General features: G+C 27.7%; 6 protein-coding genes and 1 long non-coding RNA gene across 12 annotated transcripts; 2 read left to right on the top strand and 5 right to left on the bottom strand.

The window, feature by feature from the left end:
• Positions 1-203: 203 nt before the first annotated feature.
• LOC136082248 (vesicle-associated protein-like) lies at positions 204-25530 on the bottom strand. Of its 2 annotated transcripts, none has more exons than XM_065800834.1 (2): positions 25292-25530; positions 204-1075 (listed from the first exon to the last, which is right to left on the bottom strand). In XM_065800834.1, exon 2 carries the CDS (start codon positions 1043-1045, stop codon positions 515-517), a length of 531 nt encoding a protein of 176 aa, XP_065656906.1. In that variant the 5' UTR covers positions 1046-1075; positions 25292-25530; the 3' UTR covers positions 204-514. The 2 variants fall into 2 exon arrangements, with proteins under 2 accessions (XP_065656906.1, XP_065656905.1); XM_065800833.1 differs by lacking the exon at positions 25292-25530 and adding an exon at positions 15772-15908.
• LOC136082821 (uncharacterized) lies at positions 22871-23643 on the top strand. Its single transcript, XR_010639743.1, has 2 exons — positions 22871-23279; positions 23533-23643. It is a non-coding gene; the product is annotated as an uncharacterized LOC136082821 (long non-coding RNA).
• Positions 25531-53426: 27896 nt separating the features above from the next.
• Positions 53427-54266, bottom strand: LOC136082513 (zinc finger MYM-type protein 1-like). The gene has a single exon (XM_065801920.1). The coding sequence runs from the start codon at positions 54264-54266 to the stop codon at positions 53427-53429; it is 840 nt and encodes a 279-aa protein (XP_065657992.1).
• Positions 54267-76117: 21851 nt separating this feature from the next.
• Positions 76118-77077, bottom strand: LOC136082514 (zinc finger MYM-type protein 1-like). Its single transcript, XM_065801921.1, has one exon. It carries the CDS (start codon positions 77075-77077, stop codon positions 76118-76120), a length of 960 nt encoding a protein of 319 aa, XP_065657993.1.
• Positions 77078-82229: 5152 nt separating this feature from the next.
• Positions 82230-84690, bottom strand: LOC136082515 (uncharacterized). Its single transcript, XM_065801922.1, has 2 exons — positions 83005-84690; positions 82230-82802 (listed from the first exon to the last, which is right to left on the bottom strand). Exons 1-2 carry the CDS (start codon positions 84688-84690, stop codon positions 82230-82232), a joined length of 2259 nt encoding a protein of 752 aa, XP_065657994.1.
• A 57-nt stretch (positions 84691-84747) lies between these two features.
• On the bottom strand, positions 84748-85475 carry LOC136082517 (uncharacterized). Its single transcript, XM_065801923.1, has 2 exons — positions 85378-85475; positions 84748-85216 (listed from the first exon to the last, which is right to left on the bottom strand). Exons 1-2 carry the CDS (start codon positions 85473-85475, stop codon positions 84748-84750), a joined length of 567 nt encoding a protein of 188 aa, XP_065657995.1.
• Positions 85476-87905: 2430 nt separating this feature from the next.
• LOC136082247 (uncharacterized) lies at positions 87906-90423 on the top strand. Of its 5 annotated transcripts, none has more exons than XR_010639520.1 (5): positions 87906-88178; positions 88693-88786; positions 88891-89021; positions 89397-89487; positions 89660-89915. XR_010639520.1 is itself a non-coding variant. In XM_065800831.1 (5 exons), the coding sequence occupies exons 1-5, from the start codon at positions 89205-89207 to the stop codon at positions 90279-90281; spliced, it is 348 nt and encodes a 115-aa protein (XP_065656903.1). In that variant the 5' UTR covers positions 89028-89204; the 3' UTR covers positions 90282-90423. The 5 variants fall into 5 exon arrangements, 2 of the variants coding, with proteins under 2 accessions (XP_065656904.1, XP_065656903.1); XR_010639521.1 differs by having other exon boundaries at positions 89418-89487; XR_010639522.1 differs by lacking the exons at positions 87906-88178; positions 88693-88786; positions 88891-89021 and adding exons at positions 89028-89228; positions 89931-90090; positions 90235-90423 and having other exon boundaries at positions 89660-89706.
• Positions 90424-111448: the final 21025 nt, after the last annotated feature.

The following is a 111448-nucleotide window of genomic DNA, read 5'->3' on the forward strand; positions in this document are numbered from 1 at the left end:
CGTACAGAGGATGCTTTTAGTGATGGCAGATAGGGTAAAACATGTATTATACCATAATAGTGTAACTAGTCATTTAGATTGGTGCATCGCAGCACAAGAGATGGATGCTAGTAAAACAACCAGTCATTTAAATTGGTGCATTACGGCACAAAAGATGGATGCTAGTTAAACATATAAAACGTATATCGAAAAAATTACTAAACTTAGCTTTTTATGTTTTGTTTTTTTAACAATATTTTCTGGTAAAAATGTCGTTGTACATAATATATGAGAGCACAAAAACTTGGAGAGGATCGTAAAATCCTGTCACCGAGAACCGTATAACAATACAATAAATAAAACCAATTATTTCAAAAAAATATAAAATGAAAAGTTAATATTGTTTAAGAAAACCTACAAACAAATAGGATAAGGTATCTCAATCATAAAATACTGTTAAAAAAAACAACAAAAAATAAAATATAATATTTTTAATTACATTCAATAACACTTAAAATATAAAAGAGAAACGAGATCAGAAGAATTTTTGTTTTACCTTTTTCTTTTTACCTTTCTCTCTGTCATCGTCAGAATCAGAGTCTTCGCCAGTATCTTTCTTCTTTTTACCACTAACGTTCAATCCGAGTCCGCTTTTAACATCAATACCAGGAATGCTTCCTTTACCATGCGGAGCATTGATATCAACATTGCCTGAACGCAATTTAGCAGAAATTTTTTTTTTTACCTTTTTCTTTTTACCTTTCTCGCTGTCATCGTCAGAATCAGAGTCTTCGCCAGTATCTTTCTTCTTTTTACCACTAACGTTCAATCCGAGTCCGCCTCTAACATCAATACCAGGAATGCTTCCTTTATTATGCGGAGCATTGATATCAACATTGCCTGAAGGCAATTTAGCAGAAACATCAACATCAGGTCCTTCAACTTTAGATTTCAAACGGGGTACATCCACATCAGCAGATATTCCACCTTTCAACTTTCCATCAACATCAACTTCTGGACTATATATATCTGCTTTACCACTTCCGCCAAACTTTGGCATCTTCATTTCAAATCGGAATCCAGACTTGCCCTTTATCTATATATATATATATATATATATATATATATATATATATATATATATATATATATATATATATATATATATATATATATATATATGTATATACATATATATATATATATATATATATATATATATATGTATATATATATATATATATATGTATATATATATATATATATATATATATATATGTATATATTTATATGTGTGTATATGTGTATGTATGTATGTATCATAATCATTGTCACCTTTATCATCATCATTATGATTATCATCATTGTCGTCACCATCCTCATCCCCATTTTTATCATCACAATCATCATCATCACCACTATCATCTTCATAACTATCATTATCATAATCATCATCATTATTATCATCATTATCATCATCATTATCACTATCAAAATGATCATAGCAAATCATCATGATTAAAAAACTTAAAATCAATTAATGAAGAAAATCAAATGACGGGAGATTGATGTACCAATTAGTGATATATAGATTTAATTAAAAATCAGAAAGGTTTAAAAAATTTAAACTATTTTATATTCATATTTTTAAAGATTTATATGATTTTTTTTTTAATTTGCTTTTTTTTAAACCTTATTTTTTTGCTTTGAAAAACTAAAAAAAATTATCAAAATGTATGTTGGAATGAAAACAATTAAAACAAAATATTCAAAAAATTTCACAGAAAAATTTCCAATTGACTATGTTGAAAAGAATAATTATATTAATTTTTTATTTAAAGAAACAAAGAAGGCCGAGAAGTTAAAAAATGAAATTACTATTTTAAAGGACAATTGAACATTATAAAAACTAAAAATAAAATAAACGAAACAAGTTATTACAAGAAAGTCATGCAATCAATAAATCAAAATTTAAAGATGACAGAATTTGAATATTTAGATACTAGAATATTTAAAACCTGCTACAAGCTAACTTATATAGTGGGAGTCAAATACAAACATTGAAAAAAACAAGAGATTTTAATGGCAATAATAAAAATGAAGAGGGTGCATAATGATTTCAGAGTTATTTTTAGTTTTACCAAGATACCAATTTGGCCTTTTAGTTGAATACATTACATTATGTTTTGATATATCTATTAGTCATGATAACAAAATCATAGCAACATGGACTGATGTGTATCCTACCTATTTGAGAAACAAAATTAACTGTAAAAGTATTGATATAAAAATTTTTTAGGGGGAAATATGAACTAATAATTTAATAATAAAAATAATTTTAGACTGCAAGAAACTATTTATTAAAATACCTTTAATGGCATTTATTAAAATTTTCTTTTAAAAGTTAGTCTGTAATTTTTTTAAATTATAAATATCAAAATACAGCAGAAATATTAAATAGAATAGATCAAAATGAAGCCATAACTTTTGTTTACATTTTCTTCTATTGTTGTCCTTTTTTACAAACAAATTACCAAAGATTGTGGCATATTTAACTGTGCATATGTAATGATAGTGTTTTCCCATTTTAAATGGGAAAACACTATCCTTACATCGCAATAGCAATGTAATGATAGACTGCTCACTTTGCTTACAAAGTGAGCACTCTACCAAAAGTTTTGAGATCGATTCCCACCGCACCTCTGGTAGTACTGCACTCAACCTGTTTCTCTGCACAGTAGCTTTATTTGTCAAGTTTTGTGTTTTGAAGTTGAGAGGTTTCGAAGTTGAAGTTGAGAGGGGTTGTAACCAAAAATAAAATAAAAAAAGTATTTTTCTTAACTGTAGTGACACCTCAGCCCTTGAAATTTGTAACAACATTAAAAGATGTATATAAAAGAACTAAATGTTTTAAAATAAACATTGATTTAAGTTTCAGCAAATCCAAATAAACCAGAACATCCTACTTCAAATCTATTATTTTGGTATCAACAAGAGTTACTTTAGAATCAGAAATAAGATTTTATGTATTTTTATTGTTGTTGACATTAGGATTGTTGATATTAGAGTAGGATATGTTATATTAATTATTCCTTTTAAAAGATTTATAAATACTATTCTTTCTCCCAGGCTATATAAATTCAGAACATGACATTGTTGCAACGCTTCTATTTTTGTTTTGAGATTCCCTTTTCCATTAGCACTTTTTTAATGATAAAGGATACTGCATGAATAAGTAGACACTTTTTATTTACATTTTCTACAAAAAGGTTTGTTTACCTCCCAAAATTTTGCCCATGACAACTAAACATTTTGCGCACGTCAATTATCCTATTTTGAGAATCCTTGGATTGTAAGTATTCCTGGAATAATAAAGCTTGTTTCTTTTGAATTAAAACAAAATGTATCGCGCTTTTTTTCTTAAGATCTTTTATAAACTTTTATTTGACCGTTTCCTTATACTATTTAAATAAAACATACTTATAATATTATAAAGTACGTTTATTTGACCGCTTCTTAGAAAATGATCTACTAAAAATATAAAATGAGAAAATTAAACCCGAAATAGATCTATAATACATTGTTCACAATAGTAACATAACACTTCTTTTTTTTAATGCGTATAAATTTTGTTTTGTAAAAAGCTGTGTAAAGCAACAATTAAACAATATTGTGATCAATGTTGTCTGACTCGCTCACATTTTGTGTAAAATTTCGAACAGTAATGTATTGAGATATCTCTACTACAGTCAGGTTTATGAAGAATGATGCTTTTTTAATGTCGCTTTGACTGATTCATGAAGAATATAGGTTTTAAAAATATGGTTTAACTTGTTTTTAAAATAAAAATAAATTGTAAAGATATTATATAAATTTTTTTTTTTTTAATTTTTAAAATTAAATGATTTAGTCGACAGTACTGAAATGTACCCCAACCGGCGCATCTAGTAGGGATATGACAATTTTTAAAGACCCCATCCCCATGTTATTTTTTGTGGAGTTTTAATGCAAAGACCAAGAAAAATCCAATGGCAAGTGTCAACATTAAAAAAATGTCACCTCCCTTATTCAAATTTATAAAAATATATACAATTATACATTTTACAAAATGGTTTTTTTTAATCAGAAATACAAACATACAGGTTTTAGTGTTCATTTGTCAAAAGAAATTTAATGTTAATTTTTTCAATGCTTTTGCACTATGGAAGTAAATCCTGCAGAACATTAATTGCACGTTCAGCACAAATGTTTGACCTTTGAGTTGGGATAAGAGTCGGCTCAACCGATTAAAAAGTCCTTAAAGTCTTTATTGCTTTTAAGTGATCTTTGCAAACGGCTGCCAAATTATTGTAGTTATCCTGATTATAAACCTGACCAGAAAACCAGATGTCACTACACGTGCCACAAATAAAGTCACATGATGACTGACCTTCGGCTGACTGTCGAAATTCTGGAAGTAAAATATAAGCTAGCAAAGCATAGATTGCTCGGCTATTCCATCTTGCATTGCTTATATTTGGCAAAGTTCTGAAATTTACTTTAGGGAAGCATCCTGTTTTCTTAAACTGTCTGTAACAAGCGATCAAGTGATGAAGGAAAGCCATATCATCTCATATGGTGTCTTCTTCAAGTAGAGAAGAAGAACAATAATTGACTAATATAAAATATTACTTTTTAAATTCTTTTTTATTGTCTCAACCTAGAATTTTTAAACTAATTTTAACTTCTATATAAGAAATAAGACAATTTTTCTGTTGTTGAAGTTTGGAGTGTTCGTGTACAGTCAGTTTTTAGAATTGGGTTGCCATCAGACGAATGTTTTTCTGCAATTCAATTCTTAACAAAACCTGAAATTTTGTGAGGCATCAGACCAAATTTGACAAAGTTGTGGTAGAAAGTTCAGTGGCATGTTTTTTTATGACTCATAGTGTAGATGGGAGAAAACAGTTTTCAGCTTAGGGGGTGAACTTTTTTAAGATTTAACACTTTCAAATGGTATTTCCAGTTTTAAAATGTAGTTTCTCCAATCATAGTGGCATGGGAAACCAAAAATTGCCAAAAAAAAATTTTTAATCATACCTCTAGCATCTAGTTTCTTTTTCAGAATTAGAAATTTTATAGACACGTGTTTGTCACGATACTGGCGTGAACAAAAAACACGTGCATATTACCGGCTGTTTTACTCAAGTTTAAGACGAGGTTTTAAGTTCAAATTTATCTGTTGCATGCTTTTATCAATGGTTTCACATTCCTTACAAAAATAGGTTAAATAAGTAGCCTTGTTTCCGTTAGGTATAGACTCAAATTATTTAAATTACAGCAATAATCATATTTTTAAATTTTTTAAAATTATATAATTAAAATTCCAGCCTATAACTACTCTGTTAAAGATGTTTAGAAGTATTTCTCTGATAAAATAATAAACTATTAAGTTAAAAAAATGTCAACTTTATGGTATGTGTATATATAATTTATCAATAATAGTTTATTGATATTGTATTATATATATATATATATATTAGGTACGTGGACTGAAATTTTTAAATTGAGGATATACTAAAATGTTATATATCATTAGAAAGCCCTTCAATACAGTATTTTAAAGATGAAAAAATTATCAAAAACGAACAATTCAAAAAAAAGTTATGACGTTTTTAGTAGCAAATTTTAGATATATGGATTTATTGAATAAACTGGTTCCAAAATTATTATTTTTTTCACTGAAATTGTTATAACTTTGTCAAATCTTATCCAAATGCCTATAACTTGATATCAAAAGATAGATGTAAGAGTAGGCTACAAGTTTATATTAGTATATAGATATAGGGGGTGTCTAGAGGGCCAGAGGGGGTTCGGCAAACTATCGTAAGCCTTAAAAAATACAAGTTTTTCATCTGAAAGATTATTTTTTCTGATAAATTTTTTTATCTTTATACACAAAAATGTGTTCTAATTTGCTTCCATTCCATTTTCAAATATTAGTGGTCTATCTTATATTAAAATGTGGATGTTCTCGTTACGTTTTAACACCCTCATAGTGAAATGTTACATTCTTATAAATACTTTAATTTTAAAAACACTGATTATATTTTGTGTTCAAAAGTATAAATTATACTTTCTTACTCTACAGCGTTTACAAGTGGTGCATAAATTGGCATTTGGGGCGGGATATGTGCCACGCCTAACTCCTCCTCCTCTTCCCCCCCCCCCCCCATCTTCTTAGTCTTCCAACCTAAAAAAAAAAATTTGTAAAGAGATTTGAAAAAAAATTTTAAATTGAGTTTATTGAAAAAAAGAAATTAGTATACAAGTATATTTTACTACATTAGTTAGAAAAGGGGCGTGTGCCACAACTAACGCCCCCCTCCCTCCTTTTCATATTCCTTTTATATTCAAACTTGAAAAAAATGTCAACAGAAATTTAAAAACGTTTTTAAATTGCTTTTAAATAAAATAAAGACATAACTTTACAAATCTTATCACATTACAAAATGCAGTTTGGAGTATCCACTCTAAAAAAAAGACTTTTCATATTTATCAACTCAATAAAATATTACACATAAATTTAACACTGTATTTAATATGGGCTATGAAATCCTCAAAAAGTCCTGATCGTATCTAAAAGTTTATAACTATTTATAGGTACAACTTGACTACTTTTTATACTACAACTATTAATCACATTGAAAACATACAAAATATTTTATTAAAACTATTACACTTGTCAATGCTTCATTTTTAAATTATTTTAAGTAAAAAAATTTTAAATAAATAATTCAAATGTTTGAAAAAATTGAGACAAAATGGAAAACAAACTTGATGATATTACATATAAATTTTTAATAAAAAAACAAGAATGGTGGTGCCTAATGATTGTGTATGCCACCATTACCCACAAAGCTGCTACCATGCTGTCTTCGCCTGCAAACTTCTTTACAACAGTTTTCTTCTGCTGTAGCTCCTAGCACCCCTGTTAGGGGATAATAGGTCCAGCTAAATGATTCCCCGTCTCTCCCTCTTAACCGGACCCATCACAAAAATGAGCGACTGCTAGTCGGTCCAGGGTGCTGATACATGTATCTCTGATAGACACCATATGTAAGATCTAATGACATTGAATTGTAAATAGATTAGTTATTTTCACAAATAGTTGGTTTATATTAAATGTTACATAATACCATTCAGTACTAATCTATTTACAATTCAATGTCATTAGATCTTACATATGGTGTCTATCAGAGATACATTTATCAGCACCCTGGACCGACTAGCAGTCGCTCATTTTTGTGAATGGTATTTTGTAACATTTAATATAAACTAACTATTTGTGAAAGTCATTGGCTGAACAAATAAAATGAAAGACAATCAACTATATATTTTAAAAATGTTAATCAAAGTAAAAATTTAAATACTACTCTTGATTTTACTTCAACTGCACTTTGATGGATAACATAATAAAAATGTATTAAATAGTGTATGTAAATAGAAATATTTTGAATTCAATAATCATTCAGAAAAATAATTAAATCATAATTTTACTAGCAGAATGTTGTGCTGATTATAGAGAAGCTTTTTTAAACATACTAATTGTAGCAGCTGAAGATGTATCTCAAGGTTAACAAAGTTGTAATAAAAAACAAATTTGCAAATGTCGAGAAATGCATACATATTAAAAAGTAACAAAATTGTTACTTTTTAATATGTATGCATTTCTCGACATTTGCAAATTTGTATTTTTGAAGAATCTGATTTGTATACTTATTTATATATGGTGTGTTAATAAAATTGTCAACTGATACTATCACTTAACAATCCATTCAAAAGCAAGAGTCTTTATCTGAAACATTATTCTTTTTATATGTAACCTAAGAAAACAATAAGTTTTTACATTTATCATTATTTTATGTTTCAAACATAAATTAACTATAATATTATTATGAAATAAAAGAAATTAACTTTAATCTGTTAGAAAATTAAAAACACTTTTATTTATATTTTGCGCTTTAATTTTAATCTAATAATAAAAATCAACATAATACAAAATTGCAATAATTTTTGGTAGCTGCTCTCCCGCCAACTGCTCCTACTTCGCTTACCGAAAAAAACAACAACAACAAAAAAACGAAAATAGGCACCAAAAGTTCTACACTAATTAAACTATTTGCTGGTATTTATTTTTCGTTGAAAATTGGCATGTGAATAGGAAATGCATGTAGAAAATTATTTTATTAATAAAAAAAGGGGGATCGACATTTTTACGACTGCAATTTTATGTGCGAACATCAACCAAATTTTCATGCAAAATTTTCGAAAAAATAATCCATAAAAAAGTATGCTAACCATACATTATAGTTATAAAAAAATCAAGATTAACCTTTCGTTTTTTAAAAATAGGTTTAAAAATAGGTCTAGGTTCATATAAATTTATAATAAGAATCACTACAAAATAACGTTTGCCTAGAACTACCTAAAAAAAGTGGTAAACTTAATCTAACACAAATTAAACTATTTGCTGGTATTTTTTTGTTGTTGAAATTTGGCAAGTGAATAAGAAATGCATGTAGAAAACTGTTTTAATAATAAAAAAAGGGGGATCGACATTTCTTCTACTGCAATTTCATGTGTGAACATCAACCAAATATTCAGGAGCAAAATAATCCATAAAAAAGTTCAGTAACTATACATAAAAGTCTTTAAAAATCAAGATTTGATCTTGTTCTTTCAAAAAAGTATCTATGTGTATATATATATATATATATATATATATATATATATATATATATATATATATATATATATGTATATATATATATATATATATATATATATATATATATATATATATATATATATATATATATATATATATATATATATATATATAATTGTATGTTTCTGAAGTTAATTTTGTACTATGTCTCAGCATCTTGAAATCCACAGTTGTTTTGGGACTACCATTTTATGCATAGACTTATTTGTCAATTTTGCTCAGAACTATTTTGTCATATATTTAAGTCTTGCAATTAAGCAACACTAGATAAATTAACTGAAAACAATAGAAGATTAAATAAAGTTTTAATCAAGTTTATGTGTTTATCTACGTTGTAAATTTATTATAAATTTAAACCTAATTTCAAAAAAAGACCCGAGGTACAATTCAAAAAAAGCTTATTGTACCTAAGGCCACTAATTTTTAAACCCTTCTACTTGATGGACTTTTATAGTTTAAGTCAATATATTTATAATATACAAATTAATAAGTGTAAAGATGTGATCATATCAGTTTCACCATTTTTAGACAAGTCTGGGGCTTTGAATTTGGGCATTAAAAAAATCTGGCCCAGAGTACATGAACTTTCCCTTTCATGTTATGATTGATTATGATATGACAATATAAACAAAACATAGAAATACACAACAATATAAAAAATACACGACAGTATAAACGATCCATATAACAAATTAATAAAACTTAAAAAAAGGCTATTTTTGTTTTCTTCTAATAGCTTATTAAAGTTTTTAATTTTGAGTTTGTCACAAACATTTTTATTCTTTTAACTATGTATTTAGTTCTTCTGTTTAATCGATGTTTTTCTTCCTCTTTTTATTCTTTAATATTTTCATTGTTTTTACTTTATTTTTTTTGTTTTTGAATCTTATGTTCTAAACAATTTTTATTTGTTTTTCTTTTGCCCTTTTATCTATTTCATGATAGTATATTAGTATCATTTATAATATAATATAGTATATAATATAATATAGTATCATTGATAGAAAGGGGCTGTAGAAATTCAAGACAAGACCTTAGATATTTTAAGAAACCCATCTGACAGGCTTGATGACACCTTTTATTATATGAAAAGATAATTATATGAGGCAACATTAACTGAAATGTATTGGTAATGGTAAATCAGAGATGTTTTCTTTTGTTACTGTTTTAGACTGTCATAAAGGGTGTGGATTTAGTACTATCATTTATGTAAAGGTATCCTGTTATATCTGCTGTTTTTTTGTTTTTGTTTTTATGACTTATTTGAATACTTAAATTCAATCAATATACATAAATAAGTTTTTTTTGTTTTTTATTTTTGGTTTGTTTATGTACTTTATGTTTTAGTTAATAATTAAAAAGTTCATTATTTATTTTATTTTTATAAGTGTCTTTTATTATTTATATGTATATTATTTATTTTATTTTTATAAGATGTCTAAAGTTATACAATTGGCTAATTTATGTCAACTATTTGTTGACCTAATTTAGCAAATTTTTTATCAACAGCTTGTTTTTTATTTCGTTATTCGTACGATAATTTGTTTTGCTCACTTGGTAGTTATTTATTTTGTACTGTCATCAGTTATTCATTTTATTAACTAGGGTTATCGATATAAGATATAGTTAATAGGTGCAGTTATTTAAGTCAGCTCTTTATTTACATACATTTGTTACAGTTGTAGTTAACTATAGCAACTATTACAACTCTGGCAAAAGTAGTATTTAAAATATGGTTATGTTATTTTTAATTTTAATGAGATGTTTGATCGATTTTTTATAGAATATTGTGAAAGTATAGACTATACTGGCATGTAGATGCCATGACTGTTTTAACATTTTTAACATTCATGTGATTCAAATATTCAAATTTTTCAGGCACACGTTTAGAGTTCATTTTGTAAATTAATTTATTGACACATATTGATCAATGCATTTATTTAGGCACTCTTCTGCCCAAAAAGTAGGTATTTTTTATTTTATTTTTTCATTGCGATTTTATGACTGATTAATGTTGGGCTACCATTATTTTCATAATCATAGAGGCTTGTAATTCATGTGGAAAAATTGACCTTCTGAAAAATGTCCAGATTTTTACGAAGTTAAATTTCTTCAAAAGGACTTGTAAACCATGTTATTTTATTTTGTTAATTATGTTGTGTAAGGATATTTTGATCTTATTTTCAAAATAAAGTTTTAGCATGAAGTGTGTCGTTTCTTTAATGTCGTTTTTATTTAATACATTAAAACAGTAAGAAATATTAATCTAAGGTTATTTAACAATTTATTATTATATTTCTATATACATAACACCGCTAAAATTGTCTAATAACACCCGTCTAAGTTGTTGTTCAACGGTAGTGCAGTAGTGGTAAAGCACTTGCCTCATAATCAATAAGTTCCGAGTTCTATCACCACCACGTCCCTGGTAGTACCGCGGTTAACTTGTTTCTCCGTGCAGCGGCCTTGTTCGTCATGGTTTGTGTTTCGGAATTATAGAGTTGTGAGAGGGTTGTAACCACAACTAAAGCAGCTTCCTCGACTGTAGTGGCTTTCTCGGACTTTAGGAGGTAAATTAAGACCAAAAAAGAAAGGCTAGACACGAATTAATAAACTCTCTTCTTTCTTTTTTTACTTTTTGCTGCGAAAACATCAGAATACTTTCCTTACTATTTAACTGCGCAGAATCAAGTAACAATTACTTTTCATCGAAAAGCTTAATTGTTAGTGAGAACTTTTCTTTAATTAAATATTCTTGCGTTTTTACAGATCACAAACTTTTACAATTGTTTGGTTTAAGGGTTAAAGATAAATAATTTAACGTGAAACATTTTGCAAAAATGCAGTTAATTAACCCTAGTTAAATTGTTTAGGAATAAAGCATATTTGCTCGTGAGATGACTATTTTATAACAATTTTATTTGATATCACTAAAGTATGTCTGATTTTAGTATACTAATCCGGTGGGTGACCTAAAAAAAAAAAGCTTTTTCTTAAAAAAGCTTTTTCTTGTATGTGTTTATGTTTTTATAGTATTGTTAAACTATACCATTAAGATATAAATTTCGACTTGAATATATATCGTGAGTTGAATATTTTTTTTGAATATTATTAAAAGTAGTAAATTATCATTATAAAAATGTCGTAAAATAATAATAATACGCTTGACAAAGTTAATGCTTTAGTTTGGTTAACGTATGTATATTTTAACTTGTTCGTCTGGGTAAACAAAAAATGCCTTGACTCTTCAATTTGTCTACTTATTTAACGATCTATTTATTTAACGTGATACGTTAAATAAGTTAATTCGTATAAAATATAAATTGATATAAAACATAGTTTAAAAATAAGAATAATGCAAACAATAGTATAAAAACAAAAAATAATGCAAACAGAATAATATAAAAATAAAGCTTTTTTATATGCTACCAAACGTAGTTGTTTTTATTGTTATTGTTTATTTTATTTTTTAATTTGAAATAATAAATATAGTACTATTTTTAACGAAGTACATGTGTTAATTAACAACAAAACAAGTTTATTTGCATTTTGCTGCTTATGTTTACTATTTGACTGTAATACACATCCCAGAATCCTTAGCGTCCTGATTCGGACACCATTGATCTCGTCATACCGCTTTGTCGCTGTTTTAAAATAAAAAATAAAAAACGTGTTTTGTAACACATGCGCCGTTGCTTTTTATTTTGGTATTCATTTTTTAAGTGATTAAAGAATTGATTTTTTGGCTTATGTTGTTAGAAAGTTGTACTTAATTAAAGTAGCTACTTTTATAGGATGGCTTATTATAGTGAAACTGTCATTTAAATAAATTTGTAAAAAACAAAAGAAAACATCTAGTTTATTAACGTTTTTAACTTTCTTTAATTTCAACATACATATCGTTTTCATTAACATAATTAGCCATTAACATAGAAGTCGCATTTAAACACAATTCAAAACTTTCGTTTTCATTGACGTAGTTAGCCATTAACATAGAATAGGTGCATTTACCAAAATCATTTTAACTTTTTATTTTTATGTTGGGTACAATATTGTTCATTCAAAAATGCATGTGTTTTAAAAAATTCAAAAATACATGTCCAAATAATTATATTTAATAAACTATTATCAAAACGAATATATTTCATAAATATTAATATTAAATTTCAATATTTGTGCCAAAAATCTGATCTCTCTAAACAATAAAAATATATTTAAAAACTGATTTTGTTGCAATGAAGTATTTAATAATCCAAAAGGTACTAAAAATTTTTATATATAATGTTTCACATTATTTTATTTATATATCATAACTAAAAAAAGTTGTTTAATTGTAAATCTTGTAAAATTGTAAATTCTGACCAATCACTCATATTTTGAGAGGAGTTTATAGATAAAAATATTTTCGACTAGGTTTTAGTTTTAATGTTGTAATTGAAAATATAAAACATTTTAAATATATTTTATAGTATATATAAACCTATTGTAGGCTGCATTTTATGTTCTGCGTCGCAACTGGCTCCGTTATCATTGTTTAAATCTTATTTTAGAAAGCATGTTTTCTTTTTGAATTATTTTGAACTTTTAGGTTTGTTTCAAGAAAATAAAACAAAAAAAGAATTATTTTGGATATTTAGATATTAGAATAACAAAAATCTAGCTGCAAATCTAGCAATCTAGAAGTCATATTAGTAAAAAGTCATTTACACGACTGTAAATTGTAGTGTAAAGTTGACGGCTTTTAGTCTAAAAATCTTCAACTTAAATGACTGATTTTGAAGACTGAAACTGAAGACTGTCAAAACAAGTTTTTGCTGTAGTATAAAAATGACACGAATACCTATTTTTAATATAACAAAAGACCTATTGTTAACATAACAAAAGGTTTTTCTTAACATTATTTTAATTTCAGGTTGGCTGTTTAAGCTTAAAAACCTTCTTGAAAAAAAAAGACTATACTGTGTCAAGCTTGAACTGGCTAAAAAAAAAATCTTTCGTTTTATTTATTTTAAATTTTTTGAATTATTTTTCATTTAATGTTTTGCCGTTTTATCTCCACTTTTTAACGGGTGATGCGGAAGTTATCGAACAAAATAAAAACGTCAATAACTTATTAAATAATTAAAAAAAAAAACTACTATTATATTTAAAAAATACCACGATCTGCAATTGATCTCAATTTTGCTCTGACGCCTTTCATATGCGACTGTAAAAAGTTTAAATCAATTTCTTGTAGTTTTAGTTTAATGCGATCAATCAAAAGTTGCTCTGTTGAAGCTTGCCAATCTCCCTCGTAAACCTTCTGCCCCAAATGTCCCCAAAAATTTTCAATTGGTCATGCTTGAGGCACATTTTGGGGATTGGATTCTTTATCAACGTAATAGACATATTGGTCCATCCAATTTAGAGAATCTTTAGAATAACGAGAACTTGCTAAATCTGGCCAAAATAAATAGTTAAAGTCTCCATGATACTTGTGAATAAATGGAAGAAGTCGTTTTTCTAAACATTCATTAATATAGATTGATGAATTTATTGCTACAGCCTTGGAAGTGCGAAACAATGGCTCGGGCATACCACGGTCAGATATCCACATTAATAATTTTTTTGGAAATTTCTCTTTTCCTATAAAACGAACACTTTCTGGGCATGTCTTTTTGTTGTTTGTGTAGTACACAGAATTTCCAGGCATGTTGTCTCCTGCAAAACAAAAGTATTTTTCGTCATCGATGACTAGAAGCGACTTTGTGTTATAGAGTTGGTTAACTAGTTTCCTGCTTCTTTTCTTTGCCTTTATTTGTTGTTCTGTAGTGTATTTTGGAGTCTTTTCACATTTTCTATATTTAATATTCATTTTTTTTAACTGACGACCAATTGTCGCTTGATTTACACCGAATTTAATACCTATTTTTCTCTGACTGACCCCTTTTCGATTGTTGACAAGTCTCGTTAATTCGGCTTTCTTTTCTCTAGTCCAGGATGTCGGACGACAAGGGTGCTTTCTATCAAGAAACGACTAAACAGTTTCAAGTCTTTTTAGGTTATCATATATTGTACTTCGAGCAAATCCTTCCTTTTCAAAATGATTTACGATTTTTTTTTTTTTTTATATTAGGTTTATTTACAAAAAACATTTTTATTCGCTTTCGAAAAGACTCTTGTTCAGCTGCATTTAACCTCATTTTAAATAATTGTGTTTCAAATAATAAAGTTTATTTTTTATAGAACGTTTACGCCTACGCATAAAACCACAAAAACTAATTACTATGCTCAAATAATGAAATTAGGATTTGTCCGATAACTTCCGCATCACCCGTTATGTTGCGTTTTAGAGTTTGGTTGTTCATGTATTTAATAGTTAAACATAAAGACTCCCTTCTGAAATTAGAAAAAACGAAAATCTTAGAACCCTTAACGTTGTTAAAATCAATAAACAGCTTTCCCTTTACAGCCCTTACTATTCACTACTCTTGTTAGTTGATCGCAAATATGCTTTCAAGTTTTAAAAACCTTTTCAAAACAGTTGCATGAAAAAGGCGTAATAGTTTTTGAAATATTTTTAATAAGAGTTTCGTTAGTTGTAGTATACTACAATATCTTTTGGGCTCTTAATAATATAGTTTAACTTTTTTTTAACTAAAATTCTTTAGTTTTAAGGAATAATTAATTAACAATCGTGTTTAAGTATTTAAAACAAAAACAAAGTTAGACTTCTGCCTCATAATATTTTTAGTTTGTTATCACAATAAATTGAAAAGTAACTATGTTTAATACGAATCAATTAATTTAAAATGATAAATTAAATAGAAAATTAAAAATCACAATAATTTATCGTAATTCGCATAGTTTATCATAATTATACATAATTAACACAGTTCACTAAATTTAGCTAAATTGTGTAACTTAGTTGGTATTAATTTAATGAGATTTATTATCTATTTTTAATGAGACAAAAAAAAAGGTTTTTAAATACACAATTAAAGTTTTTTTAATTATTTATTGTTTGAAATTATAACTGAAACCTGTGTAAATGGAGATATCGTTACACCGTCTCCTTCAGAAAAAGGTCTTCTTTTCAATTTAATGCTACTGCGTTGTTTGCGGGGCATCAAATGTAATTTTTATAATATTTCTTAAGTAAAATTACAACTAATATTATTTCTACGTAAAACCAAGTTTACATGCAAATATATGTTTGATCAAAGTTACATTGTTAAACTGTTTTGCAATGTAACATTATAAGGTTATTTACTTGTCGGAAAAAAGAAATGCCAATGTTGTAAAAACTAATATCAAAAAAAAATTTCAGTTATATTTCTAAAGAAATTACGTAACTAAAAAATATCAGAAAATTTAGTTTTTTCGAAGTCGAGCATATAAAAAAAAATCTAGTATTTTTTAATAAAAAGCGATTGATTGTACTGATAAGAATAAAAAAGAAATCTTTTGGTTTTGTCAGAGAAAAACGTATGAATGCAGTAAAATTTCCATTTTTTAAATAAACTTTTTTTTATTATTGTTTCTTTTTATTTATGCTATATATTATTTATTCTTTCAACTTTTGGTCTTAAATATATTAAAACATTTTAAATTTCGAAATTTTTATTTTTAAAATGGTTTAATCAAGAGTAAATTTAAAGTGCGTATACGTTTAAAAGACAGGTGGAAATGAAAAAAAAGAGAAGGCAGATGAATACTAAAAAAAAAAAAAAGTTAGCTCAAAAGAAAATTTTTACATGGGGACCAATAAAATATATGTTTTGAATTTTTATTGCAAAAAACTCGACATCAGTCAATTTAAGAGACAACAATTTCTGCAAAACATGACACGCTTACTCAGTAGAATAACACGATATACAAAAATGTGTCACTAAATCTTTTACTGATTATAAATCAAGTACACTACTAAACAAACTCTGTTCTTAAGTAATATAACAAAAAAAAAAACAAAAAAAAAACTTCTTTCAATCAACCAAAGCGTCTTCTTTTAAGCATAGATCTATAATTATGGTAGAAACATTATTTAATATTATAACTCCCAAAAGTAAACTAAAACAGATTTGTTTTAAAATGCTATATTTGCATTCGCAAACATTTTTCACAATATTCAAATTAATCGGTTTAATGCATATTGACACGCTTTATCTTCAATTTTAATGGATATAATCTTTATGATTAAAATAACTAGGCAGCACATTATGTAAATATTTAAAGAAATAATAGAAATTTGCCTGAGATGAAATAATTTTTCTTTTCTTATTTTTGTATGTGTGCACAGTATAATCAGATACGACGAAGGATTTATATTATCAAAAGTTTTTTAAACAACAATGAGCTAAATAAATTAATATCCTTGACAACCAACGCATCAAACTAATAAAATTTAAGATTTTTTTTACAGATCTATATTGCAGTTAGCGTTTTATTTTTTTAGAACCGAGGAACCTCTGCCAAAAAGTAATCAAGTATCTAATACCAACGTCTTTTTTTAATTGGTGTATTTTTCATTTGAATTGCAACTTATAAGAAGCAAGTTTATTTTAAATGTATATTACAAGGTTGCAAAAAATACTGAGTTATATAGAGATGAGACGAATTCGGTGGAGAGTCAAAATATAGAACGGAGACCATACAACTGTTTTTGTAATAGTTTATTATTACCAAGGTGTAAAATAACTCATTTTTTGTCGTAAACTCTAAAAGCAAGAATTTTTTAAATGCATTATTTGAACCATACATGTGTATGGTTCAAATAATGCATTAAAAAAATAATGCATTAACACACACAAGCATGTGTGTGCTTGTGTGTGTAAACGAGGCTTGGTGATAAGATAGTTTATGTCTTTTTTATGATCCGGGGAAAAATTATAGATAAAATATGTATTTATTGTAAAAATAATATGCATGTTTGAGTTATTTAGAACATTGAGTTATTTAGAACTCTTTAATTACTGAAACTATTGTGTTGTACTTAAATTCAAAAATACATAAAATGAAGCGCTAAAATACATAAAATGGAGCGGTAAAATGTCTATTTAGTTATGTGGTTAGATCTTGCGTAGATATACGGAAATTGCATGCATAGCAGCCTAAAATCTTACACTTTGAAATTTTGTTTTTGTAATTCTTTCAACAATAGTTTATATTCAGTAATAATATCTGGCTTTATATTTATATTTATACGGTCCTTACATTTTCTATATAACTTTGAAATCACAGGCGGCACAAGTAGTTACCAAGAAAACAATAGACGTCTAAAATTGGTCTAATTTGTCTATATTGCCGATACGTATATTTTAGACGTATATTAGAGATCGAAAAGACGTCTGATTATAGAGATACTATTTTTGCTCTATATTAGATGCATATTAGATGCATAAATTAGACTCATGCATAAATAATTTTTTTTTCATCTAAACTTAGATGTCTTTAAGATGTCTCTTATAGCTTTGTTATATAACAGAAAGACATTTTTTAACTATTGACTAAATGATTTTATGGAGTTATAATTATAAATGACCGCCATTTAAAAACCATACATCAGAATTTGCGGAAACTTACTTCTACAATGGCATGAAGATTTTAACCTATGGAAGACATTAATGATTATTTCTTTTGATGAATTTTAAATAATAAAATAACATGCTATAGTGACAAAATATTTTGATGATTTGATGCTTAAAATGTTTACTAAAATCATTTTGTGATTTGCAATATAATTTATTTTGCAGAAATATTATAAAATTATTATTTTCAATTTTTATTTCTAAAATTAAAGATAATGTAATTAAAATATATGTATATATATGAGTGTTATTCAATAACACAAAAGATTGCTTTATTGGTTGTACACTTATCGTTTTCATTGAGGAATCAAGATTCATATATGTCTTTTACAAAAAGGACATACGAAATCATCATCTGTACATCTAGACAATGAATCGAATGTTGGAACTTCCGAAAGAAATAATTTATCATCTTGCGAAAATCTAAAAGAATATTTTGACCATCATGAGTCATCGGTTTCTGACAGTGAAAACTCTTATGACCAAAAGCCTAATGAGTATGAACATAATCCAACTTTAAAGGAAAGTTTGTCTGCATGTTTTTCTGAATTCAGGGTACCCCAGGCATGTGTGAATAAGTTACTTTGTATTTTTAAAGAAAATGGCCTAGAAGTTCCTTGCGATGCTAGAACCCTAATGAAAACACCACAAAACATTGAAGCACTTAATCTATGCAGTGGAAAGTATATTTATTTTGGACTTAAAAATGAAATAGTTAAATCTATGCAAAGGTGTTCGACCTTTAATACTCAGAATATATCATTATCATGTAATATAGATGGCTTACCAATATTCAAATCATCCAATTTTCAGTTGTGGCCAATACTCGGATTATGTTGGGAAAATGATGTATTTATGATCGCTTTATATGGTGGTGAAGGTAAACCAGAACCAGTAAATTTATTTTTGGCTGATTTTATTGAAGAAGCAAAAGAACTTTTGGTAAGTGGTTTACTAATTGATGGTAAAAATTATACTTTTAGTATATTATCGTTTATATGTGATGCACCAGCACGCTCCTTTATAAAATGTGTAGTTGGTCACACTGCAAAACATGGTTGTGAGAGATGTACAGTTGTTGGTACCTGTTATTCTCAGCGAATTGTGTTTGATAGGAAATTTGGATATCCTGAACATCAAAAGAAGCTCAGTCCCTTGTGTAAATTGGATATTCCAATTGTTTCAATCTTTATCTTAGACTATATGCATGTAGTCTGTCTCGGAGTTACAAAAAGAATTTTATATTTTCTGACTTCAGGTCCATTGGAGTGTAGACTTTCATATCGCTTAAGGGAAAAGCTGTCGATTACAATAGCCTCATATAATGGAACATTACCATCTGAATTTGACATGTGAACCTCGTTCATTAAAGGAACTAAAACGATGGAAAGCAACAGAATTCCGAATGTTTCTTTTATATATTGGTCCTATAGTACTGAAAAGTGTTCTTTCTTCAGATGTATTTTTGCATTTTTTGTGTCTTCATGTTGCCATGTCTATTTTATTGCAAACAGATAATCAGATTAGGAAGATATATCTTGACTTTGCTTCTCAATTGTTACGTTTTTTTGCAAAGCAATCATCTCATTTTTATACACCCACATTTGCTGTCTACAATGTTCATAGTTTAACTCATTTGCATCAAGATGTTGCAAATATGCAGTGTTTTTTAAATAGCATATCGGCTTTCCCGTTTGAAAACTTTTTGCAACACTTGAAACAGTCAATAAAAAATTCTAGAAACCCAGTTGTTCAAGCTGCACGTAGAAAACAGGAGTTCGAGTTATCTCATCCAAACATTGTCAACAAAAAAAATTAGTATAAGTATTCAACAAGATTAGAAGATTAGCTGCTTATTAATGCAAAACTAAAAAATATGTATTTTAAAAGAAATGGTTGATGAGAAAACTTTTAGATGTACAGTACTTAATTTAAAGAATATGGGAAGTTTATACAACATTGCATTTATTGTCGACATGGAAAAAATAAAAAAAACTGAAAAGATAGTACTAACATCAGATTTTGTTCGTAAAGTATTGATGTTGCCCCATAAAACTGGTTATGCCATCTTTCCTGTGCTACATGAACGTGAGAAGCATCTGTAATCAATATATATGTGTGTGTGTGTATATATATATATATATATATATATATATATATATATATATATATATATATATATATATATATATATATATATATATATATATATATATATATATATATATATATAAGTATAATATATATATATAATAATGATATATATATATAAGTTAATGATAATAAAAAAGTAATATTAATAATATTTTTAAGAAAATAAAATACTATGAAAACCTTTAATAAATAATTTTTTAAGTTATGGTTACATTTATTATGTTTATACACAATTATTACATTAGTATAAATGTTTGGAAAGTTTTCAATAGCTATATGGAAAGAAAATAACAGATTAGTTGAGGATGTTGCACTAACAAAGTGGATTGACAAAGAAGGACAACAAATTTATTGTCCCAAAAAAAACTACAATCATGCACTGAAAAACAACCTTTCGCCAACAAAAGAATGGCACAAATTTCCATTTATAAGGTAAGATAACAGATTGTCAGTATCTAACTTGTTTTGTGTTTTTTTTTTTTTTTTCTATGCGTAATGTTGTTACTTTTTGTAGCGAAATGTTTTATAATTAGATTCATTTTCATGTTGTGAAGACAACTTTTCTACATCAGATGAGACTTATGTTGAAGAAAACATTAAAAAAAGCATAATAAATCATTCTGCTCTTCATTGCCAGAACCTCCGCAACCTATTATGAATAAGACAAATGTTAAAAGTATAATATGAAACCTAGGTAAATATCATAATTTTTTCTTAATGGTTTATAAACTGAAATAGATTCTTGTTTAATTTGATCTGATTAATATCTATTTAGCTATTAGTTCTTTTTATGTATTACTAAGATTTTTTATTTATTTTAACTGTATGGGTGTCTTATTATATGTAATGTTGTTAAATTGGTTACATATTTATATCAATGACAACATTCTATTGTATTGAATAATCCTTTAATCAATCAATAAATGGTATGAAAATTGAAAATTGATTAATAGCATGCTGATATTGTTTGAATGAATGAATTCAGAAATTGAAAGAGTACAAAATTGGTTGAAAGATTAAATTAAGCAACGGGTATGGTTGAGGGATTATTTATAGTTGTAATTATAATTATTTCTTTTGAATAGATTTGTTATCAGATTCAGAGATTGAAGAAGATATTTTTTCTTCACATTTCATTGGATGAACACAAGTTTTATTGTGAGTAGTTTTGGTTTTTACACCACTAAATGTTAATGTGGAGGTATAAAAACTTTTTTATTAACTTGTTTTTGTATTTTAAAATAATTGTAAAAGATAGGTATAAAAGAATAGAAATGGATAATTTATAATATTGTGATCACTTAACCATGTGTGTAGCATTTGGTCAACTTTACCTTTAGTAGCTAGACAAAATTATTTAATATTCTAACCTTTTTTAGGAGGAAAGATGAAGAATTTGGTCTTGAGCCAAGCCCAAAGAAAAATGTGAGGAAGTTATCACTAACAATTTGACATAAATCTGAATATTATTTGTTTTTGTTTATGTGTCAAAAGTAAAGAAGAATTATATAAAACTTGAATGTTTAATTTATTTTCAGCGGGTTTATCTATAATTTGAGTGGATTAATTTATTTGTTAAATTATTATTGCAAAGTAGTTTATTTAGTCAAGGCTATTTTTTATTAGGTTTCCAGTCTGCCTCTTTTGCCTTTGTCTTATTCTACAGATAAAGTTTTAGCTGATTTAAAAAGTAGGTTTTGCCAAAATTTATTGCAACTTTTGTGATGATTGTTAAAAAAAATAACATTTATTTTTCTGGAATTTTAGTTTGAGTTACTCAAACATAATTTGAATTTTAAAGTTGATATTTCATTGTTTTGCTATTTGGTTTCATGAGCTAAATGATATTTCACTCGTTAATCAATTTTTTTACTCTTTTTTTTTTGCGGAAATAAAAGTTCTTTTAAAAGAAGTTATAGAAATTAAGTTTCAGGCTACTGGGGTGAAGTTGCTAGAATCAGTGGACGAAATGGTTACACTGGATAATAAACTAAAAGATAAAACCGAGTATACTAAATTGGTATGATCTAATCATCTTAATTTTTAATAAGTTTGTTTAATTATCTAAATGAAAAGTATTTATAAAGGAACTAAAATAACAACAATTTACAAAAACAAAAAAACCAACAAAAAAACACAAACATGGAGTAAAAACATATGAAAAATGAGAACAAAAATAAAAGAAGATAAAACGTCACAGACTCCAACAATAATACAACATTAATTAGAACTAAAATTTAAAAAATTACCAGGTTAAAACATCAGCAGATTGTTGACATATATTGTTGACGTATATGTTGTAAAGAATTTTAAGTTAATTTTTATTACATTTATTTCAGCTTGATAGTTTGAAAAAGGTTTGTGGTAGAAATCCAAGAGAACATGTGTTTTTGATATCATGAAAAGGTAAACGATTATGATTTTATTAATTATTAGAGGGTCCAAAAGTAATTCATTTTGACCATTATTTGTTAATGGATTTACTTTTAACATGACAATTTGATAAATTTTGTAGCTTCACTCTAGGTATTTAAGTTTGTTTGTGTGCAAAAGTAAGTGTAATCTAATCTTGTTTAGCATTTTGTTTTTAAATTTAATGCTTATACTATTTAGAATTTTAAGCATTCATATATTAATATTTCAATTTATTACATATGTTAAAATAAAAGTCTTTATAAATTTATTTTAGTTTATTGTAAAAATACTTGTCAGGTTATTTTCGAATCAGCTATAGTCCAAATTAAATCGAAAAGGAAATGGAGTAAAGATAAGCTTAGAAAATCTAGTAAATATATGGAGTGTTTTACGAGGTATTGTTTTAATAGTATTTACAAAACTGATATCTGTATTAAAAAGATATTCTTCGACTTTTTTTCTCCATAATACAAGTTCCTTTAGTTTTTTCTTAAAACAATTTGCCTCTTATTAATAATCTCTCATTACAACATTGTTATCTCTCATTGCATGATTGTTATCTCTCGTTACATCATTAGTTATACTTATTTTATACATTACTATAAATTAGTAAATGTTTGGTATTTTGAATCAATTTAATTTTGAAAGATTCCTGTGAATACAATGGTGGATCAGTCAAAGACCTTGTGAATCGGTTACAGATGTTCTACGAAATGCTCCTGCTCGTGCTCGTAAAAGAAAAGCATGTAATACAGGTAAGCAATGCAAAACGTGACTTATTAAGACTTATTATATGTAAATAATATGGTCTATTTTAAACTGATATGTAATATAAAACCCATAAGCTTTGACAATGTGTTGACATTAAATCATATTAGTCAATAAAGTTATTATAAGTTATAATAAATTATAATTTTTGCTTGTAAATAAGAAATGTTGTCGCATGAAAAAATATGAAAAATAATACTAATCAAGTTACTGTGCAGTAACCTGATGAACCTGGTGAAACATAGTGTAGAAGAAAGAAAATATTAGATAAGTGTTTTTACTAATTATATATACACATATATATATATATATATATATATATATATATATATATAAATACATATGTATATATACATATGGATATATACATCTGTATATATACATATGTATATATACATATGTAATTTTACATATTATATTTCATAAAAATAAAATCTTTAGAATTCTACGTGTCTTTTAAAGTCATTTAAATATAATTACATTATATATTTTAGATATCGACGACGTGGAAGAAGATGCTGACGGCAATGCAAATATATAGTTTCTTATGTATATTTTTGTGAAATAAATTTAAGTAATTTCAGTTAAAATCTTTCTTTAATTGTGTAATTTAATCATTTTTTATGATTAATTTAACCGCTATAACACCTTTGTATCAAACAAGTCCCAGCAAGCAAAAGATATCTTGAAAAAGCATCTAATATGCATCAAAAAACTGGTCTAAAAGACGTCTAAATTCACGTCGTGAACGGGACATAAATAGACGTCTATCTTATAGATGTCTTTTAGATGCATTTCATTCGACAACAACAAACTGCCTAGATACATAAAAGATGTAAAGTATACTTCCTAAAGATGTATATTAGATGTATAAAAGAAATTATTAGCTAAAAAAATTATCTATTATCCATCTTTTTTAAACGCGTCTTAGGCATCTATTTAAAAGACGTATTTTATACATCTAATATGCATCTGTAAGATGTATGTTTCACATCTTTTATGCATCTAAGGCAATTATTTGTGTCGAATAAAATGCATCTAAAAGATGTCTATAAGAGAGCCGTCTATTAATGTCCCGTTCACGATGTGAATTTAGACGTCTTTTATACTAATTTTTAAATGCATATTAGATGCATTTTAGATATCTTTTTGTTTGCTGGGTTTTAAAAAGACTTAAAGGTTATTATTTCCCTTTTTCAATTTACTTTAATATTATTTATCTATTATTGTATTTCCTTTATATATTTTTTTCTTATTAAAACTTACTTCCGTTAATCTTTTGAAGACTTTTTTTATAAAACGACAGATTTCTATAGGCCCATACGTTTACTAGCATTAGTAAACCTATGGGGCTATTGCAAATTTTTTCATATAAATGAAAGGTTTCTATGTTTAACGCTTTATTCATAATTGCTTTTATGAATCATTAAATTTTTTTAAGTTATAGTCTAAAAGCGACACACCTTCTTTGATGATTCTTTCTAACTTTATGTAATAAGCTCAAAATGTTTTGATCGATCGTATGACAAACGATAAAACTTGATGCAATACGTCCGTTTATTACTTTTTATTTCATTTCTGCTTTTAAAATCAAGCAAATTTAAAACAATTTAGAAAGAAGATGAACAAGAAGTTTTACCTTGGATTTATTTTTCTCTCCTTCCTTCCCTTTTTTGATTCGCTTTTTGACATTATTAACTTTTCTTCATACAAAAAATAACCAAACGTGGAACGACGAATTTTAGTAATGTTTTGCTCCAATTTCATTAACTTATAATCAACAATAAAATCGAGGAAAAATAAATCACGTTTTCAAGCTAATTTGTCGTTGCTTGCACTTAAAGACGAAATGCTTGATTCGTATAAGAGAATGACAAAACTCTATTGTAGAACGTTTTACATAATTACCAATACAAATGGAGGGAGGAGTGGTTGGAATGTTATTGTCTGAAACAGAGTATTATTTGAAAATTTGGTTTATGAAAATATAGTTTTTATTTTTATCCGTATTGGAAACATAAATCAAGGATGTAACATTTGTAATTGTACCATTATTTAAGTTTGTTTAATTTATTTAGCATCAAAAAAATTAGTTTCAATATATTAAACATAAAGTACAAATGTTTTCTTAATAAAAAATCTAAAATCTCTCGTCTTTTAAGGCACGTGAATTTAGCTTTTTTGAAGTTTGATCGCGTTGCGATCAATAACTGATAAAAAAAACTTTGTGGTTTTTTTTTAATACCAGCGATAAGTTAAACTTTAGGTTTGGGCTTTGCTGGGCGCCCAGTGGGCACACGTCGTCCAGGGGACGTCCGTCAGACGTCTTACGAACGTCTGGACGTCCCTCGGACGACGCGTTTCTATTGCGTGTAAAGAGGTCGTATAGTAGATCGCAAGAGTTTTGTATTTCCAATGCTTTCCAAACCTCCCTAACAAACTTTCTTACCTCCAACCCCATGCATCCATAGTAACTTGTTTAATTTACAATTTTGTTTCTCCTGTATGTTTTATAGCTCAGTTGTATGGTTGTTGTTTTGTAGCTCTAGTTTGTTTTTAGACGTTAGTAATGTTCTTAAGTTTAGATTAAAAATAAAAGCAGTTCTGTAGTTTTTTCTAATTACTTTTCTAAGTTTTAGTGATAGTAAGAGGTTAAATGATAAAAGTTCATTAAAATAGAGCGACAAATGGAAAGTCATTATAAATTTGATGGTACTTAATTTTAGATTGCCAATCGTTTTATAACAATATTTTCAAACTTTCGTTTGTTATAATCATTTTCTTTGAATATGTTAACTAGAAAGTACACTTCAGCTTGCAAATGAGGTTAGCTGCCCCTATAACATTTTCAGGTTACATTACGTATTGTAACGTAAACGAGATTCGTTACGTTACGTGCAAAATGTCCGTCATTTTTACGTAACCGAGACGAAAGAATTTACGTAACGACACGTAACATTGTTACGTAACAATATGTGCAAAATGTCCGTTATTATTACGTAACCGAGACGTAATATTTTACGTAACAATACATAACATGGTAACGTAACGTTAAGTGCAAAAATGTAATTTTTACGTAACCGAGATTTTACGTATAACGTATAAATACGTAACATTTAGACCAAATAAGGTGTGATCATGGTCACCTACGGCGACTTTCAATTTGCGACATTTTGAATTTTTGTATGCGATTGCATAATTTATTAATGGTTTACATTTTCTTCTCAGCTTACACTTATAGCCGAAACAGTTCAGACTAAACAACAGAAACCATCGTCTACAGTGTAGTGGGTAAACAAATACTTTTACAACAATAGAAATCACACTAAAACTTGAAACAACAACCATCATAATTAATAAAAATTCATAAATAAATTGATTGAAACTAAAGCTTACCGTAATACACATTATTTAACATGCAGAATGCAATAGATTGTCAAAATTGGCATTATAAACACATTTTTGATTGTGGGATAATAAAAACAAAAGAAATGTTGCACTAGTTAGATAAAAAAAATTTAATAAGGTTTTATTTATATAAAACGTATTTAGATTTACGATATTGTAACAAACATTAATAATAAGTCGTTTATGAGTTATGTATATATATATACATATATATATATATATATATATATATATATATATATATATATATATATATATATATATATATATATATATATATATATATATATATATATATATATATATATATATATACGGACCCGTAACGTGGAAAATTTTTAGAAAAAAGGCAGATTATAAAAGTAAATATAAATTTTTCTTAATTTTACATTTAAAAGTTGTTTGAAATAAAGAGAATTTGCAAATAAAGGGGGATCGATCGCACCTGATTACCCTCCTCCCTCATCATATATATTTCAAATTTCATATGAAATTTATTGATGCCGATCAGAAAAAAGCATGTAATTCAGAAGTTTATTATAACGAAAAAAATAGTTAACATAGTATTAATATAATCTGTGTACATTTCGCCTCTAATTACTGTCTTTGGTAAACGAAATATCATCGTTGCAAATATCATCTAAGGCGTTACTGTCAGAATTATCATTACCAATAGATTCAGGTGCAATACTAGCCTTCTTTGGTGCCTGACTAGGTATGCCTATTAGTCTGGCTTCTGCCTTGATTACTGCGCGTTTCGCATGCATTGGCATTCGTTTTAATTGATCCCCGAGCGCCTCTGCCACCTTATGGACGTTAATGCGTTTTTGCGATCTTAGCTACAGAGAATCATTAAAATATAAAAATAAAATCTACATCTTTAAAGGAATAGAATCGATAAAAAAAAATATTTATCTAATTATATAATTATTGAAATCACATTAGCACAACAGTAAAACTTTTTTTGAAAAACAAAATAAATTTAGCGGCAAAACACCTCGAAAAATGCCCCAAAATTGTCCCCAAATTAATTGACTTTGAGCGCAAGGTAAATCTCAATATTTTCTGAAAACAAAATTTCTTATGTGATAATGACCCAAATTTTTTTTTAAATTTGTTATGTATTCCGGTTTTTTCATAAATGTTGTTTAAGTTAAAAAAAAAAGATTTAGGAAAAAATAACTATGAGCAAATACGCAATAAAGTTTTATTTTTTTGACTAAATTTTGCGAAACTTTATTTTATTTTAAATAACAAATACGAAATACACACAATAATCTAAAAAAGAAATTGGACCATTAATTTTTAGATTATTGTGTATTCGAGTCGTTCATTAAGTACGCTCGCATTTATTTTACTTTCTTCCCCTCCCCCTTTTTAGTACCCTCCACTTCAATAAAAGAACCTACGCTTTTAACGTACCTACCTTTTTTTTAGTTTAGTGTCTTCTTTTATAATTTTGATATACGCTTTTTTTAGTACCCTCCACCTCAATAAAAGAACCAACGCTTTTAACGTACCTACCTTTTTTTTAGTTTAGTGTCTTCTTTCTTTTATAATTGACCCCTGATATTTTTTTAAACTTTTAACAATATACAAAAAATTAGTTCTAATTTTTTATTATAACAAATTTGTCACGAAAACAACTTTTTGATTCGCGAAGTTGCAATTAACTAATTGCAACTTTGCGATTTGAGTTTTTAACAAAAAAATATTTTTCTAAACTTTTTTTAGTTACTTATGTCTTGACAAATGCATCGTTGAATACCATAACTCATAAATGAATTACAGTATTAAACAAATTTGTTGAATTAACAATATTGTAAATGCCCTAAATACATTTGTCCAGACCATTGTAATAAAAAAAGTGTTTTAAAAAAAAACTAACCCACAAGCAATCTAATTCCTTATATATATGATTTTTACTGTAACCTGTATGCACGTAATGTTACGTAGTAATTAAAAATTAACTCGCGAATTTAACGCGTCACAAATTTAATTTATTTTACGTTACCTTACGTCAATCTTGATACTTGTTAGAGTGTAACCAAATAAGACATAATGTTACGTTAAAAAAATCCATTTACGTCACGTAGTTTAGTTACATCTCGAATCGATATTTAGTATCGTTACGTTACATCTTATTTGGTTACACTTTATAAAGTTAAAAAGAAAACTAATTGAGAAGTAACGTTGCGAATTGAGAATTTTTTTTTTTTCGTGACAAAGTAACCAATTGAGACGAAGCTATTTTACAATAAAAATAAAATAAAAGATGATTTTTAGCAATACGGCAATATAAAACAAACATTTACTGCATTATCAAGTTTATTTACTTAATATTTAATTAAAAGTTAGAGAATGTAACCTTGTTACCAATTGTAACCGATTAAGACGTTACGTAACTTTAAAATGTTATAGGGGCTGCATATATCGTAAGTTTTGTGGATATAACGTTTAAATACCGCTTCTAAAATTTTTTGAGTTTTGATTTAAATATTGGTTAGGGCGTTATTCGTACGCTTTTAACCCATATTTGTCTTTATTATTAACAAATAAAATTAACATGGACAACGCCACCGGAGTGGGGAAGGGGAGGCGAGGGGGCACGGGTTTCTCACTTTTTCTAAAGGACGTTCGTTTTCAACTTTATTAGTAAATTTTAAAGAAAAGTGTTGTCTATTAAATATGTTTTGAAACTGCTCGGTTTATTGTATTTATTAACCTAGCGTGGCTTTCTTTAACATATGGATGGTTTAGCGCCAAACCAGCCTATACAACAAAGTTGAAAAAAATTAGTTAATATTAAAAGTTAGTTAATATTATGATTTATGAAGTGTTTCTTTGCAAACACCAAAATACTATAATTAAAATTATTAAGTGCACTGAACTGCAACTACTTTTAATTTTTTCGGTTAAGTGCTTTTTGTCAAAGACATTTAAACTTTGCGTCAAATTATCTCATTTCAACATTTTCGTTGTATAGGCTGCTTTGGCTCTAAGTCATCCGTAATGTAAACCTATTCGATAAGACCTGAGTTCTGTAAAGCCTTTTGCTTTAAAATTGATAAGTTTAGGAGCATACCTCTACATGCTCATTTTGCTATGAATTTTTTTCTGGTTGCTAAGACCTCAAAGTGCTTATGTTGCTATAACTTTTATTTTTTAAGAGTTTTTTGTTAAAAGACTGCACAAAAAAGTTATTGTTCTTGGTTATGTAAATGAAAGAGATATTGAATATTGCACGACTTTATGAATTGCTTAGAATTAGCAACCAACAATTGCTTGTTTAGATAAAATAAGTGTGGTACTGTTGAGAGTGTGGTATCTCTTATTTATGGATGACCTGAGTAAAACAAATAAACTGTTGAAAAGCAAGTTAAAGTAGTATTACAACATAAATTTAAAATTACTACATTGGATTTTTAATTTATAAACTTATATGTCATAAGAAACTTATATGTCATTAAAATGACATATAAGTTTTTATCTCTAATAGGTATACTTATTAGAGATAAAAAAACATATATAGTAAAAGTATGTTTTAAAAATGCTTGTTCTAAAGTGATATTGTACTGCCTCTTTGTATTACCAAACATTACAAACAAAAACTTTTTTTTTTACGGAAAAACCGTTTACCGTTTTGACCCAAGATTTATAATCATTTCTGATGTTAATAATATTTACTTTATGAATGAATTATGCGGTAGTGGTGCGTCTGGAACTTCTCACTTTTGGGGTATAAGCAAGAAGTTCCAAGTTCGATCCCCACCACGTTCCTGGTAGTACCGCGCTCAACTTAATTCTCAAGGTTCGTGATTTATAGAGTTGAGAGAGGGTTGCAACCACAATTAAAGCAGCCTCCTCAACTGTAGTGGCTTTCATTGCCTTAATGAGATGAATTAAAATTAAAAAAGTATGAGTATGAAATGTTTTTCGATCCACCAAAGGAATTAAGTTTCCATGACTTGTAAAATGTAAAACAATTTAGGTAAACAGATTTTGAGAAAAACCCCTGACTAGACTTAAACACTCACACACAAATACACATAAAAGAATATATATATATATATATTTTTTTTTAGGTGCCCCAAGAAGTCCTAACGGTCTTGTCACAGAACACCGCGGAAATGCATTTCAACCAGGAAGTTCACGCCTCCTTCCTTACCGTGACGCGAAAATATGTCCAGAGCTCGTTTCGAACCTGGATCTCCTGCTTATTAAGCAAGCGTTCTAACCACTGCGCCACGGCCGCAAAATTTTTTTTACTACAATAATTTTTTTAGCCAAAAACCAATACATTGTTTTACTTTGTCAACTCGAAACTTTTATATATATATATATATATATATATATATATATATATATATATATATATATATATATATATATATATATATATATATATATATATATATATATATATATAACAATAACAATAAAATTGAATCTAAAAAAGCAAAGCGCATTTAGTTTACTGAATGCGCTTTGTTTTTTTAAATTCGATTTTATTGTATACTATAAACCGCAAGTACTAAATTACATTTTTTTTTTTTTTTTTTTTTGCGATCTAACTTGATGGTTAGACGCACAAAAACAACTAAAATATAGAAGGTTTGATTATTTAAGCTTTTTAAATTTAATTAATAATAAATTTTATAATTGATGATTTAAATTATTTTTATTTAAAGCGAAAAAAAATTACTTTTGTAGAATGTATGTAAAGTAAAAAACTTGAGTATTTTTTTTTTAGTAACAATTAAATTATAATTAATCACTTAATATGTTTCCTAAAAATAAATATGACTAACCTAAAATTTGGCTAAAGTTTCACTAACTGGACTATGAAAAAATTCACTATCAAAGAAAAACCTAAATAAAGATTAATGGAGCGCTAAAAATAGACAAAAAAATAAAGGAGGACAGTCTGAATCAGACGATGTTCTCCTCAATATAGGAAAGTATTTTATAAAAGTTGAAAAAAGTAATATTCTGCCTACGTCGATCGATTGTTATTAAAATAATAAATAACTATCTATGTGCTTACTTCCTCGATTACTTTGGTCAATAATTATCTATGTGCTTACTTCCTCAATTACTTTGGTCAATAATTATCTATGTGCTTACTTCCTCGATTACTTTGGTCAATAATTATCTATGTGCTTACTTCCTCAATTACTTTGGTCAATAATTATCTATGTGCTTGCTTCCTCAATTACTTTGGTCAATAATTATCTATGTGATTACTTCCTCAATTACTTTGGTCAATAATCAATAAAATAATTTTTAATATTGAGCAATAGATGCATCTTTTTTTTTTAATAAGTTTTCGTATGCAAATTAGTTTTCTCTTCCTTTTTTAGTGATCAACCAATTAGAATAAACTTTTCATTTTTGTTATTTTTCTCATTGGTTATAATATTGAATGATTTTATAAATAAAAAATAGTTATCAGCCATATCCAAAGTTCTACATTTATATCAAATTTTAATTTTAACTTTAAATACTTTTAAATACTTGTATATTTCTATGAAGATTGAATGCTTTTTTCTTTTTATATAACGATTTTTCCATCTTATGGGTGAGTCTATTCACAATCACTTGCAAATAGACTATCTTATTATAGTCTATAATAATATGCAGTCTATTTGCACATAAGAAAAAAAACTTAAACTTAAATTATTTAGAACAAAAATTAACAAAAACTAATTTAAATCATGTATTTTGAAAGCGATTTAATTTGAAATATTATTAAAAACTAAAATTGCTTATATATAATTTAATTTTCGTTCTCAAAAAACAACAGGCTAACAGATAAAATAAATTTTGTTTAATATCCCTATAGTCAGTCTGTATATATACACTGCACTGTGTGCCTCACACCCAAGCGGAAATAATTTATTTGAAAAAAAATGTCCACCAAAAACGGTTTGCATTTTCGAAATCGCGATACTTTGAATAACTATTATCTGAATTTTGAAAATATTCTGTCGACATCTTTTACATCAAAAAGGGCTTAAGCGGGCAAATCATGGATTTTTGGTGTTCAAAATAGGTAACTTCCGAAGATGGTGCAAATTTTAAACTTAGTAATATTGACCATGGTATCAAATAAGAATTTTTTACAAAAAAATTAAAGTGGTAGGAGCCTGGGAACAATATACACCTGAAAAATTGGGACCCACTGTCCCACATGTGGAAAGAAGAAAAAAAAACTTTTTTTTTTGCAGTATCCTAAATTAGATTAAAATTTATCGGAAAAATTAATTTATTTAAAAAAAAGAAGGAAAATTTAAAACCCCCTCTATTTTAGGGGGTTTCAAACATTTCTTCATTTTTTTTTATTTGAGGGGGTTGTCAACTTTACGGGGTCTTAACTTTAGAACATTAAAATAGTTTTTACTAAATGAGAATTTTACGGATGACTTTTAGTCGATTTTATAATGGTAGAATTTTTTTTTAAGTGCTATTATTGCCCCCTTTCCAAATAAATACTTAATGGAAAATTTTAAACAATACATTAATTACGGTAAGAAAACGTTTTCAGTACAGGTCAAATGTATAAACAACATTCCTCTGTTTTGTATACTTCCTTGTGATTTTTTATCTGCTGCAGTAGTTCATAAAAAAACTTGTAATATTGATTAGTATTGCTCATATCGTTTTAAGATGCTAAACATTAAAAGCTTTCATAAAGATAATAGAGCCTTAGTCTGCCTAATTTGTTTTTCAAAAGGATCAGGAGTGACAAAAGTTAAAGACGGAAGTGTAACATTTAACAAAAATCAAAGGAAGTATACCTACCAGAAATAAGTTATTCTGTGTTTGTGACATTTGTAAAATTGCTCGAACTAAAATTACTCCAGGATCAACATCTGAAAATAGAGGAAGAATCAAGTTGGGAGCAGTAAAGACATCATGACTTGTAAAAAAAAAAGTAAAAGTTGTAGGTTGTCATTGGAAGAGGATTACCCCACCTTTGCACTCTACCAACAAGAAGAAGAAACTTAACAGAAGAACTTGACAAAGGTAGAGCAAACTTTTTATTTTTGATTTAATATTTCAAACTTGAAATTAAGAAATTTGTATAAAATATTTGAATTATAAAAGAATAATTTTGAAACGTTAAAATAGTTTTTGAGAAAAAGTAATCTTGAGGAAATTATTACAATTTTAAAATCAAATAGTTTAAAATACTTTTGTGCTTTTGATATGAAATCGGTCAATATATTTTTTGGAATTGAAAGTGCAGCAGCAACACATCCTTGCCCTTGGTGTAACATTAGCGAAAAAAAAATGCAAGATTTTGAAAACCACGGTAAGCTCAGAACTCTAGGAAGTATCCGTTCATTAGCTAATGCTTAACCACCTATAGATGTAAAAAAAAATCCAAGCTTTCAGCTGCATCTTACATTAATTGTGTTAACCTTCCATCTGCCTGATGACGTAAAAGTTATTGAAATCCTAGCTCCAGTGGAACTTTATTTACTTTGTAGAAATACAAACAGAACTTATGATAATCTTGAAAAATATTTGCAATCTAGGGATACCACTTTATCGGCAAACCAGTGGAACCAAATTTTAGGTTTTTAAAGGCTTAAGCGTCATGGTTGTCAATTTAAAGATGGATAATGTTCGAAACTGCTATTCTCGTGTTAGAGGAATTAATATAATCTTCCAAACTGGAAAAAGATGAACATATCATTTCTAATCTGTTAAAGTTACATGTCTTGGTTCTAGTTTGTTAACTGAGTATGAGTCAACCATTAACGAAACAAAGATGCTTATTTTAATTTTTGTTTACGAGTGTCACCAAAAGTGCTCCCTCTTATCAAGCTTACATGTGAATTTCTTTTACTTATATAAAATTCCAATCCAAATAAAGGATTGGGTTTTTTGGTCTGAACAGGCCTCTGGATCTGTTCATTATGGTTTCAAACAGTTTTGGGGGAGTGGATACAAAGTTTTAGTAGCCTTAAAGACTATCCGCAAAGCCTGCTTAAAGTCACAATTACGTACAACTCCAGACATAACTTCTATAAAAAGTTTTGCTTAAAAGTTAAATATGTTATAATATTTATGTGTAATATTTATCTTTTAGAAGCTATTATTGATTGAAAATGGAAATATTAATTTGCGTCTTTTAAACCATTCTCTAATTGAAAAACAATTGAATATATACTAAAAGATCAATTTCAAGATTTTTTATTGTTTAAGTAAAGTAACCTCAAGGTATGTATTTTAACACTTATACAAATATGTTTAAAAAAATCATAGTGATCATAGTTTGGGAACAATATTATCCTCAAATTAGGGCCCTAAAGTCCAAAATTTTTTAGGAAAAGGGGCAATGATAGCACTTGATAGCACAATGATGGCAAAAAATCTCTATTTTAACGTTCAAAAGTTATTAACTCGTAAAGTTGACAACCTCCTCAAATAGAGGGGGTTTCAAACTTTTCTAGGTCGCCATTTTTTATACAATAAGAATTTTTTTTTGATAAATGAATTTTTTGGATGAATTTTTGATCTATTTTAAGATGATGCAAAAAAAAATAAGTTTACTTTTTCTTCCTTACTCATTTGGGACAGTGGGTTCCAATTTCTCAGGTGTATGTTGTTCCCAGGTTCCTATCATTGTAATTTTTTGAAAAACATTCTTAAATAATACCAGTATCAATATTACAAAATTTAAAATTTGCACTATCTCTGTAAGTTACCTTGTCTGTCACCATCTCTGCAAGTTCAATGGGCAAAGCAATATCAGAATTGGACAATCAAACAATGGAAAAATATTTTATGGAGTGATGAGTCACCATTTTGTTTGCGCTTCAGTGGACGGTCACGTGTTTGGCGGTTACATATAATGAACGTTACAATCCATTAGTAACACAGCCAACAGTAAAACGCGATAAAAAAGTGAATTTATGGGGATGTTTTAGTTCATCGGGTGTTGGTCGTTTGTATAAAATTTCTGGTATTATGGGCAGAAAAATGTACAAACAAATGTGAAAAACTATTTGAAGAACAAAAAATTAGTGGTTCTTTCTTGGCCAGCTCAAAGTTCTGATCTGAACCCTATCAAGAATCTCTGGAGTATATTGGATCATGGAATCAAGACAAGAGCTCCAAAAAATGAAGAAGATTTGTTTCAAATTCTTCAAAATCAATGGAAGAACATTTCTGGGGAACTTTTACAATCACTTGTTGAGAGTATGCCTCGTCGGTGCAAGGCAGCGATCAAAAGCCGTGGCTTCACCACAAAGTATTAGTTTGGTCTATTTCGTTATTTCAATAAAAATTCTCAAATTTTCGTATTTTTTTCTTGTTTTTTTTCTTATTTAAGAATAAATGCACCAAATAAAAATTTTTTGTTTATTTTTTTCTATATCAGTTGTAGAAATTTAGTTGAGTTCTCTTGCATGTCTATATCTAAGCCTTCTTTTTTCGTCGGACACTGTATGTATATACATACAGTGTCCGACAAAAAAACACCAAATAAAATGAAGAACACCGAATAAAATGCAATAAATAAAAAGTCAATAGCGCAAAAAAATGCATCAAAACAGAATACGGGAGTTACCAAGATGAAGAAACAAACGTAAACGTAAAAAATATAGTATTAGGCCTCTTGTTGCATAAAAAAGGATTGTTGTGAGCGTGACAAATATAATTTACTATTATTTCTGTTTTTTGTTCTGTTTTAATCACAAACAAAAAGATATATGCTTTAAATTTATATCTCTCTTTTTCAACTTTGAACATATTTTGTCTTTCTTTTTCAACTTTTAACATATTTTCTTCTTTAATAAAATAAGTTAAATAAGAGATTCACGTTAAAACTATTAATAAATAAAAAAAAATATTAATTTCATCTCTATTTTTTTATAACCTCTTATTTCAATTAAATATCGTCAAATGTTATAATAAACTAAAGATATTAGATATTAATTGTAAAATTTTAATAAATACTCAAAGATTTAAAAATATATAAATTGATTCATAAAAGATAAATGGATAATTACCTCCTACTAAAAAGAAAAAGGAACTATTATTTTGCAAAATTAAAAATGTATATTTTTTTACACTTTTTTTAATTTCACTGCGTTGCACAGTGGGCTAGAATTGACTAAAAATGGCAAAACTATTTATGGGTTAAATATAGATATGATACATGTTTATAGAGGTTTTTGGGGCCAAGAATTTTATTTTAGGGTCCCATTTTAATTTTGGAGTGGTCATGACTACACAAGTGGTTATTTTAGGGGTTGTCAAGGTTAGTCATGGAGTTACTCGATGGTTTTTAAATTAAAAGACAAAACATCTTTTAAATAATTTATGTTTAAAAAATTTATACTTTTCATTTATACATAGTCATATTAACTATTGTAATATTGCCTGGGCAAACAATCATTTATCTTTCCTAAAAATTATTTATACAAAACAAAAGCAAGCAAGTAGATTAGTTTTGGGCGCATGTAGATACGAAAGTGCCGAGCCGTTACTCAAGGAAATAAATGCTCTAAATGTATACAAACTAAATATATACCATAACTTGTTATTTATGTTTAAACTTCAAAATGAAATGATTCCAAAATATTTTTTTAAAAGTTTCACTCAAATTCAATCATAAATATGAAACAAGACATTCAATGAGTAATTACTACATCCCACTAACATCACTCAAAAAATCTACTTCTCGACTATATGCCGGGGACCACGCTTGTGGAATTCGGTTCTTGACGAAAATATGAAAAAAATAAAATCTATAGCTACATTTAAAAGAACTATAAAAAAACACTTACTAAATTTAAACATTACGTACATTCTCTCATTTTTTTGAAAAAAAAAATCGAAATAGTTTTGTATTTTTAATTTTTTATGCAATTTATTTAATTTTAATATTGTATTGAATATGTATATGCATGTGAAGCGAATTAAATTTTTTTTTGTTTTTTGTTTATTGTCTTTAATATGTATACGAATATGTACAGATTGTAATTTTTTAATTGTTATTTTATATTTTAACTTTATCTTAAATTTCTTCTTTTTTTAACTTTAAGTTCTTCTTTAACCTTCTAAAATTTCTAACCAATTTTTTTTTTAAACTTATTAATTTCACTCTTTTATGTAATATTGGAAAATATAAAATTTAATTGTATTTTTTTTTGTATTTCACAAAGGGGCTTGATGATAAGTCATTTTGACTTCTACTTGCCCCAGTCAGCTTGTAATTATATATATTTGTTTAAATTTATAGATAACATTGTAAAATGTGTAAAATGACGAAATAAATAGAAAAAAAAAAAAAAAAATGGGACATATTGTATATCTAAATATAAGTGATTGCTGTCAGGGAATTCTAATCTGGGCAAATTTGGTCTTTAGATGTGGGCATGACTGCTCAAATGGTCATTTTAGTGGTAGTCAAGGGTGGTCCTGAAATGCCCCGATGTTTTTCAATTAGATAGGACATGTTGCATGTCTAAATGTAGGCAATTGCGGTCAGGGAATATTAAACTCGGCGTATTCAGTCTTCAGTGTGTATTCAGAGTGGTCATGACTGCTCAGGTGATTATTTTAGGGGTGGTCAAGGGTGGTCCTGGAATATCCCGATGGTTTTTCAATTAGATGGTACATGTTTTATGTCTAAATATAGGTAGCTACTATCAGGAAAATCAAATCTGGTCATATTTGGTCTCCATGAGTTGTTATCAGTGGCGGATCAAGGGGGCTAGGGAGGCTGTAGCCCCGGGCCCCACAATTTTAGGGGCCCCGATTCAAAACAAATAATTTTTTATTAACTCTGAAAATTAAATCTTTTATTAACTTAAAAGAGCCAAAGTTAAATTTACTAAATTGTCTGAAAACAAAAGCACAAAAATAAAATAACTGTCGCCTTATAGCAATAATTGAATGTAACATTTGTACCAATTGCTACAAAAACAATTCCCTTCGGAAAATTATTAATGACTTGAATAATTATACTGTTATTGAAAATGCATTAACGATTGCAATTCTACAATTCTTTTGTACTTCCGCACAAAAGAGTTCTTGTGTGAATGATATAATAGCTAGAGCGCTAAATTCGTGAAAGAGAGAAAAAGAACAGTTTAACACTTTTCGGGTTATACAGTTATAATTAAAATGCTAAGAAAATATGAAAGTGGAGCTTCTAAAAGAAGATTGAAGAAAGAGAGAGAGGAAATGGTAGCTAAACATCCGAAAATGACAAATTTTTTTTTATCAAACCAAACTAATATGCAATTTCCACAAACTGTAGATAATAATAAAAACAATAACATGGAAAATGAGGTAGCCTGCTAAGGTCCTTCAAATGAAATTCAAGAAGTTGAAAGTGTTGAATCTACAATGCATAATAATGAGCTTGACTCAGGTACTCCAATTTTTACTATCTTTAATGACACCTCTAACATCTGCTAAACAAACAATTTACTTTTTAGGCAGTTAATATTTTTAATCTATAAATTGTCACTCATTATTTTTTTATTAGGCTTATTTATCATGATTTTTTTTCCTAGATACCATTCTACGCGAAGACCTTGCTTTATCGCCCTTACAATTAAAGGAAAATGAACGTATGAAGTATTTAAACAAGGTGTATGCTTTTTTTCAAAATAAAGACTCTAATTTCGAATCTTTGAAGCGGATGTTCAAAACGAGCACAGATATTATTCGGTTAAATATTTTAAAAAAGTGATGAATAATGGCGAAAAGTGTGACCGAAAATGGTTAATGTTTTCTGAATCCACTGGATGTGTATTTTGTTATGTTTGCAAGTTGTTTTCAACGGATTACGACAACGTATTTGGCAAAAGTGGCTTTTACAATTGGAAAAAAGCAAAACACAGTATTTTTGGCCACGAAAAAAGCAAGGAACATATTCAATGTATGATTAAGTGGATAGAATTCATAAAACAAAATACTCATGTCGATGAATATATGGTAAGCCAGATTAAAAGAAAATTTAATTATTGATCTGCAATCTTAAATAGAATAGTAGCGGTTATTCGTTTTTTAGCCGGAAGAGGTTTAGCATTTCGAGGCCATAATGAAGTTATAGGATCGTCAAATATCGGAAATTACTTAGGCATGTTAGAACTGTCGACTCAATTTGATCCAGCTTTAAAGCAACACATTGACACTTTTGCAAATAAAGGCAAAGGTAGGGGAGAGTGGGGTAATGGCGAACGCGGAATAATTTTCCGCCAACATGGTCAAACAGCATTGTAAAAAAATAAATTCGACAATTTTTTTTTACCTGCTGAGAAGGGATCCTATGCTCAGTTCCAGACGTGCAGTAGTCTAATGAAGCTGCGGATGTTGTTCACTATAATTTGATTTTAAATTTTTCTGATAATTTTATGCAACTTTTTTCTTGAGTAACACTCTGTTGTAGCTTCTATGGAAATAAAGTCACTCCTTTTTTTTGTTTTTGTTGCATAATATAGTTTTTACTAGTTATTACAATTAGCTTTTTATTCGCTATTACACAACAGTGCTTGTGATTGCCCCCCAATGTGTTCGGAATTACCCCACGTAGGCAGGGTAATTCCGAACACCAATGGTTTTATTTCTGGCATAAATTTTTATTTTATAATAAGATTTTTAAAAATTCCTTTTGAGGGTTTGTGACTGAGTAGTTAAACTAATTGATAAGCAATAAATATGATCAATTTTGTATAACTGGTGTCTTTAATTCGCATTCCCGCTTAGGTGTTCGCCAATACCCCACTCTCCCCTAATGTAAATTATTTGCGTAAAACTATTTGTGAAGAGCTAATTGATATTATGTCTCAAAAGGTTTTAACGCACATTATTACCGAAATAAAAAAAGCAAAATACAGGGGAATTATCGTAGATTCGATTTCTGATATTTCTCACGTGGATCAACTTTTTGTGATATTTCGTTATTATCTAAATGGCCACGTGTATGAATGATTTTTTTTGTTTTCTACAAATTAAATGCCACGACGGTAAATCTTTGATTACTGACATTTTAGATCTACTGGAAAGATATGATATTGATATAACCAATTGTCGGGGACAGGCATACGATAATGCAAGCAATATGTCTGGTAAATATTCTGGATTACAATCACGTTTAAAAGAGCGGAGTGAATTAGCTTTTTACATCCCCTGCGCTGGACATTCTTTAAATTTAGTAGGGCATTGCAGTGTCAGTGAGTGCATCAATTCTATCAACTATTTTGGCATTCTCCAGAGTTTGTATTCATTTTTTGTAGCTTCAACACATAGATGGGATTTATTGAAAGGAAATCATGCTACACTCAAGCGCCTATCAGATACGCGATGGTCATGTAGGTCAGATGCTTCAAAAAGTTTTGTAGAAAATTTTGATGGGATTCATCCCATCAAAATTTTCCACTAAACTTTTAGCAAAGTGCAGTTAGCAAATTTCTTCAAAAAGTTGAATTAGATTTGCATACAGCAAGCAGTATGTTACTTTCACTAATTGACTTTGTAAAAAACTTACGAAACGACTGTACGAGATTTGAGAATGAATTAAAAAAACTTAGCTCGTTTATTGAAAAAGACTATTCGGATAAGAACAAAAGAAAGGTAGTTAGAAAATTGAGCAACGGAGAAAACCAAGTTGATTCTCTAAGCGTATCCGACAAATTTCGAGTGAACACATTTTTTGTCATTATTGACAAACTTGTGACACAATTAACTATAAGAAGTGATGGTTACAACCACGTAAATAAGTTATTTGGATTTCTATCGAAGCTGTTAACTATTAGTACCGTGGAATTGCAAGCTAACGCGAAAAAAATTGTAGAAGTGTACTCAAATGATTTAGAAGATAGTTTCATATTTGAAATAGAACAATTTGTAACATTATTAAAGTTGCAGCCTCCGGGTTTTTTTCCGCATAAAAAAGATAAATCTGAGACTGAAAACACATTGATTCCTTTGCATGTTTTAAATTGGATTGTTAAAACCGATATTACTAATGTATTTCCAAATGTTTATATAGCATATCGCTTGTTTCTAACTATTCCCATAACAAATTGCGAGGCTGAGAGATCATTCTCTACTCTTAAAAGAGTTAAGAACATGCACCGATCAACAGTGGTCCCTTGTCGTTTAAGTAATATAGCAAGATTAACTATTGAGTCAAAATTATTAGAAACTTTGGATTTCAGCGATGTGATTGCAGAGTTTGCGGGGAAGAAAAGCAGAAAAACATCACTCAACTTAATTCAATAAAATAAATATAAAATTTGTATATAAATAAATATCAGTGATAGCGTTTTCATTAAAAAATATTTTGAAAAAAAGCAAGCATAACAATAAATTTTCATATTTCTTCATCTTATTTCAGTAAATGAAATAATAATACAATATATATAGTATATATAAGTTTTTAAGTTTGAAACAAAATTTTCAATATATGATGTCAATGGAATAATATAAACTGTTAAGAAATTAAAATGTTTTAAAATTGTCTTGCTGCTCTCATATTTCATTTTTTATGATTTTTTACATTTTTAACAATATTTGAAAAATAAAATATTGCCATTTTTGTAGTAAAATTGATATACTGAGCTCAAATATCACAGTAGGGAAAAAATTATATCAGTTTTAGAGTGCTAGGGGTCTCTAGACTACATTTTCAAAAAAAAATTACTGAAATATAAAAGTTGGTTTTGAAGAGTTTTGCTCACCTCTGGCCCACTGTGCGTTGTAAGTACTACAAAAAAATGTTTTCAGATTCGGAGGCTTATTTTATTATATTTTCTCTTTACCACCCTGGTAAATAAAATTACAGGTAAATTATATATTAAACGTACTTTCTAAAACTACGACCAGTAAAAAACACGGCATCCGAAGTTGTTAGCCTATAGTTAGTTGTTAACCAAAGTTGTTAGCCTTGTTAGTTGTACTGACAAGTAGATAGTATGTTTTCCACATTATGTTTAGTGTATTTGAAACATTCTCTTCCATCAAAGTTTTAAAATTCACTCTTTGTTCTTTTAAGTTCCATAACTGGGACGATTCTCTTGTTGCAACATTCGCTGGCAGTTCTTCCATAGGTTGCGTAAATTTAGTTTTTGAAGAGGCTTCAAAAATTCAATTCAGGTCTCTACTTATCGTAGAGACCTGAATTAAATTTCATAATATGATCCGCCTATCATTTTGTATAAATGCGGTCCATAAGATGCTAGATCACTTGGATCACGAGAAATAAATTATTAAATTTTTTTAACTTTAAAATTATTCAATAAGCGGTAAGATAAGTAAAGTAATTAATTTTATAAATAACCACTTTGACTATTTTGCAAAGAGTTAGTTACAAAGTTTGAATGACAATTATGTTGGATTTAAGCTATTTAAAAATGAAAAAAATGGTTCAGATAAAATCAAAAACAAAAAATAATTAATGTATAACCCAATCCCTCTCCCTGGACCCCTCACTGATTTTTTTTTAAAAAAAAACTTTTTAGTTCTTTTTCATTCATTCTTTTTTTTTGCTTTGTTTTGTTTTGTTTGTTTGTTATTATCTTTGTTATTTTTGTTTGTTATATTTTATTTTATCTAATTCATTTATGGTATACTTATTAATTAAGATGGTCTTATTTAAATGTTAATACTTTCGTAAACATCTATCTTATTGCTTAGTTTTTGAAGCAGCTTCCACTTATCGTAGAGACCTGAATTATATTTCATAATATGATCCGCCTATCATTTTGTATAAATGTGGTCCATAAGATGCTAGATCACTTGAATCACAAGAAATAAATTATTAAATTTTTTTAACTTTAAAATTATTTTTTTAACTTTAAAATTATTTATTTAAGATAAGAAAAGTAATTAATTTTAGTTTCTCTTGGAAAAAATTTTTGTAAAAAAATATATATTGTAACACTGAGCTCGGCTGATAAGACAAAAATAATGTTTTCTTCTGCTCTCTTGGCCGATCAATTTTATTTGTAAATTTATGTAGGTTGTAACAATTTTTCAACCTACATAACCTTACAAAACTTAAAAAAAGAATTTTTTTAAGTTTTGTAAGGTTGTTTAGTATTGTAATATTGTGTAATATTCGCATAATTAATAAAAAAATGACAAAGTGTATTTGCATAAGAACGAGCTGGAAAATTTTTACTAATACATAGAACGTAAGGTGTAATCAAAGGTTTTGAATGAATAAAATTTTTCAAAAAGTAAATAAAACTAAATTTCTTATTGTTTCTTTAATTCTAATTCTAATTCTAAAGCTTGCATTTAGTTTACACTCTAAAAAAACTAACGCCAATATAACGGATGATTTTGAAAAAAGTAAACACTATCCGTTACATTGGCGTAATGTTGGCGTTATATTGGCGTTGGAAAAAACTTTTGAAAAATATATATTGTAACACTGAGCTCGGCGATAAGACAAAAATAATGTTTTCTTCGTGCTCCGGCCATTAATTTTATTTGTAAATTTATGTAGGTTGTAACAATTTTTCAACAAGAAAATATAATGTAAAAAAAAAAAAAAAAGAATTTTTTTAAGTTTTGTAAGGTTGTTTAGTATTGTAATATTGCGTAATATTCGCATAATTAATAAAAAAATGACAAAGTGTATTTGCATAAGAACGAGCTGAAAATTTTTACTAATATATAGAACGTAAGGTGTAATCAAAGGTTTTGAATGGATAAAATTTTTCAAAAAGTAAATAAAACTAAATTTCTTATTGTTTCTTTAATGAAAGCTTGCATTTAGTTTACACTATAAAAAAACTAACGCCAATATAACGGATGATTTTGAAAAAAGTAAACACTATCCGTTACATTGCCGTAATATTGGCGTTATATTGGCGTTATATTTTTATGTGTGCGTCATAATTTCTGTAAATGTCATTAATTCCCTACAAATGGTAAAGTCTATCCGTTGTATTTATCCGTTATATTTACCCGTTATATTTATCCCTTATTTTACGCGTTATATATTTTTTCGTTCTTAGACTCTTCTTGATCCAATCACTTGAAAAGAATCTCTGAAGTGATTACTATATTAATAAATAAGTATAATAATAAAATTTAATAAATATAACAGTTATATATTTAAAATAAGAAAAATATGAAAGCTATAAAAGTTACTTATAAAAATCGTAGCGAAATAGTTGTGGCAAGTTCCGATTTGTTTGCATTTGTTCAACAAAGTATTTGTGTTGTTATATCAATAACCCATATGTAAATATATTATAAATTATAGATACATATGTAACCCATATGTAAATATATTATAAATTATAGATATTGTATGTATTACTATAATTTGTATATATTACTATAATTTGAATATTTGTAATAATAATTACTATAATTTGTAATATATTGATATAATTTGTAATAGACATACATATGGCTTATATAAATGTATATACCTATAGGTTATATATATATATATATATATATATATATATATATATATGTATATATATAATATATATAATATATATATACATATATATATATATTTATATATATTTATATATTTATATATATATATATATATATATATATATATATATATATATATATATTATATATATATATATATATTATATATATATGTATATATATATATTATATATATATATATATATATATATGTATATATATAATATATATAATATATATATATATATATATATATTTATATATATATATATATATATATATATATATATATATATATATATATATATATATATATATATATATATATATATATATATATATATATATATATATATATATATATATATATATATATATATATATATATATATATATATATATATATATATATATATATATATATATATATATATATATATATATATATATATATATATATATATATATATATATACAGGGTGACCACAAAGTATCCGCACAGATAAAGAGCTTAATAAAAAGCATGTAGAAAGTATTTGGAACACAAATTTTATTTTAAAACATTTATTGAACTATAACAATTATGTATTCAAAGATTGAATTCAAATTCCTCCATCAGCAAAATAACAGGCCTGTAGGCGTCTCGGGAATGCTTCGACGGTGGCGAGCAAGCAGGCAGGGTCCAGAGAATCCCAAGCTTTCAGTAGTGATTTTTTTAAACTTTCAATATTTTTATGCGGCTTTTGGCATGCCTTTCCTTCTAGGACGCTCCAGACTGAGAAATCCATCGGGTTAAGATCGGGGCTCGATGGCGGCCATTGAGAAAAGTTGATAAAATCAGGAAAAGTTGCCGCTCAAAGGAGAAACGCGCACCATTCTAAAAAAACCAATTGAACATAGTATACAAAGTATATAAGTAAAGTATATAAAGTTTATGACATAATATTAACCAAAAACAACAAATAAATAAGAAAATACATAAGTGCTTTTATGCTTATATTTTCACAAGATGAAACCGTCTCGTGTGCGGATACTTTGTGGTCACCCTGTATATATATATATATATATATATATATATATATATATATATATATATATATATATATATATATATATATATATATATATATATATATATATATATATATATATATATATATATATATATATATATATATATATATATATATATATATATAGGGTTAGGACTATTGTAATTGCAATTGTAAAAATATTGTAATATTACAGAAACAATTAAAAAATTTTGTTTTGGTATTGTATTGCTGTGATGAAAAACAATTACAATAAGTATTGTATTGTTTTTTCTAACAATACAATAAAATTCGAGAACTATTGTATTGTATTGTTTTGATGAAATAAAATTACAATAACTATTGTATTGTTTTGATGAAAACAATTACAATAACTATTGTAGTGTATTACTTTACATTAAAGTAGAAAAGCTAACGTATTTTAACGTATTTATATTCATATCTGACGAACTTACTAATATTTTTGCAATTTTTTATTTACGGATTTGCAATATATTGCAAATTTTATTTTTTACATATTTAGATTTCGCATCACCTATCTTGTTATGTATTTCTAAGCTTAAAATAGCCGCAAAATATTGCCATCTGATGATAGCCTTACTGTTATGAAAAATAAACATTCATAAATTATTTTATTCAGCCCTTTTCTTTTTTCCTCTTGATTTTAATGCTGCAAAGGAACTTAAAATATATATGAAAACTAAGTTTAGTAACACAAACAGTTAAACATAATAATTTTTCCTAAATAAAAATGTTAATGTCTTTTATTACAATAACAATATATTGTTATTGTATTGCAAAGACGAATTACAATATAATATTTATTGTTATTGTAGTGGGTCATTACAATACATTTTTTTTTCAGATATTGTTATTGTTTTATAAAGATGAATTGCAATACAATATTTATTGTTATTGTATTACAGAATTACAATAGTTATAAATCACAAGTATTGTTATTGTTTCTAAATTAAGTCAATACAATAACAATAATTATTGTTACTGTTATTGTTTTCATTACAATTACAATTGTCCTAACCCTATATATATATATATATATATATATATATATATATATATATATATATATATATATATATATATATATACAATTATATTTTTTAGTTTGTCTGACATTCAAAGTCATTGAAATTTTCGGTTTGAAATGGCTTGGATGCCCAGTTAATGAAACAAATTTTAATGCATTATTAAATGAACAATCACTGGAGTTTGTGGTCGACATCCAACAAACAGATACCTTTAACAACCAATCTCTATCTCAATCTTCAGGTTCTCATTCCGATCTTCAATCATCATGCTCCACGTCATTCAGCTTTCTTAATGACTTACAAAACAACGATATTTTTTCTGAAGATATTAATAGTCGCAAGCAAAGACGCCTTAATGATTTTTTTCCTGTTCTTTTTCCATCAACTCCATCAGCTCAAATCAATTTTGCAACCTCAATTGATGTTACCAAAAATTTCAACCATGTTCAACCATGCTCAACCATGTTCAACAGTATATTTATCTTCAAATACCAATCAGTTGATAGACACTTTAAATTCAAAACGAAAGGTATTTTCATATAAATGTAACTGCTGTACTTTTACAACTTTTAGGTATTGTTTGATGAAGAATCACTTACAAATTCATGGAAACAAAGCTTCTATTATTTGCGATATATGTTTTTCAAAGTTTAAGACACTTGATGGATTTCAAAAGCATACCGAGCAATGTTCAGCACTTGTAGAAAATAGTCTTGATGTTGAAATAATAGAAGAAGTAGAAGAATATCAAGTAACTGACAATTACTTAGGAGCATTAGCTTTGCATCTTCAGGGTAAGCACAGGTGTGCTCAATTCACTTTTTTTGCATCTAAAGGAAATGCTGTCAGTGCCAGACATTAATGTTTCTAAACTAAAATCTTGCTGTGAAATTTTATCATTTCAAAATTGTCGTGAAAAGTATTTTGTGAGAGTATTTAAAATTAGTTAAATCTGTTGGACTGAAGAAAAAAGGTTGTATTGTATCATTTTTAGACACATTGTCTTTTTTACTTCAATCTCCTGAGATTGCTAAATTTATTAATCATAAAATAAGTATAGCTATTTACTGTGATGACTGGCATCACAAATCCAATTGGAAAAGCTTGATCTAAACACACACACTGGGTAATGTATTTTCAAATTCTTCAGATTTCTGCACAATACCGTGGCAGAACATCAACAAAATTTCCTTTAGCATTTACAGGTAGCAAGATGGTGAAAGACAGTTCCTTCCTATGTGAGCTGTTAGTTCTTTTTTGATGTGATGTCAAAACGTATGGCAGGGATAGAGTTAACAGTATTAGGAGTTCCTAAAAGAATAACAGGTGGAGTTGTGTTGTTTTTCTGGCAATTCGTTAGCTGCAAATGCCATTGGTGGATTTAAAGAAGGCTTTAGCAGGAGAAATGCCATGTGCTGGGAGTGTGGATCAGTCTAGAGGGAGGAATTAGAAGTACACATGAGCAAATGTCTAATTGTGATTGTAAAAAACACTTAATTAGATTAAAAGAGTTAGATTCTGGACTAAGACCTAAAGATAGAATTAAGTGGTCAAAGTGTTATGGGATATCCTCGTCAAGTGTGCTTTTATTAATTTTAACTTTAAGAACATTCCATATACAGCATGTAAGGCAATGATAGCAAACACCACTGCACAATTTTTTAATTCAATAGGTGTGATTAAAACTGATATCTATTGTGAGGAGGATGAGTTAAAATATATGTCAGGAGCAATACAAAGTGCAAAAATTGATGGCATTTTATATAAAATTGGATCATTTATAACTGTTTTTGAAAATGACTAGCTTGTTTTCCATCAAATCACTAAAATAATATCAAAATCTAGAAAGGGACACTTTGAAACGATCAAGTTAAACACTGTGCATTTTAAGGTTTATTCCACCTGCAGATTGCCTGCATTTTCAAGGAATATTGTAGTCATCCTTGTATTTCCACTTGCTATTCCAAATTTATCTCTTACTAGTGTTTCAAATCAGCAAATACAATAAAATTGGTGGAATTTATTATCTTTAAGACTGTTCAAGATCATATTTTAAACCAATCTTCATTAAAGTTTTTAAAAAGAGTTTATATATACACTAAAAGCTAAATAATAATAAATATTGGGGAATATGAAAACTCTGTTTTATTTATTTTGTAATTATTAGATAATAATGGCTATAAAGAAATATAAAATCTTTTAATAGATTTAGATTTTAATAGATATTTTTTATATATAAAAATAATCCAACTAAAATTAGTTGTGCTAAATCTACTAACATGTTAAATAAGATACTAGTATGAATCTGGGATTATGAAACATTTTGTTGAGTAACTCTCTGGCTTTCAACTTTTTAATAAACTCAACTTAAAGTTTTACAGAAAAAAGTTGTATTGTTAAATGGTATAAACAATATTTTTTTTTCACTTATGTTAAACATAATATTGCTGTAAAAATATATAATATTTATATGTGATATTGCTGTAAAAAATATATAATATTTATATGTAATATTGCTGTAAAAAATATATAATATTTATATGTGATATTGCTTTAAAAAATGACTATTTTAATATTTTATAATGTTGTTATTTTACTTTTTAATGTTGAGATTTAAAAGTTCATGTTTATAAGGTTTTAAAATTAGGATATTTTTAGATGTCTAAAGTCAAACTTCCTCAATCGGATGTGGATCTTCTAATAACTTATTTTTCTAAGCCAATTACAGAATTGCTGAATGGAGCTAATAATGTTTATGTTATGAAAGAACTAAAAAATGCTCTATCAATTTCAGCATTAAAGGTGACTGGCAATGACCCATTTGGTAACAGAGTTCCTTTCGCAACTCAAGACTACTTTAAAAAACCTCTATCCTGAGTTCAAGGATGAATGGGTATGTTTTTTATAAGTAGTTTTCCACATTCTTTTTTCTTGTTGTAACTCTTTCATTTTATAAAAAATGTATTAATAATAATAAAATTTTTTGCTATTGATAATAATAACAAAAAAAACTGCTCAACCGAAATTGCTTACTGCTTAAAATAGTTTAATGTGTATGTAAATTGTTTAACGCTTAAGACAAGGCCTGAAATATCTTTTATACATTGTTTTCTGTCATTCACATTCACCAACTTAACTTGCGTTTATTAATAAACTTGTGTCTGACTTGTTGGTTTATAAAATAAAGCACACATCCAATGTAACAAATTATGTAGTCTCCATAGAATGTTTAGGAATTTTTCATCGATTTTGATTGGTTAATTTGTGAGGTTTCCACTGTGTTGGTAGTTTTTTTTGTTGAGCTTGTTTTGAACAAAACAATTGATTATGGAATTACAATGATTAGATTTGATGAAAAAAGGATAACTGTTTAATAATTGTATTTGGTTTAAACCTATGTTTTAGGAACCATTATTTCTGTATTTAGGAACCATTATTTGGGCAGATAAGCAATAATCTCCGTCAACAAGAACTCAAGATGAATGAAAGTTCCCGAAAATTTTTACAACTAGCTAGAGAGCATATTAGTTTAGCCATCAAAGATATTGCGACACTTGCTGAACCAGTTTTATCAATAATTGAAGCTGAGTTAGAGCTCAAGGTATTAACAGTTAGTTTGGCTATCAATAACTTCTTTTGCATCAATACAGAAAATAAATCTATTTTCTTTACATATCTTGATGCAGCCTTTGATTTGTACGGATATTTAACTTTTAAGATGGTTTCTTGGAAAATCCCAAGTAATTGGGCAAAACAAGATGGATAAGAAGGAAAAAAATTAAAAATGTTTATGTATTTTATATAAAATAAACATTTAATTAATAATTTTGGTAACCAAATATGAAACTTATACTTTATTTTGTTAGAAAGTTAGGTACAACCAAAAATAAAACACATTAATAAGATAACAAAGAAACTTTTTTTTTTTCATTATTCACCTCCTCAAGGCCGAGAAGGACACTACAGATGAGGAGGCTACTTAATAGTGGTTATAACCCTCTCTCAACTCTATAACTCTGAAACACGAACCTTGACGAACAAGGCTGCTGCGCGGAGAAGCAAGTTAAGTGCGGTACTACCAGGGACGTGGTGGGGATCGAACTAGGAACCTCTTGCTTATGAAGCGAGTGCTTTACCACTACACCATTACAGCATTTTAACTTATTTTTACTTACATGTGATAGCAAAAAAAGAACACCTTTGCTTTTTTTAGAAATAAATATTTTTTGCAGTTCCATTATGCTTGAAACAACATTCACATTATCACTAAAAAAAAAAAACTTCACATTATTTTATAATTAAATTTAATTAAAATTACTGACGAAAGTCCTGAAAATTTTAATAAACCATAACCTGTATGACCTTGTAAAATAATAAATATAGCTTTGAAGAAGAGATTTTTTATTGACTCCAAATTATATCTGTGTGTGTGTTTGTGTCTGTGTGTGTGATATTATTTATGCTTTTGTTTTAATAAATACCAATAGTTAATGATTATAAAAAGTTTAGAACCCTAAAAATAGTACCTGTGTCTGCAGATGTTACTGGTTTGGTTCCGGGGCGGAATGTGAAGGGTTCGGATCACTTTTTCAAGTTAATTTGCGGCCCTATTACTACAGGTCCACCCCCCCCCCCCCCCCGCAAAAAAAAAAAATGTTTACTCATATTGTGATTAAGGGCCTTTATAAACTTTGTGGGTCGAAGGCCAAATTATCTTTTGTACAAAATAATAATTACTGAATGTTATGAATATGTTAATGGTTTTTATACCATTATTATATTTATGTTGTTGTACAATATCTAAATAGTTGATATTGTCATCAACATAACTTTTGCTAAAATCTTCTATAAATTAGTATGAAAACATAACATAGATGCATAATAATATAATCAATGTGATAAATTTGATATAACATAAAACATAATTCAACAAAATAAAAGTAATGATACTTTATGGCCTTATGCCCTTATAGGTACTTAGATAGTTAGGTACAGTTAATATAAATTGAAATATTTAATATTTTGACAACAGCTTAGACATTAACGGTGATGAACTCTTTACTATTTCAAGTATGTCTTCAAATTCAATTTTGTCTAAAATTTCTTTTTCAACTGTCATAAGGAGAAATGCTTCCAAGTGTTCATTTCCAAGAGAAGAACGAAAACGATTTTTAATTATTTTCAATTTACTAAAAACACGCTCGCAATTTACTTGACTCACGGATAGTGTTAATACAAATTCTAAAACAGTAAAAAGATTAGCGTATAAAGGAGAATGCATACTGAGTGAATAAATTAGTTTGTAAACACACAAGAGACAAGAATCACGATTATGTCCATTATCATTTTCTCTCATAGACTTGTCACATCCTTAAAAAAAAATGAATTACCAATTAAGTTTTTAGTTATACTTGTTTATACACCTTGGTTTAAGTTACAACCTACCTAAATTGTTTTTTATTTTACCTGTCCTGATATCAGTGGGATGTTCATATAAATTATCATTAATCCCATCATCTTCTTCATGGCTATTGTCATCAATGCTATCATATATTATACGATTGGATTTGTTCAGCGGTTGTTTAACACTATTGTAAATACTTGAAAAATGTTTTAATTCAGCAATTAACAATGGATGGTCTACTGACGCTAAAGTAGACAATTTTTGTAACGCTGACTCTGGAAGATCATCTGACTTCAAATCCTTAAAATGTTTTGGTAAAAGATATTGCATGTCAACAATTAAACTTGTATTATTTATAAATCTCTCTGACAGGCTAGTTTTTAGTTGATCAATAATACACAGGAATACTTCAATCTTAAATTTTTATTTGGGATTTATTGGTGATTCATCGCTACATATTTCGTCAAACATTCGCTTTGTACGTCTTATTCTGTTTTGCTTAAACTCGGATTCGACAGTTATATCTTCAGGTAATTTAACAGTTGTTAACTTGGTATTCGTATGCGAACAAAATTTTTCTGATTCTGACATAACATCATCAAAATTAATTTTATCTATTTCTTTAATAGTTGTTTTGACCATTTCCCATGCAGCAAGGAGGTCTAAATTTTTAGTTTGTAAATAAGTTGACGAAAAACCAACAGTAATAAATATTTTTAAAAATACATGAGCTGTACATATGGTTTTAAAATTGCATAAATTTTCTATTAAAGACGAGGCCTCGGATGAAGACTTTGGATCAAATTTACTTGATGTGGTAACAAAGTTAAGAGCACTAAGAACAACTGGATAAAAACAGTCAGCACCACTGAAAACCCATTTTAATGCTTTTTCTCGTGACCACCATCGGGTTTCACCAATTTTTTGAAGTTTTCTTAATTTATTCTGACCAGTTCCTAGTTGTTCCTGTTGTTCTTTCCAAACATTCATTATTTTGTAAGAGTCTGAGAAGAATGTTGATAGACAATTCAGTAATCCAAATAGTTTAATAGCATCTTTATTATCACAAGTATCACAAATGCATAAATTCAAAATATGTGCATAACACCATATGTAAATACTGTTTTCATTTTCTTTTTTTATGTACGCATGAAGTCCATTGAAATCTCCTCGCATCTTAGCAGCACCATCAAAAGACTCACCAACAATGTTTTTAAAATTAATCGAATGGTCATCAAAACATTTTTTTAATAATTCATACATGCCTTTTCCAGAAGAATTTTTTACTTCTAATACAGCAAAGAGACGTTCCTTTACTTCAGATTTAAAAACATATCGTATACAAACAGCAGCTTGGGTCTGTAGACCCTATATCTTGTGTGCTGTCTACCTATGGAACAAAATATTTAAAATATGTATTATATACACATATAGAAAAAAAAATAATTTTCAAATAACATACTTGTATACTAAATTGTTTATCTCCCAATTCACCTTTAATTTTTCTTCTTATTAACTCTAATATAGCTAAGATAACTTTATTAACTGTATTCTTAGAGAGCATTGTTACTAAAGATCCTCTTCCTTTAGAATTATTAGAAATATTTTATTTGCGCTTTTTACTACTTTCAATTGCAACTGTCAAATAGTCCTTTAAAATTGAGATCGCTTGGCTGTAAACTTTAAGAGTTCTAAAAAGTTTCCTCTATTATAGTTAATATTCTCACAGTTAATATTATATAAAGATTCAGATGAACCTCTATAAGGGAGATTTTGTTTCCCCAAAAGCTTAACAATTTCAAAAACTTGCTCTAAAACATGAATACGTTCAAGTGCTTGTTTTTTTTTTAAATTCATCATATTTATATTCACAGAATTTTCAATATTGTAATTATTGGATGCTAAAATATATGCTTCCACAGCTAAACCATGAACTTGACTATTTTTATGTGATTCAATGGTGGCATATATATTTTTGAAATTTGTACATCCAGAGCAAAAATTACTAGCTGAAGAACTGAATACCATACAAATTGTGCAATAAACAGCTTCTACATAATTATTGCCTTTACATTTTACAGTCAACCATTTTCTTGGTATTAAATTACCTTTTAGGTCTGTTCGATTATATATTTTGTGAAGAGACCAAGCTACATTTTCTAAAAACTTAGGTTGACAAGGGTGAATTGTATTAACAAACTCCAATTTTTGAACCACGGTTAAATTTTTAGGATTTGTCGGAAATTTTAAATCAACTTAGTATAACCATAATTTTCCTACAAAAAAAATCTCATATAAATTTAATGGGTAAACTATCTAATTAAAATGGCAATAAGTCGATATACAAACCGAAATAAAATCAGAACCAGTTTTTCCAATACTGCTATTCATAATACCTGTCTCATCATCTATGATACTATTGATATTGATATTAGAACGTATAATAATATCTTCTACCTAATGCAATCAAACAATTAGAAACATAAGATTTTTGTATTTTATAGTCTACAAGACTACAACACAAATTTATTTAAAAGTATTAGTTTTTTTAAATATCTTTGTGTACATTTTTTTTTTATTTACATTTTATGTATTTTAATATGGTATATAAGGTACTTTAATACTTTGTACTCACACTAAAAAATGTAGGATTTTTCGTTTCATCAGATTCTATTACTAATTCCAAACATTTTTCATTGATGTTTAAGTTATTGAAATTATGCACAGTAGATGTACTAGTACATACAGGATCTGTAATGATAATTCCAATATAAGTTATTTTGCATAAGAAACATAAGTTTTTTTATTCTATAGTCTACAACACAATATTAAAATAAAAGTGTATAGCTAGGTTTTTTTTTAAAATACCTTTGTGTAAATTTTTTCTTTATTTACATTTAATATATTTTAATGTGGTAGGCAGTCTTGTTAAGAATACTTTTCAAAAATATTTGAATATAAATACAAATACTTTTTAAAAATATTCAAAATACTTAACAAATATATTTTTTTAGTTCAATAAATTGCATATTATAAATGTTATTTTTATTAATAATTATTAATATATAATATATAATTAACACTATATGCAAATGTATAGATATTTAAACTTATTTATAAATGTTTCAATGACTAAATATAATTCTTTAATAAGTATTAAGTACAAGTGTTCCGTATGCCATTGTAGAGAGGAGCAGATGGGGGTTTCAGTCATTTTGTTATGTGCTTGTGTTTTGGGAAACCTATTTATGAATTCTCATAAGTCAAAACTATTAACATTAAATAATAATACTTTAGAAACAAAATTTAAATTAGTATATTACGAAAAATTGGTAATTGGAATTTCGAGTTGAACATTAGAATAAAAAGTATTTAGAAATCTCGAATAAAAATACAAAACAATGTATTTTTTAAATATTAAAAAATACAAGGGTTGAAAGAATTTGAAAAGTATTTAAAATACAAAAGTATTTAAATACAAGTATTCGAATACTTAACAAGACTGGTGGTAGGTATATAATATACTTTAATACTTACACTTGAAAATATAGGAATATTTGTTTTTATTTCGAATTCCGATGTATCATCATTAAAGTTATCTAAAAATGTTAATGCAATATAAATTAAAATAGGTACTTAAGAACTTAAGGTACTTCATGTCTTCATATATATATATATTTATTATTTATATACATATACTATCTATAACATACCCACTCAGAATTGAATTATATAAACTTATAAACTTACCACTTCGTGTATTGATAGTTGAAAAAAATTGTAATTTCTTTTGTTTTGGATGACTTTCTGCTGCTTTCAGTTCGGCAATTCGTTTATCTCTAATTTTTTCCGCTCCTCCTTTACGATTAGTTTTAACTTTATTCATTTTTATTTTTTAGAATTGACTATTAGTCCGTAGTCGTATCTTATATTATACTCGTAAGGTTAATGCACCTATTGTACTTTCCAATAAATGTACGACGAACAGTATAGGTAATACTCAACAACAAATTATTATTAACTTAATAATTGTTCCGGCAGTTGTAGTCAGTTTCTTCCTGATATACACCACCACGGTACCACCTATCTACCACAACCCCACACACACACACACACACACACACACACACACACACACACACACACACACACACACACACTCACAATATATTGTTCGTATTTATTTATAGATTATAACGTAAATACGTTGCTATCCATGGCGTATATTGATATTATCATATAATTATGATATAATACCGATATCCTATAAGACGATAACGTTCGCAGAAACAAAATATTTTTGTTTGTTTTAAATTTTGATGTCTATTTATATTTTAATATTTTATACTATGTGTCTATGTGTTAACGGGAAACGGCCACGTCCAATATAACAATAATTTATATTATGTTATAAATTATAATAAAAGATAGTAAAAAAAAGTGCAAATATAAAATTATAGATGTCTTTGCTTGAGGCCCAAAACGTTTAAGCAGGTACCGGCCACTGTGCGATAGAATAGTGGCACACCGGGCCAGTCTGCTACTGTATATAATCCATATATTTTGATGAGGTTGTCTGCCTGTTTTCTTTTTTTCTTTTATTTATGAGTGATATCAATGGCAATTGTGACATTAGTAGCAATGGTAAAGTTATATCTTTTCGAAATATTTGTAAAGAACCAATAAAATGTTTATGATTTTATGTTATACCCTATTTTATGATGTGTTTTTTCAATGATAATCTTACCGATGATGTCTTTTAAAATCATTATAAATGACATTTTGAAGAGGTTTTTTTTCTTGTTATCTTTTGTATTTTGCAGTCTTTAATGGCATTGACATACGTTAGCAATGATAAGGTTGTATCTTTTCAAAATGATTATAAATGACTTCGTAAACTAAGATGCCTTTTTAAATTATTGTTCATTTTGTTTTGTAACCTTTAGTGGCAACAGCATTTAGTAGCATTTAAAGTTACATGTATCTTTTCAATACGAGTTTATATTCCATAAACTATTAAGGTGTCATTTGCTTATTATTCTTTTAATTTTATATCTTTAGTGGCATCGACACTTAGAAGTTATAGTAATGTTATATCTTTGCAAAATAATTATAAACAACTATTCAAATTAATATATATTATACCTTTTTAATATATATTTTCTCTTTATTTAGTGGCATCAAAATCAAGTAACAATGGTAAGGTTATACCTTTTTAAAATACTTACAAATGATCAATTAAATGAAAATATATTATAAAACACACATGATATAAATTGGTTATCTTTTTTCGTTTTGTAGTTTTGAGTGGTGTCAACATCTTGTACCCAATTTTAAGGTTATATATTATACATTTTTTAATTGCTTATAAATTGTATATGTAAACTTTAGACACTGTTGCAATTATTTTTTAATTTATTTTACTGATTTTATTACATTTCTATATGTTCACAACTAATACATACAATAATAATTTAACTGAACATACAATAATAATTTAACTGATCATAGTCAATTAAATTATTTATATAGTGATTATTATCTTAAAACGTTTTTGTTTTTGTTTTTTTATGTGCTCGTAAAAATAGTATCAGTATAATAAATATAACGCCAAATATAACGCATTTGCCGTTAGGTCATCTTCTCTTCAATATAACGCCAATATAACGCCAGAGTTGAGCAAATATAATGGATAAAACTAACGCCAAAATAACACCAATATAACGGCAATATAACGCCAATATAACGCTAATATAACGGATAACTGGCGTTATATTTGCTCAACTCTGGCGTTATATTTTTTTTTGTTATTTTGGCGTTAGTTTTTTTAGAGTAAAAGAGTTTTTAGACTGAAAGCTGTCTATAGACAGCTTTCAGTTTCACTTTTAGTTTCTATTTTCGCTGAAAGGCAATGGTTTTTTTTAAAGTTATATTCCTAATTTCTATTTTAAAAGTGATAATAATAGTAATATGGTATTAATAATAAATTTTAAAAAATTTTAAAATCAATTAAAACTTATTATTTACTAGCTACACACACCACTTATCACAATTTCACAACCACTTGCGCTACTAGAACTTCAAAAAAATTTTTTGTTACACAGGTGTTAAACTTCAACAATCTCCAATAATTGTAAACCAGTTGTTTTTTTTCATGTATTCTTTTAATATAGAATTACTTTAAATAAATTTATGAAAAAATTTCTTTTTCCATTAATAATTCAACCTTTAATTTTGACAAGACACGACATCGTATTGTGCAAGCTGCGCTTTATTTATTCATATAACAGTACTGTCTGTATGTCTAATACATTTTTCAATGAAGTATTATGGAGCAGACAGTTAAGAAAGCATCTTTAGTAACATAAGCGAGATCTCGTCTCGTTCTCGCTTCTCGTGAGAAACGAGAAATAGAAAATTCTCGCGAGAAGTAGAACGAGACTTAAATATTATATTATTTCCCAAATTAAAAATTATTATAATTTACAAAATGCTTAATAATTTGTTTTTTTAGTTAATTAATATTTTGACTCTTTAGTTTACCAGTGGAATTCAACTTGACACATATTGTTCATATTAAAAAGAAATATTCTTGCCTCATTTCAACGATAAAAAAAGTCACCAAGAAAAAACAAAATCTGGAGATATTTTCAAAAAACAAGTGACGATGCTGAATGCAAGGCGTGCAAAAAGTCTTTGAAAACAAAAGATCGAAACACAAGCGGACTTCATCGTCACTTCGAAAAAAAACACAGCCAAGATTACGTTGAGTGTTCTGAAAAAACTGACGACTCTCTTCTTCCTCTTCCTAAGAAGAAACAACGAACCATGGTCGAAACGCTTGAAACAAAGTCCAAATATGACAAAGACAATTCCATTCAAAAATAGTTTGACTCTGCAATGCTGGATTACTTTTGCACTGATCTGGCATCCTTTTCAGTAGTCGAAGGAAGAGGCCAGGCAAGAAACATGAAACTTGCAGTCAAATTGTCATAGCGCCTTGACCAATACTTGTGCAACAATCATACTTTGCAATGTGCAGTTCGAGACTCATTTGGAATGACTGCTGGAATGGATGATGCGTTGCAAACATGCAAAGATTTGGCTTTTTCAACTCACCAGTTCAAGGAATCAATTTTAGACAGTTACGCCAATCTGTTAATACAAGATGGAATAGTGAACTGGATTGCATGGTTTCTGTCCTACATCTAAAGAGTGCAATTATCAGCTTATGTGCAAATGAAGATATTTTTTCTTCAAAGACCATCAGTGCATCACAGTGGAAATCAATCGAGGGAGCAGTAGAAATTTTGGCACCACTTAAAGAAGCTACAGAAACGTGGTCGGCTGAGTCTATTCCAACAATTAACACTGTCGCCGATTCTCTTTATTTAATCCATGACAAAATTGATCAATTTATTGAGACGGATGGAAAAAATGGCTACGATGTCTTATATGCAAAAAACTTGAAAAGCTGCATTGAGAAAAGATTTCCTCTTTGTAACACTGGAAACTTATTCAGTGCTGCAGCAAACTTCTTAAATCCTGCTTTAAAGGGACTTCACTTGAAGCTCTTTAAAAAATTTCAAACAACAAAAGAATGGTTAGCCTCACAGGTTAAGGATAATGTTGAGTGCCAACCTGTTGCCAGAGTCCTTTCAGCAGATTTGTCCCCTAATTGAAAACTGAAGCGCAAGTTAAACGTCAGACTTGAAACACAAGAACCAACATCTGAACTGAATTCTATTTTGAGCGAAATTTGCCAGTATGAATATCTCCCTGATGAAAAAAAAGACTTTCCGATTCTTGATTGGTGGAAATTGCATTCAAATACATTGCCAGAACTCCCTTCATTTGCTAGACAAATTTTAGCTATTCCAGCAAGTTCAACTAAATCAGAGAGAGTTTTTAGCTCAGATGGAAATGTCGTCCGATCATCCAGACACAACTTACACCCAGAAAAAGTAGAACAAATTATCTTAATCAGAAAAAACATTGTCTTGTTGGAAAAGTTTGACAAAAAACTTCTGAATTAATATTTAAAAAAGTTGTTTACATTTGGCAAATGTCATTTGTGTCTATTTGTCAAAACCATGTTTACATTTTTTTTTTTTTACATGGATTTTAATAAATTTGTTTTCAAAAATTATTAAATTTCTCGTCTCGTTCTCGGTCTCACGAGATTTACTAACTTCTCGTCTCGGTCTCGTCTCGGTTTGAAAAAACCTAGTCTCACTCATGGTTAATCTTTAGCAAAGTTAACAAAAATTGCTATAGAGGGTAGGCTTTTAAAACCTCAGCAGAAATAGATGGTGCTGACGACAAACCATCGCAATTGTTTCGTCGCAATTATAAATAATTAGAGGTTGGTACATCAAGGTTGAGAGCAACTTTTGTTATCTTTATAAAAAAATTTAATTCATTCCTTATTAATAGCTTCCGTACATGATTAAGACAATCTTTCCGCAGCATGATGAACCAACAGAATATATCAACGATTGAAAACCAGAAGCCAGCCATACAATGTTAAATATGATTTAATTAAATATGATTCTTTGAAGTAATCGATGGGGATGTAAATGTAAACCATTTTGTTGTTTAAGGAAATCTACAACATATTAAACAGCCAGTTAAACACTGTTTACTCTTCTTTTTTAGATGTTTTAAATCGAAGTTGATTTCACTTCAGTTTTTTGTTAAGCACTTATTCTAGCAGGTTGGCATGAAATAAAAACTGTTAAAAACGAATTATCTTTTTTTATTTTTTGACTAAAAAATAAGGGAGTTCTAAAATTTAACGCGGGGGTTGCAGAGGGCATTTTTAAAGGGAATTCTTGACCTAGTGATATGATTGCAAAACATTAGTTATAAGTATCTACTTGTCAAAAATTTATTAGAAATGCAATAATTTTTCCGTCTCTACTGATACACACAAAACATAGATAAATCTCCAATAACAAGTTCAGACAAATGAAATGCTACAAACACTGTTTTAAATATTATAATATGTTACAAAAAAGATATAGTACTTTTTCATTCTCAAAATACTCTTGAAAAATCTTCTTACAATCTCGTTGAATTTTATTTAACAACCATAGCTCTTAGCTTTTCGCCGTGATTGACATTTTCTCAGACACAGCGAACCTTTTCAGTGTCTTGTTTAAGTTTTTATGCAATTCTTCATATGCTTGCTCAGATGTAAAACCGAGCGGGATTTTTTGTCTATCGAGATATTCCTTGAGATGGAACCTGATTATGTGAAATTTCATTCAAGAGAAATCTTCATTGCGAATACATTAAGAACATATTTTTTTAAACGCGAATTTTTAAAAGCGAATACATTAAGAACATATTTTCACAAACTTGTCTATTTTTTTTTGTAGGATATAGCGAGTTTCATCCCATAACAGCATTCAGCAACTAAATTAAACAAAAGTTAACCAAATACTAACTTGCTGAAAATAATAGTATTATCATGTTCGTGTCTCCTAATTTTATGTAGGCTGGTAGGTCAATAGTACCCTACCTGTACCAATTAAACTAAAAATATTCTTAGATGTGTTAAAAACAATTTAAAAAGCAATGAAACAACTTCTTTAAACTTCTCAGGGTTTCGATAAATTCCAAATATCAATTGGAGAATGAAGTATCATTTTGTCCAAAGATCAGTGACAATGTCCAAAGATCAGAGATATGCTTACCCCCCCCCCCCATACCCTTACCAGAATCTGAAAGTTCTAAAACATCTTAGAAATGAATGAACTTATTTTATTATTTTTAGGAGACGCAAATGTGATGCAAAATACAAAAATATTTCAAAATCCAACCTCCCTCCTCCCTCCTCCCCCTTCACCAAAAATTCCTTGATCCGTAACTGCTAAAGATCTTAAAACTTTAACACAGTTAGGTCCATCAAAACCACCACCATCATAGCCATGCCTGATGACCGTTTTCGTTTCAAGAAATTCTTTTAGATTTTTATCAGTGGAGAGGAGTTCAATAATTACACTAACATGGTGTTCATTAAGATGATATATATATATATATATATATATATATATATATATATATATATATATATATATATATATATATATATATATATATATATATTTATATATACGATTTTTATCAGTGGAGAGGAGTTCAATAATTACACTAACATGGTGTTCATTAAGATGATATATATATATATATATATATATATATATATATATATATATATATATATATATATATATGTATATATATATATATATATATTTATATATACGATTTTTATCAGTGGAGAGGAGTTCAATAATTACACTAACATGGTGTTCATTAAGATGATATATATATATATATATATATATATATATATATATATATATATATATATATATATATTTTAATTTAGGTGCTCCAAGAAGACCTTATGGTTTTGTCACAGAGCACCACGGAAGTGCATTTAACCAAGAAGTTCACGCTACCTTCCTTACCTTGACGCGAAAATTTGTCCAGAGCTCATTTTGAACCTCGATCTCCTGCTTCTATAGCAAGCGCTCTAACTACTGCGCCACGGTCGCACATTTTATTCACATATTTATTAACACATATTTATTAAACATTGCGCCACAGCCGCACAAAAGATATTCAGGTGGTGGAGTTATGTTGATAACTTCCTCAATCAATTTCATCCAACAGACATGGATTAGAAACATTTTAAAATATTGCATCTGTATACAAGGTTTGTTATCAAATTGGTATTTTTCAAACTCATGTGCTAGTGATCCAAAAGTCCTTTGAACTCCTTTTTTGTCCATTAGCCTATCACAATAGCAACACAAATATTTTTCACAGTGACTCTTTATTAAAGAAAATAACTTATAGGTTTTGCTTATTTAAAGTTTACATTGCATATAAAGTCAAGATATGGAAATAAGGTACTTACTGATAATCCTAGGATGACGTTGATCATTTTGAGGTCAGATGCCAAGGGAAACTTTGATTAATTAAGTTAAAGAAGTTAGAAAAGTGTTTTCAAATTGTGATGATTCTCTTCTATTTATAGATTCAAACTATGCCTAAAACAATCACTTTGCTGACCGCGGTGTACTTCCGGTTTCTTGCTTGAAAATTTAATACTGATGAGTCAAACATGTTATGACAATCTTTAGAGATCCCTGCACTTCATCAATACTAACACGTACAACAGAATTAAAAGTTTTGAATTAAGTTCAGTTACAAGCAAAGATAGATCATTAAAATAAAGAATATCTTTTTCAAGAAAGTTTGTACCGTTCTTGAGCTGACATTTTATCACATTATAAAACCTATTCAAGTAGCGTGACATGATCGTAACTTCAGCATAGGAGTTCTCTTGTATTCCAGATCATCCAACATCTTTTTTTATCTCCTTCATTATTCCTAACATTGCATAATTTGAAAGATCATGGCTTATTTTCAAATTTAACATTTTTTTCAAAGAATTAAGAAGTTTTTTCTCTTGTTACAAGTTTTATTTTTTTACTAGCATCAACAGCAGGTATTTCTTCTAGTGTACAAGTAATTAAAAAATATTTAAGGCGTGAACATTTTAAACAGTTTTTTTTGTTGTTGCAAGAATGACGAATACCGGGACCGATAGTTTGACAGCATTCTGAGCAAAATGATTTTCTTTTTTTAAACTTTTTCATATTCTACGTAGATAAATTCAGAAAGGTTCAGTTTACTACTACTTTTAGAACACTGTTCCAAGAAGCAATAGCTGTTGCCATCTTCTTGTTTAATTCCTCCCAATTTTTTTACCTTAATCACAACCATTTCCAAGCAAACTTTCTATGCTTGGTCCATGCATGGAATTCATTGGCTAATGACTGGTACCACTGCGCTGGTGATGCCGTTTATATTCCAATGGTTGGCCGTGTTTGTTTGCCGATCGTGTGCCGACTGTGCCGACCATGCTGATCTTCTTCCAGACTTAGGGGTCGTCCATAAATTACGTCACGCAGTTTTTGGCATTTTTTTACCCTCCCCCACCCCCTCGTAACGCATCCGTAAGACTTTATTGCCCTCCCCCCCCCCCCCTCCAGTATGATGCAACAATTTTGTACACGGGCGCCCCCGTCCCACCCCACCACCGCTAAAAAATTTGTTAAGTTTTTTAAGGAGTGGTTTAAAATTTTACAAAATATAAAACGATTTTAAATTGAATAATGTTTATTATTTTCTGAGCTTCTTTGAGCTAATTAATTAGTACTTTTCAGTCTGTTTAATGTTTTTTTTCACACCAATAGTTCTGCGTAAAAATGTATAAATTAATATCGCTATCCAAAACATGATACCAATTTTAAAAACCTATTCTTCCGATATATAATACATGCAATATGTTATATATATAATATATAATAAATAGTAATATATTATACATGCAAAAATATTATTTTATAAACACGATTTTCTTTTATCTAACGGCGTAGGCGTGGTCGAGTGGATTCTGCTTCCAGCTAGTCAACCAAATGTTCCAGGTTCAAATGTTCCAATGTTCGCTTCTCTGTATTTAAATTGTTTTTTTTTTTTTAGATAGCGCACAAAGATTGTTTTTTTGTTGCTGAACACTTTTGTGCACCAACTAAATAAAGTTCTGCCATTCGTATTTCCAATTCGTACTGCACATACAGCCATTGCACTCCACATACAGCCGTAACAGTCCGTTAACAGGCTGTAACTACTCCGTTAACAGAGTGTGCACATTGACTAAGTAAGATTTAGGCGTAGTTGGTTTTACAATCAACATGTAGATACATCAACTGAGGGTTTTGGTTTGGTCAGATACTCTTTTAATTATAAGAAAGTCTTCTCTGAAAAAAAAAATGTTGCGTCACAAAATCGAAACCCTCCCTCCCCCTTATAACAAATCGTCACTAAATCGCCGATGATAAAAACTTTTAAAATTAAATATATTTTATTTAATCTTAAAAGTAAGTAAATGCTTTTTGAAGATCCCTTATCATTTATTTATTTTACATATACTTTATGTTTTACTTGTTTTATATAAAATAAATACCATAATTTATATACATATATATATATATATATATATATATATATATATATATATATATATATATATATATATATATATATATATATATATATATATATATATATATGTAAAATATTGTCATAAGTTATACTATTTTATATAAATTACACTATCATAGGTTATACTATTTAATAATTAATATTGTCACATGGTACAACATTCGATAAATGTTATATTTCTACTAGGTATAACCTATGACTTGATAATGTTATACTAATAGTATGATTTGAGGATCTCAAATCGTTTATACTTGACATTATTTATTTTTTATTTATATCAATTATAGTATAAGTAAATGATATACATATATTTATATCATTTATTATATATTTATGTATTTATATAATTATATATATACATGAATACATAAATATTTATATTTATAGTAAAGCAGCACGCCTTTGGAAAGTTAAAACAGATTCCTGGCATAATCGACAATAAGTAAATTAATAAACAATGATTTTGTGGTAATTAAGTGGATCAGATCTAAATATCTTGTTTTAAATATAACAGTTGCTGTTCGAAAACATGAAAATGAGCAAGTAATACAGATGTTGAGAGGTCTATAAAGCTATGGCTAATGCAAGCTCCTGACAGAAACGGTGGTCGTTAAAAATGTGCCTTAAAAAATTTAGCTAAAAATGCTTCATGGTTTTTTTAGTTGTCTCAACTTTTCTCTGATATTTTATATATTTTTCTTAAAATATAATGTTTTTAATGTTACAATGCTTTTATTGCATAATCAAGCATTACAGAGCATTAGGTTTTATAGTTTATAATCATTTTTACAGTATATTTTATATTTTATTCCCTTGGTTTACTTCACTTATTTTTATTTATTTTGGTTACAATTTTATTCTTATTTTACGAGTTTGACCTGACATTCATTTTGCGTGACTAGGTTTAAATCGTATGTAGATTAGACATTGCCTTTTATTTATGCCAATAAATGTAGAATTATAATTCTTTTCATCATTATTATTATCATTTGTTCAGTTTTTTCAAATATTTTTACATACATAAAAAGCGACGTGATTTAGTTGTTAGAATTGAATAATGATGTTAGTTTAACAATTTAATCAAGAATGAAAAATGCTAATAATGTAAAAAGGTAAAATAAAGATAACACAATATTGCGAGTAAATTAGTTTTTTAATCTGTAGATAAGTTATAATATATAAATATATAGCTACTTTTTAATGTAAGTTTAGTTCTTTAATATCTATTTATTATTCAAAATTAGGCGCAAAACTGTTTAAATGACTTTTAAATCACCTGGCACATTATCAGGAGAAAAAGATTGCAGCAAAATTGGAAGTCAAGTTGTATCAAGTGTAAGCACATGAAGACATCAAATAGTAATGATGATCTTCCTTTATGATTTTGCTTTATTCCTTTGCAAGTTAAATGTGTTTAGTTTATTGAAATCTTTTATTGAAATACAATAGAATATTTATAGTAACATTTGTGTAGATCACAATGTGTTTATAGTTCTAAGAATATATTTTTATATGTAGTATTTCATGGAAAGTATTTTTTGAAACAACATTATTATCCAATCATGGAGTTAATGAGTTGTGAAGTATTGATAAACAGCGTAAGATATTCTTTTTATATAGCGTCCCAAGAAATTTCATCGATATAGAAATTGATGTAAAAAATAAAAGAAAACAACAGTAAAAACCTCATCAAGTTTTTTACTGTTTTTTTTGTCATGAGTTTTTTGTTGTTCTTTTCCTTTCTTTTCTTTTTTTTTGTATTACTTATAATATGTAAAAATATGTATTAATTAATGTAGAAGAGATAAATATATTACTTTCTTATTTAATCTTATTACTAACTTTTTCTTATTTAATCTTATTACTAACTTTTTCTTATTTAATCTTATTACTAACTTTTTCTCATTTAATCTTATTACTTTTTATTAAGTTTATTTTACATTTACTTTGCTTTTAGCTATTTTGGTTACAAACTTATACTTTATTTTTTTGGGTGACTTGGTTGTATATTTTATACTTATTTTACAACTTCTTCACTTTTGGCTTTTTTTGGGTGACTTGGTTGTAATTACTAAATCTATCAGGTGCAGCTTGATAAGCAGAAAAATAAGGATATTGAGAAGTACCAAACGTTAGTTCATGCAAGTATCAAATTGAATAGATGGTAGAAGTTTAACCGTACGCTAACCTTAAACTTTTATATGTATTGTATTGCAAGGCAACTTTGTTGAAATAAAAATATTTTGTAATACAAAATTTATTGCTAAAATGACTGTGTATTTATAGTTTAATATATCCCACATTCATTTTAAATCACCCATGCAACTTTTTTAGATAAGCAAACACCACCCCGCTTGATCCTTTTCTTTCTGACTTGTTTTACTTTAAAATCTTAATGTTAAAATCATGCATTTGTCTCCCAAAAGTCTCTGAGTTGAAGTTTCGCGTTTATTTAGGTATTGGTTATTTATAGAAATTGCGATAAATGTTAAAAACAAACAAAATGAAACAATAGTAGCATAAAAAAAGCAATGGCAAAGCAACGGTTAAACGCCGTTCGAAAAACGGCTGCCATGCATGGACCATGCCTTAAACGGTGAGCAAGACTTGTATTGGATTATGCTTGTCGGCCGATGGTGGGCCATGCATCGTCCAAGCATGGCGAGTTTGCTGGGTTATCTAGGAAGTCTCCAGAACTTTGCTGATACTTCTTCTGTTTTAAATATAAGTTTGTCTTGCAGCTTCCGCATATTCCAGACGGATGAGAGCTTAGGTTCAGACTGAATTCAGTGTCCACAAAGTCTTTGATCAGATGAATCAATAAATTCTTTTTCTCCAAAGATAGACTTTTTTGTCTTTGTTGACACAGCAAAAACGTATCCATCTCCTATTTTCTAAATGAGATCTTGTTTTTTGCTGACTTATTTTGTACGAAAACGTTTTCATTTAGTTTTTTATGTATTAGGTTATTCAAGTTTTATAAATCAACTCTCTAATAAATTGTTTAATTTAAACAAATGAACAGACGATTGACTTAATTTATTGAGACTAATTTGTCTAAATTGTATCGTGTTTATGCCATTAGTTTCATATTTATTAGCATAAATATAAATCAGATTTCAAATTTTATTAAAATATATTTTGACCCTCAAAAGATACGGACGCACAAAGATAAAGACCACCTCATTTTTTGAAAGTTTGTAACATTTAGAAAATTGGCCTAAAAATGAAAAAAAAAATGCAGTTTTTAATTCGTTTTCAACGGTTTCTATTTCATGTCAACCCGCTAAAAAGGGTGGTTTGAAAAAATCTGATGTAAAAATAACTTTAACTTAAAACCTCTAAAAAGGAGAAGTGTGTTTTTGCTGCAACATGATCTAATTGAGCAATGATCTCGGTATTCCAAATGCTTTAGCCACCGTTAACGTTTTACAACCACCTTAAACTTTATATATAAATATATATATATATATATATATATATATATATATATATATATATATATATATATATATATATATATATATATATATATATATACATATTACTATTAATATTCAGTGATCAAATACAAATACAATAATCTATTTATAATTTGATGAAGAGGTGCTACACCAGGCAATCTATGCTGACGAACATGGAGATACAGACGCTACAGACAAAGCAGCAATTGTATCTATAAAATTACTTTCTTATGTTGTTTTTGAAAGCGTTGATGGATTGAGCGTTCACTACTTCTTGCGAAAGCGCATTTTATGTTGCGACAATTCTATTTGAAAAAAAAGTTATATCGCTCCTCGCAGTTTTTTACCATCTGACGTTCTAGTTTATGGTTATGGCCTCTTAGAATATACTTATCTTTACTTTTTGAAAAGTTTTGCGGGACAAAACTGACTAGCCCGAGTTTACGAGTGATTTTGATTTGCTCGATAAGATCTGCTCTTTTGCGGCGTTCTTCAAGAGTTGTTAAACCGAGCCGTTGGAGTCGATCTTCATAGGACAGGTGTTTAATAATCGATATTGTTTTTGTTGCTCGATGTTGGACTTGCTCGAGAATGGCAATGTCTGATTTTAAATGCGGTGACCAGGCTTGTACAGTAAACTCAAGATGGGGGCGAAAGTAGGTGAGATACAGAGTGCGCCATAAATTAAAACTGCGACTGTGAAATGTTTTTAGAGTCGCCCTTGCATATATATATATATATATATATATATATATATATATATATATATATATATATATATATATATATATATATATATATATATATATATATATATATATATATATATATATATATACATATATATATACATATATATATATATATATATATATATATATATATATATATATATATATATATATATATATATATATATATGTATATATATATATATGTATATATATATATATATATATATAAATATATATATATATATATATATATATATACATATATATATATATATATATATATATATATATATATATATATATATATATATATATATATATATATATATATATATATATATATATATATATATATATATATATGAATGTACAGGGGATTTTTTGACGTCTCGTACAGGAGTTATTACAAAGAGTTACAACTTTGTGACAAAGGAGGGAGGGATTAAAAACCGTCAAAAATTACGCGAGATAATTTATGGACGTTCTCATAACCATACATAAACATTTTTATACATAGATTTAAAAAAGTAAAAAATGTATCCAATGCTAAGACAAGCCCACATGTATACAAAATTTAGAAATTTAGACTAATAGTTATACATAACTAAATTAAACAATAATTTATTAAAATGCCTGGATTTTAGTATATTGATGATCAATTAGCAAAATCTTTTTATCGTTTTACATTTATTCGTTTTTTTCTAAAAAAATTTGTAAAATGTTATTTTAAAATTGAATGTTAGATTCAATTAAGTCATTGCTTGAAAATTGAAAAAATTATTACAATTTTCACCACAATCCTCTTCCTAATAACCTTCATTTTATCATTTCCTTATCTTTTCTTGAAAAAAACAATTAGTTTGCTTCGTGAGGTATTCATCAGTTGCGTTTAATGCAAATTTAATGAATAATTCAGTGTTTTGATGAATCAATGGTAAAATAGATTTTTATGAATTCTTGTTCTATAATTTAGCGTTTGAGTTATTATTATTTTTTGTTTGTTTCATAATTTGCAATTACTTTGAAAAACAAACATACTTTTGCAAAAAACATACCGCAATTCTTTATCTTAAACTTATTGCATGACGAAAATGTTTTTGGCTAAATTTATTGCACACATTTTCTGAAATTCGTGTGCAGTGAAGTCAGACAAATTACATTTAAAAAATGTATATTTGTAATGCCATTATAATGTAGGATCATACTTTATATACCTTGAAACGAGATTTTTTTTCACCGAAAAAGCGTCAATTTTTTCTGAAAACGAGGTTGTTTAGAAAAAAACTGACGCTACTTTGCTAATATAAATTCTAAACGCTTTTTATTTCTTCAAACGGCAACGTGTTTATCGTACAAAAGCTTAATTGCTATTTTAAATTATTTTACATGCATATGTGTGTGCGTATGTGCTTCCATGTGGGCGTGTGTATTTTAGATATAAATTTAGCAAACCTCATAAAACTGAATTTATTCAAAAACTTATTATTGTGTTAAACTTTATTAAATTCTATCAGAGTTTTTATAAAATTGCAACTATTAAGTAAAAACAATAAATATGTTTAATCTTTTCCTAGGGCTACAGCTTTGGAGTAAAAAACAATGGTTTTAGACGTACTTCTGTTGGATACGGCAATCTACATTGTTAACTTTTTTGTTTTTTTCTCTTTTCTCAGTGAACACTCTCCGGACATATTTCTTTGATATTTATGTATTACCCATAATTTCTAGGATGTTATTAACTGCAAAACAAAAGTATTTTTCATCATCGATATTCTGCTTTTTTTATTTGTTAATTAATGGTGTATTTAGAAGTCCTTTTAAGTTTTTTTGTATTTTTTTTTTTTTTTTTTATTTACACTTTGCCGATAAAAAAAAATTTATAGTCGTAACTTATAAAAAAATAATTACATGACCGGGGCTAGAAGAAGACAAATTTAGTCTTATCATTAAGCCCCAAAAAATGCGTCATTACAAGACAAAGTATAGTTTGACAATAAAATATAGTTTCAATGTATATATCTCTGATATATATTATAAAAGAAAATTTAAATATATCGCATATCGTTTAAAATTTATAGTTTTTCAAAAAATAACAATTGCTTTGTAAAATAAAGGAAACAAAATTTATTAAAATATTAAATGACAAAAATAACATTTAAGAATTGGTTTGAAAAATAAGAAGATATGATTTTATATAAAATATTTTATATAAAATATTTTATATTGAATATTCATTTTTTGAAATCCACGACCGATTGTCGATTGGTTTACTCAATTTCCTCTGACTGACCCCTTTTCGGTTATTGACAAGTCTCTTGAACTTGGTTTTCTTTTTTTTTTATGTCAAGAATTTTGGACGACCTTTTTATTAGAATATAAATGCTTTTTATTAGAATATAAATGACCAAGTCTTTTTAAGATATCATAAAATTGCGTTTTATGCTATTCTTAAAATGATTTACAATTTCAGCTTTTTAATGTTATGGTTTTTAAATATAAAATTTTGAGAACTTTTTGAAACGATTCTCGCTCTACCTCATTTGACCTCGTTTTTAATAATGTTTTAAATAGCAAAGTAAACATTTCGTAGATTCTTTATGCAAATGGGCAATACCACGTGATCGTTTAATTAGCTAAAAATATTAAACTAAAATTTGTCTTATGACTTATGCATCAACCGTTGGTTTGAATAAATGAGATTTACAAGATGAGATGAATAGATATCGAATAGGTCAGAGGTTGGCAACGTATTTTAAGTAGAGAGTTATTTTTCCTGAAAAAAATTTTTTAAAAACTTACCGAGAGCCGAATAAACGATCGTGTTTAAAACTGAAGATTATTATCAACAACTTGTTATTTTATGATATACTTATTTTTACATATTGTGAATAAAAAATTGTTAATAAAAAAATTTAATAAAAATAAACACAAAGTTAGTGAGAATTTTTTGAGTGATCTGAATCACAGATCAAGTTCATAATTTTTTTTTAGTTTTAGACAAATTTCAGGGCTTATATCATGAGAGAGTATCTCAAGTTACTTTTAATGATGTCCATGTTGCAAAATATCTGCTTACATATTATTATATATGTTAATTGGAGTCAAATGCCACCAGCTTAAGATAGTTGTAACTCTCTAGAAGATTATTTTATGTTTCAAATGAAATTTTCTTTTTGAGAAATTTAAATTTCTCTCCATATTATCTAAATCTATTAACTGAAATTCAAATTGAGTTCTATTGACCTATTGAAACGGGTTAAAAATTTTTTCGCTGGTATTTACATTTAACGGATGTGACAAAAATGACAAAGCAAATTTTTCCTTCTGCTCTGTAAAACGATTGGCAAAAAAATCTTTCGTTTTTTCGATAGCTGTCAAAAAATCCTTAGTTTTAATAACACTTCATGCATCATGATGCTATTTTAAACAGAAGATACTTCAAAAGAAACTTTATATTCTAAACTCATATGTACAATGTCTCGAGGTATTCGAAAGCTTTTGACGACAAAAAATGTTTTAAAATCAATAAAGTGACCATGTTTTTAAATCAATAAAGTGACATTTAAAAACACCACACTTTTATACAACTGTAAATTTTACGCTTGGCTCAGTCTACAAAAAATATGCAGTTAGGTAACCAAGATTCATGGCTTAATTGGTCTAAAGTTGAGTGTTTTAATGTCTTAACATGTTGAAATACAAGTTATATTTATTGTTTATGGAAGAATATACGTATTTCTACACATTCTTTGTATTATTTAAATCATAATAAAAGAATCTACTCGATAAACCACTGTTACTTCTTCTATACACACAGTTTTACATTTGAAATTGATACTTGCATCTTTCTTTTTAGCTAGAGATTTTGAAAGTTAATAAATCTATCTTGAGATATGTGGTAGATTATTCTAGTAGTCTGAATTATTCCAGTTCTTGCGTAAAACTCAAAACGAGGATGCGTTTTTAAATTAAAGCCGTTAGATTTGTTCCAAAAATAGTTGTTTTGATTTTTACGCATTGGGACGGAATATTTCAGGCGGATGGAATAATCTGCGATTATAGAAGATTATTCCATCCATGTGTGTTTATATATATATATATATATATATATATATATATATATATATATATATATATATATATATATATATATATATATATATATATATATATATATATATATATATATATATTAGGTACGCGGAAATCGCGATTTATGGAACCAATTTTTATGCTAAAATTTTGGTTCTCATTTTTTTTAACACTTTTTTAGACAGCGTAGGGCAGACGTATTTTTGTAGAATTTTTTTTAAGAAACATATATACACATAGATACTTTTTTGAAAGAAGACGAGCTAATCTTGATTTTTCAAGACTTTTATGTATGGTTACTGAACTTTTTTATGGATTATTTTGCTCCTGAATATTTGGTTGATGTTCACACATGAAATTGCAGTCGAAGAAATGTTGATCCCCCTTTTTTTATTATTAAAATAGTTTTCTACATGCATTTCTTATTCACTTGCCAAATTTCAACGAAAAAAAAAATACCAGCAAATAGTTTAATTTGTGTTAGATTAAGTTTACCACTTTTTTTAGGTAGTCCTAGGCAAACGTTATTTTGTGGTGATTCTTATTAGAAACATATATGAACCTAAACTATTTTTAAAAGACGAAAGCTTAATCATGATTTTTTTATGACTATAATGTATGGTTGGCATACTTTTTTATGGATTATTTTTTCGAAAATTTTGCATGAAAATTTGGTTGATGTTCACACATGAAATTGCAGTCGTAGAAATGTCGATCCCCCTTTTTTTATTATTAAAATAATTTTCTATATGCCTAAATTTCTACATTTCGAAATACCAGCAAATAGTTTAATTAGTGTAGAACTTTTGGTACCTACTTTCGTTTTTTTGTTGTTGTTGTTTTTTTCGCTAAGCGAAATACATGGGCGGATAATGGGGGGGGGGCGACTCTAAAAAAATATAGCAATTTTGTATTATGTTGATTTTTATTATTAGATTAAAATTAAAATGCAAAATATAAATAAAAGTGTTTTTAGTTCTCTAACAGATTAAAGTTAATTTCTTTTATTTCATAATAATATTATAGTTAACTTATGTTTGAAACAATAATAAATGTAAAGACTTATTGTTTTCTTATGTTACATATAAAAAGAATAATGTTTCAGATAAAGACTCTTGCATTTGAATGGATTGTTAAGTGATAGTATCATTTGACAATTTTATTAACACACCATATATAAATAAGTATACAAATCAGATTCTTCATCGGTTTATTCCTAACAAAAAATTTGTAAGTGTTTTTCAACTAAAATGAAAGATGTTATTGTTATTATCTTTTTTTACTTCGATTGTATACTTCTTTAACTGGACTATTATTTAAATCGTTATACTAGCATGCCTTATGTTTACCTATTGTTTAGACTCTACCAAATATTATGCTTATTTTTAAGATTTCATAAGTATAAATAACATCGTTTATATATAACTACAACCAAATTAACATATTTTATATATAAACAAAGTATACATTATATATACCATTCAGTGGCGGAACTTTAAAATTTGGGCCCCCCCGCAAAAGAATGTTTTTTTAAAAAAAAAAATAAAGCTTCACATGTTAAATAGATATTTATTTCATATATTATATTTAAAAACAAAAAATTAAATGAAGATAAAGATAACTTCAAAACGACACTAAAACTTAACCGAACTTAAATAGTGAAAACTTTCCTCCTTGATTTCATATTGGCAAAATCGGTAATGATGTTTTTCATTTCCATTTTTCTAGCCGCTTTTGCCTAAATAGAAACTATTGCAAGGTCGTTTAAACGTTCTTTACCAATGGTATTTCGTAAATAATTTTTTATTATTTTAAGTTTCGAAAAAGAACGTTCAGCTGATGCAACAGTAACAGGTAATGTAAGAAACAATAACAATGCTGTTATCACTTGTGGAACGCTTGCAGCTATAGTTGACAATTTTACTATTAAAAGGTCAGCCAATTCACGTATAGATGATATTTTTGATATTTCATCGTGTAGCATTGACTTTACCATAACCATTTGCAGCGGAAATTCAGTTGTTATATCTTCACTATATTTTCTCTGAATGGCTTCTGCACAGCTTATGATCTCACGTTCTTTCATTACCATTAATTTATTTGGATGGATGCAGGAAAATAATTGTACCACTTCTTGCATTCCTTTAAATCTATTGTCGAGTTGGTTGATAACGACGTCCAAAATTTTTATAAAAATATTGATGCGAAAAATTTCCTCACTACTATCAAAACGGTGATCTGTAGATAATTCGTCAAAATGCCTTTTCACAACTTTTCTTCTTTTTTGAAAAAATATTGCAGGAATCTGCCACGTAGTCGCTTTCTCATTTTCTAGAGAACCTGAAGCTGTCGTAAGATCTAAATTTTTAGTTTGCAGCAATTTTGATGGTATATGTACCTCATTAAGGATTTTAGACAAAAGCACGCATAAAAAAACAAATTCGAAATTGCTCATATTTTTTTGTATTCGTACGGCTTCTTCGCGTTCTTCACGTTTTGTACTTGTTATTGATATCTCGGAAAGAGCTTTCATTATATCAAGAAAGCGAATTTTAACGGCGAAAAGAGAAGTATATCGTCCTGCCCATCGCGTTGGATTTAACCTTTTTAATGTTATTTGTGATTCTCCTGTATATTTGGATAGTAGATCCCACCTGTTTATGCTATTTCCGAAAAATGAATACACATCTTCTAGCATTACAAAAAATGAAGCAACTTCAACACAACATTTAACCGCATCGTTAATAACAAGATTTAAATTATGAGCTGCGCAATGCATATACATAGCATTGGGTTGATTTTTCTTAAAAGGGCCTGAACCCCATTGTATATCCCACTCATGACGTTCGCACCATCATAACCTTGACCCCTGCAGTTACTTAATTTTATATGATGTTTTTCTAACAGATTTAAAATTTCTTCATGTAGTCCAGCAGCAGTGTGGTTATATATTTCCGTGAATTGTTGACTATTTTCGTGAATTTTAATTTTTTTAAAAAGACCACGCCAATCTCTGACACCATGCTCACGCCAGTTATCCTTTGCTTTTCGTTCTTCTGAGAAAAGCCAACAAGGCTCGCAATAAACGGCATCAAGTTTTGGGGAATAGCAAATCCACATTCTTTCTATAGATCCATATTTTGTGGTAGTTTTAAAATATTCCTTGGAAAAAATACGGTTTTCTTGCAAGGGGTCGCGTATAAAAGGACCTTTTGGCCGACACGATTCCGATAATACAATTATTTTCTTAATATCTTTTGTTAGTATTTTACCATGAAAATTTGCAATGTCAGTAGAAAATAATTCACTTGATTTTTCTAAATTAATTTGTTCAATGGCGTCATTCGTATCAGAGTTTGAATCTTCCTTGTCTTCATTTCAGTGGTTTCTCGGAGACCTATTCACATCTTCTTCGTTCATATTTTTATTACCAGTAGCAATGTTTTCTTCGATATCATCATATTCTACTGACTGATTTATACATACCACTTCTGCAGAGTTTTGACTTTCCACTTCCGTTTCCGCTCGCTTTTCGATTGGTTTCAAAAACGTTGTTAGCTTCGGCAATTTAGCTAAAGTAGCTATTGTTTCTTTTAACTTTCTTCTTTTTGCACCGCTTGTACTACTTAATTTCTTTTCCATTATTATGAGTCAAAATCTAAATTATTACAAATTTATAAATTCAGTACCTGTTGTAAAATTTTTAATTATTACAAATTTATTAATTACCTTTTATTAAATATATCAGTGAAGTAATAAACTCTCGTGCAACAATACTTTATTATTCGTAACACGATTAAATAAATTGGAGACTAGTAATTCAGATAAAATAAGAAATGAAAAGTTAACTTAATACAACGGAAGATTTAATATAAAATTGAAAATGAGAGCATACATTGAAAAGTTAATTTGTATATGCAACAAGGATTATAGAATCATTATCCTTGATATGCAACGACATAACAAATAATATTGTTTATATTTTAAAAATATTGAATATGCAACTAAGAACTTATAAATTGAAGAACTTCTTACAGTTTAAAAAAAATTTATACGCAACAAATTATTACTTTTACCGAATTCAGTCTAATTGTCTAATTCATACACAAACACAACATAACGGTAGAAAAATTAACTATACAATAACATCTGGCAGTTCGCAGCTGATAATCGTACTTTATTTCTCAATTGCGTATGCAATTTTAAAAAGGTTACAACTTTTCGTTTAAATGTAAACTACGCACTCCAATACAAAAATAAATTTTTGAACAATATATTTTAATACGATGGATGACATTTTTTTTATCCAAGTTTTATATTTTAGGGCCCACTATACCTGCGGAAAAGAGTTTTATAGTATAAATATTATTGAGAGAATAATTTTTTTTATATGAGGGCCTATAGCTGGGAGGCCCCCCCGCAACGCAGGGTCCTGCGTCCAGTAGTTCCGCCACTGATACCATATACCATTATAAACCAAAGTATATACATTCCTAATGTTAGCTTATTGTTTAATAAATATATATTTTTATATTTGTTACTGTTATATTTTCATTGTTTATTTTCATTTTGTTAATAAGGTTGTAACTTACATAGAACTGATTTGACAATTGTTACTTTTGTAACTCACTTTGACAATTACATAGTGTTTTGTGTAATTTTACAATTTTTTTGTTATCTTTAGTCCAATCTACAGTCTACCACTGGTAAATTTGTATAGGATAATTTTTAGTATTGATTATAAAATTACAAATATAATCAGTAACGAGTGGTAAGTTTAACAATTGTTACTTTTTAATATGTATGCATTTCTCGACAATTGCAAATTTGTTTTTTATTACAACTTTGTTAACCTTGAGTTACATCTTCAGCTGCTACAACTGGTAAGTTTAAAAAAACTAATATTTTATAAACTGTTTATGCATGATATATGCGTAAAACAATTATTTCTAATATGTGTATGCCTTTCTTATCAATAGCAAATAAAATTCGATTTTATTACAACTTATTTTTTCATTTAGTTTTACAACCTTCTCTACAATCAGCGCTAGTAAAATTATGATTTAATTATTTTTCTGAACGATTATTGAGTTCATAATATTTCTATTTACATACACTATTTAATACTTTTTATTATGTTATACATCAAAGTGCAGTAAAATCAAGGGCAGTATTTAAATTTTTACTTTGATTAACATTTTTAAAGCTATAATTGATTTATTAGTCTTTCATTTTATTTGTTCAGCCGATGACTTTCACAAATAGTTGGTTTATATTAAATGTTACATAATACCATTCAGTACTAATCTATTTACAATTCAATGTCATTAGATCTAACATATGGTGTCTGTCAGAGATATATGTATCAGCACCCTTGACTGACTAGCAGTCGCTATTTTTGTGATGGGTCCAGTTAGGAGGGAATGACAGGGAATCATTTAGCTGGACCTATCATCCCCTAACAGGGGTGCTAGAAGCTACAGCAGAAGAAAACTGTTGTGGAGAAGTTTGCAGGTGAAGACAGCATAGTAGCAGCTTTGTGGTTAATGGTGGCATACACAATCATTAGGCACCACCATTCTTGTATTTTTATAAAAAATCTATATGTAATATCAACAAGTTTGTTTTCCATTTTGTCTCAATTTTTTTCAAACATTTGAATTACTTATTTAAAATTTTTTTACCCAAAATAATTTTAAAATGAAGCATTGACAAGCGTAATAGTTTTAATGAAATATTTTGTATGTTTTCAATGTGATTAAAAGTTGTAGTATAAAAAGTAGTCAAGTTGTACCTATAAATAGTTATAAACTTTTAGATACGATCAGGACTTTTTGAGGATTTCATAGCCCATATTAAATACAGTGTTAAATTTATGTGTAATATTTTATTGAGTTGATAAATATGAAAAGTCTTTTGTTTAGGGTGGATACTCCAACTTGCATTTTGTAATGTGATAAGATTTGTAAAGTTATGTCTCTATTTTATATAAAAGCAATTTAAAAACGTTTTTAAATTTCTGTTGACATTTTTTTCAAGTTTAAATATAAAAGGAAGGGGAGGAGGGGGTGCGTTAAGTGGTGTCACACGCCCCTTTCTTAACTAATGTAGTAAAATAGACTTAAATACTAGTTTCTTATTTTCAAGAAATTCAATTTAAAATCTTTTTTCAAATCTCTTTAAAACTTTTTTTTTTTTGGTTGGAAGACTAAAAAAGATGGGGGGGGGGGAGAGGGGGAGTAGGAGTTAGGCGTTACACATATCCCGCCACTAATGCCAATTTATACACCACTTGTAAACGCTGTAGAGTAAAAAGTATAACTTATACTTTTGAACACAAAATATAATCAGTGTTTTTAAGAATAAAGTATTTATAAGAATGTAACATTTCACTATGAGGGTGTTAAAACGTAACGAAAACATCCCTTTAATATAAGATAGACTACTAATATTTAAAAATGGAATGAAAGCAAATTAGAACAATATTTTGTGTATAAAGATAAAAAAATTTATCAGAAAAAACAATCTTTCAGATGAAAAACTTGTATTTTTTAAGGCTTACGATAGTGCGCCATACCCCCTCTGACCTTCTAGACACCTCCTATATCTATAGGCTAATATAAACTTGTAGTTTACTCTTACATCTATCTTTTGATACCAAGTTATTGGCATTTGGATAAGATTTGAGAAAGTTATAACAATTTCAGTGAAAAAAAAAATTTTGGAACCAGTTTATTCAATAAATCCATATATCTAAAATTTGCTACTAAAAACGTCATGACTTTTTTTTGAATTGTTCGTTTTTGAATATTTTTTTCATCTTTAAAATACTGTGTTAAAGGGCTTTCTAATGATATATAACATTTTAGTATATGCTCAATTTAAAAATTTCAGTCAATGTACCTATATATATATATATATATATATATATATATATATATATATATATATATATATATATATATATATATATATATATATATATATATATATATATATATATATATATATATATATATATATATATATATATATATATATTTTAAGTTTAATTTTTAGTGTACATTATTTACATGTCGTGATTTACATGTAATATATAAATATATAAACTTGGAATCCGGAAGAAGATCATAACGATCTTGTCGCCAGAACCATATAAAAATTACAATATAAATATAAAACAATACAAGTAGATTAAGACAAAATAACAATCCAACAATTCAAATAATAAATCGTTAAAATAATATCTCAAAAATATTTCAATATATTATCCGTTGAAAAAATAATATTCTTTAATTTGTTTTTAAAAACAGAAAAAGAGATAGATGAATCAAAAATAGGCTGGACAATTTTATTCCAGAGATAAGGTGCTCGATAATCTATACAAAATTGATTAAACTTTGTTTGACAAAAGGGTTCTTTTAAATAGTTTTTATTTCGCAAACTGTATTTATTCTTTTCTTTAAAGGTAAATAGATCTTTAAAAACATGTAATAAAGGGTTGTTCATACAACAAAACGTAAAACATAAAGTATTATACAAGTTAAGTTCAAAAACGTTTAATACATTCATATCTTTGAATAAAGGTTTTGTATTTGAAAAACGATTTAAAAAATGTATTATTCGCATTAAAACATTTGCAATTTACTTTTACCTGTACTTCCCAAGGCAATATTTGCATAGTTTATATAGCTATGAATAAATGAGTAGTATAGTTGTTTTAAATTATTTTTATTTAAATAATTTCTGGCCTTATAGAGGATTCCAATACTTTTTGCAACTTTTGTTGATATATAATCAATACGAGTTTTCCATGTCATATTTTCGTCAAGATAAATACCTAGGAATATTCAAACGGAATCTTTTTTTGTTTCTACTCCATCAATATAGAGTTTTGGTAAATCATTGGGCAAAAAACGCTTTTTTGTTGAAGAGTGGAAAAGGATCCACTTTGTTTTGTCAATATTTAAGGTTAGTTTGTTGCATTTAAACCAAGTCGAAATTTTTATAAGTTCTTCGTTCATATTTAAAAAAAGTTTGTTAATGTCTTTGTTTGATAAAAATAAATTTGTATCGTCTGCAAACATGATGCTCATAAGGTTCGAGGCCTTATTTAGATCGTTGATGTATACTAAAAAGAGAAGTGGACCAAGTATAGAACCCTGTGGAACACCACATTTTATTTCAATTAATGTTTTATTTTGAAAATCAATAGGAAGCATATCTTCTCCGTGGTAGACGAATTGCTTTCTATTTGACAAGTAGCTTTTATACCATTTGATCAATTTACCAGTTATTCCGTAGAACTCAAGTTTTTTAAGTAAGATATCATGATTGACTGTATCAAAAGCCTTTGATAAATCGACAAAAACACCGAGTGTATATTGTAATTTAGCAAAAGAATTTGAGACTTCACGTGTAAACTAAATAATGGCTTGTTCAGTTGAACCATTTTTTTTAAAGCCGAATTAATTTTTATATAGTAAATTATTTGAAATCAGGTAGTTGTATGTCTTTTCAAAGATGATTTTTTCTAAAATTTTTGAAAACGTAGGAAGGATAGAAATAGGGCGATAATTATTGACGTTTGATTTTTCACCGTTTTTATAAATCGGGATAACTTACCCCTAGTTGTATAGATGTTTTAAAAACTTTAAATAGAATATTTTTCAAACTTTCAAAGCAATCTATAATTATGTTCCCGTTTATTCCATCGACACCGATTGCTTTGTGTCTTTTTAGAGATTTGAAGGCTCTTTCAAACTCTTCAATTGATAAATCTAGGAATAAGTCATGGGGAGAAAGTAAATTATTAGAAGTTGTCAAAAAATCATTAAAGGAAATATTCGTAGAAGGAATCCTTTCAGCCAGCCGACTTTCGACATCAGTAAAGTATTTATTAAATTCTTCCGCTATTTCATTTGGTTCATATACACATAAGTTGTTTATTTTAATCATTTTCGGAAGAAAATTTGAACAGGTTTTCTGATTCCCCGTTATTTCTTTTAATATTTTCCATATTTGTTTTGAGTCATTTTTATATTTAGTAATAAGATTAGAGTAATAATTTTTTTTCAGGTTTTTACGAATTTTTTCAAATAGAGTTTTGTAGTTTTTATATATGCGTAAATTAGCATGAGATTTTGTTTTTAAATATTTTATATACAAATTTTGTTTAATTTTTGAAGATTTTTTAAGACCCTTGGTAATCCAAGGACTTTTTAAGGTTTTTGGTTTTAAGGTTATTTCGAAAACGGGAAAATTTGCATCGTACACCGAGAAGAATGTATTAAAGAACTTATTATAGATTACATTTATGTCTTCATTAAAATTTATATGCTTCCAGTTTAACATTGATAATTGATACTTAAACGTTTCTAAATTTTTTTTGTTAAAAATACGTTTTCTTATAGTTTGGCTTTTAATAGTGTTAGGAGTTAAAATTGTGTTGATTGTTAGAAAAATGGGAAAGTGATCTGATATATCTGATTTTATAATGCCTTTTTGTATGTTACTGTTATATACATTTGTTGTTAAAATATTATCTATTAGGGTGATTGAGTTTTCTGTTATTCGAGTAGGCCGGTTGATAAGCGGTATTGCTCCTGATACAAATATTTCATCATAAAATTTTTTTATTTTTTTGTTTTCGCTATATCGCAAGCAATCCATATTTAAATCGCCAATTACAAAGTTTTTTTTCTTTTCTTTGTTACCTTTATGAAAAATATTGTGCTTTAAGTATAAGCTTAAATTTTCTGACGCACCACCAGGTGGTCTATAACAACAACTTAGTAGAATGCTTTTGCTTTTAAACTTATCGCTTTTATTGTCTAAAATTTCAATTGTAATGATTTCTTTATCGCCATCAGAAACGCACAAATCATTTCTAACGTTGTGCACAATCTTTTGTTTTACGTAAATCAGAATTCCTCCGCCGTGTTTATTTAGTTGTCTTTCTAATAAAATTGTTTCAAAACTAGAAAGATGGAAGTTAGAGTTATTATTAAGCTCATTTTGTGTACACCAAGTTTCCGTTAAACAAATAATATCAAAGTAGTTTTTAGTTTCTTCTATAAAATGTCGAAGATATTCAAAATTTTTGTTCATACTTCTTATATTTATGTGGACGATTCTGATTTTTTTGTTTTCATCGCCATTTTTAGAAAGAAATTCTTTTAAGTCACTAGCATAATGAAAAAAACAATCTATTTTTAAGTCATTAAAATAATTAATATCTGGATCTGTGTTTTCATCAGTTCCAATATATTTGTTTCCGAAGTTGAAAATAAGTGATTCATAGTCCTCCATTTTACATTTTTTGTTGTTATCATTTTGTGTATACTAAATAAGATTTAAAAGAATTTCTTATACTTCTGAGGCGCGCGTTACAAGTTTGGTATAAATAACTTTAGCAAACTTACCCTCAGCTCGAAGTTCTTTTGCTTTTGTAAATAAAAGTCGTCTTTTTTCGATTGTGTAATTGCTATAGTCTTCGTTTATATATATTTTTTCGTTCCATAGTTTTCTTTTTTTATATTCATTTAATACGATTTCTCTATCTTTATAGTTAAGAAACTTTACCACGATAGTTTTTTTTCTTTTTCCAGATTCGTGCTTCTTCCCAGTCCTGTGTGCTCTTTCAATTGCATTGTTGTTTTTAATTCCGAGTTTCTCCTTTACGAACTCTTTGACCTTTGATTCGCTATCTTTCCAAGTTTCTTCTTCTCTTTCGTCAAAGCCATCAAAACGAAGATTGTTTCGCCTACTCCTATCTTCTAATTCTGCTAATTTATCTTGAATAATTTCGGTGCATTTTAGATTCACGTTGTCTTTGCTATAATTATTGAGTTTTACTTTTAGTCATTTGATTCCTTAACAACTTGTTCATAATATTCATTCTGAAAACTCATTCTAAAAACTCATTTAGTAACTTCAGCGATTTCTCTCTTCAGTAAAGCATTTTCCTTTTTTAATTTTTCAATTTCGTTGTAAAACTTTTCTTCTAATTTATCAAATCTATCTCCAAAGGTTTTTAGTAAAGTGCTTTCATGACATTCCAAAAATTCTTTTACAATTGTTAAAGATTTTGCCATTTTCGAATTATTTCAAAATATAAAAACTTATTTTAGCAGCAATAAAAACGCGCCTTATCTCGTTGAAAGTGTGCGCAAAATATATATATATATATATATATATATATATATATATATATATATATATATATATATATATATATATATATATATATATATATACCCTCTAAAAAATGAAGCGTTGATTTGATGTTGATCAACGTTGATTTTGCGTTGACATTAGCGATCAACGGCGATCAACTATAAATGGATGTTGTAGCAATAGCAATGTTATCAACAGCAAATCAACGTTTATTTACAAACACTGAGCGTTCGTTGATTTACTGTTGACAAAAAACAAATTTATTGAGCTGTTTACTAACAGCAATTTGCTGAGCAAACAGCATGTTCTGCTGGGATTTTTTGTTATTTTTGGTGGTAATAAACGTTTGTTCAAATTTTAATTATATTACGGTACCGTAATATAATTAAAACCTTTATAGATGGATAGAATAAATGGATAGATAAAACCTATGAAATGAATATAAACTTTATTGAAAAACATATATTTTGTTAAGTAATTATATTTTCAGTTCTTGAATAAAGATTATTCTAATGAAATTAGGGTAGTTCTTTAACTATTTGAGGATAATAGAACATCTTAGTATCACAGTAGTATTGATACTCTCACTTCAACAAAAGATTTTTTATATGAGTGGTCATTAAAATACTGTATAAAATATGATGCTTTAAATGCACTTTTATTTCACTTAAATAAATTTACTCCATCTATACCAAAATGCAGGCAGACATTACAAAAATCTCTTCAAAAAGTTAATGTTTTATATGTCAGTGGAGGCGATTATATATATCTTAGAGTTGAAAGTGCAATTGATTATTATATATCAACAGTTGGAAATAAGGAAAAGCTTGATCTAATTGTAAGTATTGATGGTGCACCTATGTACAATAGTATAAAGACTTCCATTTGGCCTATACTATTTACAATTAACAGAAAAGGACCATATGCTGTTGAGTACTTTGAAGATTTTATTCTTGATATGAAAAAATTTCAAACTAATGGGTATAAACAACTGCATGTGACTATTAAACTTCGCACTGACATGGCTTTTAAAAATAATTTGTATAAAGAAGAAGGTCACCAACTTGACAAGAGTCTTTCTCCGCTTGCTCAGTTAAATTTCCCAATGGTAACTGGATTCCCATTGGACTATATGCACCTTATATGTCTTGGGGTAAATAAAAAACTTCTAATAAACTGGTGTAAAGGTCCCCGATGTATTAGAATAAGTTAATCTGTTAAAGACAGTATTTCAAATGAACTCATAAATTTACGAAGTTATACACCATCCAATTTTCAATGTAGACCACACTCTTTAAATGAACTTGAGAAGTAAAAAGCAACAGAGTTTTGATTCTTTCTGCTTTATGCTGGACCTGTTGTTTCAAAAAGGAAAAATAAATAAAACTAACTATGACTTATTTGTTTCTCTTTCAATTGCTATGCACATACTGCTTTCTGATAAAATGGTGAAAAATGAATTGTTGCATTTGCTAAACAGTTGCTTATATGGTTTAATTAGAGAAGTAAAAATTTTGTATGGGGAGATCTTGGTAACATACAATGTTCATAGCATGATTCATTTAGCTGATGATTGTGTTAACTTTGGGGAGAGTCTTGATCATCTATCAGCTTTTCCTTTTGAAAACTTTTTGGGTTGAATTAAAAAAATGGTGCGAAAATCATATCAGACTGTTGCCCAAAAAGTGAATCAATTAGATGAGAGAAAAAAGTTGGATATTTTTCTTAGAGAAAGGAATGGTAAAGAAATTTCTGTCCAAGTGGTAAATAAAAAGATCACATCAAATCTACGAGACAGAGTTTATGTCATTCGAGGCAAAGGGTTTATTTTAGTAGAAGAGGTTTTGGTAGATCTTGCAAAATGCAACACTCTAAATCGTCATTCAGTTCGAAAGTTTTTTCCTAATTATTTTGAAACATCTTATTTAGACAATTGTTATGTAAATTCATTAGCCAACCTAAAAACAATTTTTCTGAAAAAAAAAAAAAACTTTTGAAAAAAGGCTTGATGATACCTCTTCAAAAAGGTGGTTATACTTTTTTTTTCTACTTAGACATTGTGATATTGCTTATGATCACTGATTTCTTGAATTAAAACACAAATTTTGATTATACTTGCAGAGCATCAATTTTTAAAGAAGGTCTGTGCATGTGTCATTATGTAAAATTTGTCAAATATATAGTTCATTGAATAATTTTAAAGTGAGTTTAATGCATTTTAATTAAATATTATAAATTTTTTGTGTGAAACAAATACCTGGTATGTTTATAGAAATAATAAAATATTTACGCTGGTGTTTTACATTAATAAATATAAAAAGCGTTTTACAAAGTTCATTGTTTTTAATCTCTAATGTACTTTTAATTTTATTTTGTAACTTATATAAGATTGTTTAGAATTAAATTGCACCAGAATATTGAAATGTCATTTGCCATTGTTTAATTTTTAAATGGAAAAATTAAAGTAGTGGTAGTGATTACTAAAAGTTGGATGAAAAATGATGGGAAAAGCTTCTGGCATTTATTTAAAAGTTCCGCTGCGATTCGTAAAGCTGTCACAACCTTGCAGGCACCAACCTCTGATTGGAAGATATACCCAGCTAGGATTTTATACACTACAGGTTTGTATATTACTATAAAAAAATGTAAAAAAATTGAATTAGATACTGAACTGTATGTTTTGACCAGGGCACTGGAGAGGATAAACATGTGCTGGTGCAAATTTATTTTGGGCCCCCCTTTACAATATGACTATTCTCTCATTTAATATCACTTATTTTAAATCCAATATTCCAATAGGCATTTGTTTAAATTATATGTTCTGAATGTCATTAGAATGTTTAAAGAAGATTCTTAACAATTTTTTTAATTGTTGACAAAAACATTTTTATTTTGGAGTCTTTATAAAAAAAAGTTTTTTTAACAATGTTTTTATTTTTTTTTAAATTTTCAGTGTTTTTTAAAAACTAAAAAATTCATTAATTTTCATAGGTTTTTCATTAAAATTCATTAATTTTTATGCTGTGCACCAACTGCACCCCATTCTCATAGCGCCTGCTTTTGCCGCAAACATTTCAATTATATTTTTTTATTAGATATCGATAAATGATTTTACGTACATAGATTTGTGTTTAGATTTTTATGAAAAAGCTCAGTCACGCTTAGAGAAAACAGCAGATACTTTAAAAATTGAAACTGACACCGAAGAGAAAAAAGGGACAAAGCAAAAGTAAATTTTACTAAAATTATTTTTAAATAAATAAATAATTTTGCAATAAAGAATTACACAAATCATGCACTGTTTTTGTTTAAAAAGTAAAGTTTATATTAAAGGAGAAAGACGGCAATGGCATTCTCTGAAAGTGATGAAGATATTGTGGTTGGTGATGAAGAACTATACAGAAGATATTATTTTGATAGCTCAAATAGCTAAAGAACATCTAACGTGATTCTAAATATAGCAGGTTAACTATTTTTGTAAAAGTAATATAATGGTTTGTTAAAATAAACATGCTTATTTTTTTACTGAATTATAAATGTTTTTAAATCAATATCAACTCCCCATTTACACAGTGAAATAGCAAGCTTTTTTAGTTGCTGAAAATAACATTGACTTCTCGAAAGAAACTAATCTATCTCAAGGGAAAATGATGTTTTCTTCAAATATATTGGTAAAAAAAAAAGTCCTAATGTTGCTTTTGTTCTAATTAAAATCTGTGTGCGTGTGCAGTAAAAAAATTAATAGAAATCAGAACTATATGTTATAGAATATAATTTTGTTGACAAGTTTAAATAAAAATCACTATATAATGTTTAAAAATTTTGTTTAATTTTTGTAGGTATAATTTATCTATACCTAGGTAGAAAATGGCTCTAAAAATTGTGTTTTGGATAAAGAGGATAGCAGAGAAAGACATTTGTCTTGCCAGGGTAAATAAAATTTTTAAGAACTTTGATTAACACATTGAAAAAAAACATTTCAATGTGTTAATCAAAGTTTTATTTATTTTTTCCATTTAGGTAATTTTTCATGGTTAATTTTTTACAAAATATTTTACATAAATAATAACAATATTATTTATTTTACTACATTTTTTTTAAGATTTTCAAAAAGTTGCGTTGAGTTGGATGGCAAAAATAGATAAAAAGGTACTACTGTTGCTTTTTATTTTAATATCAAGGATTGCATAATACCCCCACAAATTTTCAAAATTTTGAATCAAATCAGAAAAGTGATTCAAGAGTCAATTTTAAAAATCCATGTATTGAAATTAAGATTAATATTTAATGAAAATTAATATAAATTTCATTCATATAGAATGAACATAATATGTATTCTGACCCTTATGTAATTTTTATTTTTTTAATAATAGATGAGTTCTCTTAGTCGTTGTGGAGGTAATACTCCATTTAAATCGACTTTTGCTTTTGGAAAGTTGTTGATGAGCGAGGATGCTGGGGCCTGTTTTAATGTCTCTGGTGGTTCATTGAAGATAAATTTTAAAATATACACCCTGTATCATATGACAGTGGGTTAGAATGGTTTTATGCATTTTTTTAGATTTTTTTTTTTACAGGAAATATATTTTGTTTGCCCTCGTCAGTCATTTATGTAACTATTTGCTATAATTTCTGCAGTTTGATTTTTTTTTAATTTGATTTGAATTTTTGATTTAGATGCGATTACACGACAGCATCATGGTGCAAAAATTTGCGAAGGTTGATCAGGCATTTCGAAATTTTTAAGACAATCAGGAACACTACTCAATCAAAAAGTTTTAAAAATGAACAATGCTGCAAACGCTAAATAAATTGTTTGAAAATGTAAATTTTGTGTTAAATTCAATAAAAAACTTTCTTACTTAACGCAGTGCCTACTTTATTTCATTATTCTTTTGAGTTAGCTTTTAATTGCTCTATCAATAAATTTTTTGCTAAATCCTTTATTTACAGCCTGTTTTTTACAAAACAAATTAAGATATGAGCAATATGTATAAATTTTATATATAAATATTTTATATATGTGCATATATACATACATAATATATATATCAATTATAAATTATTAGAAAATCACTTAACAAAAATTTTTTCAATTAACACAGTGTTTCATCAATAAAAAGACTCATCATAAATAATGATTTTTTTTTATTGATGACAGCATTTCTGATGAGTCTTTTTATTGATGAAACACTGTGTTAAATGAAAAAAAAAATTTGTTTAGTGATTTCCTACTAATTTATAATTGCTCTGTTCTTCTAAGAACATTGAGCACTCTATTTTGTAGAATACATTTTAAAGTTGTTTAAATATATATATATATATATATATATATATATATATATATATATATATATATATATATATATATATATATATATATATATATATATATATATAAGCATTTAAACATATATAAATATATATGTTTATATGTTTATATATATAAAAAAAATATATATCAACTATTTACGATATATATATATGTTTATATATAAATATATAAACATATATATATTTCGTAAATAGTTGATATATTTTTTTTTATATATACATCAAAAAGCGATATCAAAATGCCGTCGACTATTATAAAAATCAGTGTTGAATTACCAGAAAAAATGTTTGTTGATTAAACGTTGAAAAGCAACATTCGATCAACGTTTTTTGTAAACACCAAATCAACGTTGATAAGTGGCTAACATTTTGGACAAAAAATCAATATGGAATCAATGTTGACGAGAAACATTGAATCAACATCAAATCAACGCCTCATTTTTTAGCGGGTATATATATGTATATATATATATATATGCGCAAAAAAAAAATATATATATATATATATATTTGTTAAAGTGTAAATGTTATAAAAATTTTTTTTTATTTGTCACTTGACATTTAAAAAATTTTTAAAAAGATTTTATAGTTGATAAAATATATTTTGTAAAAATAATATTTAACATATATATATATATATATATATATATATACATATATATAATATATATAGAGTATAAATAATTATATATATAATATATATTTATATATATATATATATATATATATATATATATATATGTATATATATAAGTAGATATATATAATAGTAGATATAAGTAATATATAAGTAGTAATATATAAGTAATATATAAGTATACAAGTAGATATAATATATATAAGTTAAGTTAAGTTTTAAGGTATAATATATATAAAATATATAAGTAGATATAATACATAATAATATATAAGTAGATAATAAATATATAAGTAGATATATATAATAGTAGATATAAATAATATTTAATATTATAATATTATAATATTCTGCATTTTTTTTTTTTTTATGTTACTTGTATTTTTAACTTTATTAAATATTTTCATAAAGGATAAACTTTTTACTTGGTTTCATAATATTATCTTATTATTAAGTTATTATTAAATATTTTTATTATTTAAGTTTATTATTGATTACAACACGTTTATTATTGAAAGACTTCCAGAAATGTAAAGACTGGGTACTACTGTGAGTAAAAAGTGTAAGCAGCTACAAAAAATTATTATAATTAGTATATTCAAACAGACTGTTTGAATATTATGTTACATTATATAAGTAATAACAAAATTTTTTATTTTTACAGAATTAAATGTTTTATATTAATAGTTTTTTCATGCAAATGTTGGCGTATATCTTAAAAAACTGTGTTTCTTTCATCCTATATTCATTAATATCGATTTATATGTTGCATGTTTAAAAACAAAAACAGTTTGCAGTTTATTTTTCAAAGTTGATAAACATCTGATACAAGGTATCAAAAATACTTTGTATTACCTTATAATAATCTGATACAAGGTATCAGATTATTAAAAACCTTGATGTTTGGGTTAAGGTTATCTAAGTAAAACCATGATCAAAGCAAGCATTGTGAATTTCAAAATAGGTACTATTTTGACTTGCAAAATTGGTACTGCAAACGTTTTGTGGCAATTGTATGGCTTTTTATTAAAAAACTTGTGCTGACAAATATCAAAAAGAATGTACAAGCAATAAATTTTTTGCTGATGACGATTGATGAAAATCCTTTTGCATTTTGATTATATCTTGATTTCAGAAAATATTTTTATTCAGAATAATGAACATATTTTTTTTGAATTGGATTTTATTTATATCATTTTAAGATATTTTCATATTACCTTCATGAAAAAGATAGCATATTAAAAGTATAAAAATAATTTATTTCTATTAGTTTTGGTAAATATTGCCTGTTATAAAAATATCAGTAAGGTGACACCTTTCTTAATGTTATACTTTTTATTTATTTTAAAATAATTAATGTGTCGATTTTTATAGGAGTTCTATTGGTTTAAGCTAAGTTTGTATATTGGTTTAAGTTTAAGTTATTCTATAAGATTAAGATTAAGCTTAAGGTCAGCTATTTAATCTACAACAAAATATCTAAAGGTAGGCTGTTCAACAAGCTGTACAAATTACAGTGTGAAGATTTATGAATTAGTATTTACAAATTGAATAAAAATAGAACATGTATGATAAATTAATAGAACAGTAGTAATTTTTTATTATTGTTTTTAGGTATTGGCAGGCTGTGCTTGACAACTTACCTTCCTGCAACAAGGTTAAACAACCTCCAACTACAAGCTAATTTAAAATAATTTTCATAGAGCATGTGACCATGTGCTAAGAAGAATTTGCCTTTTGTTTTATTTACTAATTAGATTATATTTCATAATTTCTTTAAATATTTCTGGAGATTATTTAATGCTGGTTTTTTAACAAATTTTAAGTTTTAAAAATTATTTGACATACAGATTTTTAGTTTTTTAATAATTAATTTTTATTTAGGAGTATAATTATAATTGGAGTATCCATTTTTTGTAATAAAATTTATGCAAATATTAATTTGATATTATGTTATCAATGTGAGAGTATAATCAAGATATAATTAAAAAAGTAAGAGGATGAAGTATATAGACCTATGATCCATGAGCTTGTTTTTTAATAAATCAAATTGAAGTTTAGCGCAAAATGTCAGAGCTGATAGAAACCACTCGCCGAAAACCTTTGATATTGATCGGTCTATTAAAATTTTATGGCTATTTTTACATGGTTTCCACTTACTATGACTGTGAGTTTAAAAACACGCGCAACCTGGCAATCGAAAGATTTTTGGACAAAATGCATCGCCGTGTTATTTGACAATTTTCACTACCAAGTCATTTACGTCTTGAATTTTGAAAAGAAATGTTTGATAAAAGTACAATACTGTTTAAAAAGTTAGCCACGGCAACAAAAGTATAGATTTTACACTGTTAGCATTATATGTTTAAGCAAATTTAAAAATTTACAGCTTTTAAATACAATGTTGACATTTTGCGTACGAATTTTATTCGCTTTTGCAGAAATAAGTCCGTGTTTAAGCAATACTATATAAATAGAGTTGCCAGACGTCCGGCTTTAACGGAGGAGAATACAGTGCCAAACCTTCGTAAAAGTTGGACGTCTGGCAACCCTATATATAAATAATCTTTTTTTATTATTATTAAGATGCTCCAAGAAGACCTCCGCGGTCTCATCACAGAGCACCGCGGAGGAGAATTGAACCAGAAAGTTCACGCCACCTTCCTTACCAATGTCGCCTATTGGGCTAGAGCCGACGTCGACCTCTTGGGTCTGAGTTAGAGTTCAAAACTAAAGTTCTTGCTTGAACTAGAGTTCTAGCACTACTGCATCACGACTGTGTGCTTTATTTTAATATAATTCTATTCAACTACAAATCAATATTTCAAGAGACTATAATTTATGTATAATTTCGTACACGAACAGGGCTCGTGTACTGGTTGGAACACTTATATAGGTTCGCGTATAATTGAATATATTGCGTTTAAAAAGTCTAACCAGTTGAAATTTGTCGTTTTATTCAAGAATCGCCCTTCTTGACATCATGATCTTGGGTTAGAAAATCTAGCCAACTTGAATTTGTCGTTTTATTTAAGATTTCTCCCTGGTAACCTTGCCTAAAAATTATCCTTTTTACTTTTAGTATCATGATTCTGGGTTAAGAAATCTACCAAATTGAAATTTATCGTTTTGTTAATAGTTATTCCGTTGCGATCTTGTCCGAAAGAATTAACTTTTGACAATGTGATTTTGTGTTAGAAAATCTAGCCAGTAGAAATTTGTCGTTTTATTCAAGAGTCCTTAATACAGCTTACAAATGAATTGTTTGTACACTGTATTTTCGAAGCAAGTTTAAAATCTACATTTGCAATCTAGTGGTTAGGGGAGGGAGGAGGGGGGGGAGATTGGCAATAAAATAACAAAGTATTAAAATAACCAGGGCAAAAAATCATCAAATTGTCTATTTATGGAAGTAGTTCCTGTCCTGAGTTCTTATTTTTTATTTTTTGTTTACAAAGTAAAATGTAATTAGATTGCATGAACATGCTCGAAATTATAAAACTTTTTAGATTTATGCTATCAACGGTAATATTTCATAAATAAATATACATCAATTTGAGTTCGGATGTTTTTAAAGTAAATTTGGAAATACAATCATAGTTTATTCAAAATATATTTAGTTATTTAAAATTTATTAAGAATGAGAAAGCTGTCCTAATTTAGAGGAGGCAATTTTATAAATTTCATGTATTTAAAATGAACTTGATGGTCTTTTGTATCCAGAAATCACAAATTACTTTTCAATCCCTGAGTTAGCCCAAGTCTACTCAAAAAATCAATTAATGCAAAAGAAAAAACAATTCTAAAGTATTATTGTTTATTATTAGGAAAATAACAACATTGCTATATACTTTTACTTTGATTTATATTAAACATCATTTAATTAAAAACTTTTACTTTGATTTATATTAAACATCGTTTAATTAAAAACTTTTACTTTGATTTATATTAAACATCATTTAATTAAAAACTTTTACTTTGATTTATATTAAACATCATTTAATTAAAAACTTTTACTTTGATTTATATTAAACATCATTTAATTAAAAACTTTTACTTTGATTTATATTAAACATCATCTAATTAAAAACTTTTACTTTGATTTATATTAAACATCATTTAATTAAAAACTTTTACTTTGATTTATATTAAACATCATTTAATTAAAAACTTTTACTTTGATTTATATTAAACATCATTTAATTAAAAAACATATAGTCTTTTACTATTTGTTTTTTTTTTCCGTATCATTTTTTTCATAAGTTTAGCGCGGCTTTTATGTGTAATAAAAGTTTAAATTCACACAAGAATGATCAGAGTGAATAATATCAGTTGTAATTGATGTCCAAAGGAAGTTATTTTTGTACTGTTATGTGTTCTGGTGCTGTGAGTTGTGGTTCTGTGTTATGTGAGTATGTACCAATGCACACTAAAGATTGAGAAAACTTTTTAATAAGTGTTTATTAAATAATAAATAAACAGTTTTACTAATTCAATGTAAATTTAAAACGGAAAACTGATGTTATTTTTTTGAAATTTTGAAAAAAGAGTCAGCTTAATGACAAAACAGTAAAACCCAGATCACTTCCAATAATTATAGATCTTAAATAAAAGGTTTAGGAATCATTTAGAACCTATAGAATGGGGATCAGAGAGTAACTTAATACTTTAAAATTGTTTCTTTTTGGAACATTCTATTGGAGGTAAAAGTTTTTTTGGAAGATTCTATTGGAGATAAAAGTTTTTTGGAACATTCTACTCGAGATGAAAGTCCACCAAACAGACCAGTAAGATAAAAAGTAGTTCTTTCCCAAAAAAAATCATTAAAGTTATTTGTGAACGCAATCCAGCTTAATCAGGAAGATCAATCGTAAAAGAATTTGGAACCAATCCCAAAACCATCAGAAACTTGATTAAAACTGACTTAGACTTACAAAAAATTAAAAACATCTGCTGGTTTTACAAACAGCAATAAGGCTGAGCGTGTTAAGAGATGCAATATGGTAAAGAAATGGAACCGTGAGCCACCTGTAACTTTTTCTGATAAAAAATTGATTCTGCTTGAGCGTCTTTTAACAGACAAATTATTAAGTTAATGGAGTAAGTTTGCAAGAGATCCCACGTAATGATCCATTTTATGCAGAGCCGACGACACAGGGGCACGTACCCCCTAGGGTTGCTACCTCTAGCTAGGTTAAATCTGGGAGATCGGTACTGCCAGGGCATGGCGAGCGGTGAGCGAGGCTCTCTTGGGGGTTTTTAGGGCTGGCCATAATATTTTATTTACATTATATCCAATACAGAAATGCCTGTGTACTTGATTGAATAAAGTTATTACAATGATTACCATACGGTTTCAGAACTGTCATGAAGACATGAAAACTACTTGCGTTTAAAAGTATATTTCTGATCAGATCTTGCAGCAGCCAACAATTTGGGTTTCTTCATTAAGAAGTCATAAAACTGTGAACGTTAGTACTTCAAAATTTCACACACCTGCAGCTCAGCTCGCAAGACACGAACTCCAAGACAATTTTGTACTTTAGACCATAAAAAATTCATCACACTGAAAGTTTGTTGGCATGAAAAATTTAAAACAGGTATGGAGAATACCAAGGATACTACTTTAAAAATTTCGCCACCCTCAGCAAACTTTTTTTCTGCAAGTTTTGTAAAAAAAAACTACTCCATCGATCCACCTTATTCGTGTTGATCTCTACTAGCGCTGTTTGGACATTACGCAGAATACAGTAGTCTTCATAGTATTTATTTTGATCTGCATCAATGTAAAACTTGACTGCTAGTTGATCAAATAAGCTCCAGACCACTGGTTCGTTCAAAGTAAAGATACTCTTTTTTCTTTTTTTTTTCTTACAAAATAATAAATATTTACAAAATTTTTCTACTATTTATGCATAATAAATAAGCATATACTTTTTTATATAGTTTTACACTTTTTTTTCATTTTTTATATATCTTTGTTTATACAGTATCGGACAAAACGAGTGCAACTAAATAATGCTAATTTAGTTTCTTTATATAAAAGTGCTGCATTTTTTCAATTTAGAGAAATAACTATGTAACTGTTTAGAGACAAAGTTCTTCAAGTTTTATTCATCACAAAGTTCATTATTTGTACACGAAAATTAATAAATTAATCAAAAGTATTAAAAAAAGTTGATTTCCTTCTGGACAAAACAAGTGCAACTCGACAAAATGTTGACCAAGCTGTATTTCGCTATAAATATTTTGTGGCGAATCCTTTGTTGTCGATCACAGCCTTGCATCTTCCAAGCATAGATTCGATCAGGTGATCAATGAAACTTTGTGGAATCGCTGCCCAGGCCTTTAGGATTTGTTCAAACAGTTGATCCTTATTACGAACACCTTCACGATTAATTCTGCGGTTGACGATCTCCCACAGGTTCTCGATAGGGTTGAGATCCGGAGATTGAGGCGGCCAATCCATAACCGATAGGTGGTTGTCTTGAAACCACTGCTTGACTACTTTTGCAGTGTGTTTCGGATCGTTGTCTTGCTGAAAAACCCATTTTATTGGCATATTTCATTCAGCATGAGGTAACATAACATCTTTAAGGATATTTTTATACATGAAACGGTCCATTATTCCATCGTTTCGATGGAATAATGGACCGTACTTCCATTGGACCTAGACCGTTAGCAGAAAAACACCCCCAGATCATTACATTGCCTCCATCATGCTTCACGGTCTTATGGCAGTAACGTAAATCGAGGCGTTTTCCGCCGGTTGACGTACATGGCAAATGCCATCGCTCCCAATGATGTTGAACTTCGATTCATCACTGAACAGGACAGTTCGCCATTTCTGCACATTTAAGTCAATATGAGATGTAGCAAACAGGAGTCTTTTTTTCTGGTTTTTTAGTGAAATTAGCGGTTTCTTTGCAGGGCGTCGAGAAAACAATCCGGCTTCAACAGCACGTCGTCTGATTGTTCGGTCCGAGATAGGCAGCTCTAATTGCTTTTGTATCTCAACTGATGGTATCCAGGGATACTTCTTGACGGATATGACGATCATAGAATCCTCTCTAGAAGTGGTGGAACGCGGTCTTCCACCTTTGTTATCTGCTGCCAACTTCCCCGTAGAACGATATTTGGAACATAGTCTTAATACGGTCCATTTTTTCACGAGATATTTATCACAAATACTTTTTTGTGACATTCCACTTACGTAATCGCCAATAATTTTCTTTCTTAGTTCCAATCCAAGACTGTTGGGAACCATTTTCGCACTTGAAGTCATAAAAATAATAAAAATAAATAATCACGCTACTCAAGGCTTACCGTGTCACATTTACCTTGTGATGATACAATAATGCTCTGTGGAACACAACGTCTTGGTTCGATGTGGACTGTATTGATGTAATGAAGCACTTGTTGTATTTCACTTCTTGTATTGATGTTCTTCGATAAAACACTTTGATAAAACTCACTTCGATAAACTGTCTTGATAATACTGACTGATTGACTTTCATATACTGACTGAATTACATGTCGATTTACATGTCTCTTATATAGTAAAATAAAACTGTGTAAACCTGTTCTGGAAGATTCTAGATGCTTCTTTTCGATGCTTCTGGAGGCTTATGGATGCGTCTGGATGCTTCTGAATGTCTCTGGATATTTCTGGATGCTACTGGATGCTTCCAGATGCTTCTTCTGGAAACTTCTGGAAGCTTCTGCATGCTTCTGGAAACTTCTGGATACTTCCTTTAATTATTAAAAACTTCCGTGACATTGACACGGACCAGACTTAAGAAAATGAAACAAACCAAAAAAGTTGCACTTGTTTTGTCCGCTGCAAAATGGCACTTGTCAACGAAATTCTGCCTGTGTGCTGTCACCTGTCAGCTGATTGCTCATGTCATGGCATGCTATGACTCCAGTCTTCTGAACTGTTTGCTGTGGTGGTATAGTTCGTTTTGTTTTTAAGACATGTAAAATTAGGAACACTTTTTAGCATTGTTCGATGTTGGTTGCAAATGTTTTGTCTAATACTGTATATATTCTTTCAAATAATAAATAAATAAATAAAGATTTATTAGAACAACTTTAAAAAAAAAAAGATACATGTTCTAAAGGACATACAGGTCCAATAAATAGACACTGACAATATGCCCTTAAATAAGAAAACAAAGTACATAGGAACAAATATAGTTTATAATAGAAACATTCAAGATTTCATTCATTTACTTTATAGACACAATGTTTATCGAAATTGCACGATTTTATTTTATTTTTAAAAATACAAATGTTATCAGCATTTACAACTTCTGATGTCAGATTATTCCAGATATTTACAACTCGTTGAGAAAAACAATATTTGCGAATATCGAGTTGAAATCGTTGCTTTCGAATCCTAAAAGTATGACCACGGGTATAATTATTATTGTTAATTTCAAAAAACAAGTTTTTATCTATGCAAACCAAATTATGCATAATTTTGAAACATATGACTAAATCATGTTTTAAACGTCTGAGTTCCAGAGAATCCAAACCAAGCAACTGTAAACGGCTAGAATAGCTTAAACAACTAATATTAGCATTTTTTTTTGTGAATCGTTTTTGAATATTTTCAATAGATTTAATTAACATAGTTTGGTTAGGCGACCAAACTGGAGAGCAATATTCAATAATTGGTCTTATATAAGTGGTAAATGCACATACTAATATAATAGGATTGCGAGTTTTAAAGCATTTTAAGACTAGGTATGCTCTAGTATTTGCTACATGAATGACTCTGGCAATGTGTTTTTTGTAGTTTTGGCGGGAGTCTATAATTACTCCAAGATCTTTTGGATTAGATGACCAATCTAGAATACAATCACCTAACTTGTAATTAAAACTAATACTATGCAATGGAGAAAGTGCTATTCTGTGTGCAAAAAATTTCTTGCTGGCAATTGGCAATTGCCAAGTATCCGACCAAATAATTATTCTATCAAGAGCAACAGTTAAATCGTGGCTATGATTCATATCGCGGTACGAACTGTATAACTTTAAATCATCAGCAAAAAGTTTTATTGTACATTCGAGATTGTTTACTACAGATGATAAGTCATTTATAAATAATAAGAACAAAGTTGGTCCTAGCACACTACCCTGAGGTACACCACTTACAATTCGAATCGGATCTGATAAAGCACTACTAATCTTTACCTGTTGAGATCTGTCTGTGAGAAATGCAGTGATCCACTTTAAAAGGTTACCATGAATATTGTATAATGAAAGTTTAAATATTAATTTTGAATGAGATACGGAATCAAAGGCCTTTCGGAAGTCGATATATATAACATCTGTAATCAGATGATTGTCAAGTGCGGTACTCCAATCATTAGTAGATTCTAAAAGATTCGTACATGTAGAACGTTTATTGAGGAAACCGTGCTGACTAGGAGATATTATATTTATTTAGATATTCAACAATATGTGAGTTGATAATTTTTTCCATGATTCGACAACAAGTACAAGTTAAAGAGATGGGTCTATAGTTGTTAGGATCCGATGTAGCTCCATTTTTAAAAATTGGGGAGATGAAAGCTTTGCGCCATTGATTAGGTAAAGCGTTTGATGTAAAACTAGCCTCAAAAATATATGAAAGAGGAAAACATAAAACATGAGCTAACTTTTTAAGAATTGCATTAGGTTGACCATCAGGACCAAACGAGGTACTTGGATAATTCCCATTAGGGTTTTATACACTGACTCCACGAAAAAATGAACCGTGTCAATACTTATTGGATCATTAACATAGGTGGCAATATAAGGCAAATAGCAATTATCGTCCGTAAAAACACTTCCAAAGTGATTATTAAACACGTTAGCAATTTCTATATTACTGGAAGTGACCTTGTTTATTTTTGTCTATTAGATGGTGTTGCTTATTAAGGATATTCATTTTATTATTAACATATTTATAAAACTTGCTAATATTATTTCCCTCTACTAGGTTTAATTCAATTTTCGATTGGTAATTAGATAAGATAAGAATTGCAATTCCTGGCATACTTTGTGGCATAAGACTTTTTAAATGTATTTTGGATAGTGATTACTCGTTTTGTTGTAATACTTTTTCCTAATAGGTACAAATTCATTAATACCAGTACCAAAAAGCCTTAAAAAAATGCTCCAGTAATCCTCAATTGTACAGGCACAAGTAAACTCGAAATCCCAATTTATTTTTGATAAATATAACTCAAGGCTCTTAAAATCAGCATTAGAAAAGTCATAGAAAAATTCTGGTTTATTTTCACACTGGTTGAAATGTTCGTATTTATAGAAAATTGGATTGTGTAATGGTCGCTAGGGCTAAAAAGACACTCAACAGATATATCACTTATAAGAGAACTGTTATTCGAAAAAACAAGATCAAGAAAATATATATATTGCGCGTGGGTTCTTTAACAAATTGGTGCAAACCGAGTTCGTTTACCAAATTTAAGAATATACTATGACACTTTTCGTTTGGTGAGACATAGCTACGCCAATCCATTTTAGGTAAGTTGAAGTCACCAACAATAATAATCTGCGACACCAAGTAACACAAATTATAAATAATTGAAATCATCAATTCAAGATAAGCAGCATCTGATATTGTATAGAAAGGTGGACGATAGCAAGTTATTAGACGGAGTTTCTGAGATCCAAAAATCATATCAACACAGATGATATCAATATCAGTATCTGTTTGCTTAATCTGTACTTGTTCTACTTTTATGTCATTTCTACAGTAAATTGCGACTCCTCCGCCAATTTTAATACGGTCTTTGCGATAAATTGAGTAATCTTTAGGACATAAAATAGCGTTAGAAAGTTTATTATTGAAAAATGTCTTACACACACAGATTACAGCCGGTTTTGTAGCCTCGGCATATAAATAAAACTCATAAAGTTTATTGGCAAGGCTTCTTGCGTTAAAAAGACGAAAAGAAAATTTTTTATTTGAATTCTTTTGTAAAGAAAAGCTGTCATTGTTATTGAAATTATATAAGTTTAACGTTCATTTATCGTAAATTATTTAACAATATATTTAAAATAATTTCTTGACTCTATATGTATATATATTTTTTTGTATTTTTTATTTTTTTGTGTTGTTTAAATTTAGTAACTGTTTTTTTATAGTTCTTTTAAATATATCAATAGACTTTATTTTTTTTCATATTTTTGTCAAGAACCGAGTTTCACAAGCGTGATCCCCAACATGTAATTGAGAAGTAAGATTTTTTTAGTGATGTTAGTAAAAGGTATTAGTTTACTTATTGAGAGTATTGTTTCATATTTATGATTAATTAGATATAAATTTTTATAAAATCATTTTGGAATTATTTCATTTTTGAGTTTAAACATAAATAACAAGCTATGGTAGATATTTAGTTCGTATACTTTTAGAGCATTTGTTTCCATGAGTAACGGCTCGGCACTTTCGTACCTATCTGCGCACAAAATTTAAATTTAAATATTCATCGAAAATTATTCCAAGTATTTTCATTGAAAAAACACTTTTTTTTGTTTTTTTTGTTTTAATATTGTTAATTGTTAGTTCGTAGTATGTTAGTTAGTAGTGTTAATATTTATTATTATATAAACAATTTTATAAAATCATTGGATATATATAAGGAATTATAGTAATGATAAATAATAATGTATTAAAAAAGTAATGATAAATTTATCTGCGCACAAAATTTAAATTTAAATATTCATCGAAAATTATTCCAAGTATTTTCATTGAAAAAACACTTTTTTTTGTTTTTTTTGTTTTAATATTGTTAATTGTTAGTTCGTAGTATGTTAGTTAGTAGTATTAATATTTATTATTATATAAACAATTTTATAAAATCATTGGATATATATAAGGAATTATAGTAATGATAAATAATAATGTATTAAAAAAGTAATGATAAATTTATCTGCGCACAAAATTTAAATTTAAATATTCATCGAAAATTATTCCAAGTATTTTCATTGAAAAAACACTTTTTTTTGTTTTTTTTGTTTTAATATTGTTAATTGTTAGTTCGGGTAGTTTAAGTGGAAAGTTCTCAAATTTTAGATGGTTTAGCAAACAAAATATATGGTAGACCAGGGCGATTTTGCCGCGAGGGCGATTTCGCCACTTTTAATATTTTAAGAAAAAGATGTCATTTTGGCATAACACCATATTAAGATGATGTAAAATATTTATTATTTTAAAATTATAACCTTATAACTATAGATTGATCATAGTTACTGCTTAATTTGATTGGTTGTTGTAAATTTTAAAAAGGATTTGCTGTTTAATTTTATTAATTGATATTATTATGTCACTCTTGCTTCAAGTGGCATTATTATTAATTTTGTGAAATTGATTGAAACTACATTTGAGAGTAACTGCTAAGGTGAGAGCTTCATAAATTTTTTAAAACTATTTATATGGCGTTCGTGGTATGTATTTTAAATAGGTTTTTGACTAAGTAGAATCTTGTGGGGTGATTTTGCCACAGAAGGATAAAATAGTCCCACAGTTAAAAAAATATATAGTGTACAATATTTTTGCTTTCTAAACAATATTTAGTATTAATATTTATTATTATATAAACAATTTTATAAAATCATTGGATATATATAAGGAATTATAGTAATGATAAATAATAATGTATTAAAAAAGTAATGATAAATTTATTAGAAGTATTTTGAAGATATAATAAATCAATAGTTTCTAGATACATTTAATAGATAGTTTTCTAAAATTTTGTTTCAATTGAATCCAATTGAAAAAAATTTCTTATATTCGAATTTCTTATCATTATACTCAAATGCTCACCATCGCTGATTGTTTATAGCCACTATATCGATTAGCATCTTTAAAATATACCATTATAAAATGCTAGCTACCGATATTTAAAAAGATAGTTATTATGCCAATTGGTAATAATTATCTTGTTGCATTTTTACGCTAAGTGCCAAAATCTAAAACTCGCTGTATATTACCTATGTTTCAGATAGTACGCAAATATCTCCCAAGGAAAAAGAAATCTTATAGTAATACCAACCTCCAATTGGCTATTCAAGAATGAAAATGTCATGAAGAATGAAATGTCAAATAAAGAAGTTTTTAATCAAACAAAAAAAGCAAGTGGCTCAAGAAAGAAAAGGAATTTTTTGCCTAATCAAGTAAAAGCATATGGCTCAAAAAAGAGACAATCCCATAGTTTAAAATCATTATTAAATGCTACCGCGTACATCAAAAGCTTATAATAAAAACAGCAAAAAATAACTCACTGCTTTGTGTCAGATGTGGCATGGGTGGATTCATCAGAAGACTAGCTCCAATGCATTTCTTGTCATATATAGGCATATGAAGTCTGCTTTTGCATCGACATGTGCACAGAATGTGCTTAATACAACAAAATATAGTAAAGCTTTGACTCTTTTTACATTGGCGAAATCGCCCCATAAAAGGCGAAATTGCCCCATATAAGTGTGTAATACAAATCGATGTTCATGAGTATAAATAATTTTTTTTTTTTTTGAATTTTTAAACGTCGTCAAACTAAATATAGTTTATTCAATATAATTCAGTTAATGGTATACGAAAAAAGCGTATCAGGTCTACCCTATTTAGTTTTATCAGTACTCAACGAAAGTGTATTTGCTATGAACCACTTATTGAGATATATTAGTTCCATATTTACATAATGAAAAATATCTTTTAAACTTAAGTCTGAAAAAAAAAACATTAGTGCCATGAGCAAAAATAATGTAATATAATTAATATTTGTTAAAATTGTTACATTGTTAAATGATTGTGTTGTCTGTTAAATGTTTGCGTTGTCTGTTAAGTGTTTGCGTTTGCTATTTTACTAAACTAAATATTACACTATGAAGTTAAAAAGTTTTAAAATGATCTCTTAGTATTGATGATAGTGAAAAATCATCTGAATAACTTTTTTGACAATTTATGTTACGGTATTTATGTTATGGTTTTTATGTTACGGTATTTATGTTATGGTTTTTATGTTACGGTATTTATGTTATGGTATTTATGTTACGGTATTGCACCTGCCTTAGATTTGCAGACAAACTCAAATACTTTAATTGATTTAATGTTTTTTTACGATTCTTTTGTGTCAGCTCTCCAAAAGCTTTCCAAAATCAAAGTCTTCTAAATCACCAAATAGATAACCAATAATATTTTTAAAATCAAATGCCTTTGCTATTCCTCTTTTCATTTTGTTTGAATTATCAATGTCAAAAAAAGTTATATCTGCTATTTGAAAATGGCTATTGCATGAAAGGGAACCCATCTTTAACCACAAACTATACCTATTTCTATGACGAAAATTGTTTGGAAAAGTTATGGAGTCAATGATTGCGGAATGCCTTACTAATAGTAATGATAAATAATAATGTATTAAAAAAGTAATGATAAATTTATTAGAAGTATTTTGAAGATATAATAAATCAATAGTTTCTAGATACATTTATTAGATAGTTTTCTAAAATTTTGTTCCAATTGAATCCAATTGAAAAAAATTAAATTAAATTAAAATCATTAAATGCTCACCATCGCTGATTGTTTATAGTCACTATATCGATTAGCATCTTTAAAATATACCATTTTACTTCATATTTTGCAAATTACTTACATTAATTAAATTACTTACTAATTAATTATAATTATGCGGAAAAACAAATTACTTACTAATTAATTATAATTATGCGGAAAAACAAATTACTTACTAATTAATTATAATTATGCGGAAAAACAAATTACTTACTAATTAATTTATTTTTACTCATCAATCTTTTTAAAGCGTAGATTTACCTGTACACAAATGCTGACAACCTCAAACGAGTGGTCCACTGCTGTTAAAAACAAAAAAGTTGTTAATATTGTGTATATAGACTTTGAAAAAGCCATTGGCTCTGTAACTCACAATAAGTTACTGTTCAAGCTGCATTTCATGGTGTTAATTACGAATTGCTAAATTCGATTACAAACTTTTAATCAAATCTTTTTCAATGTGTTTGTGTTGTAAGTCAAATTAAAACAAAGTTCTTGTATAGAGTGAAATACCTAAAGGAACTTTTTTAGGTTCTATCTTATTTTTAGTTGTTATAAACAATTTAACCTCGCGTATTGACGTTGATTGTAGCATCCTTATTTTTGCGGACGACAGCAAGATGTATCAAGCAAGAGACGATGGAAACAAATTTATTCCACAAATGTATAAACAACACACGGAAATTTTTATCTACGAAAAAAGTATTAAGATATGGAGTTATCTTCCTGATTATATTTTTTACTCACTCACCTTTGTTCAAATCAAATTTAAAAAAGTGCAATGTTCATCATCACTGCGCTCAACATTAACTTGTTTTATTTCGGTGTTGCAAAAAATTAATTTTAATATTATCTGTAACACCCTTCGTTAGGGCCTCAAAGTCTTAAAAATTTTTTCAATAGTAAAAAAATAATATAAAAAAAATAATATATAACAATAATTTAAATAAATAAATAAAATATATTATATCCTTAAATTTGCACTTTCAAATTTTTTTGAAAGTACTTTTTTACAAAAAGTACTTTCAAAAAAAAATAGATGCAGTAAAAAATTAAGTTCGTTTCCTTTTTTAAAACATCGTAAAAACCCATCCATATTTCCTTAAGACTTAATTTTTTTTGAACGACAGGAAAATTGTTTCTCTACAACTAACAAATCAATAACAAGTCTAAAACTAACAAAGTCAATAACAAGTTCATAATTAGTAACTTTTTTTGAAGCGCAAAAACTTTTCAATTGATTTCTGTTCTACTTTCTTGTCAACCAAACTATTATTCATAATTATTTTATTAATTTACATGTTAGTTTTACGATTTCCTAAAAATCGTAAAACTAACATGTAAATTAATAAAATTTCTGTTAGTTTTACGATTTTTAGGAAATCAGGATAACGTCATGATCAAGAAGGTTAAAAAAAAACTACTGTAAAAATAGTATTATACTTTGTCAAGTAATAGCAAATCCGAGGCTAAGTTATTGTGAACTCAACAAAGCATTCCATAAAAACCGATAAAAGACGTATTTTGTCAAATACATATAGAAACATTTTACTTAAGTAAAAAATTGGTGTCTATGAAGCTATTAGAAAACCTATATTGACGGTCAAAGATTGGTTTTGCAAGATTAAGGTGGTGTAAGGAGAGAATTTTGTGGTCTTTGGAGAAGTTGCAGAAGGTAATTTTTTGTGATGAAAGTAACTTTGAAGTAATAAACATGTTTCCATCAGTAGACATAATAACTGATTGAAAGGACTGGTGGCAATTTTAACAAGAATTGGCACCTGTCCACACTGATTGTGCAGTAAAAGCATGGGTGAATAAAAAATAAGGTAGAATTATTGCTCTGGCCAGCTTGATCATCATATCCATAAATCCAATTGAATCTATTTGGGCTTGGATGGACGGAGAATTAGCCAAGGTGCAATGTGAACCATAAATAGTCTAAAGCAAGTAGTAGATACCATTTGGAGAAAACTTCCAAATAAAATCTTGCAGCAATCTTGTAAAATCAATGCAAAAAAGCTCGTGGGGAATATCTTAAATACCAACTTGGATATTATTTTTGTAGCTTTAATTTTTTAAATCAACAAAAAAGTTTTGTGATTAAAAGACAAGAAACATAAAAAAAACCTCCTTAACTGAACTTATTGCTACCTGAAAGAAGTTGTTATTATCTGAACTTTAAACATATTTCCATATGTAGTTCTATTAAGAAAACAGTGTGATAAAACACATTAAATATCGAGTACAAAGTTTTAAAAGTTTAGAACGTTGCATTTTTAATATCTGCAACACTTTTTTTTATAATAAAAATTGAACGAATGTGTATGCAAGTATCTAACTTATGTATACTTCAAACTATGTAATGTTGGACATATGTCAACTATATCAATTTAAAAGATATATAAAGTTTTACAGATTTACTTTCACTTGAAAATTGCGTTGCGACAACATCTCCTTAGGATTTGATCTCCTAAATTTTGATCTATAGCATTTTTTTCCGTTTTATAATGTCGTTTGTTTGTTTAATAGTTTTAAAATCTTAGTCAGACAACACGCCTGTGGCCGAATAGTTAGCTCGCAGAGTTTCTGCAGCAAAGCACAACGGCTCGAATCTTTCCAAAGGAACCTTTTTTTTTAACTTTTTATTTTTATTTTTCTAAAATACAAAATAAAATACTTTTGAAGTTTTATAGATGTTATATACACAACATATGTAAAGATATTATACACATACAACAAATGAAAGATAGAGAACTTTTAAAAAAGTTTGAAGTTTCAAAAAACACGGTATAAATTTATTGCGCATATGTCAAGACATATGCGCAATGTTTTTATGTGTTCAGGTAATTAATTAGTCATAATAAACTGCGGCTGGTCTGAAACTTAATAAAGAAAAAAATTAATAACCCCGTTCTGCTACTCTTGGAGGTGCTGCGGTGGAGACAAAAAAAAAAAAAAATAGCTCATAGCTAGCAAAAACTTTAAAACTTTATTTTAACAATCAAAAGTCATTTTTGCTTTTTTGCTTTTTTGCTTTTTTTTTTGCTATAAATATATACGTCCAGATTGAAAAAATTGAAAATGTTTTGTATTAAGGGGTGGCTTAGACATACCTAGCTCCCCGTGACCGGTTTTCCTGGTCGTTTTTTTGATTTGTAAATTTGATATAGTCTTGATGAATGGTTGAAATTTTATTTTCTAAGCCTTGAGTTTTGAAAAACGCCTCAAGAAATGTCATGCAACTGCTATCTATGTTAGAGATACTTATGTCAAGTGTTTACAAAATCAATAAGATTATTCTGCGCATCTAGGGCATTAAAAAGACAACTTTCTTTTTTAAAGTAGGAAGGTGTTTTCATTTAAGACTTTTTCTTTCGAAATAAGTAAACGGGTTAAACGAAATAAGTAAATGGGTTAAATGAAATAAGTAAACGGGTTAAACGAAATAAGTAAACGGGGGTAAGAGGGGGAGTAAAAGTTCTAATGAGCTCTAAGCATACGAATAAAGTGCGCATGCTCACTTTTTTATTCTTTTTTTTTTTTTGCTCAAAAAGCAATATTTAAATGAATTATTTTTTGACCATATATTCAATAAACATTAAAGTAAAGAAATAGAGGACGGATAAATAGCTGAATATCTTTGAAAATAGAGGTTGGTGTGAAATAAACTCCCCTAAAGCCATTTTCTAGCCTTTTCTAACGCTGGAAATATCGGAATGTTAAGCTGAAAAGATTGGAATGTATCTGATTTAAATGACTGGAAGTTTATTATTCTAATGGGTTGAGGCTGAGACGGTAGCAACTTCTTAATGCGATAGTTTTCAACTTGACCCCAAACTTGACAATAATAACTAAGATGAGAATAGTGCATAGCAACTTTATTGACGTAATAACGAATTATTAAAAGTGAAAGTGTAACCGTTAGCTAGAGATTCTTGCGAAGCTTATCAATGTGAAAATTTCATGAAAGACTGCAGTCAATCAACACACCAAGATATTTAATAACTCTCGAAAGGTATAACCGTTTATTATCAATTTTGATTTTAATTTCAACATTTTTGTAGAAATTGATTTTTTCGGAGATAAAAAAAAAATTTGGTTCAGTTTTTCCGTATAAAAACATGTTAGATTAGCATTTGACCAGTGAACTATACCTTTTAGATTAACATTTTTACATAAAGAATGATACGATTTGTTGGTGCACAAGAGATTTGTACCATCAGCAAACAGATGAACTGAAGAGAAGTGAACTGTGCTGGTTAGGTCGTTAAAGTAAATTAAAAGTAAATGAAGGACCTAGAAAAGAAACTCGAGGAACACCACACAAAACAGATTTATTACTAGAATTAAAATCATTATTAATTACAAATTGTTTTCAACCATATCAAAAGCTTTTTGTAATAGATAAAAACACAACAAAATGACCTGTATCAAGAGCCTTTCTGATTTTTACTGTTAATAGAATGTTTTGATCGAAAACTTTTTAACCAAATGTTAACAGCAGCATTGGCGCAATGATTATGAATTCCGGCCCAGAACCAAGAAATACGAGGTTTGATGCCGGCTCTAGCCAAGTCAGCGACATCGGTAAGACATTGGAACTTCCTAGTTAAATGATCTACCGTGGTGCTCAGCGATAAGACCACAAGATCTTATTGCTGAGCACCACGGTAGATCATTTCGATTTTCCTGTGATAAGACCACAAGGTCTTATCACAGGAAAATCGAAAATCATTTGAATAATTAAATGAGTTTAGAAAAGAGTAAACTCTAGAATATATAAGTTTTTCAAGAAGCTTATGTAAGATTTAAGAGAAATAGGCCTATATTAAGTGCATGAAAGTTTAGAGCCATTTTTAAATATTGGAATAACACAACATAATTTCGAAGTATCAGGAAATATTCCATTTATGAATCAGGTAATAAATAGTTTTGAAAGAATACTTGAAAATTCATAGTTAAAATCTATAAGAATGTTTGTGGGAATGCTGTTTAGACCTAATAATTTTCTTGGATTCAATTTGGATATAATTTTCATGGATTAAATTTCAGGTATATTTGTTAGAGATAATAGTAGACTATGTACATTTGGTACATGTATGAACATAATTAATAAGATCTTTAGATCTTAACATTATTTTGTTGGAAAAGATTGCGCACTTGAATAGATTTTATAATTCCTTTTATATTCCATGATTTAAATCGACAGAAGTTGTCAAATTTTTTGAAATAATTTCGCTAGTTATTAAATTAGAGAAAATATTATCAATGATTGTAGCAGAGTGATCACTTTCACACAGAGCACACAGAGTTTAGATCACTCTGCAACTATC

The sequence above is a fragment of the Hydra vulgaris genome, chromosome 07, assembly GCF_038396675.1.
Source record: "Hydra vulgaris chromosome 07, alternate assembly HydraT2T_AEP".
Lineage (NCBI taxonomy): Eukaryota > Metazoa > Cnidaria > Hydrozoa > Anthoathecata > Hydridae > Hydra > Hydra vulgaris.

What these genes read in the sequence shown, in the direction of transcription:
- LOC136082248 (XM_065800833.1), bottom strand. Translation starts at nt 15,858, where the DNA reads ATGCCCCGCAAACAACGCAGTAGCATTAAATTGAAAAGAAGACCTTTT. An exon ending in CGATATCTCCATTTACACAG is followed by an intron (nt 1,076 to 15,771) that starts GTTTCAGTTATA and finishes ATATATATATAG; the next exon opens with ATAAAGGGCAAGTCTGGATT.
- LOC136082513 (XM_065801920.1), bottom strand. Translation starts at nt 54,266, where the DNA reads ATGTATGAATTATTAAAAAAATGTTTTGATGACCATTCGATTAATTTT.
- LOC136082514 (XM_065801921.1), bottom strand. Translation starts at nt 77,077, where the DNA reads ATGCTAGAAGATGTGTATTCATTTTTCGGAAATAGCATAAACAGGTGG.
- LOC136082515 (XM_065801922.1), bottom strand. Translation starts at nt 84,690, where the DNA reads ATGGAGGACTATGAATCACTTATTTTCAACTTCGGAAACAAATATATT. An exon ending in AAACATCTATACAACTAGGG is followed by an intron (nt 82,803 to 83,004) that starts GTAAGTTATCCC and finishes GCCATTATTTAG; the next exon opens with TTTACACGTGAAGTCTCAAA.
- LOC136082517 (XM_065801923.1), bottom strand. Translation starts at nt 85,475, where the DNA reads ATGGCAAAATCTTTAACAATTGTAAAAGAATTTTTGGAATGTCATGAA. An exon ending in TTTGATAAATTAGAAGAAAA is followed by an intron (nt 85,217 to 85,377) that starts GTTTTACAACGA and finishes CAATAATTATAG; the next exon opens with CAAAGACAACGTGAATCTAA.
- LOC136082247 (XM_065800831.1), top strand. Translation starts at nt 89,205, where the DNA reads ATGATGTTTTCTTCAAATATATTG. An exon ending in TGGCAAAAATAGATAAAAAG is followed by an intron (nt 89,707 to 89,930) that starts GTACTACTGTTG and finishes TTTTAATAATAG; the next exon opens with ATGAGTTCTCTTAGTCGTTG. An exon ending in CCTGTATCATATGACAGTGG is followed by an intron (nt 90,091 to 90,234) that starts GTTAGAATGGTT and finishes TTTTTGATTTAG; the next exon opens with ATGCGATTACACGACAGCAT.